The following is a 133,602-nucleotide window of genomic DNA, read 5'->3' as shown; positions in this document are numbered from 1 at the left end:
AATATAGATATGGAGAGTTATGTCCGTACTTGGATTTTAGAGAGATTAATAAAATCACTGTTCACAATCCCTGTCCTTTAACCTGAGATGTTTAAACAATTATCTGGAGATAAATGATTTTCCAAACTTGACTTGAAAGGTGCATATAACCTTATACATGTACGTCAGGGTGATGAAGGGAAGACAGCGTTCAATTCGCCTTAGGGTCATTTTGAAAATTTGATGATGCCATTTGGGTTAACCAATGCTCCAGCAGTCTTTAAAAAAATTTCATAAATTACATTTTTCAATCTGCTTTTTTTAGTAGAGGTAGACGCTTCTGCTTTTGGGATGAGAGCTGTTCTTTCATAGAAAAAAAAGTGGGTATCTACATCCTTGATGTAGAGTCTTTGAGAAATGGAGACATTGGTTGGAGGGGGCAAGATATAAGGTCTTTACCGATCATAAGAACCTGTTGGATATTGATGCTACTAAGTGCTTAAACACCAGATAGGCTTGGTGGACCCTGTATTTTTTGCCAGTTTGGTTTTGTCGCTGCTTATCTCCCTGGATCTAATAATGTCAACATGAAAATCGAGTCAAGATTGTTAGTGAGGGAGTGGGGGTAGTCCTCAGGCAGCACATTCAGGATGCTCAGGACAGTGCACCGGAAGGGTTTCCTATTAACAAACTTTAGGTATCGCTCTCTTTATGCGTACATTTTATTAATAAAGTACATGATTCCGTTTTAGCTGGGCATGCGGGTTCGTTTGCCATTCGGAGATCTCCATCTAGGTCCTTTTGTTGGCAGAATGCTCTTAAGGATATTAAAGAGTATGTCTGTAAGGGCTCATACTCACTTGGGAGAAAAACGGATGAGAGCAATCCGATAAAAAAATCGGATTGCACTCGGACCAATGTCAATCTATGAGGTACATCTCATATGAAATTTTTTTCTCAGCTAAAATAGGACTGAGAAAAAAAATGGCAGCATGCTGCATATATTTGACGAGACTCGCCAATGCAAATCAATGGGTCCTAGAAAAAAAACGGACGTCATACGGACCATGCGAGTGCCATCCGATTTTCACGCACCCTTCTCTTTAAAAAAGCCGTTAATTCATCAGCCCCGTACAGTTGCAATACATTGATACCCGACAATTTAGAATAGAAAGAATAGAACAACACACATAGAATAGATACACATGTGGTCAAAATTTTTGGTACCCCTCGTTTAATGAAAGAAAAACTCACAATGGTCACAGAAATAACTTGAATCTGACAGAAGTAATAATAAATTAAAAATCTTTAAAAATTAACAAATGAAAGTCAGACATTGCTTCTCTGCTTCCACAGAATTTAAAAAAAAAATAAACTCATGAAATCGGCCTGGACAGAAATGATGGTTCTTCTTAATTTAATATTTTGTTAAAGAACCTTTTGAGGCAATCACTGCAATCAAACAATTCCTGTAACTGTCAATGAGACTTCTGCGCCTCTCGACAGGTATTTTGGCCACTCCTCATGAGCAAACTGCTCCCGTTGTCTGGTGTTTGAAGGTTGTCTTCTCCAGACGGTATGTTTCAGCTCTTTCCAAAGATGCTCAGTAGGATTTAGGTCAGGACTCATAGAAGGCCACTTCAGAATAGTCCAATGTTTTCCTCTTAGCCATTCTTGGGTGTTTTTAGCTGTGTGTTTTGGGTCACTATCCTGTTGCAAGACCCATGACCTGCGACTGAGACCAAGCTTTCTGACACTGGGCAGCACATTTCTCTCTAGAATCCCTTGATAGTCTTGAGATTTCATTGTACCCTGCACAGATTCAAGACTCCCTGTGCCAGATGCAGCAAAGCAGCCCCAGAACGTAACAGAGCCTCTTTCATGTTTCACAGTAGAGACAGTGTTTTTTTCTTCATATGCTTAATTTTTCCATCTGTGAACATAGAGCTGATGTGCCTTGCCAAAAACTTCCATTTTTGACTCATCTGTTCATAGGACATTCTCCCAGAAGCTTTATGGCTTGTCAACATGTAGTTTGGCAAATTCCAGTCTGGCTTTTTTATGATTTTTTTTCAACAATGGTGTTCTCCTTGGTCATCTACCATGAAGTCCACTTTGGATCAAACAATGATGGATGGTTCAATCTGACATTGATGTTCCTTGAGCTTGAAGCTCACCTTTAATTTCTTTAGAAGTTTTCCTGACCTCTTTTGTTACCATTTGTATTATCTGTCTATTTGATTTGTCTTCAATTTTCCTCCTGCGGCCACGTCCAGGTTGGCTACAGTCCCATGGATCTTAAATTTCTGAATAATATGTGCAACTGTAGTCACAGGAACATCAAGCTGCTTGGAGATGGTCTTATAACCTTTACCTTTAACATGCTTGTCTATAATTTTCTTTCTAATCTCCTGAGACAACTCTTTCCTTCGCTTCCTTTGGTCCATGTTGAGTGTGGTACACACCATGTCACCAAACTGCACAGTGAGTATCTGTAGCCCTATATACAGGCCCACTGACTAACTACAAGATTGTAGATACCTGTGATGCTAATTAGTGGACATAACGTGATTTAACATGTCCCTTTTGTCACATTATTTTCAGGGGACCATCATTTCTGTCCAGGCCTATTTCATGAGTTTTTCTTTTAAATTCTGTGGAAGCAGAAAAGCAATGTCTGAATTTCATTTATTAATTTTCATAGATTTTTAATGTATTATTACTTTTGTGAGATTCAAGTTATTTCTGTGACCATTGTGAGTTTTTCTTTCATTAAATGAGGGGTACCAACAATTTGGACCACATGTGTAGATAGAAAAATGTCAGTCACATACATAAGTAGTACAGTGACCCTGCTGGTTACTGTACTTGCCATTTGTTAAAATAAAGAATTTATAAAAAAAAAAAAAAAAAAAAAAAAAAAGAAAATTGCTGTGCGGTCCCCCGTAATTTTATACTTTAGCAGAGGTTAAGCAGACGGCTGGGGCAGATGTTTGAAGCCTAGGAAAGGGGTAATACCCACGGAGCTTCCCAGGCTACTAATATCAGCCCCCAGCTGAATACTTTGCCTTTACTGGCTATTAAAATGGGAGACCCCTATTTTAACAGCTAGCAAAGATTATGCAGACAGCTGGGGGCTGATATTAATAGCCTAGGAAGGGGCCATGAATATTGGCCCCCTCCGAGGCTAGAAACAGGAGCCCTCAGCTGCCCCAGAAATGGCACATCCATAGAATGCGCCACATCTGGCACTTAGCCTCGATCTACCCACTGCCCTGTAGCGGTGGCAGTGGGGTTATACGGTTGGGGTTGATGTTAGCTTATGATGCCAGCTGGCATAAAGCCCAGGTTAGTAATGGAGAGGCGTCTATAAGACACCCCCATTACTAACCCCACAGTGATAATGATATGTGAAAAAAAGACAACCACACCATGAAGAAAATAATTTATTTGAAATAAAGACAGACTCCTTTAATAATCTAAATTAAACTCTACTTACCTTCACGCCCATTCCACCTGAAGCCAATGTCAGACTCTGTCACATGTGCTCAGTGTGAACCTGCTTTCATCTGTGAAGAGCACAGGGCGCCAGTGGCGACTTTGCCAATCCTGGTGTTCTGTGGCAAATGCCATCGTCCTGCACGGTGTTGGGCTGTGAGCACAACCCCCATCTGTGGACGTCGGGCCCTCATACCACCCTCATGGAGTCAGTTTCTAACCGTTTGTGCAGACACATGCACAATTGTGGCCTGCTGGAGGTCGCTTGGCAGAGCTCTGGCAGTGCTCCTCCTTGCACAAAGGCAGAGGTAGCAGTCCTGCTGCTGGGTTGTTGCCCTATGGCCCCTCCACGTCTCCTGGTGTACTAGCCTGTCTCCTGGTAGTGCTTCCAGCCTCTGGACACTACGCTGACAAGACATAGCAAACCTTCTTGCCACAGCTCGTATTGATGTGCCATCCTGGATGAGCTGCACTACCTGAGCAACTTCTGTGGGTTGTAGAGTCTGTCTCATGCTACAGGAGTGTGAAAGCACAACCAACATTCAAAAGTGACCAAAACATCAGCCAGAAAACATTGGTACTGAGATGTGGGCTGTGGTCCCCACCTGCAGAACCACTCCTTTATTGAGGGTGTCTTGATAATTGCCAATAATTTCCAACTATTGTCTATTTCATTTGCACAACAGCATGTGAAATTGATTGTCAATCAGTGTTGCTTCCTAAGTCGATAGTTTGATTTCACAGAAGTTTGATTTACTTGGAGTTATATTCTGCGGTTTAAGTGTTCCCTTTATTTTTTGAGCAGTGTGTATATATACAGTACAGACCAAAAGTTTGGACACACCTACACATTTAAAGATTTTTCTGTATTTTCATGACTAGGAAAAATGTACATTCACACTGAAGGCATCAAAACTATGAATTAACACATGTGGAATTATATACTTAACAAAAAAGTGTGAAACAACTGAAAATATGTGTTATATTCTAGGTTCTTCAAAGTAGCCACCTTTTGCTTTGATGACTGCTTTGCACACTCTTGGCATTCTCTTGATGAGCTTCAAGAGGTAGTCACCGGAAATGGTTTTCACTTCACAGGTGTGCCCTGTCAGGTTTAATAAGTGGAATTTCTTGCCTTATAAATGGGGTTGGGACCATCAGTTGTGTTGTGCAGAAGTCTGGTGGATACACAGCTGATAGTCCTACTGAATAGACTGTTAGAATTTGTATTATGGCAAGAAAAAAGCAGCTAAGTAAAGAGGGAGGGGAACACTGTCAACATTCTGGGACAGTTTTCTGAGACCCGCCCAGCTTACAGGCCCTGAGGCGCGGGGTACTCTCACAAGGAGTGGAAAGTTTCAAAAGATGGTGAGGGAGTACCTTGCCGACCGTACCAGCGTCCTCCGTGATTCCTCTGTGCCTTTTAATTATTGGGTATCCAACCTGGACACTTGGAATGAACTCGATCTGTACGCCTTGAAGGTCCTGGCCTGCCATGCCGCTAGCGTGTTATCGGAGAGTGTTTTTAGTGCCGCTGGGGGAATTATAACTGATAAGCGCACTCGCCTGTCAACTGACAATGCTGACAAGCTGACCCTTATCAAAATGAACAAGGGCTGAATTGGGCCAGACTTCTCATCACCACCAAATGACAGCAGAGTAACAAAGTCAAATCCACTGTGTTATTTCGGGAGGTGTATTCCCATGCACCGCTTCACACCCACACATGGGTATACGCTTCCTCATTTCGGCTGTTTTTTGCTCTTCTCCTTATCCTCAGCCTCCACCAGCACTATACCAACAGAGTGACCATGGTCCATGTTGCAAGCATTGCAAGTTCCTCCATCCTAATTTTTGGCAGCTTTTGCTTGGATGGTATAAGCAAAGACTATGGGAGACCCACTCCCCAATAATGGGAATAATGTTTTTAATATGCTGTACTGCATGGCTCTTGTACGGGGCATTGCAAGTTCCTCCGTCCTAATTTTTGGCAGCTTTTGCTTGGAAAGCATAGGCAAAGACTATGGGAGACCCACTCCCCAATAATGGGAATAATGTTTTTAATATGCTGTGCTGCATGGCTCTTGTAAGGGGCATTGCAAGTTCCTCCGTCCTAATTTTTGGCAGCTTTTGCTTGGAAGGCATAGGCAAAGACTACGGGAGACCCACTACCCAATAATGTGAATAATGTTTTTAATATGCTGTACTGCATGGCTCTTGTAAGGGGCATTGCAAGTTCCTCCGTCCTAATTTTTGGCAGCTTTTGCTTGGAAGGCATAGGCAAAGACTATGGGAGACCCACTCCCCAATAATGAGAATAATGTTTGTAATATGCTGTACTGCATGGCTCTTGTAAGGTTCATTGCAAGTTGCTCCGTCCTAATTTTTGGCAGCTTTTGCTTGGAAAGCATAAGCAAATACTATGGGAGACCCACTCCCCAATAATGGGAATAATGTTTTTAATATGCTGTATTGCATGGCTCTTGTACAGGGCATTGCAAGTTCCTCCATCCTAATTTTTGGCAGCTTTTGCTTGGAAGGCATAGGCAAAGACTATGGGAGACCCACTCCCCAATAATGGGAATAATGTGTTTAATATGCTGTACTGCATGGCTCTTGTAAGGGGCATTAAAACCGTCTTGTTAAGCTACTGTGATCTCCACGCCTCTTCCAAGGGGCATTGATATTGTCTTTTTTTTCCACTGCGACCTCCACCACTCTTCCAAGGGGCATTGATATTGTCTTTTTATTCCACTGCGACCTTCACCACTATTCCAAGGGGCATTAAAAGCGTCTTGTTAAGCTACTGTAAAGAGGAGAGAACAAGGCGCAATGGGTGACTCAGTATTGCAATTGTTAGAGGGGTGTGGGAATGGCTACTAACCTTATGAAGTTGTGCACCTCTGCACAACCCCAGTGTAAAGCTCCACAAGCTCCGCTCTGTTGGTGGCTGTCCTCTCATTTTTGCCCTGTTATAGGCGCTCTGGTACCGCTATTCATATTTACTGATTGTCCCTTTCCCCCTGTTGGGGTGCGGTAGAGCTGCCTTTAATTAATTATTTCACCTGTGGGAGGATTTTAATCAGAATTACTACCCTGGTTTTCCAAGCTGCGCTGCCCTAACCCCTCCGGAATGCCGCCGGGGGTGTTGGTGAAGCTGGGCGTCCATCTCGGCGTTACATGCAACTAACCTGACCACGTGATCCACCACCGAGAGATCAGGATGTGTGAACGCCGCTGGAATTAGATGACAACCACCAACAGAGCGGAGCTTGTGGGGCTTTACACTGGGGTTGTGCAGAGATGCACAACTTCATAAGGTTAGTAGCCATTCCCACACCCCTCTAACAATTGCAATACTGAGTCACCCATTGCGCCTTGTTCTCTCCTCTCTTTACACGTTTATTGGGTAGGCACAGATTAAGGACTTCTGCACCCTTCTGAACAGTTTTGAAATGGCTACTAAAATAGCGCTGACTATGCCATCATCAGACTTTGAATAGCCTGCGGCAGGAGGTGGTTGTCCCAGAAGAAGAGGAGGATGCCGAAAGGATAAGAATGTCTCAAAGTTAAAGACTGTCGTCACACAGGCGGATGCCAAGTGACGGTGGATTACTATGATCAATGGGGGGTTGGTGATAAAACAGTTAATGAAGGTGCAAGAGTCGAGGAACAAATGGAGGAGTAAGAGGTGATGGGTGAGCAACAGTCAGAAGATGAAAAGGATAATCATCCCCTCTCTGTTGAACGAGGTGGTTGGCAGGAGGGAACGGAGGAAACAAGCATCAGTGTTACACAGCCATCAATACAGCCAGCCTTTGGACCTCCTGGAAGAGCCCGATATGATGCACTATCTGCAGCAGGATCCCCGTATAAATAGGATTCGAAATAATGCTGACGACTGGGTTGCCACTCTGTTAGATCCACGTTATAAGAGTAAATTTTGCCTGATGTTTCCCGCCCTGGAACCGCGACCTGCTAATGCTGGAGTATCGAAACAAGCTTTTAAGCAACCTTAAGAGAGGTGTTCCCCAAGATAGCAGTGAGGCACACAGTGTGCATCACAGCTGTAGTCTTTCGTCAACACCAAAACATTAGCAGCAGCAGAGTAAATGGCAGAAGCAATTTCTGAGAGTCCTTTCACACATTTTTTAGACCAGATCGTGCACCAGCACAACAGAGTACAAGTCTGACACGTGGTGAACGACTGGATAGGGTGGTGCAGGAGTATCTAGAGCTCAATATGAATACCATCAGGGAGGATGTGGAACCTTTTACATTTTGGTCTTCAAAAATGGATGCATGGCCTGAGCTCGCCTGTCACGCCTTGGAGGTTTTATCATGCCCGGCAGCCAGCAGAACATGTCTTCAGTGCTGCTGGTGGTGTCCTGATGGATAAGCGCAGCCGGCTGTCCCATGAAAATGTAGACTGCCTAACTTTCATCAAGATAAACAAGTCATGGATCTCCAAGTACTTTTGCACCCCAATAGCAGACGGTACAGACTAGGCGATGTTCTAGTTTTTAGTGTGCGGCAGTCTGCGATATGGCTTTTGTGCCTGCTCTTGCTGCAGGTTTTAGGCCCTCATTTTTTTAAATGTGAACACTCCTGATTGTGTCTCCATCTGCTGGGTTGGCTGTAGTGGAAGAGGTGTCAGTCCTAATTGTACAATTTCTACTGTAGTGAAATTGATGCCACTTCGCTGGTGTCTGCCATTAATTTTTGGAAATGTGGAGAATCCTGATTGGGTCTCCATCTATTGGGTTGGCTGTAGTGGAAGAGATTTTGGTCTTCATTAAACTACTTCTACTCTGGTGAAATTGATGCCACTTTGGTGGTATTAGGCCTTAATTTCGGGCCTAGTGAACACTCCTGGTTAGGGTCTCGATCTCCTGGTGGGTTGGCTGTACTGGAAGAGGTTTTGGTCTCCTTTACAATTGTTATACTCTAGTGAAATTAATTTTTTGGTGCAGATATTGTTCTCCACACAAAGGTACACAGACATGATAAACTCAAAATTGTTTATCTTACTACCGTGGTATATAAAGCACGCTACATCTCCGCTTAAAATACTTTGGTGCAAATATTGCTCTCCATACAGGGGGAAAAAAAAGTAGGGTCCGCGCAGCTTCCTGATCCTTGTCACCAGACATTAACCCCTGGAGGGGGAGGTGATCCTGATGAGACTCAGATATCTGACGGTCATACGGACTGTGCTGTGCTGTCAGGGCAAAAAGAGGAGGGTGACTGTGGGCGAGGAATGGGTTAACACATTGGATGATGATGAGGTTGTAGATCCCACTTGGTGTGAACCCAGAGGCACGCAGCTGAATAGCTCATCTGAAGAGGTGGAGAAGGGAGACGAGGAGGTTACTTTGCGTCCTATGGCACAGACACGGAGTGATGCAAGCACGAGGAGCACTGCATCCTTAGCCACAACTGTGGCCAGCAGCGGTCGCGGGTCTGCAGCTCGCAGGGGCGGCAAGGGTTGCCTTGAGACTGCAAAGGTTGAGCTAACTCCGGTTATCTGCAAACTTTGCGATAAAAAATGCAGTAGAGGGAAAAAGTGCAATAATTTGACTACTACATGCATGAACCTTCACATGTGCACACAACATGCGTTACACTGGGAATCTCACTGTGCTAAAATGCGGACCTCAACAACCACCAGCTGCCCCATCAACCATATCCGCTGCTTCTTCCTCCTTCTGTCACTCACGGTCCAGTAGTTTGTCCGGTTCACCGCACTCCACCCTCTCTCAGCACTGCAGCCAGCCCTCGGTCCCGCTGTTGTGGTCAGGTAAAAGATTGTTTCATCCTACACATGACTGATATAAGAGATTGAACTCCACCATCTCCAATCTGTTTGCCACAGAAATGGTGGTGTTAGGCCCTAATTTTTTTGAAATGTTAACACGCCTGATTGTGTTTGCATCTGCTGGGTTGGCTGTAGTGGAAGAGGTGTCGGTCCCCATTATAATACTCAATTTAAATTAATTGTTTGGTGCAGATATTGTTCTCACAGGAGAACACATGATGAAATAGAAATTGTTTTTCTTTCTGCTGTGGAATATAAAGCAGGCACCATCTCAGTTGAATTCTTTGGGGCAGATATTGTTCTCACACAGGGGTACACAGACCTGATAAACTCAAAATTGGTATAAAAAGCAGACTACATCTCAGCTTAAAATTCTTTTGGGCAGATATTGTTCTTCACACAGGGGGAAAAAAAAAAAGGTTGGGTCGGAGCAGCTTCCTGACCCTTGACTGTACTGTGCTGTCGGGGCAAGAAGAGGAGGAGGGTGACTCTCAGGGCGAGGAATGGGATAACACACTGGCTGATGATGAGTTTGTAGATCCCACTGGGTGTGAACCCAGAGGCACACAGCTGAGTAACTCATGTGAGGTGGAGGAGGAAGACAAGGAGGTTACGTTGTGTCCTATGGTACACACAGAGTGATGCAACCGCGACGAGCACTGCATCCTTAGCTACAACTGTGCCTGTGGCCAGCAGCAGTTGCGGGTCTTCAGCTCAGAGGAACAGCAAGGATTGCCAAGCCTGGGCCTTTTTTTGAGACCGCAAAGGATGAGCCAACTCACGTTATCTGCAAACTTTGCGATAAAAAAACTCAGTAGAGGGAAAAAGTGCAATAATTTGACTATTACATGCATGAACCTTCACATGCGCAATCAACATGCGTTACTCTGGCAATCTCACTGCAATAAAATGCAGACCTCAGCAAACATCAGCTGCCCCTTCAACCGCATCTGCTGCTTCTTCCTTTTCCTGTAACCGTACCAAGTATTGTCACGCAGGTCTCCCACCACAGAACCTCCGGTTCTTTACATGCTCCAGACAGGCTGAGTGAGAACCTGTGATCTGAAACAGGAGTGGACATGCCTGCTGTTTTTGACTGATCTCAGAAAATGAGTACACCACAACTTTATCAATCCATCGTAACATCTCCGCCAGCATCTCACTCATGGTCCAGCAGTTTGTCTGGTTCACCGTCCTCCGCCCACTCTCAGCACAGCAGCTAGCCCACGGTCCCGTAAAAGATGGTTTCCTACTACACAATGGCAGATTTGGAATGAGGGGTGCCATGCGTACCAGGATTGGGGATGAGGGGTACCATGTGTACCACGATGAGGGTTGGGGTGCCATGCATACCAGATTTGGAATGAGGGGTGCCATGCGTACCAGGATTTTACTGAAGACACATTTTCCTGCGCAGTCTGGCTTCAGACAGAAGAACCGTTACAGGTAAGAAGAGTGTATAGCGCCAGAGATCGTGGTATGCGTAGACCCTGATCTCCGGCGCCATACTTACCTAACCGGGAGGAGCGTTGCTGCGGCGCCTCTCTTTTGTCCGAAGACCGGAGCAGGAGTGAGGCATCGGAATCGGCACATGCTATCGGGCGACATTTTACTGGACACATTTGCAGCGTGTCTTCAGCAAAATGGCGCCGGACAGCGAGGTATGGGCATGCGTGTACTCTGGCGCCACACTCCTCCCCCGTCCTCCGGCAGAACAGGACGCAGCACTGGAACACAGGGAAGAAAGGTCAGTGTGTTTATTTTTTTGTATGTGTCCAGCGTAATAGGGAAGAGGGGTGCCATACATACCACGATTGGGATGAGGGGGTACCATGCATACTGGGATAGGGATGAATGGGGTACCATGCATACCAGGAAAGGGATGAGGAGGTGCCATGCATACCAGGATAGGGAAAAGAGGTGCCATACATACCAGGATTGGGGGATGAGAGTATCATACATACCAGGATAGGGATGAGGGGTGCCATGCTTACCAGGATGAGGGATGGGGTGCCATGCATACCAGGATGAGGGGTACCATGCATACCAGAATAGGGATGCGGGGTGCCATGCATATCAGAAAAGGAATGAGGGGTACCATACATCCCAGGATAAGGGATGGGGTGCAATGCATACCAGGATTGGGGGATAAGGAGTGACTTGCATACCAGGATAGGGAAAAGAGGTGCAATACATACCAGGATTGGGGGATGAGAGTATCATACATACCAGGATAGGGATGAGGGGACCATACATACCAGGATTGGGGATGACGGAGCCATGCATAGCAGGATGAGGGATTGGGTGCCATGCATACCAGGATTGGGGGATGAGGGGTGCCATGTATACCAGATTTGGGATGAGGGGTGCCATGCATACCAGGATTGGGGATGAGGGGGCTATGCATACCAGCATGAGGAATACGGTGCCATGCATACCAGGATTCGGATGAGGTGTGCCATGCATACCAGATTTGGAATGAGGGGTGCCATACGTACCAGGATTGGGGATGAGGGGTGCTATGCATACCAGGATTGGGGATGAGGGGTGCTATGTATACCAGGATTGGGATGTGGAGGGGCCATGTATACCAGGATTCGGATGGGGGGCCATGCATACCAGGATGAGGGGTACCATACATACCAGGATAGGGATGAGGTACCATTCATACCAGGATAGGGATGAGGAGTGCCATGCATACCAGGATAGGGATGAGGAGTGCCATGCATACCACGATGGGGGTGAGGGGCCCATGTATACCAGGATAAGGCTGAGGGGGTCATGCATACCAGGATAAGGCTGAGGGGGTCATGCATACCAGGACTGGGATAAAGGGTGCCATGCATACGAGGATAGTGATGAGGGGTACCATGCATACCAGGATACGGATGAGGGGTGCCATGCATACCAGGATAGGGATGAGGGGTACCATGCATACCAGGATATGGATGAGGGGTGCCATGCATACCAGGATAGGGATGAGGGGTGCTATGCATACCAGGATAGGGATGAGGGGTACCATGCATACCAGGATAGGGATGAGGAGTGCCATGCATACCAGGATAGGATGGGGGCAGCACATAACAGGATGGGGGAACAGGATTGGGGAGCACAAATACCAGAAGGGGGGCAGCACATAGCAGGAGGGGGGGCCATATACCAATAAAAATGCTCGCCACCCGGGTGTAGAACAGGTTCAATAGCTAGTTCTTAATAATGCCAGATGTATTTTTCAGTAGGATAATAGACATAAGCCACTCTTCATATGAGCCTTAATGTTGACTCTTGAATTGATGTTTGTTAAATGCTCGTTGACTACCTATTTTATCCGACCCTGCAGCTTATTGTTCTGCTATCCTTAGAAAACTAAAGGTGCAAGTTAATTGAACAATCAATGTTTATAAACATGTTGATTACCTATTATAATTTGATTCACGGCTCATTACTTAACCCATGGAGACGTTTGTAGAACCCAGGTTGGAACAATCAGGTCACCTAGCCACATACCTCAATAGACTATCAGCTTCCTAAGTTAGCCGCTACCTCCTCTGTGAGGTTGCCAGCCAAAAGCGGGGTGTTACTGGTTGGGGTAGTTGGCTCTGGAAGCACCGAAGTTGCAGATGTTCTAATTAACGACGAGCTACCGGAAGGGTGAGACTCTGCCACCTGCACCATCTTACGTACTTGCTGAAACTGTACTATATGCTGTTCGCTGTTGGTGATCCAATAAATTATTACCGTAGTAGGTTACCCTCATCCTGTGTTGTCTGAGTAGTGTCCTGCCCACGGGGAAGGAGTACGGGTGTTCAGTGGGATGAGCCCTGGTCCATGCCGTCTTTCTTAAGACAGCCAGGTCAGCGGACGAGAGCATCCACTGACCCTCGTGTCTCCCCAGTGGGGTCACAGAAGAGCATATCTAACAAATTAGCAGCACTAGGTTTTCTGTAAGTCTTTATTAAATGTTCTGGACTTCTATTTGTAGTCCCGTACAATATACCTTTATCTTTAATCCACAAAGTGTTTTTTTATGCATGGTGTAGACATTTTTTGTGGATTTTTAGTATTAACTATAAATGTAATTCTTGATATAATTGTTGACACTGCTATCTCTCTTTAACTACATGTTTAAAATCCTAATGGGTTAATGAATTTATGTCCTTAGTCATGATACCATTCTATATACTGCTATGTTAAGTGGGGATATGGCTGGAATAACTATGTAATTGTAGCGAAACTGAAATAATCAGTTTATCCATTAGGATGAAGCAGAGTGCGCTTCTCTTCATGGCTGAGTCTCACGTCCATCACAACAATGTGTCAAAATGACGTTGCGTGTCATGAACTAAGGAAAAATGGCCACAGAAAAAAAAGCCCACAAGAAAATTAACCAGAAGGAAATTTGCCCACATAGAAGTTTGCTCATGAGGTAAGTTGCCCACACGGAAATTTGCCCACATCGTTTTTCACCATTGCAGCATCACACAGTTTCATATCTGTGATAGTGGAGGTGCAAGGTGAAGATGTTCACATATGTGATTAACTTGTGATTTTGGGTTGATCTAGCGCAAAAATTATGAAGATCTGTTGTTTTGAAAAATATTTGCACCAGTCTGTCATTATCAATAGATAGTTACTGTCTGGTCGAATCAATCACTGATTCTACCTAACTCCTGTTTACTCCCCCCCAAAAGCCCAGCACACGCAGAGTTCAGGAAAAGCTAGCAAGCAGTGTGATCCAGAGGATTGCTATTTCTGCTATCTGTACTCACAAAGGTATCGCTGTGTTATCGTTTGTGTTACATAGGACTGCAGGTGACATCTACTACAGTATCTTTAATCAGAGATATCACTGTGTTTTCCGTGTGGGCAATTTTCTTTGAGGCCAATTTTCCATGTGGGCAACTTTCCTTGTGGGCAATTATGGCTGTGGGCTTTTTTCTGTGGGCATTTGCCTGGTCGCCGTCTGCTACATATGCACATTTACATACATACACAACTCTGCTACATACCCACATTTACATACACACATAGCTCTACTACATATGCACATTTACATATACACAGCTCTGCTACACACACAGCTCTGCTACATACGCATTTACATACATATACAGCTCTGCTACATATACACATTTACATACATATACAGTTCTGCTACATATAAACATTTACATACACACAGCTCTGCTACATACAAACATTTACATACACAGCTCTGCTACACATGCACATTTACACAATTCTCCTACATATGCACATACACTGTATTTGCAGTTCCTTCCAGGTTATGTGAATGATTAGATAATTGGAAAGATCCTTGAGCTAGTTGGGTGAAAAGTTCTTCAGAGGCTCACTCAGGATGTGCAGCCTCTGTGCAGGTCCCGGAACCTTCCTCTCCTGCTCTGCACTAATCAGTTAGATAAGTGTGGGGCTGGAGGTGAGCAGTTCTCTCAGTTATCAGGAACAACACTGTCTCAGCGTTCTCCTCTGTCACAGGAAGCTGGCTCCAATCTGTAACATGCAATCACTTATTAGCAAGATTTTTTCATACTAAAAGTGTATTTTATAGTCCAAAAATAAGGTAAGTTCTAAAGTAATTTCCCTTTCTCATTTAATTATATGATTGTCCATTATGTTTTTGAACAATTTGTCAATAATGTATATAGATTCTCCCCATCTGAATTATATTTCATGGCCAACAAAGTATGATTTTCCAGTACTTAATTTTTCACATTCTAGGTACGACAATAACTTCTGTGTAGTATTTTAGAAATTTAAAGGGGTTGTCCACTACATGTTTGGTTCTGTTAAAATAAAAACACTTATGCAGACCTCCAATACTGGTGCCGCTTCAGCGGTGTTGGCACTTGCGTCCCCAGGGCTCATGTGAGATTGCTATGTAATGTGAGCCCTGCGCTCAATCAGTGCTGGCATCACTGTCCCCACCTTTGGACAAATTGAACATTAAGATGAAGTCAGAGACTAGCCGCACCCCTGGCTTCCTGTTGATGTTTAATACATCTGCAGATGAGGACAGTGAAGTCGGTGCTGATTGGGTACAAGACTCGTGTGATGTTAACAACCTCACATTAGCCACGAGAACGCGAGTCCCGACACCGCTGGAATGGTGCCGGAACAGGAGCTCAGTTTTAATTTTAATTGTAGCCAAACATGGGGGATGTCAAGGGGTTGTCCTAGTGGTGGACAACACCTTTAGGATACAATTTTTGGTTAAAACATTTCCAACATTCTGAACATGAAAAAGGCTTCTCCCCTGTGTGACTTGATGTTTATCAAGAGTTGATTTCCATGTAAAACATTTCCCACATTAAGAACATGAAATAGCCTTCTCCTTTGTGTGACTTCTCTGATGGATATTAAAATTCACTTTCCGGGTAAAACATTTGCCACATTTTGAACATGAAAAAGGCTTCTTCCCTGTGTGAGCTCTCTGGTGGATATCAAGATGATCTTTCCGGTTAAAACATTTCCCACATTCTGAACATGAAAAAGGCTTCTCCCCTGTGTGAGTTCTCTGGTGCTGAACTAAATATGATTTTTCTGTAAAACATTTCCCACATTCTGAACATGAAAAAGGCTTCTTCCCTGTGTGGGTTCTCTGGTGGATATTAAGATGATCTTTCCGGTTAAAACATTTCCCACATTCTGAACATGAAAATGGCTTCTCCCCTGTGTGAGTTCTTTGATGGTTAAAAAGAGTTGATTTATCTAAAAAACATTTCCCACATTCTGAACATGAAAAAGGCTTCTCCCCTTGTGAGTTTTAGAATGTCTGATAAAACCTGATTTCTGTCTATAACATTTTCCACATTCTGAACAGGAAAATGGCTTCTCCCCTGTGTGGGTTCTCATGTGGCTATCAAGAAGTGATTTCTGGTTAAAACATTTGCAACATTCTGAACATGAAAATGGCTTCTCTCCTGTGTGAGTTCTTTGATGTGTAAAAAGATTTGATTTATCTACAAAACATTTCCCACATTCTGAACATGAAAAAGGCTTCTCCCCTGTGTGAGTTCTCTGGTGCCTAACAAGATTTGATTTCTGGTTAAAACATCTCCCACACTTGGAGCAAGAAAATCTATTCTCCGCTGTGTGAATATTTTGATGTTTAAGAAAAGACTTTGAGGGGAAAATTATTTCCATATTCTGAATGTGAAAATGGCTTCTTTGCATTAGGAACAGTTTGTTTTTTAATGCCTCTTTTGTGACTATGATTTTCCTTAGTAGTCGGAAATGAATCAGAAGACAGGACCTGTTTCATAGGATCAGATGACAGATCTTTGCTGTGAAGGGATGATGGTAAATCTGGAGAAATGGCATTCACTTCAATTGTATCCTGTGAGATCTCAAGATCATCTGATTTAAAAATTGAAGATGTCAGCTGTCCCTCTGATCTCCTGGTACAGTCATCTGCCAAGAATAAAACCAATTATTATTTTTGAATAAAATATCCTTGAATTTGATATTTTTCAAGATTTCAACTTAAACTGTCCCTGTTTTGCCATACAAAATTTTCTTCAAAACCAGGACCCTCGTATCATCTCTTCACACACCCTACACGCACATAATAGCCTTCTGTGTACATACCCATGCTGGTTGGTGACCGGTTCATGCAGCCTTTACGTGAACTTGCACAAGCAAGTTAGTTAGATCGTGCACAGTGCATGATCTAACTAAGTTGTGTCAGTGCAGCGCTGACAGTCCGCATAGTTATATAAACGATCAGCCTGCAAAAAATGAAAGTCCCATAGTGGGACAAAGTAAAACAGTGAAAGAAAGTAAAAAAAAAAAAAATATATAGTAAAAATATTTTTTTAAAAAAATGAAAAGAATAGTAAGCCAAAAACAATAATATATATTATACCACAAATATATATTATGAAAAAATAAAAAATAAACAATAAAAGAACACATATTTGGTATCGCCGCATCCAGAACGACCTGATCAATTAAACTGTCACACTAGTTAAACTCTTTAGTGAACACGGTAAAAAAAATAAAAAACAAATCAAAAAACGCTGCTTTATCATCATACCGCCGAACAAAAAGTGGAATAAAACTCGATCAAAATGACGAATGTAAATAAAAATGATACCGCCGCTGAAAACATCATCTTGTCCCGCAAAAAACAAGACACCAAACATCTCCATCAGCCGAAAAATAAAAAAGTTATAGCTCTCAGAATAGAGATGCAAAAAAAATCTTTTTTCAACAAAATAGTTTTGTGTAAAAGTGCCAAAACATAAAAAAAAGATATAAATGTGGTAACCGCTGTAAACATACTGATCCGAAGAATAACGCTGCCTTATCAATTTTACCACACGCGGAACGGCATAAAAAAATAACAAAAAAAACAATTCCTGAATTGTTGGTTTTTGTTTATTCTGCCTCCCAAAATTGGAATAGAAAGCGATAAAAAAAGGTCACATGCCCGAAAATGGTACCAATAAAAACGTCAGCTCATCCCGCAAAAAACAAGCCGCCACATGACTCTTTCAGCCAAAATATGGAAAAATTATAGCTCTCAAAATATGGCGATGCAAAAACTAGTCTTTGCAACAAAAAAAAGCGTCTTTTAGTGTGTGACAGCTGCCAATCATAAAAACCCGATATAAATCTGGTATCTTTGCAATCGCACCGACCTAAAGAATAAAGCTGTCTAATCACTTATACCATACGAGGAATGGCATAAAAAATAAAACCAATTCTTCACCTGCTGCTGAATTGTTCATTCTGCCTCCCAAAGATAGCAGTAAGGCTCGGCTCACATTTATCCTGCGCTCTACGCTGAGCACTTACACCGGGGTTTCCATGTAAATCTCTGAAATATGGAACCCCCGGCGGAAGATTCCCTGTAATGAGCCAGATGGAGGCACCGTAGACGCCGTCTGGCCTGTGATCTCACGGTGTCTGTCTTTTTATTAGGCGTGCATAAAAGTGCCGTTAGCCACAGTTTTGTGAACTTCGGAAAAAAGGACACCGTTAAACAGAGGCCAGAGGGAGTCCAGAGTAACTCTGCTGCCTCATTATAGTGAATGGATCCCTCGGGATAGGGTTGGGGCTGTGGCTGTGTTGGGGCTGGGGCTGGGGCTGTGTTGGGGCTGGGGATGTGTTGAGGCTGGGGATGTGTTGAGGCTGGGGATGTGTTGAGGCTGGGGATGTGTTGAGGCTGGGGATGTGTTGAGGCTGGGGATGTGTTGAGGCTGGGGATGTGTTGAGGCTGGGGATGTGTTGAGGCTGGGGATGTGTTGAGGCTGGGGCTGTGTTGGGGCTGGGGATGTGTTGAGGCTGGGGCTGTGTTGAGGCTGGGGCTGTGTTGGGGCTGGGGCTGTGTTGGGGCTGGGGATATGTTGAGCCTGGTGCTGTGTTGAGGCTGTGTTGGGGCTGGGGCTGTGTTGGGGCTGGGGCTGTGTTGGGGCTGGGGATATGTTGAGCCTGGGGCTGTGTTGAGGCTGTGTTGGGGCTGGGGCTGTGTTGAGGCTGTGTTGGGGCTGTGTTGGGGCTGGGGCTGTGTTGGGGCTGTGTTGAGGCTGTGGTGAGGCTGGGGCTGTGTTGGGGCTGGGGCTGTGTTGGGGCTGGGGATATGTTGAGCCTGGGGCTGTGTTGAGGCTGTGTTGGGGCTGGGGCTGTGTTGGGGCTGTGGTGAGGCTGGGGCTGTGGTGAGGCTGGGGCTGTGTTAGGGCTGGGGCTGTGTTAGGGCTGGGGCTGTGTTAGGGCTGGGGCTGTGTTAGGGCTGGGGCTGTGTTAGGGCTGGGGCTGTGTTGGGGCTGGGGCTGTGTTGAGGCTGGGGCTGTGTTGAGGCTGGGGCTGTGTTGAGGCTGGGGCTGTGTTGGGGCTGTGTTGAGGCTGTGGTGAGGCTGGGGCTGTGTTGGGGCTGGGGCTGTGTTGGGGCTGGGGCTGTGTTGGGGCTGGGGCTGTGTTGGGGCTGTGGTGAGGCTGGGGCTGTGTTGGGGCTGGGGCTGTGGCTGTGATTTTTTCAAAAGTAAAGAAAAAAAACGATGATGATATGGCAACTAGTGTTGAGTGCAAGTGCTTACTACTTGAGTTTGCAAGAGTATCGCAGGTGCTCGGGTGACATGCTCAAGTCTCCGCCCCATATGTTTTGCGGTTATGAAACAGCCAAAAAAACACGCGGGGATTGCCTGCCATACAAGAGCAATCCCTGCATGGTTTTTTTGGGGTGTCTAACAACCGTGAAACATGCGGGCGGGGACTCAAGCATGTCACTCACTTCCCTTCTGAACCCTGCCGCGCGCCCAAACAGTGGTTTTCGCCCGCATATGGGGTATCTGCTTACTCAGGAGAAATTGCACAACAAATTTTGTGGTCCATTTTTTCCTGTTACCCTTGTAAAAATAAAGTAACATTTTTGTGAAAAAAAGTTAAATGTTCATTATTTTCTTCCACATTCCAAAAATTCCTGTGAAGCACCTGAAGGGTTAATAAACTTCTTGAATGTGGTTTCGAGGGGTGCAGCTTTTAGAATAGTGTCACTTTTGGGTATTTTCTGTCATAAAGGCCCCTAAAAATCACTTTAAATGTGATGTGGTCCCTAAAAAAATGGTTTTGTAAATTTTGTTGGAAAAATTAGAAATCGTTGGTCAACTTTTAACCCTTATAGCTTCCTAATAAAACAAAATTTTGGCTCCAAAATTGTGCTGATGTAAAGTAGACATGTGGGAAATGTTATTTATTAACTATTTTGTGTGACATATCTCTCAGATTTAAGGGCATGAAAATTCAAAGTTTAAAAATTGCTAAATTTTCAACATTTTCGCCAAATTTCTGATTTTTTCACAAATAAACGCAAGTGATATCAAAGAAATTTTACCACTATCATGAAGTACAATAAGTCATGAAAAAACAAACATTCTCAGAATTAGTGGGATCCGTTGAAGCATCCAGAGTTATTACCACAAAGTGACACTGGTCAGATTTGTAAAATTTGGCCTGGTCATTAACCCCTTACTTACCGGGGACGTATTAGTACGCATATTTGCGTACCCTCCGTTCAGTGAGGGCTGCTGCGCTGAGCCCGCACTGAACGGAGCACATGTCAGCTGATTCTTACAGCTGACATGTGCCCGCAACAGCCGCGGGTGGAATCGCGATCCACCCGCGGCTGTTAACCAGTTAAATGCTGCTGTCAATCTCCGACAGCAGCATTTAACGCGCGCTTCCGGGTAGCGCGTCATAAGCCCCGCCCACCGGCGACCCAGTCACGTGATCGCGGGTCACCGATGGGTGGGCATGACAACCCAGGGTCTGCAGCAGACGCCTGTGGTTGTCATGATCTTGTCGCTATGAGCGCCACCTAGTGGTCGGCGCTCATAGCACAGGACCATTTCTGCTGCATGCAGGGGACCTGCTCGTCCCCTGTATGTAGCAGAGGCGATCGGATAGTTGCTGCTTCTAGTCTCCTATGGAGACAATAGAAGCATGCAAAAAGTAAAAAAAAAAAGTTTTTAAAAATATAAAAAAAAATAAAAAAATATAAAAGTTTAAATCACCCCCCTTTCGCCCCATTCAAAATAAAATATATAAAAAAAAAACCCCACATACACATATTTGGTATCGCCGCGTTCAGAATCGCCCGATCTATCAATATAAAAAAAAAATTATTCCGATCGGTAAACGGCGTAGCGAGAAAAAAATTCTAAACGCCAGAATTACGTTTTTTGGTCGCCGCAAAATTGCAATAAAATGCAATAACGGGCGATCAAAACATCGGATCTACCCCAAAAGTTATCAATAAAAACGTCAGCCTGGCACGCAAAAAATAAGCCATCAACCAGCCCCACATCACGAAAAATGGAGACGCTACGGGTCTTAGAAAATGGCGCTATTTTTTTATTTATTTTTTTTACCAAATTTTGGAATTTTTTTTCACCACTTAAATATAAAAGAACCTATACATGTTTGGTGTCTATGAACTCGTAATGACCTGTAGAATAAGAAGGGCAGGTCAGTTTTAGCATTCAGTGAACATGGTAAAAAAAAATAATAAAAAACAACTGTGGTATTGCACTTTTTTTGCAATTTTACCGCACTTGGAATTTTTTTCCCGTACAGGATATGATAAAACTAGTAATGGCGTTGAAAAGTACAACTCGTCCCGCAAAAAATAAGCCCTCACATGGCCATATTGACCAAAAAATAAAAACGCTATGGCTCTGGGAACAAGGGGAGCAAAAACGAAAATGCAAAAACGAAAAATGCTCCGGGGCTTAAGGACATAATTGGCTCCGCCCTTAAGGGGTTAAAGTGATCCCTATTTTTTGCATATCTTCTCTTTGGTATATTGTATTATATGCATATGTTGATCTCTGGATGGTGCCAGCCTTACTTAGGGCTCTTTCACATGTCAGTATCTCCGGTACGAGTGGTGACAGTTTCCACATGTACCAGAGACACTGACACACGCAGAATGGGTCTGTGCACATGTTAGTGTGTTTTCACAGACCGCTTGTCCGTGTGAGCCACACGGAGACAAGTCTGTTTTTTTGCGGACACACGGTCCGCAAAATGTACCACACGGATGACATCCATGTGTCATTCATGTGACACATAACGGCGCCTGGGAATCAGCGCTAGTTAGCGCTGTTCCCAAACGCCGGCGCTGAACACTTCCCTCATCATGGTTCCTGCCAGTGCTGTGATCAGCACCAGCAGGGACAATGCTGAGGGTAGTGGTAGTCTGTTCCCAGTGTCCACCTGTGTAAAAATAAGAATGAAATAATAAAATCCATGTACTCACCTCTCCTAGGTGTTCCCCGCTGTAATCCATCCAACTGCTGCTGCAGAGGAGCCATGGACAATAAGCCGCTCCAAAGCTGCAGCTCAGGAGCGATGTTCTGTCACTCACTGAGCGCAGCTCCGGAGCGGCTCATTCTTCCTGGCTCCTCCAAGTTGAAAGTTCTATAGAAAAGGGCTTTTAATGCCCAAAGTCATTTGAACAGTTTTGGGTGGAGGAGAATATTGTGGTCTAGAGGCAAAATGGTGATCACACGATTGTGATACGGCCGGACTACACCACAGATAAAGAAGCCACAGCCGTTGACTGAGAAGAATCTGCATTTAGTGGTTACTACTCACCTGGGCAGTCATATGTAGGAATCTCCTCCTTACACCGCTCATCAGCCCTCACATATGTCTCTGTAGTATTAATATGGGTCAGATCTTCACCCTGAAACAAATATTATAAAAGTCACAGACAGATAGAGAAGTCCCATCTATGATCAGCTCTAATCCGGCCATCTCCACTGGTCTCATTACACAAGTATAGAACAAGACTGAACACAAGACCTTCACAGGTGCCTACACATCATAGGGGAGATCTCATGACACCTTCTCTCCATCTACCTGATGATCCTGAGGAACGTTGGGATCTTCTTGTTTACAGTCCTGTGGAAGAAGAGGACGGGGACATCTCTCTGGTGTTGTCCTCTTACTGGATAGATCTGGGGGAAACACATACAGAGACTGAATTCATTCTTTACATACAGATAATTATAGGCCGTGTGTATTTAGTCCTGTCTATTACCTGGTGATGTGAGGGGCTGGGGAACCTCCATCATGACGTCCTTGTACAGATCTTTGTGTCCTTCTAAATACTCCCACTCCTCCATGGAGAAATAGACAGCGACATCCTGACACCTTATAGGAACCTGACACATACAATGATACCGTCACCCCCTCGATCCCTCCATAGCGTTACTGTATAATGTCCCAGCATTCCCAGCAGTGTCACCTCTCCAGTCAGCAGCTCAATCATCTTGTAGGCGAGTTCTAGTATCTTCTGGTCATTGATGTCCTCATGTATCAGGGGGTGAGATGGAGGCCCTGTGATTGAGCTCAGGGGTCTTCCCCATCCCTCAGACACAGGGCCCTGACAGTGCTCACTCTTCTTCACTACTGTGTAATCCTGGTTATGGAGAGACACATTAATAAATCTCACTCCAGACATTTCCAGAGTCCTCACCTCTCCAGTTCTGTCCATCTGTTGTTCCCATAGATAAGAATGATGTAATGTGAGGTCATCAGAATCTCTCACCTCTCCAGTAATCCGGAAGAGGATCTCTAGGGTGAGGTGTAATATCCTCTCCGCCATCTTGTCTCTGTCCATGTCCATCCTGGATAGTTCAATCATATATAGAGGATCTTCAGTAGAGTATCCAATACTGTAAAGACCTGAATGAGAAGATGATGAGCCGATGTAATATCATAAAAATCCAGTGCAATAAGGGAAACATATGAGATTTATTATTTTACAGTATTTAGTTTTCTTCTTTACATCTAGTAATAAAACCTATATATTTTAGGCCACAGACAACAAGCAGTTTCTTCCTCTGAATCTGCAGCTGAATACGTTTCTCATAGACTCATCGTCCATAACGCTAATTCTCATCTCATTTACTGACACTGGAATCGGCATTAGCAATACTGCAGGAGATATTGTCACGCACAGTGTAGGAAAGACAAAGTGCAACACAAAGAGATCAGGGGAAGGGAGCCCAGACACTAAGGACAGAGAGGATGGAGACCTCCTAGGCTGATCTGATATCACCCTGTCCTTCCCTACCATCCCTATATTGGTTGCTCACCAATAGCCGAACAGGAACCTAAAACACTGTCTCTCTCTAGAGCTAGGGTCTGGCTAGGAAACGAAAAAGGGATGAGCGCTAGTCGCTCCCCACTAACACCAAAGACAGCAAGGGGAGACAGACACGGGGGAAGTAGCTTAGCTTGAGTCGACTTAAGAGAGATTGCACACATGTCCTCTTCCCACCAGAGAGGAAGTAAGAACTGCACTTGCTCCAAGCCTTCACAAAAGGTCATGTGAATATCACCGGCACCTCCCTACTGCAAAGTGAAAGTATTTATACACCCAGGCCAGGGTGTTAACTAGCAACAGGAAGGTAGCCGCTGGGTCCTAGAGTCAAAAAGATATAAGAAGGTGCCTGTAATGCCAAACAAAGATCTCCGGCAACCAACTGCAGGGCGGCTGTCTGTAACATCTGACACACCCGTGAAAGATATTCATTACACGTGACATGAGAACTAACTACCAGGGCTGTGGAGTTGGAAAGCCAAACCTCCAACTCCTCAATTTCCATGATACCAACTCCACGACTCCCTCATACACGGCTCATGTTTAAGTGATAACTACTGTAGCACAGATTCATCTCAGCTAGAAGTCTAAACTCTTAGATCAGGAATAGGACAGACATTTATAGGACATTTCATAACTTTCCCAAATTCTTATGAAAAAATATTCCCCACAAACTGCATTGAACTACTATACCCAATTTATTATTTATTTTAGGAGTTGGAGTCGGTCCATGTTATACTGATTCCGACCCCACCAAAATGGACACGGACTCCACAGCCCTGCTAACTACTTCATGATGAGGACGACATCTTCATCTTCTACTACGGGTTTAGAAACCTATTTGGCCACAGTCAGTCACTGACTACATCACCACCGGTTGTCTATATGAATGTTTCCCGTCTTCCCCAGACTGTAATCTTCTATCACGTTAGATCTCATGTCTGATTCACACACAGAAGTTTGAGGCATTTAGAAATGCTTTTTTGTTCCACAAACACTGGGAATAGAAATTATTTGATACCAAAGTCTCCATGTACAGTGTTTTATGGGGCTTATTTCTGGTGTTAGGCTTTCCTATATTACAAGAAAAATACCAGGAAAAAGCAATGTTTCAAAAGAAAATTGGTGCCAACAATTCTTGTAAAAAGAAAAAAACATGCAAAAAGCAAGACACATTTTATTATTTCAAGTATCAAGGCTCCTGCACCACCTCGTTGATACTTGAACAGATCCACCTGTTATCATGAACATATACCAAAATTCAAGGGTACGTGGTGTTCTGCTCAAAATACAAAAAGTAATAATCCAGCAAAAAAGAAAATGAAGGCGGCACTCATCAGTCTCGTAAAAAAACGTCATGTCCCTTATTTCATTTCTAGTTTAAAAGTGGCAAGCATGGAGAGCGGGGAGGAAAAATACGGACAACAGCCGTTTCGCGCTTGTAGCAGCGCTTCTGCGGGTCCAGGTAATCAGGTGACGTAGAGACAGGTGTAAACACATAAAACTATTTGTCCCCTTTTTATTAGGATTAGAGAGTGCCTTCATTCTATAGAGACAAAAAAAGGATCACAGAGGTTTATCAAACATGTAACTGACTGTCATGGTGCCGACTCAAAAGTCTTGAAATTTGCCGGGTTAGAAATAGTTAAATCCCCTGATAGAGGGGGGGGGGGGGGGGAAATCACAAAAAAAATACTTCTGCAAAGAGAAGCTTAGTGGATTCTGTGATCCAACGCTAATGACCCTTTAGGATTAAACAATTGATCCTATTTTTCTATGTTTTTATAACATTTTATATTTGTTTTTTTAACATGTTGCAGCCTGCAGTAACCTTCGCTCCACCATACCGCTGCACGACCAGCTCTACCCCCGCATACTGTATCCTTACCCATCCCCTGTAGACTGTGAGCCCTCGCGGGCAGGGTCCTCGCTCCTCCTGGACCACTCGCCGACTTGTATTGTTCAAAATTTATTGTAATTGTTTGTGCTGTGTACAGTACAGACCAAAAGTTTGGACACACCTTCTCATTTAAAGATTTTTCTGTATTTTCATGACTATGAAAATTGTACATTCACACTGAAGGCATCAAAACTATGAATTAACACATGTGGAATTATATACTTAACAAAAAAAGTGTGAAACAACTGAAAATATGTCTTATATTCTAGGTTCTTCAGAGTAGCCACCTTTTGCTTTGATGACTGCTTTGCACACTCTTGGCATTCCCTTGATGAGCTTCAAGAGGTAGTCACCGGAAATGGTTTTCACTTCACAGGTGTGCCCTGTCAGGTTTAATAAGTGGGATTTCTTGCCTTATGAATGGGGTTGGGACCATCAGTTGTGTTGTGCAGAAGTCTGGTGGATACACAGCTGATAGTCCTACTGAATAGACTGTTAGAATTTGTATTATGGCAAGAAAAAAGCAGCTAAGTAAAGAAAAACGAGTGGCCATCATTACTTCAAGAAATGGAAGTCAGTCAGTCCGAAAAATTGGGCAAACTTTGAACGTGTCCCCAAGTGCAGTTGCAAAAACCATCAAGCGCTACAAAGAAACTGGCTCACATGAGGACCGCCCCAGGAAAGGAAGACCAAGAATCACCTCTGCTCCTAAGTTTATCCGAGTCACCAGCCTCAGAAATCGCAGGTTAACAGCAGCTCAGATTAGAGACCAGGTCAATGCCACACAGAGTTCTAGCAGCAGACACATCTCTACAAAAACTGTTAAGAGGAGACTTTGTGCAGCAGGCCTTCATGGTAAAATAGCTGCTAGGAAACCACTGCAAAGGATAGGCAACAAGCAGAAGAGACATGCTTGGGCTAAATAACACAAGGAATGGACATTAGACCAGTGGAAATCTGTGCTTTGGTCTGATGAGTTCAAATTTGAGATCTTTGGTTCCAACCACCGTGTCTTTGTGCGACGCAGAAAAGGTGAACGGATGGACTCTACATGCCTGGTTCCCACCGCGAAGCATGGAGGAGGAGGTGTGATGGTGTGGGGGGGCTTTGCTGGTGACACTGTTGGGGATTTATTCAAAATTGAAGGCATACTGAACCAGCATGGCTACCACAGCATCTTGCAGCGGCATGCTATTCCATCCAGTTTGCGTTCAGTTGGACCATCATTTATTTTTCAACAGGACAATGACCCCAAACACACCTCCAGGCTGTGTAAGGGCTATTTGACCAAGAAGGAGAGTGATGGGGTGCTACGCCAGATGACCTGGCCTCCACAGTCACCAGACCTGAACCCAATCGAGATGGTTTGGGGTGAGCTGGACCGCAGAGTGAAGGCAAAAGGGCCAACAAGTGCTAAGCATCGCTGGGAACTCCTTCAAGATTGTTGGAAGACCATTTCCGGTGACTACCTCTTGAAGCTCATCAAGAGAATGCCTAGAATGTGCAAGGCTGTCATCAAAGTAAAAGGTGGCTACTTTGAAGAACCTAGAATATAAGACATATTTTCAGTTGTTTCACACTTTTTTGTTAAGTATATAATTCCACATGTTTTAATTCATAGTTTTGATGCCTTCAGTGTGAATGTACAATTTTCATAGTCATGAAAATACAGAAAAATCTTTAAATGAGAAGGTGTGTCTGTACTGTATATCCCCTTCAAATGGATTGAATGGCGCTATAATAATAAATAATAATAACAATGTTGTTGACGTATTATGTGTTTACACCTGTGTCTCTACGTCACCTGATTACCAGGACCCGCAGAAGCGCTGCTACAAGCGCGAAACGGCGGTTGTCCGTCTATTTCCTCCCCACTCTCCATGCTTGCCACTTTTAAACTAGAAATGAAATAAAGGATATGACGTTTCTTCGAGACTGGTAAATGCCGTCTTCATTTTTCTTTTTTGCTGGATTATTACTTTTTATTATTAACAAGTTAAACAGTTGATTTAAAAAAAATTAACTCTTTTAGGCACCATAACAGATGTACACCGCAGGGATGAACAGGTGCAGCCGCAACAAAAACCCTGACAGCTGAACCACTTGCTGCTGTCAAAAGCAAACATGGCATCTAAGAAGGTTTGACTCAACGGACCTCCTCCCCCAAGTACTCGATAGCATGGGACTGCCTAGATACTACGGTACTTAAATGCCTAATAATGGTGCATGGCAGTGAAGTATCTAGAGTCTGATGGGCCCCATCATTCAGAATATATATATATATATATATATAGTAAGGCGGCGGTGTTCACACCGTGCAGTAACTGAGGCAGTGACCCAAGCAAGTCCAACATAAACAGCTTTTATTTCAGCAACTCACGGGTTAACAGAAAGTCCTCCGGTTAGCAGCCGGGTTAACAGAAAGTCCATACACAATGGTTGCCGTGGGCAACGGCTGTGCCGGTCGCTCAGAGCCTGACAGGTGCAGAGGGTTCCCAGGCATGGGTTCAGCCACCCTCAATCCTGCTGAGGTTTCCTGCTGTGCTCCTAGCAGGTTCCAACATAGAACAACAATAATCCTTAGAGCATGGGTTTTAAAGGATCTGTGGCAAGAGCCACTGGAAAACCCGGGTTGGAGGGAGGAGGCCGCCCCACTGCCTCCTGTGACCTCCTCCCAGAAATGAAGGCCCTGTCAGGTTTTTACTAATCTGCCTTAGCCAGATAGCCTGACTAGGTCAATGCTCACCTTCATTCCTGCATTGTAGCCACAGGTGTGTCTGTGACTGCAATGCACTCCAATGGTTTTAATAGGTCTCTGTACACATTCTGGGGGAGATAGACCGTCCCTCGTACACGATCCGGGTCACTGCCTCACAATATATATTGTATAAGGATAGGCAAGAAACAATAAGTATATGTAAAAAAAAACAAAAATAACAAAAAAGAAGATAAGTATAGGTAGGGAAGGATAAGTATTGATAAAAAAGCATAACTATAGATAAATATAGGTAAGAAACAATAAGTATATTTAAAAAAAAAAAAATAAGTATAGGTAAAAAAAGATAAGAATACATAATAAAGGCTAAATATATTTCAATTCAATAAAAATAAGAAAAAAAGGGTAAGTGTAATTAAGGATAAGTATAGCTAGGTAAGGATAACTGTAGGTACGAGAGGATGAGTATGGGAAAAAAGAAGAAATATAGGTAAGTACACTGCTCAAAAAAATAAAGGGAACACTTAAATAACAGAATATAACTCCAAGTAAATCAAACTTCTGTGAAATCAAACTGTTCACTTAGGAAGCAACACTGATTGACAATCAATTTCACATGCTGTTGTGCAAATGGAATAGACAATAGATGGAAATTATTGGCAATTATCAAGTCGCCCTCAATAAAGGAGTGGTTGTGCAGGTGGGGACCACAGACCACATCTCAGTACCAATGCTTTCTGGCTGATGTTTTGGTCACTTTTGAATGTTGGTTGTGCTTTCACACTCGTGATAGCATGAGACAGACCCTACAACCCACAGAAGTTGCTCAGGTAATGCAGCTCATCCAGGATGGCACATCAATGGGAGCTGTGGCAAGAAGGTTTGCTGTGTCTGTCAGCGTAGTGTCCAGAGGCTGGAGGCGCTACCAGAAGACAGGCCAGTACACCAGGAGACGTGGAGAGGGCCATAGGAGGGCAACAACCCAGCAGCAGGACTGCTACCTCTGGCTTTGTGCAAGGAGGAACAGGAGGAGCACTGCCAGAGCCCTGCAAAATGACCTCCAGCAGGCCACAAATGTGCATGTGTCTGCACAAACGGTTAGAAACCGAATCCATGAGGGTGGTATGAGGGCCCGACGTCCACAGATGGGGGGTTGTGATCACAGCCCAACACCGTGCAGGACACTTAGCATTTGCCACAGAACACCAGGATTGGCAAAGTCGTCATTGGCGCCCTGGGCTCTTCACAGATGAAAGCAGGTTCACACTGAGCACATGTGGCAGACATGACAGAGTCTGGAGACGCCGTGGAGAGCTATCTGCTGCTTGCAACATCCTTCAGCATGACCGGTTTGGCAGTGGGTCTGTAATGGTGTGGGGTGGCATTTCTTTGGAGGGCCGCACAGCCCTCCACGTGCTCGCCAGAGGTAGCCTGACTGCCATTACGTACCGAGATGAGATCCTCAGACCCCTTGTGAGACCATATGCTGGAGCGGTTGGCCCTGGGTTCCTCCTAATGCAGGACAATGCCAGACCTCATATGGCTGGAGTGTGTCAGCAGTTCCTGCAAGATGAAGGCATTGAAGCTATGGACTGGCCGCCCATTCCTCAGACCTGAATCCGATTGAGCACATCTGGGACATCATGTCTCGCTCCATCCACCAACATCACGTTGCACCACAGACTGTCCAGGAGTTGGCGGAAGCTTTACTCCAGGTCTGGGAGGAGATCCCACAGGAGACCATCCGCAACCTCATCAGGAGCATGCCCAGGCGTTGTAGGGAGGTCATACAGGCACGTGGAGGCCACACACAATACTGAGCCTCATTGTGACTTGTTTTAAGGACATTACATCAAAGTTGGATCAGCCTGTAGTGTGTTTTTCCACTTTAATTTTGGGGGTGACTCCAAATCCAGGCCTCCATTGGTTAATAAATTTGATTTCCATTGATGATTTTTGTGTGATTTTGTTGTCAACTTTGTACAGAACAAAGTATTCAATGAGAATGTTTCATTCATTCAGATCTAGGATGTGTTATTTCAGTGTTCCCTTTATTTTTTTTGAGCAGTGTACATATTACGTTCTATCTAAATATCTTGATTATTGTATCAAAAAATGATTAAATGTCTGATGTTCACATTGTACTACAATAAATTTTTCACTTAAATATAAACAATATATGTGGGAGTCGGAGTCGGTGTAAGGGAAATTGAGGAGTCGGAGTCGCAGGTTTGGCTTACCGACTCCACAGCCCTGACTACAACCCCCCAACCGACTGTCTCCTCCCCCGTTCCTGTAGAATGTAAGCCCGCAGGGGCAGGGTCCTCCTCCCCCTGTACCCGTCTATCATTGTTAGTTTACTGTAAGTGATATCTGTATTTGGTATGTAACCCCTTCTTATGTACAGCACCATGGAATCAATGGCGCTATATAAATAATAATAATAATACAAATGGGGGCACATAGGCGACATTACTAATATATGGGGGCACATAGGCGACATTACTAATATATGGGGGCACATAGGCGACATTACTAATACATGGGGGCACACAGGGGGCATTACTGATATACTGGGGCACACAGGGGGCATTACTAATATATGGGAGCACATAGGCGACATTACTAATATATAGGGGCACATAGGCGACATTACTAATATATGGGGGCACACAGGGGGCATTACTGATATGGGGGCACACAGGCGACATTAGTAATACATGGGGGCACACGGGGGCATTACTGATACATGGGGCACACAGGGGATATTATTGATACATGGGGCACACAGGGGGCATTACTAATACATGGGGCACACAGGGGGCATTGCTGATACATGGGGCATACAGGGGGCATTGCTGATACATGGGGCACACAGGGGGCATTGCTGATACATGGGGCACACAGGGGGCATTACTGATACATGGGGGCATAACTGATACATGGGGGCATTACTGATACATGGGGGCATTACTGATACATGGGGGCATTACTGATACATGGGGGCACACAGGGGGCATTACTGATATATGGGGGCACACAGGGGGCATTACTGATATATGGGGGCACACAGGGGGCATTACTAATATATGGGGGCACACAGGGGGCATTACTGATATATGGGGGCACACAGGGGGCATTACTGATATATGGGGGCGCACAGGGGGCATTACTGATATATGGGGGCGCACAGGGGGCATTACTGATATATGGGGGCACACAGGGGGCATTACTGATATATGGGGGCACACAGGGGGCATTACTGATATATGGGGGCACACAGGGGGCATTACTGATATATGGGGGCACACAGGTGATATTACTGATATATGGGGGCACACAAGGGGCATTACTGATATATGGGGGCACACAGGAGATATTACTGATATATGGGGGCACACAGGGGATATTACTGATATATGGGGGCACACAGGAGATATTACTGATATATGGGGGCACACAGGGGGCATTACTGATATATGGGGGCACACGGGGCATTACTGATATATGGGGCACACAGGGGGCATTACTGATATATGGGGGCACACAGGGGATATTACTGATATATGGGGGCACACAGGAGATATTACTGATATATGGGGGCACACAGGAGATATTACTGATATATGGGGGCATACAGGGGATATTACTGATATATGGGGCACACAGGGGGCATTACTAATATATGGGGGCACACAGGGGATATTACTGATATATGGGGGCATTACTGATATATGGGGGCACACAGGGGACATTACTGATATATGGGGCACACAGGGGGCATTACTGATATATGGGGGCACACAGGGGGCATTACTGATATATGGGGGCACACAGGGGGCATTACTGATATATGGGGGCACACAGGGGATATTACTGATATATGGGGGCACACAGGGGATATTACTGATATATGGGGGCACACAGGGGATATTACTGATATATGGGGGCGCACAGGGGACATTACTGATATATGGGGCACACAGGGGGCATTACTGATATATGGGGGCACACAGGGGATATTACTGATATATGGGGGCACACAGGGGATATTACTGATATATGGGGGCGCACAGGGGGCATTACTGATATATGGGGGCACACAGGGGACATTACTGATATATGGGGCACACAGGAAGCATTACTGATATATGGGGGCACACAGGGGATATTACTGATATATGGGGGCACACAGGGGGCATTACTGATATATGGGGGCACACAGGTGATATTACTGATATATGGGGGCACACAAGGGGCATTACTGATATATGGGGGCACACAGGGGATATTACTGATATATGGGGGCACACAGGGGGCATTACTGATATATGGGGGCACACAGGTGATATTACTGATATATGGGGGCACACAGGGGACATTACTGATATATGGGGCACACAGGAAGCATTACTGATATATGGGGGCACACAGGGGATATTACTGATATATGGGGGCACACAGGGGGCATTACTGATATATGGGGGCACACAGGTGATATTACTGATATATGGGGGCACACAAGGGGCATTACTGATATATGGGGGCACACAGGGGGCATTACTGATATATGGGGGCACACAGGGGATATTAGTGATATATAGGGGCACACAGGGGACATTACTGATATATGGGGGCACACAGGGGGCATTACTGATATATGGGGGCACACAGGGGGCATTACTGATATATGGGGGCACACAGGGGGCAGTTATACTATTTCGGGCACATAGGAGGAGTTCTGAGGGGAATATTATCTTGTGGGGTCACAGGGGAGAAGGGAGAGTTATTACAGCGGCCGGTACAGAGGGGAGGCCATTACTGTCTGGAGGAGAACAGGAAACCGCAATCACTGCAGAGACACAAATAGGAATCGCAGGTGTGAATAAGGACTATAGCGAGTGTGATAATTGTGTACAGCGCTGCAGAGTATGGCGGCGATATAGAAGGAAGAAATAATCCGCATAGAGTATAACGCGGAGTCTGTACAGAGCCGCACCTGCAGAGCCGCGCACTGGAACAGGAGGAGCCACGTGGGGAAAGGCAGCGTGAAGTATGGAAGCTGCTGATTGGATGACGTCACCAGAAAGGGCGGGGCCTCTTCCAGTCCACTGCGGTCGAAGCTGAATCCTAGGACCTCTGCTGACGTCAGGTCCATGTGACCATGCGGAGTGATGACGTCACCGGAAGGGGCGGTGCCTTCACACACCGCTGAGCCGATGGCAGGAAGCAGCGCTCAGTGCTGCTGTGCTGAGGTGTCTACATCGGCGCTGTTCTTCTGTGCTCCTCATTGTCTCCTGCGCTGTACACAGTCCCGCACTGCCACCACTAGATGGCGCTGCTCCCGGCTCCTCATTGTCTCCTGCGCTGTACACAGTCCCGCACTGCCACCATTAGATGGCGCTGCTCCCGGCTCCTCATTGTCTCCTGCGCTCTACACAGTCCCGCACTGCCACCACTAGATGGCGCTGCTCCCGGCTCCTCATCGTCTCCTGCGCTGTACACAGTCCCGCACTGCCACCACTAGATGGCGCTGCTCCCGGCTCCTCATCGTCTCCTGCGCTGTACACAGTCCCGCACTGCCACCTCTAGATGGCGCTGCTCCCGGCTCCTCATTGTCTCCTGCGCTGTACACAGTCCCGCACTGCCACCACTAGATGGCGCTGCTCCCGGCTCCTCATTGTCTCCTGCGCTGTACACAGTCCCGCACTGCCACCACTAGATGGCGCTGCTCCCGGCTCCTCATTGTCTCCTGCGCTGTACACAGTCCCGCACTGCCACCACTAGATGGCGCTGCTCCCGGCTCCTCATTGTCTCCTGCGCTGTACACAGTCCCGCACTGCCACCACTAGATGGCGCTGCTCCCGGCTCCTCATTGTCTCCTGCGCTGTACACAGTCCCGCACTGCCACCACTAGATGGCGCTGCTCCCGGCTCCTCATTGTCTCCTGCGCTGTACACAGTCCCGCACTGCCACCACTAGATGGCGCTGCTCCCGGCTCCTCATTGTCTCCTGCGCTGTACACAGTTCCGCACTGCCACCACTAGATGGCGCTGCTCCCGGCTCCTCATCGTCTCCTGCGCTGTACACAGTCCCGCACTGCCACCACTAGATGGCGCTGCTCCCGGCTCCTCATTGTCTCCTGCGCTGTACACAGTCCCGCACTGCCACCACTAGATGGCGCTGCTCCCGGCTCCTCATTGTCTCCTGCGCTGTACACAGTCCCGCACTGCCACCATTAGATGGCGCTGCTCCCGGCTCCTCATCGTCTCCTGCGCTCTACACAGTCCCGCACTGCCACCACTAGATGGCGCTGCTCCCGGCTCCTCATCGTCTCCTGCGCTGTACACAGTCCCGCACTGCCACCACTAGATGGCGCTGCTCCCGGCTCCTCATCGTCTCCTGCGCTGTACACAGTCCCGCACTGCCACCACTAGATGGCGCTGCTCCCGGCTCCTCATTGTCTCCTGCGCTGTACACAGTCCCGCACTGCCACCACTAGATGGCGCTGCTCCCGGCTCCTCATTGTCTCCTGCGCTGTACACAGTCCCGCACTGCCACCACTAGATGGCGCTGCTCCCGGCTCCTCATTGTCTCCTGCGCTGTACACAGTCCCGCACTGCCACCACTAGATGGCGCTGCTCCCGGCTCCTCATTGTCTCCTGCGCTGTACACAGTCCCGCACTGCCACCACTAGATGGCGCTGCTCCCGGCTCCTCATTGTCTCCTGCGCTGTACACAGTTCCGCACTGCCACCACTAGATGGCGCTGCTCCCGGCTCCTCATCGTCTCCTGCGCTGTACACAGTCCCGCACTGCCACCACTAGATGGCGCTGCTCCCGGCTCCTCATTGTCTCCTGCGCTGTACACAGTTCCGCACTGCCACCTCTAGATGGCGCTGCTCCCGGCTCCTCATACACTCTGCTGTGTAGTCGCCTCTTCTGCTTTTTCTGGACAGTCTGAGGCGTTTCCTGCAGCCGCATCACAGGTCAGACAGGGTTTATTACGCTGTTGGGCTGTGTGCCCACTATGCGTTTAAGCAGCGGCAATTCCACTTAAGAAACGCTCGGTCGAAGGCCTGCCATGTTCCCCAATGATAATCCGCACATGCTGTGAAAATTTCCACTGCGGATTATCATTGCAGAAATTTCCGCAGCACTACCAATTATTTTGTGGAATTGCTGCGTTTTCGCTGCCATTGACTTGCATTGAATGTCTTAGGCTGTGTGCCCACGTAGCATTTTTCAAGCGTTTATGCTGTGGAATTTCCACAGCGGAAACGCTTGTGAAACGCTAGGTAATCCGCACCCCATGGTCCCCAAGGGGATTCCGCATGTTCTATGCACATGCTGCGGATTTTTCCGCAGCGTTTATGCTGCGTACAAAAATCCGCAGCATGTCATTTAATTTTGCAGAAGCGCAGCGGAACTCCCGCCATTGACTTGCATTGAGACGCACAGAAACCGCGACTGTACATTTTTACAAGCGGCTTCTATGCGTCTCTATGTGCGGATGGTACCCAGTTCTGGAGAAGAGGAGACTCTCATCCAGACCTGGGTACCATTGTACCTGTAAAAAAAGAATAAAATAACAAATAAAGTTTATACTCACCTGTCCGGCGTCTTCTCTCTGAATGCCGGCATCGCTTGAGGACCTGCGGCGACGTCACAGTCATGTGACCGCAGGCCCTTCACCGCTCTGTCTCGCGATATGCCGGCAGCCGGGAACCAGACAGGAACGAGCGCTGCAGCCACGCCGGGGCCTCGGGGGTGAGTATAGCTTTATTTGTTTTAATTTTTATGGTTCACACTGTATATGCTGTTTGCATGGATTTATACAGTGTGACCTAGTTGTCAAGCACTTTGCAAGTGATGCTAAAATCGCCTGGAAAGCGCTTGTCAATCTGCATGTGGATCCGCATGTATTCTGCAGGAAAAACGCATGTACAATCTGCATGTACAATCTGCATGCGTTTTTTCTGCTAGGGAGATGCAGAAATGCTGCAGAAATTTTCTGCTTCATTTCTGCATCGTGGGCACATAGCCTAAGGCTGTGTGCCCACTATGCGTTTTTAAGCGTTTCTGCAGCAGCAGTTCCGCTGCAGAAATGCCTAGAAAACACTTGGTAGAAGGTCTGCTATGTTCCCCAATGATAATCCGCATGTGTTGTGCAAATTTCCATGTGATTCAATGTGTGGATGGTACCCGGGTTTGGAGAAGAGGAGACTCACATCCAGACCCGGGTACCATAGTACCTGTGTAAAAAAAAAAAAAAAAAAAAGAATTAAAATAAGAAATAAACCTACTCACCTTCTGATGGCCTGCTGTCTTTTCTCTAGTGCATCCTGGCTCCCCTGCGGCTCGCGGTGGTGTAAAAGGACCTTCCATAAAAAAGAAAACCTGTATACTCACCTCTCCGGTCTGCTCCCGGCCACGTCCTCTCTCCTTGGCGTCCCGCGATGTACTGTCAGGACCTGCGGTGACGTCATTTAGTCATGTGACTGGTCACGCGACCATCACCTGACCGCTGACGTTAGCGGTCGCGTGACCGTCACATGACTAAATGACCTCACAGAAGGTCCTTCCAGACCACTGCCGGAAGCCAAGGAGACCGCAGCGCCGCTCAGGAGACTGGGGACACCGGAAAAGTGAGCATAAGGTTTTTTTTTAATTTATTTTTTTAACTACAGGTTCTATAGTACCCAGAGAGTCTCCTTTTCTCCAGACCCGGGTACCATCCGCACATTGAATCGCATGATATCCGCATGCGTCCCAATTAAAGTCAATGGCGTCGAAAACGCTGCGATTCCGCAAAATAATTGGTAATGCTGCGTTTTTTTTCCGAAATGATAATCCGTAGCGGAAATTTCCGCAGCATGTGCACAGCACATGCGGATTATCATTGGGGAACATGGCAGACCTTCTACCAAACATTTTTTAAAAGTTTTCGCAGTGGAAACACTTAAAAAACACACAGTGGGCACACAGCCTTATAGTTTATGGATTTGGTCAAAATTCCTTTTTTCCTGATTAATAAATCATATTATTATTGTGGCTTTTTGTAATATATAAAAGAGTGGGGGGAGCTCCGGGGAGAGGCGTAAAAGAGCGCCCCCGACAGTCACCATAATGTACAGCACCGACATTGTGCAGAGTAGACGGAGCTCCGGGGAGAGGCGTAAAAGAGCGCCCCCGACAGTCACCATAATGTACAGCATCGACATTGTGCAGAGTGGACGGAGCTCCGGGGAGAGGCGTAAAAGAGCGCCCCCGACAGTCACCATAATGTACAACATCGACATTGTGCAGAGTGGGCGGAGCTCCTGGAAAAGGCGTAAAAGAGCGCCCCCGACAGTCACCATAATGTACAGCACCGACATTGTGCAGAGTGGGGGGAGCTCCGGGGAGAGGCGTAAAAGAGCGCCCCCGACAGTCACCATAATGTACAGCACCGACATTATGCAGAGTGGGCGGAACTCCAGGAAAAGGCGTAAAAGAGCGCCCCCGACAGTCACCATAACGTACAGCGCCGACATTGTGCAGAGTGGATGGAGCTCTGGGGAGAGGTGTAAAAGAAGAGCGCCCCCGGCAGTCATAATAACGTCCAGCACCGACATTGTGCAGAGTGGACGGAGCTCCGGGGAAAGGCGTAAAAGAGCGCCCCCGACAGTCACCATAATGTACAGCACCGACATTGTGCAGAGTGGGCGGAGTTCCGGGGAAAGGCGTAAAAGAGCGCCCCCGACAGTCACCATAACGTACAGCACGGACTTTGTGCAGAGTGGACGGAGCTCTGGGGAGAGGCGTACTACATGAGGATATCCCCAGCATATGTTCCAGGGATCATAGAGACCATTAGATAAAACGGTAGAACAATGGTGGTAAGTACCAAGGGGGAATGTGTCTGATCAGATGAAATATCAAAAAGGTAAATATGTCATAAATGATCTATATGGCGGCAGACCACGCGACTGCTATGGATCCCGTGAGCTGGGGGGGCCCCATAGGAGTCACCCCCCCTCCTGCACCCCCTGCTCCGCAGCTTGATTGCTGCTGCCCGCCGGCACTGTCTTCAGGCATGGCCGCGTGCAGTGCGCTGTGCGGCTGTGTCTTGTAGTAATGACGGCAGAGGCGACACTGCGCCTATAATTGTGCTTGTGTCGCCCCTGCCGTCATTACTAGCAGACACAGCGCACTGTGCTGCGAATCATAGGTGTTTGATTCCTCGCATTCAGTCAGGGCTGGCACCGCCCGCGCATTTGAGTTCTCAGTGCTTCCAATTTGTGCTGACGTGAGTATGCAGGACTTTATGAAAAACAAAAAATGTGCCTAAGCACTAACAGGCAGGTAATTGCTACTCACCTGCCTGTTGTGCCGGCGCCATTTTTTCCCGTCACAGAGCAGTCACAGACCGCTCCTATCGAGGATTCAGCTGCCTCTGCTGACGTCATGTCGACAGAACGGAGGCTTCTTTTCTGCTCTGTTGACAGTGCGGGACTACCGACGTCATTCTGATTGACAACTGGATTGCCGGAGGTCAATTAGAATGACTTTGGAAGCCATACTCCGCCACGTCAGCAGAGACAACGGAATCCCTGGCAGCATCGGTCTGTGACCGCTCTGTGGCGGGGAAGATTGGCGGCGGGCACAACAGGCATGTAAGAAGCAACAACCTGCCTGTTAATACTTAGGCACATTTTTTGGGGGCAATTTAGTTCCGGATATATCCCCCAGAAGACTGGCATACAAAATTCTGTTCTTTATGAATTGGGGCTGTAATCTTGTGTAATTGTGTGCCAAGAAATAGTTCCCTGCCGCTACTTCATTCTAGCTGTCTCACTACAGAGATGATGCGATCGGAGTTGCTGCACTGAGGTTCATGATTTCTGGGAACACTGTACTGTCTATAAGGATGTTCTCTGTACAGCAACTCCATTCTAGCTGTCTCACTACAGAGATGATGCGATCGGAGTTGCTGCACTGAGGTTCATGATTTCTGGGCACACTGTACTGTCTATAAGTATGTTCTCTGTACAGCAACTCCATTGTAGCTGTCTCACTACAGAGATAACTAGATCAGAGTTGCTGCACTGAGGCTCATCATTTCTGTGCACACCATACTGTCTATTGTACTGGTTACTCTAAGGCTTCCATGCACATAAGGCTAAAGTCTGCAGGTTCAGTCTGATGTATATTTAGCCACAACGAGTCACTTTAAAGCGATTTTTCAGTGAAAACAAGTTATCATTTAACTATGGGATAGGTGATAATTTGCTGATCAGTGAGTGTGAGACCGCTGGGACCAGCTCTGATTGACAAAACAGGGACTTTCTATCCCTGTTACAAAATGGAGCGGCTGGTTGGATGCCCAACCATTACTCCGTTCATTCTCAATGGGGCTGCTGGAAAAAGCAGAGCGCTTGGCCGCCCCATAAGGCAAGAATGGAGCTCAGACTAAGCATATGCACTGCTGCTCAATTCTAAAAGTGCCCTATTGTACCCCAAGTGCTTGTGGGCAGGGACGGTACATCTCGCTGACGGCATACTGGGTTAACATGGTGGAAGCCGGGACCCAGTCGGACCTTGGGACGGAACACATCCTCCCAACGCCGAAGATTGTGGGCCCTAGGTCAACCAGGGTTGCCCCCACAGTCTACAGCTCCTGCACCTCCTCCTCTTCAGCCTCCATCTTCGAAAAGACCTCATCAATCACAAGCTGGAAGCACTGCAGAACTGCCTTAGCCAAGCGGCAACAGGCTGTGCTGAAGCTAATATGCTTAGGTGACAAACCGCACAATGCTGAAGAGTTGTGGGCAGCTCTGAAAGAGCAGGCACATCTGTGGCTCACACCGCTGAACCTACAGCCAGGCATGGCCATGTGTGACAATGGCTCGAACCTGGTGGCGGCTCTGAGGTGAGGCGAGCTCACACAGGTATCATGCCTGTCCCATGTGCTTAACCTCGTGGTTCAGCGGTTTCTCAAAACATACTCTTTGCTGCCGGATCTGCTTGTTAAAGTATGCCGCCTGTGTGGCCATTTTAGAAAGTCACCTACAGCTTCCGCCGCCCTTGCCGTGCTTCAGCAGCCTTTGCTGCTTTCTGGCTCACTGACTGGTATGTGATGTCCCCACGCGTTGGAACTCTACACTGCAAATGTTGGGAAGGATTTGTGAGCAGAAGAGGGCAGTTGTTGAGTACCAGCATCAACAAAGCCGTCGGTATTCAGTTCAGACTCCACACATAAGACCTCAGGAGTGGACATGGATATCAGACATATGTACCATTCTCCAAAACTTTGAGGACTCCACCAAGATGGTGAGCGGCGATGACGCCATAATTAACGCCACCATCCCGCTTCTCTGTCTTCTGAAACGCTCTCTGCTTACAATTAAAGAGGATGCATTGCAGGCGGAGCACGATGAGATGGAGCAAGGAACCATATAGGGTGATTACACACAGCCCAGCCTCATCTCATCCCAACGTGGATTGAGTGACAATGAGGAAGAGGAGGAGGAGGGGGAAGGACAGGAACTAGTTTCATGCGCTATAGACGGTACTACCTAAACAGTTCAGTGTGGATGGCGTTAGGACGGAGGAGGAGGAGAGCATGGTCAGTCATCCTCTTGGTGAGGACACGGAAGTCTTGCCTGTTAGCAGTCCGGCACGCATGGCTGAATTTATGTTACACTGCCTTTCCTGTGACCCTCGCATTCTCAAATTTTGGGTGACAGTCACTACTGGTTGGTGACACTTCTAGACCCATGCTACAAGTCGAACTTTCTATTTCTTATTCCTGAGGCGGACAGGTCTAGAAAAATGGGACAGTACCAGAAGGCCCTTGTTGCGGAACTATTAAAAAAAATTCAACTGGGGGGAGCCGCCTGAAAAATACTCAAGTTTCCCATAGACTTACATTGGGCTCGTTGCTCGGGTTGAGCACCCGAGTATTCCAATTTGCTCGACCCGAGCAACGAGTACCCGAGCATTTTAGTGCTCGCTCATCACTACAGTAGTCCTAGGTCAAGAGCCAGGAGGGTACGTTATAAACAGAGCGAAAAGACAAAGGCCTAGTCAGGTCACAGTCTAGAGTCAGAATTCCAAGCTCAGGGTGTGTCAAGGCAAAAGGGGTAATAAAAACGGGTAGTCAATAGGCAAATCCAGGGTCCGGCAACAAAAGATCAGAATATCTGAATTCTGCGCACAAAGCGCAGAGGAAACAAACCACACAGAGCTGAAGCTACAACTGACTTGGTCATCACTTTGAACAGGGAACACCTGAAGGAAACTCAGCTCCTCCCAGTCTCAGATTGGACGGCTGAGCTGTCAATCAAAATACCAACCACTCAGCACACCACTGCAGTAGATTAGACGACTGAGCTGTCAGTCACTGCGTCCAAGACACACAGTGACATGACAGACATAATATCAAATACACCGCAGGACACAACAGTCCCCATGATAAAGGCGGAGGCAGCACAGGTGCAAAATGGATGGAACAACCACTCACACACCGACGGTTCACGGAGGGGCGGCTGCCTAGTATTATAAATGCACATGGATAAGGCCGGTATGAGGCGCCAGTCACACAGATAAGTGAGGAACATAGTGTCTGGCCTATGACCTAATAGAGACGCTCACCACACACTAAACACTTGTACACGCTCCATCCTGCAGGGTACAGCAGAGTCCTGCATCCACTGAGGCCCCTGATCATGTGACCCCTGACTCCTCCCCTCCTGTGACCTCATCACAGCTCCTGTGCGCACACAACAGCCATATATGTGGTGGCGGCTCTGCAGGTGGAGGTATGTGGAGATTCCCCCTTATTCTCTATTAGGATTATTTGTTGCACTTTCTTCCATATCGCCACCATAATCTGCAGCGCTGTACACACATTATTAACATTGTCCATATTGGGGCTCACACTCACTTTTTTACATCTGCCACGTCCTTAAGCATACATCTAACCACACTCATGTACCATATAAGTCTACCCCGAACACAAAGTAAATTTACAGCCCCTTTAAGGCTGTGTTTACTGCTAAATTCGTCCGTTGTTCTGCTCCTTTATATTGAGCTCCATCCACTTTCTCTCAGGATTCCTGTTATATTTCACACCTAAGTTCTTTTTCTTCTAAATTCCACACTCAGCGCTTACTCTCAGGCCGTCTCCTCGGCATTTCTTGGCAATGTCCTCAGCGCTCCTCTCAGCCCTCAGGCCGTCCCCTCAGCGCTCCTTTCTACCCTCAGGCCATCTCCTCAGCACTCCTTTCTACCCTCAGGCCGTCCCCTCAGTGCTCCTCTCTGCCCTCAGGCCATCTCCTCAGCGCTCCTTTCTACCCTCAGGCGATCTCCTCAGTGCTCCTTTCTACCCTCAGGCCGTCCCCTCAGTGCTCCCCTCTGCCCTCAGGCCTTCTCCTCAGCGCTCCTTTCTACCCTCAGGCGATCTCAGCGCTCCTTTCTACCCTCAGGGGGTCTCCTCAGCGCTCCTTTCTGCCCTCAGGCGGTCTCCTCAGCACTCCTTTCTGCCCTCAGGCCATCCCCTCAGTGCTCCTCTCTGCCCTCAGGCCATCTCCTCAGCGCTCCTTTCTGCCCTCAGGCCGTCCCCTCAGCGCTCCTCTCTGCCCTCAGGCCATCTCCTCAGCGCTCCTTTCTACCCTCAGGCCGTCCCCTCAGTGCTCCTCTCTGCCCTCAGGCCATCTCCTCAGCGCTCCTTTCTGCCCTCAGACCATCTCCTCAGCGCTCCTTTCTACTCTCAGGCGATCTCCTCAGCGCTCCTTTCTGCCCTCAGGCCATCTCCTCAGCGCTCCTTTCTACCCTCAGTCTGTCTCCTCAGTGCTCTTCTATGCTCAGGCGGTCTCCTTAGCGCTCTTTTCTACCCTCAGGCTGTCCCCTCAGCGCTCCTTTCTGCCCTCAGGCCATCTCCTCAGCGCTCCTTTCTGCCCTCAGACTGTCTCCTCAGTGCTCTTTTATACCCTTAGGCCATCTCCTCAGCGTTCCTTTCTACCCTCAGGCCGTCCCCTCAGCGCACCTTTCTGCCCTCAGGTGTCATGCCAGGTGTGGGAATACTAGTGCAACACAGAGGGGAAAGGGAGCCCAGACACTAGGGAAAAGGGGAAGTGGAGACCTCCTAGTCTGTTCTAGCATCACCCTGTCTCAACTACCGTCTCTATATTGCCTTTTCAGCAATCGCCGCACGCGTGCCTCGCCCTGCTCTCCCTGGAGTATGGCTACAGGTGGGGATGGGAGGAGATGAGCAGTAGTCAACCTCCGCTAAATGTATAGACAACATGGGTAGACATAAAAGGGGGAAAACGGCTTTGCTTTAGATGAACTCCAAATAAGCACACGGCCTCAAGCTCCAGAGAGGATGAAGTACTGTTCTTGCTAAGCTTGACAAGTAGAAATGAATATAACCGGTGACTCCCTCTCAGCCACCCCAGGTATATATACACCCAGACCAGAGAGCTAATTAGCAAGAGAGAGGTAGCCGCTTGGTCCTAAAGACAGCCTCTTATCTAAAAAGCTGTCTGGAATGCCAAACGTAGAGATCTCCTGCAACCCCCTGCAGGGCGACTGTCCGTCACCTCCAACACACCCGTGACATCAGGCCATCTCTTCGCGCTCCTTTCTGCCCTCAGGTCGTCTCCTCAGCGCTCCTTTCTGCCCTCAGGTCATCTGCTCAGCGCTCCTTTCTGCCCTCAGGCCATCTTCTCAGCATTCCTTTCTGCCCTCAGGCCGTCCCCTCAGCGCTCCTTTCTGCCCTCAGGCCGTCCCCTCAGCACTCCTTTCTGCCCTTAGGCTATCTCCTTAGCGCTCCTCTCTGGCCTCAGGCCATCTCCTCAGCGCTCCTTTCTGCCCTCAGGCCGTTTCCTCAGAGCTTCTTTATACCCTCAGGCCGTCTCCTCAGCGCTCCTCTCTGCCCTCAGGCCGTCTCCTCAGCGCTCCTTTATGCCCTCAGGCCGTCTCCTCAGGGCTCCTTTCTGCCCTCAGGCCATCTCCTCAGCGCTCCTCTCTGCCCTCAGGCCGTCTCCTCAGCGCTCCTCTCTGCTCTCAGACCGTGTCCTCAGCACTTCTCTCTGCCCTCAGGCCATCCTCTCAGCATTCCCTTCTGCCCTCAGGCCGTCCCCTCAGCGCTCCTTTCTGCCCTCAGGCCGTCTCCTCAGCGCTCCTTTCTACCTTCAGGCCATTTCCTCAGAGCTTCTTTATACCCTCAGGTTGTCTCCGCAGAGCTTCTCTCTGCCCTCAGGCCATCTCCTCAGCGCTTCTTTCTGCCCTCAGGCCATCTCCTCAGCGCTTCTTTCTGCCCTCAGGCCGTCTCCTCAGCGCTCCTCTCTGCCCTCAGGCCATCTTCTCAGCATTCCTTTCTGCCCTCAGGCCGTCCCCTCAGCGCTCCTTTCTGCCCTCAGGCCGTCTCCTCAGCGCTCCTTTCTACCCTCAGGCCATCTCCTCAGCGCTCCTTTCTGCCCTTAGGCTATCTCCTTAGCGCTCTTCTCTGGCCTCAGGCCATCCCCTCAGCGCTCCTTTCTGCCCTTAGGCTATCTCCTTAGCGCTCTTCTCTGGCCTCAGGCCATCTCCTCAGCGCTCCTTTCTGCCCTCAGGCCGTTTCCTCAGAACTTCTTTATACCCTCAGGCCGTCTCCTCAGCGCTCCTCTCTGCCCTCAGGCCGTCTCCTCAGGGCTCCTTTCTGCTCTCAGGCCATCTCCTCAGCGCTCCTCTCTGCCCTCAGGCCGTCTCCTCAGCGCTCCTCTCTGCCCTCAGGCCATCCTCTCAGCATTCCCTTCTGCCCTCAGGCCGTCCCCTGAGCGCTCCTTTCTGCCCTCAGGCCGTCTCGTAAGCGCTCCTTTCTACCCTCAGGTTGTCTCCTCAGCACTTCTCTCTGCTCTCAGGCCTTCTAGGCTTTCAGGGTAGCTCTTCTTCTCTTGCTGTAATCGACAGGACATGGTTATAATTATTTTTTTTGTTGCACCAGAAATTAACCCCTGAACATGCACTGCACCCTGCTGCATGCAACCATACCAGTGTTTCTAATGTGTTATCATCAAAAACAGTGCCCCCACCAAATACACATCTTGAAATAGCTGAGAGATTTAAACTTGCTTATAACATATCATAATCACAATGGAGACAAGCTTTAGATTATTGCCCAACTATTTTCACTTTTCTTGCTTTGTCAGGGGTCAGATGTGGAATCCACATTCTATGAATTGTGGGATGTTTCTTGAACATTGCACCTGTAGCTGATAGCAGTTGACAATAAAAAATTTAGTTTTCTTGATCACTTTGAAACATACACCGTGTGCGCAATTATTAGGCAAGTGACTATGTTGACCATATCATTCTTATGCAGATTTTCCAAATGCAAGCTATATAAACTTTTATGTTTATCGGATGAAGTAGATCAGGTGATGTGTACTCGTGTGATGAGGGGTGTGTGGCCTATGGATATTGACACCCTTTATCGGGGTGGGGGGGGGTGGCAAAATTGTTAGGCAGATTCTTTTCCTCAGGCAAAATGGGCCAAAAAGAGTTTCAACTGACTCTAAAAAGTCAAAAATGGTTAAAAATCTTACAGAGTGATGCAGCACTCCTTAAATTGTTCAGATATTGGGGAGTGACCACATAAACTTCAAAATTCTACAGGGTCCCAAAAGAAAAAAAGAATAGCATTAACTGCAAAAGATTTCAGAAGGCTCAAATGTGAAGCGACCAGGAAGATATTATCCTCCAGTGCTGTTGTATTTCAGAACTGCAGCCTCCCTGGAGACCCAGAAGAACTAGGTGTTCAGTGCTCAGCGACAAGACTGAGGCTGAACCCCGACCATCACTGAACAAGACACAAGAAAAGACTTGTCCATGAAAAATCTGTTTTCAGATATTTCTAAGGTTTTATGAACTGATGAGAGTGACTCTTGATGGACCAGATGGATGGGCCTGTGGCTGGATCAGTAATGGGCAGGGACCTTGACTTTGACTCAGACACCAGCAGGATGGGCACTGTTATGGGCTAGTATTATTACAGGTGAGCTAGTTGGACCTTTTCGAGTTGAAGATGGACTCAAAATCAACTCCCTAACCTTCTGCCAGTTTTTAGAAGACGCTTTCTTTAAGCAGAGGTACAGGAAAATATCTGCATCTTTAAAAAAAACAGGATTGTTCTGCAGGACAATACTCAATCGCAGCATCAGTGCCAGGAAAGGTCTTAAAGATGAAAAAATGACATAATGACATGGCCTCTTCCTCACTGGACCTACACTGTGTGCAGAATTATTAGGCAAGTTGTATTTTAGAAGACTATTTTTATTATTGATCAACAACTATGTTCTCAATCAACCCAAAAGACTCATAAATATCCAAGCTTAATATTTTTGGAAGTTGGAGTGTTTTTTTTTTTAGATTTGGCTATCTTAGGAGGATATCTGTTTGTGCAGGTAACTATTACTGTGCAGAATTATTAGGCAAATTAATAAAAAAAAATATAATCCCATCTCACTTTTTTATTTTCACCAGGAAAACCAATATCAGTGCACAAAATTTAGAAATAAACATTTCTGACATGCAAAAACAAAAACCAAAAAAATTAGTGATCAATATAGCCACCTTTCTTTATGATGACAGTCAACAGCCTTCCATCCATAGGTTGTCAGTTGCTTGATCTGTTTTCGATCAACATTGCGTGCAGCAGCCACCACAGCCTCCCAGCCACTGTTCCGAGAGGTGTACTGTTTTCCCTCCCTGTAGATCTCACATTTATGATGGACCACAGGTTCTCTATGGGGGTTCAGATCAGGTGAACAAGGGGGCCATGTCATCATTTTTTCTTCTTTTAGACCTTTACTGGCCAGCCACGCTGTGGAGTAGTTGGATGTATGTAATGGAGCATTGTCCTGCATGAAAATCATGTTTTTCCTGAACGATACCGACTTCCTCCTGTACCACTGCTTGAAGAAGTTGTCTTCCGGAAACTGGCAGTAGGTCTGGGAGTTGAGCTTCACTCCATCCTCAACCCAAAAAGGTCCCACAAGTTCATCTTTTATGATACCAGCCCATACCAGTACCCCACCTCCACTTTGCTGGCGTCTGAGTCGGAGTGGAGCTCTCTGCCCTTTACTGATCCAGCCTCTGGCCCATCCATCTGGCCCATCAAGAGTCACTCTCATTTCATCAGTCCATAAAACCTTTGAAAAATCAGTCTTAAGATATTTCTTGTCCCATTCTTGACGTTTTATCATATGTTTCTTGTTCAAAGGTGGTCGTTTTTCAGCCTTCCTTACCTTGGCCATGTCCCTGAGTATCGCACACCTTGTGCTTTTTGATACTCCAATAACGTTGCAGCTCTGAAATATGGCAAAACTGGTGGCGAATAGCATCTTGGCAGCTTCACGCTTGATTTTCCTCAATTCATGGGCAGTTATTTTGACTAATAATTAAGCACACCTTATATAGGGTGTTGATGTCATTAGTCAACACCCCTCCTCATTACAGAGATGCACATCACCAGATTTACTTAATTGGTAGTTGGTTCTCAAGCCTATGCAGCTTGGAGTAGGACAACATGTAGAAAAAGTATCATGATCAAAATACTCATTTGCCTAATAATTCTGCACACAGTGTAGACCTTACTGCGAATTGTTGGGCTTTTCTTAAACTCAACATTTATGGTGAAGGAAAACAGCCCCTCTCTGATCAGTGTCGGGGGCTGTGGCTGGTGCTGCCCAAAAAGATGATCATCGACAGATTAAGAAACTAATGGACTCAATGGGTGGATGGCTTATCACTGGTATTAAGAAGAATGTGTGGCTATGTTGGTCACTGATATATTTTTTTAAAATGTCAGAAATGTATTTTTGGACATTGACTCGTTTGGTTCTTATTCTCACTAGAACAGATGAAAATAGACAATTGAGATGGAAAATTTAAATTTTTCATATATTTGCATAATAATTCTGCACATAGAGATATTCTCCTAAGACAACACCGCACTTTTACTTTTTTTAAATATTCAGGTTCATTACCCTTTTAGATTGACCGACAGCACTGGTGATGTTAAATAATAAAAGTAATCATCAAAAATACAAATTGCCCAATAATCGTGCACACGGTGTAGAATAGCAGGTGGGGTTAAAAGACCATAGTTTATTGTCTGTACAAAGACTGTTGCGTATATTGTTAATTCAGATAATTTATTTTATAACTTCTGCAATCCTAATTGATAGCACATAAATATCCCTGTCTGACCTCAAGATGTATGAAGTGCTCTACCACATTATTGCTTTATACCGGCATCATGCTATTAATTTTATTTATTATACAGTATTTTATATATCTTGCAATGAGTCATCTTCTATCCACTCACATTCCCACAATACCGTATACTAATAATTTATCTATATCATTTTCCTAGAGAAGAATGGATAGAGACAGAAAGAAGATGGCGGAGAGGATATTACACCTCACCCTAGAGATCCTCTTCCGGCTTACTGGAGAGGTGAGAGATTCTGATGACGTCACATTACATCATTCTTATCTATGGGAATAACAGATGGACAGAACTGGAAAGGTGAGGACTCTGGAAATGTCTGTAGTGAGATTTATTAATGTGTCTCTCCATAACCAGGATTACACAGTAGTGAAGAAGACCTCTAGTGAGCGCTGTCAGGGCCCTGTGTCTGAGGGATGGGGAAGATCCCTGAGCCCAATCACAGGACCTCCACCTCACCCCCTGATACATGAGGACATCAATGACCAGAAGATCCTAGAACTCACCTACAAGATGATTGAGCTGCTGACTGGAGAGGTGACACTGCTGGGAATGCTGGGACATTATACAGTAACGCTATGGAGGGATCGAGGGGATGACGGTATCATTGTTGTGTCAGGTTCCTATAAGGTGTCAGGATGTCGCTGTCTATTTCTCCATGGAGGAGTGGGAGTATTTAGAAGGACACAAAGATCTGTACAAGAACGTCATGATGGAGGTTCCCCAGCCCCTCACATCACCGGGTAATAGACAGGACTAAGTACACACGGCCTATAATTATCTGTATGTAAAGAATGAATTCAGTCCTATATGTGTTTCCTCCAGATCTATCCAGTAAGAGGACAACACCAGAGAGATGTCCCCATCCTTTTCTTCCAGAGGACTGTAAACAAGAAGATCCCAATGTTCCTCAGGATCATCAGGTAGATGGAGAGGTGTCCTGAGATCTCCCCTATGATGTGTAGACGGCTGTGAAGGTCTTGTGCTCAGTCTTGTTTTATCCACCAGGATTATATGTTTTATACTTGTGTAATGAGAACGGTGGAGATGGCAGGATTAGAGCTGATCATACATGTGACTTCTCCATCTGTCTGTGACTTTTACAATATTTGTTTCAGGGTGAAGATCTGACCCATATTAATACTACAGAGACATATGTGAGGGGTGATGAGCGGTGTAAAGAGGAGATTCCTACATATGACTACCCAGGTGAGTAGTGACCACTAAATGCAGAGAAGTCACAGATTCATCTCATGGTAATATATATATACAGTGCTGGCCAAAAGTATTGGCACCCCTGCAATTCTGTCAGATAATACTCAGTTTCTTCCTGAAAATGATTGCAATCACAAATTCTTTGGTATTATTATCTTCATTTAATTTGCTTGCAAGGAAAAAACACAAAAGAGAAGGAAGCAAAAATCAAATCATTGATCATTTCACACAAAACACCAAAAAAGGGCCGGAAAAAAGTATTGGCACCCTCAGCCTAATACTTGGTTGCACAACCTTTAGCCAAAATAACTGTGAACAACCGCTTCCCGTAACCATCAATGAGTTTCTTACAATGCTCTTCTGGAATTGTAGACCATTCTTGTTTGGCAAACTGCTCCAGGTCCCTGATATTTGAAGGGTGCCTTCTCCAAACTGCCATTTTGAGATCTCTCCACAGGTGTTCTATGGGATTCAGGTCTGGACTCATTGCTGGCCACCTTAGACGTCTCCAGTGCTTTCTCTCAAACCATTTTATAGTGCTTTTGGAAGTGTGTTTTGGGTCATTGTCCTACTGGAAGACCCATGACCGCTGAGGGAGACCCAGCTTTCTCACACTGGGCCCTACATTATGCTGCAAAATTTGTTGGTAGTCTTCAGACTTCATAATGCCATGCACACGGTCAAGCAGTGCCAGAGGCAGCAAAGCAACCCCAAAACATCAGGGAACCTCCGCCATGTTTGACTGTAGGGACCGTGTTCTTTTCTTTGAATGCCTCTTTTTTTTTCCTGTACACTCTGTTGATGCTTTTTCCCAAAAACCTCTACTTTTGTCTCATCTGACCAGAGAACATTCTTCCAAAACGTTTTAGGCTTTCTCAGGTAAGTTTTGGCAAACTCCAGCCTGGCTTTTTTATGTCTCGGGGTAAGAAGTGGGGTCTTCCTGGGTATCCTACCATACAGTCCCTTTTCATTCAGATGCCGACGGATAGTACGGGTTGACACTGTTGTACCCTCGGACTGCAGGGCAGCTTGAACTTGTTTGGATGTTAGTCGAGGTTCTTTATCCACCATCCGCACAATCTTGCATTGAAATCTCTCGTCAATTTTTCTTTTCCGTCCACATCTAGGGAGGTTAGCCACAGTGCCATGGGCTTTACACTTCTTGATGACACTGCGCACGGAAGACACAGGAATATTCAGGTCTTTGGAGATGGACTTGTAGCCTTGAGATTGCTCATGCTTCCTCACAATTTGGTTTCTCAAGTCCTCAGACAGTTCTTTGGTCTTCTTTCTTTTCTCCATGCTCAGTGTGGTACACACAAGGACACAGGACAGAGGTTGAGGCAACTTTAATCCATGTTAACTGGCTGCAAGTGTGATTTAGTTATTGCCAACACCTGTTAGGTGCCACAGGTAAGTTACAGGTGCTGTTAATTACACGAATTAGAGAAGCATCACATGATTTTTCAAAGGGTGCCAATACTTTTGTCCACCCCCTTTTTTAGGTTTGGTGTGGAATTATATCCAATTTGGTTTTAGGACAATTCTTTTTGTGTTTTATCATTGAAGACAAATTAAATGAAGATAATAATACCAAAGAATTTGTGATTGCAATCATTTTCAGGAAGAAACTGAGTATTATCTGACAGAATTGCAGGGGTGCCAATACTTTTGGCCAGCACTGTGTATATATATATATATGCGCCACATCAAAAGTAATTCTTAACCAAGATAATATAAGCTGGGCGACAGCTCTTTGTAAAACAACAATAAAGGATAATACAAAATTACTTGGAGGGTGAGGGCTTTTCAGCTCTTGAACAGAACAAAACCATCTGTCTGGAGGGGTTTTTATACCTTTTTATACAATATAGATATTTTTTTCAGACTTAGATGCTTTTATTAAAAACAAATAACATAAATAATTATGTAAATATGTAAGGTGCTTTCTTGAATGTCCAGTGGATTGACAATTGAGATCAGAAGCAAATAATTAGGTTTTTTTGGGTCAGAACGAAACTTGCATTATGGTTGCACTTTTATTTTCTCCCATCCGATTAAAATCTTTGGATATTTGTCTGTTTTCAACCATATTAACTATGTAAATATGTTATAGAAAATTTATGATATTGTTAATAAAAATTAATTTCTCTTTATTGAGTAAAATTTAAAAGATAATCCAGTGGATACAATCAAGATCAACTACCATGCACCCTCCATGGCGATCCAGATCGACGGGTTTAAACTCGTTAGTCAAAATCATGACTAAGACCTAACGAGTCAAAGCCCGTCGATCTGGATCGCCATGGTGGGTGCATGGTAGTTGATCTTGATTGTATCCACTGGATTATCTTTTAAATTTTACTCAATAAAGAGAAATTAATTTTTATTAACAATATCATCGCTGGATAAAGTTTCTTCTTTTCCTGCTACCTGTAAATGTTTTATATGCAGATTGCACTGCCTCTTTTACAGCATATTGGCACTTTATTTACCTTTCCATTAATCACATTTGCAGTATAGCATATTGCTTTCTATTTAAGAGCTGTACCAACTATCCATTATTTATCATAGACTATACTTGTAGCCAGCCACTGGTATTTTATATATTTTGCTTACACTAGGATTCCTAGGTACACATTACATTTCTTGACTAGCAGTCATACTTTTTTTTTTGGAGGCAATTTATATTCTTGGGTCTGTTTCGTTATCGCTCTTCAACATGGATTTTACCTTACTTGATATATTTTGACTGCTAGCAGCACTATGGTACATTGAATATTTGTCCCCTGCCTTGATTTTTCCCCCTGTTGCCTATATTTTCTTGTTCGGATTTTAATAATATAATGAATGAACTATTATTTTATTGATTACAATGTTGTGTAGTCTCCTGTAGGTATTGATTGTATCCGTGATCACACAATAGTCTTCAAACCCTTTGTGTGCATTAATTTCAGGCATTGGACAAGAGCCTTGGGTCAGGGCCTTCATAGCCCTTATCCCTTTTGCTGTATGAGGAGAAATTACTGGAAACCTCAGATTATGGACCACTACTTTTAGAATGAGTCCACCAAGCTCATTTAGACTGATTATAATTAGCGTTTGCCTGATCTCTTTGTGTTATCCAGCAAACAAATGCAGGACAATTGTGACCTCTCTGCGCACAGAAGGTGCTTAGCACAGTAGTTCAGTTTATTCAATAGCTCCATTATGAAAGGAAATATTCAGTTCTCACCGAATGTTGCAAATTATCCATTATTTTTTAAATTAAATTGCCAGGAGTCTATTATAAAGGAAGGAAACCTATAAAAAAAATCCCCTTTTCCAGTACGTCCCCATGACGGCACCATAGGAGGAGTAATCTCATATCCTCTGTAGGGACAGGAAGCACAAGAGGTTAAAAGCCCTCCCACCCCCAACCTCCTCAGTGTTTTTCCTGTCCCTACACAGGACAGGGAGTAGTGGAGGAGCGCTGGTGCAGGGAGAACTAGTGCAGAAGAACACTGATACTTACAGGGCCCTGGGGGATTGGGAGGGCCGCGGCTCTCTCCTTCCCGCCGTCAAGTGGGTCCTGGGCCGACACTCCCTGTCGGGAATTCCTCAGCCCTCCGGTATGCTGGAGCCTCTGGGTGCCGCTTCCCCATCGCTGGGGCTCTCGTCGTCCTGCTCAGGGCGGGCCCAGCTTCTCCCGCCTTCGGGGACCGCCCGGGGTCGAAACCGGAAGTTCATGGATGACGACTTCCTGTCGGCGGTCGCGCGGAATATTCAAGCGTAGATCGACTGTGGACGCCAGTGGAGCAGGAGAACATGACAGGACGACCAGGTAAGGTACAAAAAGGGGAGCTGGGGAGCATCAAAGGCTGGCTTACAGCTTTGGCACTCCTAGCAGTACGCTACAATGGCTGATGTGTCACACCCTGATACCCTCCCTGGATCGCCCCACAGTCATGATGTCTCTGTGCAGTTACCACCTCCTTCTGAAAAGAAGAAGGATACAGGGAAAAAGGCCACAGTGAAAACCAGGAGGTGCCTGGATTGTAACATCAGACTTCCCGACTCATATACAAAAGTGTCTATGTGCTGAATGTAGAGCCTCCATGCTAAAGGAGGAGAATAGAGCTTTATTAAATGAGATGCGTAGTATGATCAAAGAAGAAGTTCAGGCTTCTATTACGTCTCTGGTGTCCCCAGGTTCAGGGGTCCAGGATGTCCGGGGACCCAAAAGACCCAGAGAAGATACAGCACCATCTTCTGAAGGTGAAATCAACCCATCTTGGGACTCTGACAACGGTGAGACCATTAGTCCACCTCAGGGAGGGGAACGTAAAAAGTATATGTTCCACTCAGATGGTATGTTGATTCTTCTACGAGCCGTCCGAAACACAATCCAGGTAGAAGAGACGGAGAAGAGCAGAAACATTCAAGATGAAATGTTTGGTGTACTTAGAACCCATAGATCCATGGTTTTCCCTGTTAATACTCATGTGAAAGACATGATCCTGGAGGAATGGGAGGATGCGGAGAAGAGACTCTATTCCACGAGACTTCTGCATCCGACTCTCCTTTGATCCAGAAAACACCAATGTTTGGGACACTATTCCTAAGATCAACGTCCCACTAGCCAAGGTGGTCAAGAAAACCTCTATCCCCTTTGAGGATTCATCAGGACTTAAAGATCCTATGGATCGAAAGGTGGATAGACTTTTGAAAAAAGCCTGGGAAGCCTCGGTGGCAGTTATTAAGTCTAACGTTGCTGCTACATCTATTGCCAGATCCATGAAAGTCTGGCTAGATGAGCTAAAGGGTCACCTACGGGATGGCACCCTGAGGGAATCTCTCAGTCAATCATTGCCCCTATTCAAAATGGCAACGAATTTTGTGGCCGACGCTTTGGCAGAATCGGTCAGATTTGCTGCCAGGAATAATGAGCTTTCCAAATCAGCCAGAAGAGCTATTTGGTTAAAGACATGGTCTGGGGATACAGCTTCTAAGAACAAGCTGTGCTCCATTCCGTTCCATTCCATTGCTCAAAGTATTCGGACCAGTGTTAGATGACATACTAGAAAAAGCGTCCGATAAAAAGAAGGGCTTTCCTGAGGAGAAAGAGATGGAGCAGCCCTTTCGCAAACCTTTCCCCTTCCGTAAACATAACACTCAGAAAAAAGGGGGATCCATGAGCTGGAGTTTTAATAAGGGGAACAAACATAAAAAATACCAGCCCAGTACTATCTCCCGTTCAAAACGACAATGACTATGTCAGAATAGGGGAGCGGGTAAGGTTTTTCAAAAACAGTTGGCATCAGGTAACTCAAAATCCCTGGATATTATCAACTATAGCGCAGGGTTACAGGATAGAGTTTTCTCAAAATCCCCCTCAAAGATTCCACCTAACAAGGGGTTCCCCTACCTCACTTTCCCGTCTACGTGCAGACGTAGAGAAACTTCTACAACAGAAGGTTATTGTTCCAGTTCCAGAACACGACCAACATTGGGGCCAATACTCCTCTGTTTTCAGTAAAAAAAAAAACATCAGGGGAGTTCCATACAATTATCAATCTGAAACCCCTAAACCGATGGGTCCACTACAAAAAATTCCGCATAGAATCTGTGAGATCAGCCATTCCCCTGATAGACACAGATGCGGTAATTTGCACCCTGGACCTCAGGGATGCATATTACCACCTGCCGATACATTCCTCAAGTCAGCAATATCTGAGGTTTGCGCTACCATCAGGCAGTCAGATTCTACACTACCAGTTCCGATGTCTTCCCTTTGGCCTGTCATCTGCTCCCAGAATCTTTACGAAGATCATGGCAGAGGTGGTAGCCTATATCCGACTCAGGGATATTACCATCATTCCATACTTGGACGACTTCCTGATGGTGGCAGGATCCCCTCTAGATATGACTCAACATCTGGAATTTGTCCTACAGACATTAACCAGCCTGGGTTTAATTGTAAACAAAGAAAAATCCAATCTTGTCCCAGGTACTTCACACATCTTCTTGGGAGCCTATCTCGACTCCCGAACGCGAACGTCTTATCTCCCGGAAGACAAGATGCTCTCAATCCCACAAAGGATTCGTTTTTTTGCAAGGGAGAAAAAAACATTGATTCGAAAGGCAATGAGTATTTTGGGAATCATGACGTCGTGCATCACCTGCGTCAGATGGAGCCAATTCCATTCCAGGCCTCTACAGAAATCCATCCTGGAAGTGACAGACAAACATCATAAAAAGTCCACTGTTTTATCGGAATCTTCAACAACTCCAGCTTTCAGCCTGGCTTCTGAAGGGGAGATACTGAAAACCAAAGGCTTATCCGCCAGAGTGATCAAGACTACACAGGCTAGTAGAAAACCTGTAACCCAAACCATATATAAAAAAGTCTAGAGGACCTTTTTGTCTGTTCTACAGGACGGTAGACACCTCTCAACCAGACATCCCTGCGATCCTTGATTTCTTGCAGGCGGGATTTGATACAGGTTTTAGACTAAGTACCTTGAAGGTGCAGATTGCAGCACTAAGTGCTTTCTTCGACATATCATTGTCCTTGCATCCCTTGATAATCAGATTTGCCAAGGCAATCCAGAGACTTAGGCCTGCCCAGAGAATTTCTTCCCGTCTGTGGGATCTGAATCTTGTCCTGAGAGTTCTTTGCAAACCTTCCTTCGGCCCAGTTCATGAATTAGAAATAAAGAACTTGACTCTCTAAACAGTCTTCTTGGTGGCAATTACCACGTCTAAACGGTTGGGTGAGATTCAGGCTCTCTCTGTTGTCGAGCCATGTATGCAGATTTGGGATGATTGAATCAGTCTCAAACTGGATCCAAGTTTCTACCCGAAGGTGGTGTCTTTAACACTCCGTCACATATAATATCGGTTCTAACGAGTTCACATACAATGTGACTGTCAGGCGCCGCAGGCTAGAAAAATACCTATAATATCTAATGTTTGCAATTTCAGTGCTCTAAAAGTGATCAGTGACCTTCATAGGGATGTAATAAAAGAGACTACACATAATCAGGTGCAAAAAAAACCCCATTTACTTAATATAAAACTAATAACTCTGAAATACAAACATTTCAAAACTCCCGCCAAATAGTCCCCAGTTCGACTCTGTCAAAAAACTCTACAAAGAAAATTTATGGAAACAAACTTAATTTTAAGGTACCTTAAGTACTATTAAACACATATTCAATCAGAATTAGATCCTGAAGTTTCCCCAGAAAAATTACACTTGCAGAGCAAAGAGCAAGAATTACACATCATTTTTGCATGTGTCAGTCAGATTGCATTATGACATTTGTGACATTCATAATTAGAAAGCCTTCTGATTCCGCTTTCCGTGGTGCAGGTGGTGCATCTCCTTCTTTTGGGAGGTGGTGCAGGTGGTGAATTTTCACTATCATCATCTGGGCGGAATCTTTTGAGCTGAACTTGAAGGCGAGAGGGGATACCGATTGTTTTCATACTTCTCCTGCGTAGCTCTCCAAGCACTAGTTCATGGGCCAATTTTTTCAGATAGAATCGTCTACGGAGTGGTTCAAGCTTGTTTTCAAGGTAAATGACTTGTGAATTTATACCACCCAAATTCAACATAGCAAAAAATATGACCATTGGCCAGCGTTTGGTGTTTCTGCTGACGTTGAAAGTTGAGCACATCTGATCAGCTGTATCAACACCCCGTTTGGTTGCATTATAAAATGTAATTATCTCCGGGTTTTTTTGTGCCTCAGTCCCAGGATCGATGGCATCATCATCATGAAGTGTTGATAGAAGAAGTACAATTTTTTTTGCTTGTGGTACATAGGAAACCAAAACTTTTCCATTAAGGAATGCAAACATACTGCTGTACTGTTGTCTCCCTTTCACACTTACAAACTGTGTAAGCAATTCTTTTTTATTTTTTCTTACAGTTCCGACATATGAAAGCTTCTGCATTTTCAGATAATCAATCAGATCACAATTTGAAAACCAATTGTTAGCTGTTATATTGCGGCCCGATCCAAATAAGGGCTCAGCCAGTCTTTTTACAACATCACTGGGTTTGTTGCTGACACAGTAAGGACCTTCTGGTTGTTTTCCTGCATAAACTTCCAGGTTGTAAGTGTAGGTCTTACTGGCATCAACAAGGGCATACATTTTTATTCCATATTTGTTAGGCTTTGATGGAATATATTGACGAAAGGCACATCTACCACGAAAACCAGGGAGCATTTTGGCAATAGTGAGATTCTCCCCAGGGCAATAGGCTTTTTTACAGTTTTCAACAAATTTTTGGAATATATCACGAATTGGAGCAAGTCGGTCATGTGTTTTACGTTCGGTTCGGGTAGTTCTGTCGTCAAACCGAAGGCAACGAATTAGAAGCTTGAATCTGTTTATGGACATAACAAGGCCAAATTTTTCAACTCCATCCCCATCTTTACTCCAAAGTTCCTCCAAACTTTGTCTATTTGCCCTATAAGCTCCTGCAAGGTATAATAATCCAAAAAAAGCACGCAGTTCTATTTCATCTGTGGCCTTGATGGTTCTGTTGCAGATGAACTTGTCCTTTATAATGTCTATATATTGGTTGGTATATGTGACAATAGAGTCCAGAATATCATCTGTGAATAAACTATTCCAGCATTCAACTGCAGTTTTTGCATTACTTGCAGTTCCTATAACTGCAGGAAGGTGAGTAATAATGTTTTGAGGTTCCCTACGTTTTTTCTGGAATGGCTTCTTGTTCCATTGTTTTTTTTTTATCTTTTCCCATATAATAAGAATCTACATCTTCATCCTCAACACTGTCACCATCTTGCTCTGTTTCAGAATCCACTTCACATACTTCCACCTCATTATGAGAATCAATCTCACTTTCCTCTCCTAAATCCTCATTCAGTGTGGGGTCTGCATCATCTAACAGCATGTTTGTTACTTCCTCAACATCAAGGTTTTTTGATAAATTGTACATTTTCCTCTCCATTTCAGCAGATAATCTGAAGCAAGAGAAGGAATATGTGTTAGGGAACTACTGTATTTGCCTGAGCAGCACACTTTCTTTTTTAATCTGCCTTATTTCTATGAAATATCCTCACACTTTGTGCTATACATTCATAAAACAAACTAAATAAACAATTGTGATGAATAAAAACATAAAATACCAACCTTATTGAGTGTGACGTGTTCACATACAATGAGCCTGAGAGATTAGCGCAGTTATATCTGTCCTCCTGAAGCTCTGCAATCCAACTGTGGTATGAGGTTTCACAGAGCTGCTAGAGACAGGAGACTACCTGGAGGGAGGGGATTTCCTCACAATCTGGTGAGGAAGGAGAAATGAAAGTAAAAGAGATGTGCCTGTCAGGCCTATTGTATGTGACGGAGGGTTAAACTAAGAAGTGGTTCTTCCATCGTTCTGCGAATACCCTAGAAATCCGAGAGAGGAAGAGTTTCACCATCTTGATGTCCGCAGAGCAGTGTTGGCCTATTTGGAAGCCATTCGGAACTGGAGATTAGACTCTAATCTTTTCTTACAGTTTGGGGGGAAAAATATAGGCAGAAAGGCTTCAAAACCATCCTTAGCTAGATGGGTTAGATCCATGATTAATCTAGCGTACCTTTCAGAAGGACAGTCTCCCCCTGAAATTATCAAAGCCCATTCTACCAGAGCAGTTTCCACCTCTTGGGCAACTAGAGCAGGGGCTACCATTGAACAGATTTGTACCGCAGCCACATGGTCAGGACATACTACATTTTGCAAACACTGCAAACTAGATATTCTCTCACAGCAGAGATCTGTGTTTGGTAGGAAGGTGCATTTATCCCACCTTAATCTATGAGTTCTTGGGTATACTCCTAAGGAGCTGTCATGAGGATGTACTGGAAAACCAGAATTAGTTTTGCCAGTAATGATGTTTCCAGGAGTCCACATGACAGCACCCTTATTTCCCTCCCTATATTGCTACTGTATGTGACTCTAACATATGTCTAAGTAGTCTAGAATAAAATTGTGTTGTACCCAGCCAATGTGGTTCTTGGAAAATCAATGAGGAGGTTGGGGGTGGGAGGGCTTTTAACCTCTTGTGCATCCTGCCCCTACAGAGGATATCGGATAACTCCTCCTATGGTGCTGTCATGTGGACTCCTGGAAACATCATAACCAGTAAAACTAATTCCGGTTTTTATCCACTCCTAACTTTCTACATTCCTTTTACAATTCTCCACTGAGCATTTAACTAGAAAAGACTGACGACGGGCAACACTGATATATGAACCTATGAAAATGGTTTTGGTTCATTAAAAATAAACTGCAAGAAAGTAGCATGAGGCCTAGTGTTTGCTATCTTCTGTTTTTTGTTTTAAAGCCCAATGTTAGATTGTGATTGGCTTTGCATCACTGTTTTAGTTAAAAAGCCAATTTTGCTGCATGCCTTGCACTTTGGCTGAAAATTTTGACATTAATGTTATAAATTATCAGTAGACATTTTATTATTAAAAAAATAAGATAATCAGTTTTATTCTTTGCAGAAGAATGTCCCGGGATCTCTGAGGGACATCAGATATCTTTAGATTGTAAAGCAGATAATCGTGGTATCCCATATGATACATATGAAGAACATGTCATAATTCCATATATCGCCCTTCCCGGCAACAGTCTATCATCAGATCCTTTCGAACAGGTCCTGTCTTCTGATTCATTACCGAATGTTAAGGAAAATAAAGGAAACAGAAAAGATACCGTGAACCAAAGTGCTAATACTGGAGAGAAGCCATATACATGTTTGGAATGTGGAAAATGTTTTGACTGGAAATCAAAATTTATTCAACATAAGAGAAGTCACACAGGGGAGAAGCCATTTTCTTGTAAAGATTGTGGGAAATGTTTTAGCGAAAGATCTTTTCTTTTTAGACATCAGAGAAGCCACACAGATGCAAAGCCATTTTCTTGCTCACAATGTGGAAAATGCTTTAAACAGAAATGGGGTCTTGTTACCCACGAGAGAATTCACACAGGGGAGAAGCCACATTCATGTTCAGAATGTGATAAATGCTATATTGATAAGTCAAGTCTTGCGAGACATCAGTGGGTTCACACAGGGGAGAAGCCATTTTCATGTTCAGAGTGTGGACAATGTTTCAACCAGAAATCAGATTTTGTTAGACACCAGAGAACTCACACAGGGGAGAAGCCTTTTTCTTGTGCAGAATGTGGGAAATGTTTTAACAGGAAATCAGCTCTTGTTACACACCAGAGAACTCACACAGGGGAGAAGCCATTCTCATGTTCAGAATGTGGGAAACTTTATAATAATAAAACACATCTTGTTAGACATCAGTGGGTTCACACAGGGGTGAAGCCATTTTCATGTTCAGAGTGTGGGGCATTTTTTACCGATAAATCATCTCTTGTTAACCATCAAAATATTCATACAGGATCAATGCCATATTCATGTTCAGAATGTGGGAAATGTTTTAACCGGAAATCGTATCTTGTTACACATCAGTGGGTTCACACAGGGGTGAAGCCATTTTCATGTTCAGAGTGTGGAGCATTTTTTACCGATAAATCATCTCTTGTTAACCATCAAAATGTTCATACAAGATCAATGCCATATTCATGTTCCGAATGTGGGAAATGTTTTAGTAAGAAGTTAGAAGTAGTTAGACATCAAAGAACTCACATAGGGGAGAAGCCATTTTCATGCCCATAATGTCAGAAATATCTTACCAAGAAATCAAGTCTTAACGATTAAAAACTCAAATATATATCAGAAAAAAATTTCACGTACCGTATTCGAAGAGTGTTTTCATCGAAGCCAGTTCTAATTCCACATGCGAAATCTTTCACAATAAAAACATTTCCAATTCCTGAATGTTTGAAATGTTTTACACACAAATAAGATCTGCTTAAAAACAAATGGATTCACTCAATGATATAGCATTTGTTGTATGTACTAATATTATAATAGACATTCAAATTAAATCACTGATGAGATAGGAAAAGCTAGTTATAACACTAAACATTGGTCAAGAACTTAAGGGCTTGTCTCCTTATAGAAAATCCTCTTCCCGTGCTGCCATTTGTTAGAAAATAATCAACCACTGTTCACTCACTTTCTCCGGGTCCAACGCTGAGCTTCTGGCGCTGTTCCCGGTGTCCAGTATTGGATGTGGCGTTGACTTCATGGCAAAAGTGTGGCAACCAATCAGTGAGCTCAGCAACTCTGCCCATGTAAACTGAACCACCCCATTCAGCGTTGCTGAGTTCTCTGATTGGCTGCCGCACTGTCGACGTGGAGTCAGTGCCGCAGCCAATACCAGACGCCAGGAGCAGGGCAAAGATTTAGCGCTGGATCCTAGGACGATGAGTAATGAGTGGTTGGTTATTTTAAAACAAACTGCCGTTGGAGATGAAGATTCTCCAAAAGGGGATAACCCCTATGACAAATATTTGCCTTTTTGTACAGTAGCTTTTAGTTTTACTTTTTTGTCATATGTAAATGTTTGTGATCATCCAACTATTTTTACCATAAAATAAAGTTTAAACAAGCAAAATGCAAAATGCAGCTTCTAATTGATCATTCCATTTACTGAAGTTCAAAGATTTATACAAACCCTATAATCCACCTCGTAAAAAAAAAGAATAATTGTTTTCCTAAACCAATCAATTGGTCATGCCATCCTCTACAGTAACAACTGCGAATCATTAGCCCTAACCCTAAAATGTAATTTATTGTCCTTGGGATATATTTTGTTATTTGGAAAATGTATCTGTTTAGCAGAAATGAGCAGATCGCTTCGCTCAACCCTGGTCCATGGATCGGGTCAGTGATCTCCGGCCGATGACAGGATCAGACAGAATTTCTTTACCCTCTGGAATCTTAGGCTCAGCTTATTCTTTGCCGGGCTGGCGCATCATCACCTTTCCAAAGTGCCGCACAAATGGTGCTAGACCAGTTAGTCAAACCCTGTGCTGGGGAACCTGGAAGCTCAGGAAATTCACACTGCTCCTGTCCATGGGTAGAGATCATGGACTTGGACCGTGGACAAGGGTTATGCAAAGCGATCTGCTCATCTCTACTATTTTGACATTATATAATTTTTTAGATATTAAGCACTGCCTTCCATCTGCCAAACCCCAAAATTGGGGGATTAACTTGTTCTATTAACGTTTTACCTCTCCCTGATAGTAAGCTACAAGAAACCTAGACGGAACCCGATTATCTCTATGGAAGCCATTCTCAATATATCAATATCACACTTGAATTTTGCAATGACACCCCACCTCATTTAGTATACACTGCCTTCTCCAGAATTATAAACCAGTTTATCTTAGAAATAATTGTATAGTCGGGACCCTTCTCCTCTATCCAATGTTGTGCTAACAACTTCATTACCATGTAAAGCATTCTTCCACTGCAGTCTTTCCCCGCTCCTCAGTTTCGAGATCCTCCACATACCCGAAAAGTTCCTCAACTTTCCACTAAACCCTATGGATCAAGGTAAGGGTGATCATTTGATATGGCGTTATTTTACATTTATAGGCCTCCAAAGCTTCATTAAGCACTTCGCACCAGAGCCTGTTTTTGCCTTCGTGACCGGGCCAATTTTTTCAATTCTGACCACTGTCACTTTATGAAGAAATTACTCTGGAACGCTTCAACGTATTCCCCTGATTCTGAGATAGTTTTTTCGTGACATATTGTACTTAATGATACTGGTAAAATTTCTTCGATATAACTTGCGTTTATTTGTGAAAAAAATCGGAAATTTGGCGAAAATTTTGAAAATTTTGCAATTTTCTAACTTTGAATTTTCATGCCCTTAAATCAGAGAGATGTGTCACACAAAATAGTTAATAAATAACATTTCCCACATGTCTACTTTACATCGGCACAATTTTGGAACCAAAATTTTTTTTTATTAGGGAGCTATAAGGGTTAAAAGTTGACCAGCGATTTCTCATTTTTCCAACAAAATTTACAAAAACATTTTTTTAGGGACCACATCATATTTGAAGTCACTTTGAGGGGTCTTTATGACAGAAAATACCAAAAAGTGACACCATTCTAAAAACTGCACACCTCAAGGTGCTCAAAACCACATTCAAGAACTTTATTAACCCTTCAGGTGCTTCACAGGAATTTTTGGAATGTGGAAGAAAAAAAATTAACATTTAACTTTTTTCACAAAAATGTTACTTTAGACCCAATTTTTTCTATTTTCACAGGGGTAACAGGAAAAAATTGACCCCAAATTTTTTTGCGCAATTTCTCTTGAGCGTGCTGATACCCCATATGTGAGGGAAAACCACTGTTTGGGCGCACTGCAGGGTTCGGAAGGGAAGGAGCGCCATTAGACTTTTTGAATATAAAATTTGTCTGAATAATTAGCAGACGCCATGTTGCGTTTGGAGAGCTCCTGATGTGCCTAAACAGTGGAAACCCCCCACAAGTGACACCATTTTGGAAACTAGACCCCTTAGGGAACTTATTTAGATGTGTGGTGAGCACCTTGAACCCCAAGGTGCTTCACAGAAGTTTATAATATTGAGCTGTAAAAATAAAATTTTCACATTTTTCCCACAAAAACTTTTTTCATCCCTTAATTTTGCATTATCATAAGGGTAATAGGAAAAATTGCACCAAGAAATTTGTTGTGCAATTTCTCCTGAACACGCTGATACCCCATATGTGGAGGCAAACCACTGTTTGGGCGCACGGCAGGGTTTGAAAGGGAAGGAGCGCCATTTGACTTTTTGAATGTAAAATTTGTCTGAATAATTAGCGGACGCCATGTTGCGTTTGGAGAGCTTCTGAAGTGCCTAAACAGTGGAAACCCCCCACAAGTGACACCATTTTGGAAACTAGACCCCTTAGGGAACTTATCTAGATGTGTGGTGAGCACCTTGAACCCCAAGGTGCTTCACAGAAGTTTATAATATTGAGCTGTAAAAATAAAATTTTCACATTTTTCCCACAAAACCGTTTTTCATCCCTTAATTTTGCATTATCATAAGGGTAATAGGATAAATTGCACCATGAAATTTGTTGTGCAATTTCTCCTGAGTACTCCGATACCCCATATGTGGGGGAAAACCACTGCTTTGGTGTACGGCAGGGTTCGGAAGAGAAAGGTGTAAGTGCTCAGCGCAGAGTGCAGGATAAATGTGAGCAGAGCCTTACTGCGATCTTTCGGAGACATAATAAACAAATCAGTAGCAGGTGAAGAATTGGTTTTATTTATTTTTTACACCGCTCCTCGTGCGGTATAAGTGATGAGATTACTTTATTCTTCGGGTCGGTGCGATTACAGAGATACCAGATTTATATCGGGTTTTTATGATTGACAGCTGTCACACACTAAAAGACGCTTTTTTTTGCAAAATCTAGTTTTTGCATCACCATATTTTGAGAGCTATAATTTTTCCATATTTCGGCCGACAGTCATGTGACGGCTTGTTTTTTGCGGGACGAGTTGACATTTTTATTGGTACCATTTTTGGGTACGTGACATTTTTTGATCGCTTTCTATTCCGTTTTTTGGGAGGTAAAATTAACAAAAACCAATTCAGGAATTGTTCTTTGAGGTTTTTTTTTATGCCGTTCTGCGTGTGGTAAAAGTGATCAGGCAGCGTTATTCTTCGGGTCAGTACATTTACAGCGATACTACACTTACTGTATATTTTTTTATGTTTTGGCGCTTTTACACAATAAAACAAATTTATAGAAAAAAATATTTTTTTTGCATTGCTTTATTCTGAGCACTATAACTTTTTTATTTTTCGACTGATGGAGCTGTATGGCGGCTTGTTTTTTGCGGAACAAGATGACGTTTTCAGCGGTACCATTTTTATTTCTATTTTGCTTTTTGATCGCATTTTTTTCCACTTTTTGTTTGGCGATATGATGAAAAAGCATAGTTTTTTTGCTCCGTTTTTTTATTTATTTTTATTACGGTGTGCACAGAAGGAGTTAATTAGTGTGACAGTTTTATAGCTCGGGTTGTTTTGGACGCAGTGATACCAAATATGTGTTCTTTTCTTGGTTTTGTAAAAATATACGGATTTATTGGTTTAATATTTTATTTATTTATTTTTATTTATTTTGTGATTTTTTTTTAACAGTTTAAAAACTTTTTGTTTTACTTTTTTTTACATTTTTACTTAGTCCCTGTGTGGGACATTCATTTTTATTTTTCTGATCACTGATCTCATGTAATGTAATAGACATATATTACATTACATTACATGAGATCTTCCCTGTTTCAGTCAGAGTCTCCTGTCTGGCTCAGCTTGCAGGCTGAGCCAGACAGGACACCATATATGGCAGAGCTGAAGGCGGTCATGTGACCTCCAGCTGCCATAGCAACCCCAGGTCCTGGAAGGAATCGGAGGTCTTCGGAGAGGTAAGTAAGACGACCCCCTCTCCTCCTCCTGTCTCCTATATGCCGCGATCACTATAGATCGCAGCATATAGAAGACAGCAAAGGGTTAACATCACTGGGACCTGATCCAATCAGGTCCCGATGATGTTCCCTGTCAGAGCTAACGCTCTGCACCGGAATCGCAGCGCTTGCAGGACCCTGGGGGTCCTGAGCGCTGCGAGACCACCCACCGTTTTTAAACGTCCGCGCTGCACAGAGCCCAGGCAGCGCGGACGTTTATGTACAGTGGGCGGTCGGGAACCGGTTAAGACTAGATAGGCTTACATGTTGTTTGAGTATTTAGTGCTGAGCTACTCCTCTCAACCACGGATATGCTGCAACTGTATTGCCAAAAAATATATCCAAAGATTCAGCACTGCCAAACCTCCCCACATCAGAGATTCTAAGTTGATGCTTATTCCATATAAATTGTCTTAGAGTTATTTTTGGGTAAATAGCATAGTGGAATCTACACTGGAGAATTGTGTAGTATATATAACAACTGGGGCACCTATACTAGTTTAATAAGATTTATGCGTCCCACTACTGACAGAGGGTGCCTGGACCAAACCTCCATCTTCTGTTTTATAATTTGTAATAATTGATGTCTCGTAATCCATGACTGTGGTCGTTATTTTTAGTCTGAAATATTGGACCTCTGAAACCACCTGTGGCACAAGGTGGAGCTATCAAGGAGCAACACATTTTCTCTCTGGGAAGTAGAACAGATTTAGACCAGGCGATGGTCAAATCAGACAAATATCCAAATCCTTCAAATACGGATATTGCCACTAGTAACGTAGAGGAAGCATGTGCTAAAAATAACAATGGGTCATCGACTTAAAGGGCAACTATTAACTCCACATCTTAACAATGAAAATCAACATTGTCTGGATGCTCTTCATTAGCTGCTGCCAGAGGCTCTATGGCCATCACAATGAGCAGGGGAGACAAGGGACACCTCTTCTCCGTGCCCACAGTGTAAGACTTTGTGAGAAAACCATTGATTCTCAACTTTGCCCTTAGTTGCCGGTATAGTAATTTAATCCAAGAGATACATTTAGGTCCCGATCTGAACATTTCCAACACTACCAGAGGAACTCCCACTCTATGCTATTAAATGCCTTAGTGGCAGACATCGAACTGATGACACTGTCTCCGGAATTTTCAGGTGGCATCTAAAGATTCAAGTGATCCTACAAATGTTAACAGCAGTAGACCTCGTCAGCATGAACCCAGATTGACCAGTATGGCTTATTGTAAAAATAACTTTACTCAACCTCAGAGCCAACACCTTGGCCAGTATTTTTACGTCTGTGGGTAGTAAAAATATTGGCCTATAACAATCAGGTACAAGTGGATCCTTTCTCTGCTTCAATAATACTACAATACTGGCTTTATGCATTGAGCTTCATAAAACCTTGGCATCAGCAGCTTCCTGGAAAGTTTGTGGAGCAAGAAAATTAACTCAAAAGAGGCCCTGAATATTCTGTAACAACTCTTACTATGACAAAGCAATATGCACCTCAGTATATGGAGCTTCGAAGAAGCCAGGATGCATTGAGGTAGACAGCTGTTGCAATATTTAACCTCCGTTTGTGACTTCCATCCATTGGCAAGAAACACGGCAGAAATTGAGTCTTTGTTTGGCAACAAGGTAATTGGAAATCACAATTTCTGGATCTAACACCACCAGACTTCTTCCTTTTGGGGTATGCTCAAAGAAAAAGTTTATCAGAACTAGCCTTGCACTTTGGAAGATTTGAAGGAAAATATCCAATGTGAACTAACTGCTATACCCCAGGAACATGGAATGCGGCTTCGAAATGTGTCCAGTGGAAAACGGGTATCACATCCAGCATGGCAGGTAATGCAATCGATTATACATGCGTCATGGTATGTAGCATTTTATTTATTCAGATTACTCCTAATGGGAGATACAACAGAATACATTGTTCTACATATTTTCAAAAGTTGTCAGGTTCAGTTATGAAATGAGCCATTTCTTAATTATTTTGACCTCCTGAATTCAAATCTCATAATGAAAATCTTTAGTTGGCTTTTGTTTCCAGGATATCGAAGACTTTTCTTTTTACTGCTACATATAGTGAATGCATTAAAGTTACAGTACTTTGCAACATTATTAGTTTTGCAAATATAAAGATGCAGAATATTTTATGATATTTTATGATATTTATTTAAATCCTGTCTAAATACTATTGTGAATTATAAACAGTTACAGAAATTGCACTACAAAATTTAGTCCTCAATCAGTGACATCTCTTTTTTGCTTGTCTTTTGTACTCCTGCATCAAATCATCTCATACAATTGTCCCACAGTAATGTTCAAGCATTGATGGATTCCATTTTCTTTAATATATCTTTTGGAATTGAAGGTAGTTTGCTGCCATTATGCAGCAAGATGCCTTTTAGGTTTGTTTTGGACGATTGATGAAGATCCTCCACTCCTTTGAATTATGACTTATCTTCAGAGATTCCATTAAAATATTGATGTTGTTGCATGCCACAAGATCTCCCTACATGAAGAGGTATTGGACAAGATCTTTATCACGGTTGCAAAACAAAGAAATCCAAACATCGCCGGCTAGGAGATTACACTGCAGTAGCCTGGAACCTAAGAGCTCAGCCTTAAGGCCCCGTCACACATAACGAGATCGCTAGCGAGATCATTGATACGTCACGGTTTTTGTGACGCAATAGCGATCTCGCTGTGATCTCGTTATGTCTGACAGGTAGCAACGATCAGGCCCCTGCTGTGAGATCGCTGATCGTTACAAAGCTTCCTGGACCATTCCTGGGTCGTTGCGCTCCCGCTGGGCAGTGTGCATCGCTGTATTTCACACCTTATCAACGACCTCGTTAGCGATTCAGAACTGAGACATGTAGGCGTGCATAAATTGGACTTTTCCGCGCCCCTCGTCCCCGATTGGTGGTCGCTCCAGCGTTCTCATTTTCCGCCGTGCATAAAGAAGGCAACAGAATAGCGATTCCATCCTTTGTTTCTGACCTCGTGCTGGATTGCAGATCCTAGCAGAATTCTCCGGGCTGTTGATATCCGTTCATTCGACTGAGTCCTGATTTTGTGTAATTTTATGCACGCCTTTGTGACCCAATACGGTCCCTATCAAGGTGTGGATCGTTGAAATAGCTGCTGTGTGAAAGCGTCCCAACAACCGCCGAGATCGTTAGTTAGATCGCTGGGGCGGCCAAAATCGTTGGGAAGTTCTGCATGTTTGACAGCTCCCCAGCGATCACGAAACGACTCTCCAGCGATCCCAAAACCGTGACGTAATAACGATCTCGCTAGCGATCTCGTTATGTGTGACGGGGCCTTTACTCTTGGACAGATTCAAATCTCTAACAAGATAATTCATTTTACTTTGTTATAAAGTGTGGTTCGGTTGAGGTTGCTGACTGTCGCCTACCGTTGAAACCTTCTAAAGGAACCTGAAGACCCATTTCTTCTGACAAGCCTACAACCTGCAGTACCCCTCGCTCCACCATGCTGCTACACGACCAGCTCTACCCTCATCTACTGTATCCTCACCCATCCCTTGTAGACTGTGAGCCCTCGCGGGCAGGGTCCTCGCTCCACCATACCGCTGCACGACCAGCTCTACCCTCACCTACTGTATCCTCACCCATCCCTTGTAGACTGTGAGCCCTCCCGGGCAGGGTCCTCGCTCCTCCTGTACCAGTCACCGACTCGTTTTTGTTCAAGTTATTGTTCTTGCTGTTTGCTGTGTATACCCCTTTTAACCCCTTCGCGACCTTGGGATTTTCCATTTTTGCATTTTCGTATTTTGCTCCCCTTGTTCCCAGAGTCATAGCGTTTTTATTTTTTGGTCAACATGGCCATGTAAGGGCTTATTTTTTGTGGGACGAGTTGTACTTTTAAATGCCAGTATTAGTTTTACCATATCATGTACTGCAAAACGGTAAAAAAATTCCAAGTGCGGTGAAATTGCAAAAAAAGTGCAATACCACAGATTTTTTTTTTTTTTTTACCACATTCACTGAATGCTAAAACTGACCTGCCATTATTATTCTCCAGGTCATTACGAGTTTGTAGACACCAAACATGTATAGGTTCTTTTTTATTTAAGTGGTAAAAAAAAATCCAAAGTTTGCTAAAAAAAAAATTTTTTAAAATGGCGCCATTTTCCGAGACCCTTAGCGTCTCCATTTTTCAGGATCTGAGGCCGAGTGAGGGCTTATTTTTTGCGTGCCGAGCTGACGTTTTAATTAATACTATTTTGGGGTAGATCCAATGTTTTGGTCACCCGTTATTGCATTTTATTGCAATGTTGCTGCAACCAAAAAAATGTAATTCTGGCGTTTAGAATTTTTTTCTCATTACGACATTTACCGATCGGATTAATTCATTTTTATATTGATAGATCAGGCGATTCTGAACGTGGCCATACCAAATATGTGTATGTGGGGTTTATTTTTTATTATTTTATTTTGAATGGGGCAAAAGGCGGGTGATTTAAACTTTTATATTTTTAACATTTTTTAAATGTTTTTAAAAACATTTTTTTTTAAACATTTTGCATGCTTCTATAGTCTCCTATGGATACTAAGAGCAGCAACTGTCCGATCGCCTCTGCTACATATAGGTGATCAGCAGATCACCTGTATGTAGCAGAAATGCTCCTGTACTATGAGCGCCGACCACTAGGTGGCGCTAATACTAATCTTTACATGACGACTACTGGTGTCTGCTGCAGACCCAGGGTTGTCATGACCACCCATCGGTGACCTGTGATCACGTGATGGGGTCACCGATGGGCGGGGCTAATACCGCGCTTCCGGTGCTTCGATGTTAAATGCCGCTGTCAGAGATTGACTGCGGCATTTAACATGTTAACAGCCGCGGGTGGATCGCGATTCCACCCGTAGCTGTTGCGGGCACATGTCAGCTGTAAGAATCAGCTGACGTGTGCTTGGTTCAGTGCGGGCTCAGCGCTGGAGCCCTCACTGAACCAGGGGTGATCCTGAGGCGTACTAATACGCCCTGGGCCAGTAAGGGGTTAAACATGAAAAACGCCATGGAATTAATGGCACTATAATAATAAATAATAAAAATAATAAGATGATAGAATACTAAAGGCTCAATAGACTAAATTAATTATGTAATAGACTAGCTACTAAGGGTATGTGCACACGATGCAGAAATGCTCAGGATTTTTTCCTGAGCGTTTCTGCATCTCTCTGGCAGGAAAAAATGCGTGCGGATTGTACATGCGGTTTCCTGCCAGGGACATGCGGAAATGAAGCGGTCTTCACTTTCATTTCCGCATGCGGGTTGACAAGCGCTTCCCAAGTGATTTTAGCATCACTTGGAAAGTGCTTGTCAACTTCACACTATATAAATCCATGCAACCGGCAACCAGCAACCGGCATGGATTTATATAGTGTGTGAATGTCAAAAAATAAAAAATAAATCTATACTTTACCCTCTGATGGCCCCCGGTGTCCTGCTTCATCGGTCCCGGCTGCCGGCAGTGAAGACTTTAGGACCTTCCGACGTCAGCGCCACGTGACCCGTCACATGACTCTGACGTCAGCGAAGGTCCTTCATTCAACCGCGAAGTGCGCGGGAAGCCAGGAGGACGTTGTGCGGGCCGTCAGAAGGTGAGAATATATATATATATTTTTTATTTTATTCTTTTTTTTAATGGTACCTGGGTCTGGATGAGAGTCCTCTCCTCCACACCCGGGAACCATCCGCACATTAGACCGCATGAAAAGCGCATCAACATATACAGTGATGCGGATTCCATGCGGTCTAATGCAAGTCAATGGCGGCAAAAGAGCAGTGTTTCCGCAAAATTAATTGACATGAATTGACATGCTGCGGATTTTTGACCGCAGCGTAAACGCTGCGGAAAAATCCGCATCATGGGCACAGCACATGCGGATTTCAATTGGGGAACATTGCTGCCCTTCTACCATGCGTTTTTAATGCGTTTCCGCAACTGCAAAAACGCCGCGGAAACGCATGAAAAACGCATCGTGTGAACTCAGCCTTGCAATGCAATAGTGATGATGATGATGAAATAATAAAGACATTATTTTTCTATAAGCTGCAGGAAAGGTGTGATAAGTAATTATAACTTCCTCAGCATCTTGAATATTAGAGCTAATCAGCAAATTTAAGCATCATATTTGTTTTCGGCCTCACAAAATTAGTCGAGTTCCACTGTTTTCGTCTCTGAACCAATTTGGATGTAGAATAGTGATATTTCGGGGTCTCTTTCTATTGAATCCTCCTGAACTTAGGCAGCAGAATGTGGCCAAAATATTCTTAAAGCTCTGGAAAGCTCAGAACGGGGGACTTTGTTATTAGAGTCGTGGCTGCCCTTCCAAGAAGAGCTAATTTGGATTAAGATACCAATTATCTCCAAATCTACCATTTTTGGTTAAATTAAATTTAAAAAATAAATACGATGTATTGGAGAAAAGAAAATAACACACAAGCAATAAGTATTTTATAAAGGGGGTGTCTAACATTCCCTAACATAGGAAGTATTTTAATTGGAAATAGCAGAGTCGTCCTTGAAAGCTAGCTCTGTATAATTAACTATACTTTAAAAAAACAGAGGAAAGCGTAACAGACACACCTGCACCCCGTTATTGCTTTTAGGAATAACACTTCTAAAGCTAATATTACATTATCAAAGATATATAGGTAGATTTAATGGTCTTAACCCCTTAACGACCAATGACAGGGATAACCCGTCAAGGCTGGATACACCATGATATTTTATCCCCGTCATGACTTTGAACTGTCACTGCGTGGATACAGCTGAGCATCACGAGAAGGGGTGCAGGGAGCCATGCCGTCGGTCCCGGCACCCAGATCGCTGTGATCGGTCAGTCAATCTGACTGACTGATCACAGCATGATGGAGCAGGAGACGCTGAAATTTCAGCGTCTCCTGCCCAATCAGTGCCAGAGCTCATGATGTCATCGTGGGGGCCCGACCGTTGCCATGGTGACATGGGGTCGTCATGACGACCCCCATGCCACAGAGCTACGGAAAGCTCCTGAGACTAATGCACAGCATGGTCTCAGGAGCTTTCATTACAGGTATAATATATTGCAATACTAGTGCATTGCAGTACATTATACATATGGAAAAAGTGAAAAAAGTAAAAGTCCCATAGTTGGGACTAAGTAAAAATTTTTTTTAAAAAAAAAAGTAAAAAAAATTGTAAAAATCTAAGAAAAATAATAAAATATTTCACTAATAAAGACAGATTTCTATGTAAAAAAATAAAAATAAACAAAAAAAGTACACATATATGGTATCGCCGCGTCCTTAACGACCCGATCTATAAACATGTCACACTAGTTAACCCCTTCAGTGAACAGCGTAAAAAAAAAAAAAAAAACACATGGGAAACTATGCCTTTTCATCATACCGCTGGAAAAAAGTGGGATAAAACGCGATCAAAAAGATGGATGTAAATAAAAATGCAACCGCTGAAAACGTCATCTTGTCCCACAAAAATCAAGCCGCCATATGGCTCCAACGCCAAAAAAATTAAAAGGTTACAGCTCCCAGCATACAGCAATTCAAAGATAATTATTTTTTCTATAAAAGTTTTTATTGTGTAAAAGCGCAAAAACATAAAAAAATTGCACAAATGTGGTACCGCTGTAAACGTACTGACCCGAAGAATAAAGCTACCTTATCAATTTTACCACACACGTAACAAAAAAAAATTCCTGAATTGTTGGTTTTTGTTCATTCTGCCTCCCAAAAATCCGAATAAAAAGCGATCAAAAAACGTAATTTGCCCGAAAATGGTACTAATAAAAACGTCAACTTGTCCCGCAAAAAAACAAGCCCTTACGTGTCTCTGTCAGCCGAAATATGGAAAAATTCTAGCTCTATAAATATGGCGATGCAAAAATTTGTCTTTGCAAAAAAAAAAACGTTTTTTAGTGAGTGACAGCTGTCAATCATAAAAAAACAGATATGAATCTGGTATCGCTGTTATCGCACTGATCCGAAGAATAAAGTCGTCTAATCACTTTTATACTGCACGAGGAACGGCGTAAAAAATAAATAAAACCAATTATTCACCTGCTGCTGATTTGTTTATTCTGCCTCCCAAAGATCGCAATAAGGCTCGGCTCACATTTATCCTGCGCTCTGTGCTGAGCACTTACATCGGGGTTTCCGTGTAAATCTCTGGAGTTCGTGATTCAGACGGAACCCCTGACGTAAGATTCCCTATAATGAGGCAGATGGAGGCACCGTGGACGCCGTCTGATCTATGATCCGGCGGTGTCCATCTTTTTAGGCGTAGATAAAAGCGCGGTCAGCCACAGTTTTGTGCACCTCTGAAAAGAAGGACAACACTGAACAGAGGCCAGACGGAGCTCAGAGTAACTCTGCTGCCCCATCTCATTATAGTGAATGGATCCCTCAGGGGTTTCATCTGAATCACGTCATTCGGAGATTTAGATGGAAACCCCAAAGTAAGTGCTCAGGGTAGAGCGCCGGATAAATGTGATCTAAAATGTTATGTAAAATGTTCCCAATAAAAGCTTCACACTCAGGTCTGTCATGTGTTAATGGAAATATAGGGGGCTTCCACGCTACTGGTAGTACAAAGGCTCTGGAAAAGCAAAATGGCTCTTCGCCCACAAAAGAAATTTAGCAAATTCTGCGCTCTCAAATCCAAATCCCCCTCCCTTTTGAGCACTGCAGTGTGTCTAAACCACATTTAGAGTCCACATGTTTGGCAGGGGTATAATTTCCTAAATGGGGTCACTTGGGGAGATCTGCTCTTCTAGCACTTAGGGGCTTGGTATATGTAGTCTGCAAAATATTCTAGGAAAATCTTCGCTCCAAGAGGCAAATTGCGCTCGGTCCCTCCCGAGTGTCACCGTGTGGCCAAGCAGTACTGTACAGCCACATGTGAGGTATTGCCACGTTCAGCAGAAATTATAGGACAAATTTTTGTGCCATTTTTACCCATTATCCCAGTGTGAAAATGTAAAATCTGGGGCTAAAACAATTTTTTTCGGTAAAAATGTAATTATTTTTTCCTCACTGCCCAATGGTATAAAATTCTGCGACACACCTGTGGTGTCAATATGATCACTGCACCCCTAGACGAGTTCATTGAGAGGTGTAGTTTGTAAAGTGGGATAATTTATGGGAAAATCTGCTGTTCTGGCACCTCAGGGGCTCTCCCAGTGGGTCATGTCACCTGCAAACCACAACAGTAAAATCTGCACTACACTGTGTGCAGAATTATTAGGCAAGTTGTATTGTAGAGGATTATTTTTATTATTGATCAACAACTATGTTCTCAATCAACCCAAAAGACTCATAAATATCCAAGCTTAATATTTTTGGAAGTTGGAGCGGGTTTTTTTTAGATTTGGCTATCTTAGGAGGATATCTGTTTGTGCAGGTAACTATTACTGTGCAGAATTATAAGGCAACTTAATAAAAAACAAATCTAATCCCATCTCACTTGTTTATTTTCACCAGATAAACCAATATCAGTGCGCAAAATTTAGAAATAAACAATTCTGACATGCAAAAACAAAAACCCAAAAAATTACTGATCAATATAGCCACCTTTCTTTATGATGACACTCAGCAGCCTCCATCCATAGATTCTGTCAGTTGCTTGATCTGCTTTCGATCACCATTGCGTGCAGCAGCCACCACAGCCTCCCAGACACTGCTCTGAGAGGTGTACTGTTTTCCCTCCCTGTAGATCTCACATTTTATGATGGACCACAGGTTCTCTATGGGATTCAGATCAGGTGAACAAGTGGGCCATGTCATTATTTTTTCTTCTTTTAGACCTTTACTGGCCAGCCACGCTGTGAAGTAGTTGGATGCATGTGATGGAGCATTGTCCTGCATGAAAATCATGTTTTTCTTGAACGATACCGACTTCTTCTTGTACCACTGCTTGAAGAAGTTGTCTTCCAGAAACTGGCAGTAGGTCTGGGAGTTGAGCTTCACTTCATCCTCAACCCGAAAAGGTCCCACAAGTTCATTTTTTTTTTTTTTTTTAAATCAGATACTTTTTATTAAAAGACTTTTTTAACATTACACATATAGTATATAGTTAGTAAAGCCGAATAAAGACTTGCGTCCGTCAAGTTCGACCTGTTAGTTCTGTAATTGCTAAAGTTGATCCAGAGGAGGGCAAAAACCCCAAATGATTTGGCCAATCTTCACCTGAGGAAAAATTCCCTCCCGACTCTGAAACCAGCAGTCAGAATAAATCCCTGTATCAACCTACTATTTTATTCTATTTTTAAGTATATGCAGAAATCTGCCTGTTATCTAGAAAAGCATCCAGTCCCCGCTTGAACTGGTGTAGTGAATCTGACATTACCGTCTCCTCACTCAGTGAATTCCATATTCTCACTGCTCTTACCGTAAAGAACCCCTTCCTATGCTGGTGCTGAAACCTTTTCTCTTCCAGTCTTAGTGAATGCCCTCTTGTTACCGTAATATCCCTCCTTTTGAACAAATCCCGGGCAAGGTCTCTATACTGTCCCCTAACATATTTGTACACATTTATTATGTCCCCCCTCAACCTTCTCTTTTCCAGGGTGAATAGTCCTAGTTTTGCCAACCTCTCTGGGTATTGCAGTCCCTCCATTCCCCTTATTAATTTTGTTGCCCTCCTTTGTACCTTTTCAAGCTCATTTATATCCTTTCTATATATTGGGGCCCATAACTGAGCACAGTATTCCAAGTGTGGTCTGACCAGTGCTTTCTACAGTGGAAGAACAATGTTCTCATCCTTTGCAGCTATACCTCTTCTGATACATCCCATTACCCTGTTTGCCCTTACAGCAGCGGCCTGACTTTGGGCACTCCAATTTAGTTTGCTATCAATCAAGATGCCCAAGTCCTTCTCCATCTCTGAATTCCCCAATGATTTCCCATTCAGTGAGTACTGGTGACTTCCATTTTTCCTTCCCATATGTATGACCTTACATTTCTCCTCGTTAAACCTCATTTGCCATTTAATGCTCCACCTACCCAGCTTATCCAAATCCCTCTGTAGGTCTGCACTGTCCTCTTTTGTATTAATTGTTTTACATAACTTTGTGTCATCTGCAAATATTGATATTTTACTATTTATCCCGTTGACTATGTCGTTAATAAAGATATTAAATAACATTGGGCCTAGTACAGACCTCTGTGGTACCCCACTAGTGACGCTTACCCAATCTGAGTATATTCCATTTATAACCACCCTCTGCCTTCTATCCCTTAGCCAGTTAGCTACCCACTTGCAGACATTTTCCCCCAGCCCCATCATTCTCATTCTGTATACCAACCAATTATGTGGCACGCTATCGAACGCTTTTGAGAAGTCGAGATACACGACATCCACTGGTTCCCCCTGATCTACTCGAGAGCTAACCTCCTCGTAGAAGTCAATCAGGTTTGTTTGGCAGGAGCGATTCCTCATGAATCCATGTTGGTTTGGGGTTAATAGATTATTAGCATCAAGATTCTCCATAATTGCCTCATTAATAAAGCCTTCAAAAATTTTGCCCACAACGGACGTCAGACTCACCGGCCGATAGTTTCCGGCGTCACTTTTTGCTCCCTTTTTGAATATTGGCACTACATTCGCCTGTCGCCAATCAAGTGGCACAGACCCAGTCTCAACAGAGTCCTTAAATATAAGATATAACGGTCTGTCTATCACATTACTTAGTTCCCTTAGCACCCGTGGGTGTATGCCATCAGGTCCTGGTGATTTGTTTATTTTAATGTTACTGAGGCGTTTCTGTACCCCAGCTTGGGTTAGATTTGTCATACTTAGTGGAGGATTAAGTTTGTCACTTCTCATTTCGCCTGTTAGTTCTTTTTCCTTTGTGAAAGTTGACGAAAAAAAATTATTTAATAGATTAGCTTTATCCTCATCTTTCTCTATGATTTTGCCTTCCTCACTTTTTATCGGTCCAATATTATCCGATTTAATCCTTTTACTATTTATATACGTAAAGAACAGTTTGGGATTTGAACAACATAAACAACATTGAGGCATCACCCAACTGGCAATGCCCTTCAAAACCCACCCGTTCCCCCTCCCCCGCCCATTACACCCCCAAAAACCATATGGCAAACACAAATTTAATTACAGACAGCATATTATCATATAGCTTATCTAACTGTTAAAGCATTGATAATTTGATCCATGGATACAGAGCATAATATCTAACAGTCAGTGATTAGTTAAGTAGAACCTGAGAGACCACAACATTTCGGACTCAATTGATATTTAAAATGGACATAATATGATAACCATGAAACGTGCTCCATGTACCCCAGATTTTATCAAATTTACGTATAGCCTTCCGCTTTTTGTACACTCCCTCTTCTAATCTTAATAAAAGACGCATTCTATCCAAGAATTCCTGGAACCTGAGAGGGGAGGGATCCAACCAATGTGCAGCTATAAGCTTTCTGACCTGGTATAGAGTCCTCTTAACGGCTATTATTTCATCTTCTTCACATCCTATTATTTCTACATGACCCAACACACACACTTTAGGATATAAAGGTAGATTACACTCAAACACATTATTAATGTACTGCACACACTCATTCCAGAATACCGCGACCCTCCTACATGTCCACATCATATGCATAAGATCTGCTCCTTCCTCTCCACATTTTGGACACTCACTGTCATTCCTTGCTCCAATGCGCTGTAGAAATTTGGGAGTTCTATATACCTTATGCAATAAGTACAACTGTGAGAGGCTATGTGCCTCACATGTAGATAGTATCAGAACGCTCCCCACCATATCTTCCTATTCTTCCGAGGATATAGTACCAATGTCACGCTCCCACCTCTCCTTAACATTTAAGGGTCTGTCCCACTGAAGTTCATCTTTGATGATACCAGCCCATACCGGTACCCCACCTCCACCTTGCTGGCGTCTGAGCCAGAGTGGCGCTCTCTGCCCTTTACTGATCCGGCCTCTGGCCCATCCATCTGGCCCATCAAGAGTCACTCTCATTTCATCAGTCCATAAAACCTTTGAAAAATCAGTCTTAAGATATTTCTTGGCCCATTCTTGACGTTTTATCTTATGTTTCTTGTTCACAGGTGGTGGTTTTTCAGCCTTCCTTACCTTGGCCATGTCCCTGAGTATCGCACACCTTGTGCTTTTTGATACTCCAGTAACGTTGCAGATATGAAATATGGCAAAACTGGTGGCGAATGGCATCTTGGCAGCTTCACGCTTGATTTTCCTCAATTCATGGGCAGCTATTTTGCGCCTTTTTTGGCCAACACGCTTCTTGCGACCCTGTTGGCTATTTGCCATGAAACGCTTGATTGTTCGGTGATAACGCTTCAAAAGTTTGGAAATTTCAAGACTGCTGCATCCCTCTGCAAGACATCTCACAATTTTGGACTTTTCAGAGCCCGTCAAATCTCTCTTCTGACCCATTTTGCCAAAGAAAAGGAAGTTGCCTAATAATTAAGCACACCTTATATAGGGTGTTGATGTCATTAGTCAACACCCCTCCTCATTACAGAGATGCACATCCCCAGATTTACTTAATCGGTAGTTGGCTCTCAAGCCTATGTCACGAAAAAAACAGAATCAGGGGGATCTGTTGAAGCGTTGCAGAGTAAATACCGCATAAAATGACAGTGGTCAGAATTGTAAAAATTGGCCTGGTCATTAACGTACAAAGTGGCTCGGTCCTTAAGGGGTTAAGCGATTCAATGTGCGGATGGTACCCGGGTTTGGAGAAGAGGAGACTCTCATCCATACCTGGGTACCATACTTATTACCAAACATATAGAAGGATTGCAAGCCCAAACCATCATCTCATATTTTATACTGCCATATAGGGCAAAATCCAAGCATAAGAACAACAGATTCTAAATCTAAAAAATGCTCAGACAAGATGAATTCAAATCATACAGTGAAATCATTACATTTTATTGAGCAATCAAGATACCAAAAAACACAAATAAAAAAGGCATGTACATACGCACACAAACATAAGACAATTTAAAAGTTGCAACAAGGTGTATGCAGCATAGGATGTAGACAGTATGCAGGACACAGGTAGAACATTTCAAGTAAATCATTGTAATTATAGGTACAAAGCACTGGACCTCTTTAAGGGATTCCAATGAGCACAATAATGAAATTTAGATGTCACCATAAAGTGCAAAACGCAAATTCAAGATCTAATTAAGTGACTCAGTGCTTAAATAAGTATTAGGTCTCTGGCCAAACAGAGTGGGAAAAATGCAAATACAAGGTCTATTCAGATCAAAGTCACTCAGTGTTTAGACAGGTAATGAGTCTCTGGCCAGACAAAAAAATAAGCAAATAGCCATATCCAAAGTGGTATAATGCTATTGTCCGCTTACCAGGTTAAAAAATCTCAATGGAGAGCTATAGGATCACAACATAAATTCACCTATAAATATAAAGTGCAGTGCACATAAAGTGACAAGATAGAACGATAGCCCATAATCAGAGAGATTATATCTCAAACATCATATGATATACCTGGATTCATGCTGCAAACACCAAGTGCAATCGTAACCCACACTCCAACGCGCGTTTCACTCTTACGCTTCTTCAGGGAGTGATATTAAGCACTGACATGTGTAGTCCCTTATATACCTTGTAAGGATCATGTGATCCTTTGCCACAGATGCTTCCTATTGGGCGCATGATTGCATCCTGCCGCGATGCCCGCTCACCCATCGCGAGCACAGCCGCGACATCACAAGGAGCGCGTGACAGCACGAGCGAGCACGAAGGAGGACATGCGCACACATCCAGGAGCCATATTGCTAAACGGCAAGCCCCAATAGTATCAAAAAGAGGCAAGTAAGTAATCATATGCAGACAATTAGTTAACATACAGTAGCCCAAATTTAAGGCCCATTATTGATGCATACATAGATGATAAAGATGTACATATAAGATAAGTAAATATCCCATCCAATGATATGTATACAATATAGAAAGTCCACATAGATTTGGATAGTGCCACAATCCACAAAATTAACCTGGGTCCCGGTTAAGCAATACATGGCCAGGGTTGTCCCAACGTTGTCGAAGGCAAAGGACATCCAATAGATGGTGTTATTAATATGATATCATCAAATAAGAATCCATAACACAAGGATATAGATGTAGTTAGAAAGCCATTAACAAAATATGGCCACATGTCCAAACCACACTACAGGAGAAAAAAAACATATATTAGACACACACACTCACAATTATAAACAAACCAATTAAAAATACATATGTATATGCCAACAACTAAGGACAATACATACATATGTATCCAAGCAACCATACATATGTATAAATACATAGGACTATACATATAAATACAAACATAACATATATGTATAAAAGGGGGGGGGGTTCAGAGAAACAGCAGCACAGGGACCAACCCAATCCATTATAAATAACTGGTAAAGCCCCATTGGTCATTAAGGTCATGTGGTTTCATAGTTCTGAGTGTCGTTATCCAACTACACTCCCTCTGTGCCAATTTATTTATAAGATGTCCACCACGAACACCCATATGGACGACATCAATACCACGAACCCGCATTTCTATAGTTCCCAGTGGATGGTGGCTATGATAATGGGCAGGTACTGTTTTCAATTTCATGATGTCCTCCCTATAGGTGCCATCCTGACCCAATAATCTTGCAGATTTAATATCCCTTATGTGTTCCTGTATCCTAACACGTAATTGCCTAGAGGTGAGCCCAATATAAACAAGGCCACAGGGACATGTGAGGTGGTATATGACAGCCGTGGTTTTACAATTTATAGAGTGGACAATTTTATACGTTCGGGTACCAGCAGACTTTGAAAATTCATCAGTTTTGACCATGAAACCACAAATATTACAATCCCCTCACGGTTGAGAACCCCATCTGAATCCCTTAGACCCAAAAATAAATTTTGATCCTGGGGCTACGTAGTGGCTGCGTGTTAAGGTTTCACCAATTGTTTTACTCCTTCTAGCAGTAATCAAGGGTCTATCCTCAATCAACTTTGAAAGCTCAGGATCCTGTTTTAAAATAGGCCAAAAATGATTAAGTATAGCCGTCATGTCCCTCCACCTACTATGATAGTTGGTAATGATCCTCAATTTAGAATCCTCCTTGCGTGAGGGTTTTCTATGGATAAGAGCATTTCGATTCATACCCTTAGCCTGTTGATACCCACGATCAATAACACCCATGTCATAACCCCAACGCAAAAATCTGGATGTCAAGATTTTGGCTTGAACTTCAAACTCACTATCTGAGTCACAAATGCGGCAGGCTCTTATAAACTGTCCCTCAGGGATAGCTCTAATGGTATGCAGAGGATGTGCCGAACTAGCATGCAATATTGAATTGGTACTTGTGTCCTTACGATGAATGGATAGTTCCACACTGGTCAATAGTGATTAGTAAATCCAAGAAGTCAATCCTATCCCTAGTAACATTAAAAGTAAGCCTAACATTCCAGTCATTGGTGTTGAGATGTTTAAGGAACCGATCCAACTCAATCCTATCACCCTGCCAAATAGAGAGGACGTCGTCTATAAAGCGCATCCAACTGATGACAGATGGGCCAGATACACTAGAAAGATAGGGTAACATATGATTTCGTTCCCACAAACCCATAAAGAGGTTGGCATATGAGGGGGAACAAGTCGCCCCCATTGCCAATCCTCGACGTTGGAGATAGTAACGGTCTTTAAAGGTAAAGTAATTCTTAGTTAACACAAATTCCAATAGCTCCAAGATTAATTCTTGGAGTTTGGCATCCATACCCTTATTGGTTAGAAATAATTTAACTGCCGCCACACCATGATAATGGTTTATACAGGTGTAAAGAGACTCCACGTCTCCACTAACCAAATACATGTCCTGTTCGAATGTAATTCCTTGTAATCACTGTAGAACATCCCCTGAATCCTTGATAAACGATGGCAATTCAGAGACACATGGTTTTAAGTAGAAATCAAGAAATCTACAGGTTGCCTCGCATAGACCACCACACCCAGAAACTATGGGTTGTTATACACACGCCCGGACTGGCTGGCGTGTGCGTGATTAGTGATCCCACTGTACCATGAACCGGGGAGTGCCTGGAGGGGCATAACTAAGTATCAACCCGATCCGACCATGGTCACACGGCGGCTCAGTCGACTCCGTGCACCAGGGAGGAACCGAGCAGAGGGATCAGGTGCTACTCCTAGGTCAGACCCCGGACATGGCTGTTGACCAACACCGGGGAATGCAGGAACAGGCAGGTTAGGCTGGCTCACAGACAGGTGGGCATTGGCAGGCATGACTGGTATGCAGACAGGTGGGTACTGGTAAGCACGGCTGGTATGCAGACAGGGGGGTACTGGCAAGCACGGCTGGAGTGCAGACAGGGAGGTACTGGCAGGCACGGCTGGCGTGCAGACAGGGAGGTACTAGCAGGTTGGAGCGCAGGCTGGATAGGGTCCAGTACAGACTGGGATTCAGGAACAGAACTGCAGATGCGGTAGACTAGCAGAGTAAAGCGAAACCGCAGGTGCAGTGGCCAAGGCTGAGCAGAGCGAAACCGCTGGAGCGGTGGACAAGGCAGAGCAGAGAGGAACCGCCGGAGCGGTGGGCAAGGCAGAACCGCTGGTGCGGTGAGCAAGCAGAGCAAAACCGCAGGTGCGGTGAACAAGGCAGAGCAGAGAGGAACCGCCGGAGCGGTGGGCAAGGCAGAGCAGAGAGGAACCGCTGGAGCGGTGAGCAAGCAGAGCTGGGTGAAACCGCAGGTGCGGTGAACAAGGCAGAGCAGAGAGGAACCGCCGGAGCGGTGGACAAGGCAGAGCAGAGAGGCACCGCCGGAGCGGTGAGCAAGGCAGAGCAGAGAGGAACTGCAGGTGCGGTGGACAAGGCAGAGCAGGGCGAAACCGCAGGTGCAGTGGACAAGGCAGAGCAGGGCGAAACCGCTGGAATGGTGGACAAGGCAGAGCAGAGAGGAACCGCTGGAGCGGTGAGCAAGGCAGAGCAGAGAGGAACTGCAGGTGCGGTGGACAAGGCAGAGCAGAGCGAAACCTCCGGAGCGGTGGACAAGGCAGAGCAGAGAGGAACCGCCGGAGCGGTGAGCAAGGCAGAGCAGAGAGGAACCGCCAAAGCGGTGAGCAAGGCAGAGAGAACAGGGCTCTGTTCACATGGAACAGACTGGAACATACAGGAAGATGGTTAGAACACAGGAGGTAGATACGGAGGAAGGGAAAAGGGACAAGCAGAACCAGATACACACAAGGTACTTACAATGAAGTAGCGAGTGGACTCTAAACTCACAAACAGAAGTACAGAGACAATGAGTTGGAGTTAGGTGCAGGTTCAGACACTGCAGGAAAAGGGAATGTACGGACATAGAGACAAACAGGTAACAGGCTAGGAGACAGTTCAGACAGGGACTGACACTGCAACGAGAAACAGGAACGAGCCTGGGTATACAGCCCCCAGAATGGCGGAAACAGACAAGAAGTCACAGATAACAGGTCTGGGTATAGAGCCCCCAGAGATGGCAGAAACAGACAAGACGTAGAACTGGACCTGGCAACTTCAGAGTCAAGATGCACACTGAACGTTAGTGTTGCTCAAGCACCTCCTTCAGGGTGGAGAGGGTTTAAATATTCAGTGACTCACAGCAATAGGCTGGGGACACATTAGGAGTGTGCCCACAGCAGCTATAAGAATCAGGAAGTAACCGGTCCGCCGCCCTAAGCAATCAGACCAGAGGCATGCACACAGCATGAACAGGAGCAAGGTTTGCAGACTGGACTGAAGGGTAAGATTGCGATCTTGCATAGTGGGAGGTGGTGCACTATGCAAGCACACCGCCAGGGATGTTACATGGGACTCCCAGGCGGATTATATAGATTTTTGTGATTCTTGGGGAAAAAATGTATCATTGGTACAACAGGATGTAGAGTACGCAAACCTTCTCATACCGCTTTTGTAATACATCCCTGATCCTGGGTACCATAGTACCTGTAGTTAAAAAAAAAGAATTTAAAATAAAAAAAAAAAACACATTATACTCACCTTCTGATGGCCCCCGGTCTCCTGTACAATGCGTCCTGGCTCCCCTGCGGCTCGCGGTGGTGTAAAAGGACCTTCCATGACGTCATTTAGTCATGTGACAGGTCACACGACCGCTGACGTCGGAGGTCGCCTGACCTGTCACATGACTAAATGACATCGTGGAAGGACCTTTTACACCATCGCGAGACACCGGGAAGACCGAACGCACTGGAGAGAAGACCGCGGGCCATCAGAAGGTGAGTATAATGGGTTTTTTTTTTCATTTTTTACCATTCTTACTCTTTTTTTTTTTTAACTAAGTTGGTCACACTACTATAAATCCATGCCGGTTGCATGAATTTATATAGTGTGACCAAGTTGTCAAGCACTTTTATAAGTAATGCTAAAATCGCTTGGAAAAGCGCTTGATAACCCGCATGCAGAAATGCATGCAAAAACGCTTGACAAACGCTTCTATCTGGCAGGAAAAACGCATGTAAAAAACGTTTCCTGCCAGGGAGATGGAGATAAAAATCAGGAGCATTTCTGCATCGTGGGCACTTAGCCTTAGCCGGACTCTTCTGAATATAGTCTATCAAGTCCTCCCTCCCTGGAAGGAGTTATGTTAGGGCACACTCGAAGGGTGTGTTTGATTTTCTTAACCCCTTAATAACATCTGACGTACTAATACGCGTCTGTGCCCTGGGACTTAAGAGCCAGACCCGTATTAGTACGTCATCGCGATCGCGCGCGCACACAGGCTGTGCGGGCGCGATCGCCGCCAGGTGTCAGCTGATTGTCACAGCTGACACCCGGTACTATGTGCAGGGAGCGGTCCTGCACCGCTCCCAGCACATTAACCCCCGCGATGCTGCGATCGAAGTCGATCGAAGTCGATCGCGGCATTGCGGGGGCAAGGGGAGGTGATCGGCGATACTCACCTCCTCTTCCGGCTTCCAGCGCAGTCTGCAAAGGCTTCCCGGGTGTTGCCATGACGACCCGATGTCGTCATGACAACATCCGGGTCACCAGAGAGCAGGAAGATTGCTTGGACATGCGCAGTGCATCTCCAAGCAATCTTCACACTGTGCACTTCTGACAGCCTTCATGGCATAGGGATGGTGCTCCATTCCTGTGCCATGCAGGCGATCAGAAAAAAAAAAAGTGAAAGTCCCAGAGTGGGACAAAGTAATAAAGTGTATAAACTGTGTGAAAGTGGAAAAAAAAAAAAAAATGTGCAAAAATATTATAAAAAAATAAAAAAAATAATACACCAAAAATAAAAATATAATGTACCCATCAATAAATATTATTATAAAAAAAATAAAAAAAAAACAATAAAAGTACACATATTTGGTATCGCCGCGTCCGGAACAACCTGACCTATAAAACTGTCCCACTAGTTAACCCCTTCAGTGAACACGGTAAAAAAAAAAAAAAAAAAACGAAGCAAAAAACAATGCTTTATCACCATACCGCCAAACAAAAAGTGGAATAACACGCGATCAAAAAGACGCATATAAATAAAAATGATACCGCTGAAAACGTCATCTCGTCCCGCAAAAAACAAGCCGCCACACAGCTCCATCAGCCAAAAAATAAAAAAGTTATATCTCTCAGAATAAAGCGATACTAAAAAATATTTTTTTCTATAAAATAGCTTTTATTGTGTATAAGCGCCAAAACATAGAAAAATGATACAAATGTGGTACCGCTGTAAACGTACTGACCCGAAGAATAAAGCTACCTCATCAATTTTACCACACGCGGAACAGAATAAAAAAATAAAAAAAAACAATTCCTGAATTGTTGGTTTTTGTTTATTCTGCCTCCCAAAAATCGGAATAGAAAGCGATCAAAAAATGTCACGTGCCTGAAAATGGCACCAATAACAACGTCAAGTCATCCCGCAAAAAACGAGCCGTCACATGACTGTCTGCCAAAATCTGGAAAAATTATAGCTCTCAAAATATGGCGATGCAAAAACTAGATTTTACAAAAAATGCGTCTTTTAGTGTGTGACAGCTGTCAGTCATAAAAACCCCATATGATTCTGGCATTGCTGTAATCACACCGACCCGAAGAATAAAGTCGTCTAATCACTTATACCGCACAAGGAACGGCGTCAAAAATAAACTCTTGGGTTAGGATTGGGCTAGGGTTAGGGCTGGGTTTGGGGCTAGGGTTGTGCTGGGGCTAGGGTTGTGCTGGGTCTAGGGTTGTGCTGGGTCTAGGGTTGTGCTGGGGCTAGGGTTGTGCTGGGGCTAGGGTTGTGCTGGGGCTAGGGTTGTGCTAGGGTTAGGGCTGGGGTTGGGATTTTTTTCAAAAGTAAGAAAAAAAGATGACGATATGGCGACTAGTGTTGAGAGCAAGTGCTCGCTACTTGAGTTTGCATCGGGTGCTCTGGTATGCATTGAGTATCGTGGGTATTTGAGTGACATGCTCGAGTCTCTGCCCCATATGCTTCGCGGCCAAAAAACTTTACGGGGATTGCCTGCCATGCACGAGCGATCCCCGCATGTTTTTTTTTGGGTGTCTAATAACCGTGAAACATGCGGAGCAGGGACTCGAGCATGTCACTTGAGCACACGCTGTACATGGTGCATACCTGAGTACCCGATGCAAACTCAAGTAGCGAGCACTTGCGCTCAAGAATAATGACAACTTATTCAATATGATGACCTAATGTAAACAAATAATGTGCCGTACCTCTGGGTTCAAAATGTTCACTATACACCTTAATAAAATCCTTGAGGGGTATAGTTTCCAAAATGGGGACACTTGTGGGGGAGCTCCACTGTTTAGGCACATCACGGGCTCTCCAAACGCGACATGGTGTCCGCTAACAAATTGAATGGAAAATCTGCTCAAATTGTTAGCGGACGCCATGTTGCGTTTGGAGAGCCCCTGTGTGCCCAAACATTGGAGCTCCCCCACAAGTGACCCCATTTTGGAAACTAGACCCCCCAAGGCACCTTTCTAGATGCATAGTGAGCACTTGGAACCCCCAGGTGCTTCACAAATTGATTCGTAAAAATGAAAAAGTGAAAAAAAAAACACTTTTTCATTTTTATGAATCAATTTGTGAAGCACCTGGGGTTCCAAGTGCTCACTATGAATCTAGATAGGTGCCTTGGGGGGTCTAGTTTCCAAAATGGGGTCACTTGTGGGGGAGCTCCAATGTTTGGGCACACAGGGACTCTCTAAATGCAACATGGTGTCCTCTAACAAATTTAACGGAAAATCGGCTCAAATTGTTAGCGACACCATGTTGCGTTTGGAGAGCCGCTGTGTGCCTAAACATTGGAGCTCCCCCACAAGTGACCCCATTTTGGAAACTAGACCCCCCAAGTCACCTATCTAGATGCATTGTGAGCACTTGGAACCCTCAGGTGCTTCACAAATTGATTCATAAAAATGAAAAAGTGTTTTTTTTTTTCACTTTTTCATTGTTACGAATCAATTTGTGAAGCACCTGGGGGTTCCAAGTGCTCACTATGCATCTAGAAAGGTGCCTTGGGGGGTCTAGTTTCCAAAATGGGGTCACTTGTGGGGGAGCTCCAAAGTTTGGGCACACATGGGCTCTCCAAACACAACATGGCGTCCGCTAATTATTCAAGCAAATTTTACAATCAAAAAGTCAAATGGCGCTCCTTCCCTTCCGAGCCCTGCCGTGCGCCCAAACAGTGTTTTTTCCCCAAATATTGGGTATCTGCGTGCCCAGGGGAAATTGCACAACAAATTTTGGGGTCCATTTTTTCTTGTTACCCCTGTGAAAATAAAAAAAATTGGGTCTAAAGTAACATTTTTGTGAAAAAAGTTAAATGTTCATTATTTTCTTCCACATTCAAAAAATTCCTGTGAAGCACCTGAAGGGTTAATAAAGTTCTTGAATGTGGTTTTGAGCACCTTGAGGGGTGCAGTTTTTAGAATGGTGTCACTTTTGGGTATTTCCTGTCATAAAGACCTCTCAAAGTGACTTCAAATGTGATGTGGTCCCTAAAAAAATGGTTTTGTAAATTTTGTTGGAAAAATGAGAAATCGCTGGTCAACTTTTAACCCTTATAGCTCCCTAACAAAAAAAAATTTTGGTTCCAAAATTGTGCTGATGTAAAGTAGACATGTGGGAAATGTTATTTATTAACTCTTTTGTGTGACATATCGCTCTGATTTCAGGGCTTAAAAATTCAAATTTTGAAAATTGCAAAATTTTCAAAATTTTCGCCAAATTTCCGTTTTTTTCACAAATAAACGCAAGTGATATCGAAGAAATTTTTCCACAATCATGAAGTACAATATGTCACGAAAAAACAATCTCAGAATCAGGGGGATCCGTTGAAGCGTTCCAGAGTAATTACCTCATAAAGTGACAGTGGTCAGAATTGTAAAAATTGGCCCGGTCATTAACGTGCAAACCACCCGCGGGGCTTAAGGGGTTAATTGTCTGCTGCCAAATTGGATATAGGACGCACGGCCGGAGAAATCAGCGATGACTACAGGACAGAGTCAAAAGTGAGCTCTGCTTTATTCATCAGAATGCGTAACATTATATAGCAAAGATTTAGGCAGTTTCCAACACTGGCTTATCTTCATAATTATGGCTGACATCTCTTACCCATGTCCCATTATATTCATGATCACGGTCAGGCTGACTTAAGCAATGCACATCAAGTTCAAAGTTCAATTAATACGGTCACTTACCTTTATGATTCTGTTATTAGCTCTAAAGAAATAAAAATCTATTAGCAGATTACGGAACGATCAGATCAGCGGTCCACACAGGCGCAGGCACACGGGCTTTGGACTAGGAGCGGCTCCTAAGAAGGCTGCGGTTTGGTACAACGTGTAAAAGTCAATTTGTATTTTGAATATCTTCAATATAAGTATTGATATCTATGATTTCATCAAATATATTCACATCCTTAACAGTTAGACAAACGAGATTTCGGCCTTTTAGCTCCTGGTATGAAGTGGATAGCACAATCATATGCCGCCATATAGTAGACGACCGGTAACCGGTGATAATCACCTCATGTGTCGTCCCACGTTACATCCTCACATAAAACTGTAGAAAAGGCGGCGCGGGGTAATTGTGCCAGAAGTGAGGGGCAAATAACGGCGGAAATGTCCCTGACTGCGGAGACGTCTCCATGTAGCGTCTTCACCCCGGATATCACTACAGGAGCCGCGCAGTTCACACTGTGCATCCACTGAGGCCCCTGATCATGTGACCCCTGACTCCTCCCCTCCTGTGACCTCATCACAGGTCCTGTGCGCACACAACAGCCATATATGTGGTGGCGGCTCTGCAGGTGGAGGTATGTGGAGACCCCCATTACTGGGCGCAGGGGGCATTAACCCCTTCAGCACGGAGGCTCTTTGGGGGTCTCTGTGTGGTGTGAACAGTGAGGTAACAGCTGTGGACAGAATGCGGCTTCGCTGGTTCCTGTGCACATTTGATCCCTTCAGACGACTGCAGGATGAAGGACAGAAGCCCAGAGACGTCCTCACACAATGGCCGCTGCTTCTCTCCTAGTTCCAGCACAGTGATGTAGATACTGGTGATAATCGCCCCCATATTCTCTTTATTCCACCGGTGCGATGGATTTACCCTCAGGTTCAGCAATGCTCCTCCGCCATCTCTCCTCCACCTCAGCTATTTACCCTTTCAGTGCCACAAAACTGAACGTTCTTCCAGTCCCCATTGTGTTCTCTTAGGAAATGTGTGGAATCGTTGGAGGGGTTAATGGCCGCGGATTAGTGGGGTCTCCTATGTGCTCATTAATTCTCTGCCTTATGACATATCTGACCTTACATCCCAGACACTGAATACCATATGCTACAAATTCACCGCTGCAGGCGATCCATTGTTTAATGAAATGTTTATATTTAATGTGATTAAACCTATTTCTTGTGTTCGGCATATTTACATGGTGAACATTCATCAATGCCGCATTGGTGAAAACCTAGAGGTGTAAGGCAGGTTCTCGTTATCGGCTTCTCTTGGGATTAAACAGGAGACAGGAGTTGTGAAAGGGTCGGGGCCGAGAACAAACAACCATCTCGTAAAATCCGATTTAATTGGCTATCAATATATAACATGGGAAGGTATTTGTTAATAACTCCTTTAATATGGCTATATTCTTTGCTGTACAGCTTTATCTAAGGTTACTTTCTTCTCTGATTGTTTGATTAGTAAATCATAATGTAATTTTTTATCTGCTACTTTAGTGGCTCTATTCATTGCCCATCTTATAACTGCGTTTTTGGAGTCTGTTGTAAATGATGTTTTTCCTTATTATATTGCTCTTGTTCTGAGCAATTTCTTTTTGCACAGATCATTTCTCCCACAGGAATCCCCAATTGTGTCTTAGGCTGTGCGCCCACTATACATTTAAGCATTTCCGCAGCGGAAACGCTTAAAACATTGCTTGGTAGAAGGTCTGGCATGTTCCCCAATGATAATCCTCATGTGCTGTGCACATGCTGCGGAAATTTCCTCTGCGGATTATCATTGCGGAAAATTCCGCAGCATTACCAATTATTTTGCGGAATCGCAGTGTTTTAGCCGCCATTGACTTGCATTGGAACGCATGGAATCCGCATCACTACACATGCGGCTCAATGCGCAGATGGTACCCGGGTCTGGAGAAGAGGAGACTCTTTTCCAGACCCCGGTACCATAGTACGTGTAGTTAAAAAAGAATTTAAAAAAAATAAATAATTTATAATCACTTTCGGCGCCCCGCAGTCGCCTCTAAGCGGTGCTGCTGTCTCCTTGACTTTCAGCAGTGGTCTGCAAGGACCTTCCGTGATGTCATTTAGTCATGTGACGGTTACGCGACCGCTGACGTCAGCGGTCAGGTGATGTTCACGTGACCATCACATGACCAAATGACGTCATGGAAGGTCCTTTTTAGAGCATCGGGAGCCGCCGAAGATACCGGACGCATCAGAGAAGGAGACGGGGGGGGTCATCCTAAGGTGAGTATAATGGGTTTTGTTTTGTTTTGTGTTTAACTATTGATGCTGCATTTGTGGCACCCCAGGGGTCTGGTTTCCACAGTAACAGCAATGTTATGTCTGAGAGCAGGGGGGAGGTCTCTTGGTCAGGGATCCTATGCATGCCACACCTCCTGCCCAGTCCTGGGAGGGGAAGAACTTCCCCTATATAAACCTAGGGCTGAGGCAGGGTTAGTGTGTAGAGAAGAAGTAGAGACAGAGAAGCAGATATAGGAAAAGAACATCAGGAGCTCTGTGGGAGCAGTGCTATAAGGAGTCAGGGGCTGGCAGCTGCAGAGCTCGCCCTGACTGGGAAGCTATCACCGGACCCAGAGTCCGAGGCTGTGGGGACTAACTCCTACCCAGCAGCAGAAACCGACCAGCAGGGGATTTCAGGTCCTCCGGCCAAGAAACCCGAAGTCACGGTCACACGCGTGGGACCAGCACCGCCGTCGTGGAGCGGAAGCTACTAGAAGGCCCCGAGTCACTGGCCATACGGGTGAGCACCACACGGTACACTCAGGGACGTGGGCTACTTATACCCGCCTCTAGCAAGGTAGCCAGAAGAGTACAGTCAGTTTGGGAGGCCTACAACTCCGCCTGGCCAGGGGAGATCCCATCTGCTCAAGGACTGACCAAGCCCCGATCGCTAGCCAGTACTCCGGGAGGGTCTATCTTTATCACCAGTAAAGACCCTGAACTACACCGCATCGTCTCTGAGTGATTCCTGCTACCCCCATCATCCACGTCGGCTGCCCTGAGGCCATACCCCTCCCGTTGGGGGTGATACTATCACGCTGCACAATCCTACCACCGGCCTCAGCGGTCTGCCCTGCAGCGGCAGCTCCTTCGCTGCATTCAACGGGTGGCGTAGTCGTCCAACATCTACCGCTAATACAACGCCACTTAGTCTGACTCCCTGGGCACGGACCGGGTCACCGCCACGAGACTACAACCCTCAACAGATCCGGCTCCGGGTAAGCTCCTGCATGCGCAACGCTGTGCGACACAGGCCCAGGGGTGCGTCACATTCGCAGCATCGTAATTTGGTCACACTATATATGCCGGTTGCATGGATTTATATAGTGTGACCAAGTTGTCAAGCACTTTCCAAGTGATGCTAAAATCGCTTTGAAAAGCGCTTGATAACCCGCATGCGAAATCGCATGTTCAAAACGCTTCACAAACGCTTCTACCTACAAAACAAATGCATGTACAATCCGCATGTACAATCCGCATGTACATTCCGCATGCGTTTTTCCTGCCAGGGAGATGCAGAAACGCTCAGGAAAAATCAGCAGCATTTTTGCATTGTGGGCACTAGGCCTTAGAATGGTGTTTACATCCACAACAAGCCATTGACCTTATAATTTTGCTAGCTTTAAGTATATATTTGTTGTTAGTTCAGATTTTAATGCATATATTTAATAAAGGTTTAAAATTTTACTTCAGAGAGGTTTCTCACAGTACTGCCCCCTACGCACACATCACACACACGTAGCATCAACCCCACCGACTACCCCACAGCTGATTAATAAATACTATAATGCCCATAAATTCAGAAGGCTCAGTGTGACTCGGCACCAGGCACCTTGTCCCATGATGGTGATACCATTGAATAGAATAGTGAATCAGGGAGATTAGAGCTCCACAATCCACCATTCACCCTTCGCCTGTGAGTCTGAGACTTCATTCACTGCAGGCACAATGGCGTCACTACATCACACCTGTAGTATGTAGCCTCAGTACTCACACTGCACAGACCGGAGCAGCGCACCTCAACATTTGGGTTGGTTGAGTAGTGTGTGTGTGTGTGTTATCAGGAATTGTGGGGGCATCATATTAAGTGAAGGGCTGTGGGGGCCATCATACAGTGTTGGGTCTGTGGGGGCCATCATACAGTGTGGGATCTCTCATTCTCAGCTATATGAGTACACAGGAGAACAGTCTCCATTTTAGGACATGATCAGATATCAAAATCAAACATCAGAATGATGTCAGTTTGATGCTAAATACCCTGTCTGAGAACTGATTTTGACGAGTGACTCACAAAAGACTTTTACTTTTTTTTTATTATTATTATTATTACAGTTGTAACTGTTCACTGATGGGACTTGAACCCAAAATTCTGTGTCCCAAAGCAAGTGCACTAACACTGTTGTTTCAGAGGCTGATGCCTTACTATTGCGCTATCCGGTCAAGTGATTGTAACTGGCAGCTTTTCTTCTCGTTATGAGATCAACCATGAAAATACTCAGGGTGACTAAAAGTCATTGTGATTCTGATGTTTGAAGAAAGTAACACATCAGACTCACACATCATTTGAATTTGGCTTGCTTGCTGTCTGTGCACAAGTCCCAATGAGTTTTAGACACGTTTGCTCTGAAAATCATATAACCAAATAGAACTCCTAGATTTTTAAAACTGAGTTTATATCTCAGTGGTTAGTGCATTGGCTTTGGGATGTAGAATTTGGGGTTCAAGTCCCATCAGCAAACAGTTACTTTTTTTTTTTTATTATTATTACGGTTGTAAAAAACACTTGTCAGAGTCACTCGTCAGAATTACTTATCAAAATCAGTTCTCAGACAGGGTATTTAGCCTCAAACTGACATCATTCTGATGTTTGATTTTGAAATCTGATCATGTCCTAAAATGGACACTGTACAGGAGAACAATTTCCTGGTGATGAGTCAGATAGGGATAAGTAAGTGAGAAATACAGACCTTTGGTCTATCTGGTTGCAGACTTGAATTGATAGGGTGTTTGACATGAGGGAGACATCAGATAGTACGTTCTGAAGGAAAGCAGAGATATAATGGCAGTGGGAATCCGGATTCCAGGCAGGGAGCGTAGCGGAGTCATAGAGCAGGGAGAAGTCCTTAGCTCAGGCCAGGAGGCCTACTTAAACAGTATAGAACTTTGCCCTGGGGGAAGGGGGGCAGAAGGCCAGGAGGTCTAATTAAAGAGGTAAAACTTTAAGGTGAGCAGCAGGATGAGGTTCTTGGCACAGGCCAGAAGACCTACTTAAATGATGCAGAGCTTTGCCCTTGGGGACAGAAGGCCTAAATAAAGGGGATTAAGTTAAGGAAGGATTTCTTATCTTAGAGGAAGAGGATTTAAGCAAACTATTGTCTATACTAGAGAGGAAGTTACATCGTCGCCAAACTGGGACACGAGTCCTTCTACAGAGAGTTGAAAATGCAGTGTCACAGCAAGGAGTGTGTGGCCCTCATCTAATGGACTTTGAGAGTACTAATGAGGAGTTGTACCGATGCAACTCAGCCAGTGAGGTCCTCACGAATCAACCGAAAGGTGGCAGTACCTCTGAGGGGCCGTAGCGACACATCTCGACCCATATGGTCACCACAGGGGATAATGGACCTTCCCATAATGGTTTACTGGACTGTTGTAGCTTGTAATAAAACTTATGTACTGGTACATGTACCCAGAAAGCTCGTGACTCTGCATGAATGCAGAAGAATTCATAAAGTGTTGTGTCTGATGTATATACTTCTCATTAAGTTCTTATTAAGTAAAGAAAAGTTTATTTTTTGGATTTTGGTCTCCCTCATTCATCTCCATACCATCTGGTCCGAGCCTGCCGAGTAGAATAGCAGCATGCGGTCTGCAGAGTCGGGAGATATGACTCCTTCCAAACATGCCTAGATATTTTTTTCCTTTTGAGGTTGAGAGGCCCAATTACAGCTATTGCTGTGGGCCCTGTGATTTCAATCTATGCCACTATGAAACATTTATTGTTCTCATAGTACAATGCCCCCTTCTTGTCCCCCACACAGTATAATGTTCCCACGATACTGGCATCTCTCACACAGTGTTGGGCCTACTATCTGATGTATATACTTCTCATCAAGATCTTGTTAAGTAAAGAAAAGTTTACTTTTGGACTTTTGTCTCCCTCATTCATCTCCATACCATCTGGTCCGGGTCTGCCAAGTACAATGGTAGCATGCGATCTGCAGAGTCAGGAGATAAGACTCTTCCAAATACATTTATATATACAGTACAGACCAAAAGTTTGGATACACCTTCTCATTTAAAGATTTTTCTGCATTTTCATGACTATGAAAATTGTACATTCACACTGAAGGCATCAAAACTATGAATTAACACATGTGGAATTATATACTTAACAAAAAAGTGTGAAACAACTGAAAATATGTCTTATATTCTAGGTTCTTCAAAGTAGCCACCTTTTGCTTTGATGACTGCTTTGCACACTCTTGGCATTTTCTTGATGAGCTTCAAGAGGTAGTCACCAGAAATGGTCTTCCAACAATCTTGAAGGAGTTCCCAGAGATGCTTAGCACTTGTTGGCCCTTTTGCCTTCACTCTGCGGTCCAGCTCACAACAAACCATCTCGATTGGGTTCAGGTCTGGTGACTGTGGAGGCCAGGTCATCCGGCGTAGCACCCTATCACTCTCCTTCTTGGTCAAATAGCCCTTACACAGCCTGGAGGTGTGTTTGGGGTCATTGTCCTGTTGAAAAATAAATGATGGTCCAACTAAACGCAAACCGGATGGAATAGCTTGCTGCTGCAAGATGCGGTGGTAGCCATGCTGGTTCAGTATGCCTTCAATTTTGAATAAATCCCCAAAAGTGTAACCAGAAAAGCACCCCCACACCATCACACCTCCTCCTCCATGCTTCACGGTGGGAACCAGGCATATAGAGTCCATCCATTCATCTTTTCTGCGCACAAAGACAAGGTGGTTGGAACCAAAGATCTCAAATGTTGACTCATCAGACCAAAGCACAGATTTCCCCTGGTCTAATGTCCATTCCTTGTGATCTTTAGCCCAAACAAGTCTCTTCTGCTTGTTGCCTGACCTTATCAGTGGTTTCCTAGCAGCTATTTTACCATGAAGGCCTGCTGCACAAAGTCTCCTCAGTTGTTGTAGAGATGTCTGCTGCTAGAACTGTGTGGCATTGACCTGGTATTTAATCTGAGCTGCTGTTAACCTGCGATTTCTGAGGCTGGTGACTAGGATAAATTTATCCTCAGAAGCAGAGGTGACTCTTGGTCTTCCTTTCCTGGGACGGTCCTCATGTGAGCCAGTTTCTTTGTAGCGCTTGATGGTTTTTGAAACTGCACTTGGGGACACTTTCAAAGTTTTCACAATTTTTCGCACTGACTCACCTTCATTTCTTAAAGTAATGATGGCCACTCGTTTTTCTTTACTTAGCTGCTTTTTTCTTACCATAATACGAATTCTAACAGTCTATTCAGTAGGACTATCAGCTGTGTATCCATCTGACTTCTGCACAACACAACTGATGGTCTCAACCCATTTATAAGGCAAGAAATCTCACTTATTAAACCTGACAGGGCACACCTGTGAAGTGAGAACCATTTCCGGTGACTACCTCTTGAAGCTCATCAAGAGAATGCCAAGAGTGTGCAAAGCAGTCATCAAAGCAAAAGGTGGCTACTTTGAAGAACCTAGAATATAAGACATATTTTCTGTTGTTTCACACTTTTTTAAGTATATAATTCCACATGTGTTAATTCATAGTTTTGATGACTTCAGTGTGAATGTACAATTTTCAAAGTCATGAAAATACAGAAAAATCTTTATATGAGAAGGTGTGTCCAAACTTTTGGTCTGTACTGTATATATATTTTCTGTTTGAGGTTGGGGATCAATTACAGCTATTGCTGTGGGACCTGTGATTTCTATCTACGCCATTGTGTATAGGATAATAGAGTATAATAAAGTTATGGATGTGACTTAACTAACATTGTGCAGTGAATGTGTTTTCCCTATAGTGACGAATTCTTGCTGGTAAAACTGATATTTTTATTTCATATTAACTTTTTTAAGCAACTCTCCTCAGTGCGATCATACACCATACAAGCCTCTGATTGCTAAGGTGATGCACTGTACTACTGTAGTGCCGTGTATTATCACTGCCTGTTAGTGTAATGCTAATGGCCCCATACACATGAGATAAGGGATGGCAAAACCGTTATTTGGCAGAGGGCTATCTCTCCCGACACCCCCCATACGCACACATATTCCAGCTTTTCTGTGGTCTTTATGCGAGAGTCGCCTCAGACTCCTCTAGCGGACGATTATCTACAGGAAGAACAAACGGATTAACCTCTGAAATTCAGGATGCCAGATCCTTCTCTGCTCTGACATCATCTGTTGGGAGGCCCCTAAATTCATTATATAGTCGACCAAACCCCCCGAAATCAGTGCTTTCATGTAACTTTAGTCTAAAGTGTATGGGGGCGTTAAAAAGTAAATTATTTTACGCTGCCTCCGGCCTGGCCTAATAGACTTTCGTGGATTGCAGGCTCAGACACCATTAATAGGCATTTAAGTATCATAGCTACTAGGCAGCCCCATACTATCGAGTACTTGGGGGATGAGGGGAATTCAGCTGAACTTTCTCAAACCTTCTTAGATGCCATGTTTGTTTTTGACAGCAGCAAGTGGTTAAGCTGCCAGTGTTTTTGTTGCGGCTGCACCTGTGCCATCCCTGTGGTGCACATCTATGTTCTGGGGCCAAAAGAGTTATTTAAAAAAAAACAACAAATGTTTAATGTGTTAAAAAATAACCAAATGTGTGTTATTATTATATCGCCATTTATTCTATGGCGCTTTACATGTGAAAAAGGGGGGTATACATAGCAAAAACAATTAGAATAATCTTGAACAATACAAGTCAGAAAATGGTACAGGAGGAGCGAGGACCCTGCCCGCGAGGGCTCGCAATCTACAAGGGATGGGTCAGGATACAGTAGGTGAGAGTAGAGCTGTTTGTGCATCATTATGGTGGAGCGATGGTTACAGCAGGTTGTAGGCTTGTCGGAAGAGGTGGGTCTTCAGGTTCCTTTTGAAGGTTTCCACGGTAGGCGAGAGTCTGATGTGTTGGGGTAGAGTGTTCCAGAGTAGGGGGGAATGCACGGGAGAAATCTTCTATGCAATTGTGGAAAGAGGGGAGTAGAGAAGATCTTGTGAGGATTCTTGGTTGGGTGCAGGTGAGTACCAGGAGACTAGGTCACAGATGTATGGAGGAGACAGGTTGTGGATGGCTTTGTATGCCATGGTTAGGGTTTTGAACTGGAGTCTCTGCGTGATGGAGAGCCAATGAAGGGATTGACAGAGAGGAGAGGCCGGGGAATAGCGGGGGGACAGGTGGATTAGTCGAGCAGCAGAGTATAGGATAGATTGGAGGGGTGGGAGAGTGTTAGATGGGAGGCCACAGAGCAGGAGGTTGCAGTAGTCCAGGCGGGAAATGATGAGGGCGTGCACTAGTGTTTTTGCAGATTCTTGGTTGAGGAATGTGCTGATCTGGGAGATTTTTTTGAGTTGGAGTCAGCAGGAAGTGGAAAGGGCTTGGATATGTGGTTTGAATGAGAGATCAGAGTCCAGGATTATGCTTTTTCATGTTTTTTTCATTTTACAAGAATTGTTGGTGCCAATTTTCTTTTGAAACATTTTAATATCTGCTTTTTTTCTGGTGTTTTTCTTGTAATATAGGAAAACCTAAGGCCAGAAATAAACCCCATAAAATACTGTACATGTAGACTTTGGTATCAAATAATTTAAGTCCGTGGTATTTGTGCAAACAAGAAAGTTTTATAAAAGCCTCAAACTTCTGTGTGTGCATCAGACATGATAATAGAAGATTACAGTTTGGGGAAGATGGGAAACATTCATATAGACAGTCGGTGATGATGTAGTCAGTGACGGACTCTGGCCAAATATGTGTCTAGAACCGTATTATAAGATAAAGATGTCATCCTCATCATGAAGTAGTTATTTCTCATGTCATGTGTAATGAATATCTCCTGCAGTATTGCTAATGCCGATTCCAGTGTCGGTAAATGAGACGAGAATTAGCGTTATGGAAGATGAGTCTATAAGAAACGTATTCAGCTGCCGACTCCGAGGAAGAAACTGCTTGTTGTCTGTGGCCTAAAATATATAGGTTTTATTACTAGTTGTAAAGAAGAAAATTAAATACTGTAAAGTAATAAATCTCATATCTCCAGTAATTGTATTATTCCACTGAATTCTTTATGATGTTACATTTTTATCTTTTTCTCATTCAGGTCTCTACAATATCAGATCCTCTCAGTGGATATCTTCTACAAAAGGGAATTTTACTGATTTACCCAACAAAGATGGATATGGACAGATACATGATGGCAGAAAAAATATTACACCTCACCCTAGAGATCCTCTTCCAGCTTACTGGAGAGGTGAGAGATTCTGATGACGTCACATTACATCATTCTTATCTATGGGAACAACAGATGGACAGAACTGGAGAGGTGAGGACTCTGGAAATGTCTGTACTGAGGTTTATTAATGTGTTTCTCCATAACCAGGATTACACAGTAGTGAAGAAGACCTCTAGGGAGCGCTGTCAGGACCCTGTGTCTCAGGGATGGGGAAGACCCCTGAGCCCAATCACGGGGCCTCCACCTCACCCCCTGATACATGAGGACATCAATGACCAGAAGATCCTAGAACTCGCCTACAAGATGATTGAGCTGCTGACTGGAGAGGTGACACTGCTGGGAATGCTGGGACATTATACAGTAACGCTATGGAGGGATCGGGGTGATGATGGTATCATTGTATGTGTCAGGTTCCTATAAGGTGTCAGGATGTCGCCGTCTATTTCTCCATGGTGGAGTGGGAGTATTTAGAAGGACACAAAGATCTGTACAAGGACGTCATGATGGAGGTTCCCCAGCCCCTCACATCACCAGGTAATAGGATTAAATACACACGGCCTATAATTATCTGTATGTAAAGAATGAATTCAGTCCCTGTATGTGTTTCCCCCAGATCTATCCAGTAAGAGGACAACACCAGAGAGATGTACCCGTCCTCTTCTTCCACAGGACTGTAAACAAGAAGATCCCAATGTTCCTCAGGATCATCAGGTAGATGGAGAGAAGGTGTCATGAGATCTCCCCTATGATGTGTAGACGGCTGTGAAGGTCTTGTGCTCAGTCTTCTTTTATCCACCAGTATTATATGTTTTATACTTGTGTAATGAGACCGGTGGAGATGGCAGGATTAGAGCTGATCATAGATGAGACTTCTCCATCTGTCTGTGACTTTTACAATATTTGTTTCAGGGTGAAGATCTGACCCATATTAATACTACAGAGACATATGTGAGGGGTGATGAGCGGTGTAAGGAGGAGATTCCTACATATGACTACCCTGGTGAGTAGTAACCACTAAATGCAGAAAAGTCACAGATTCTTCTCAGTCACTAGATGTGGCTATCTTATCTTCGGTGTAGTCCGGTCATATCACAGTCAATCAGTCACCCTTCTCCTGCTAAACCAAAACTGTCCCCATTACTTTGAGCGTTGACAGTCCTTCTGTTGGAGTGAGACATGTTCCGGCCAGAGCTTACAGTCCGGAGAACGCACCCTACTACCTGGGATTAGTAGACGCTGACCCTTACCTTCACAGATCCCTGAACTGCAAAGCAAAATGACAGCATACGTAAAATTTGCTGACAACATAGACAATCATGTGAAGAAAAATATAATCCGTATGGTGGGCCTTGCTTTTATGACGAGACCCCAGTCCAAGTCCTTTTTATTTATATGCTCAAATATAAAACATAGTCACAAAAACACAAGAAATATAATACAATTATATATTTTCTCCTTTCTTTTTCTATTTAAACACTTCCCTGACACTCCCCCATTCAGAGAAGAGAAGAGAAAACCCTTCAATCAATAATTCTTGCCCATATATCTTAAATTCTTTGCTTCTACTTATTCCAGCTATTCATTTATTGCCTAAGCTGTTGTTAGAAAATTATATTTTTCTAAGTTATCCAGTTCTTAAAAATAAAACCCCTTGCAGATAATAACTGTGAAGTAATTAGATCCTTAGTAGGAAAATCCATCCTGACTCCTATAAAAAAAAAATGAAATGACAAAACAATATTCAGCCTCTCAGCAACAAATGTGTTAACTGGTTCCCAAAATTCCCTAATTTCCCGGTAGTCCCAATACACATAAGATAGATCTGCCGCCTCTGAGTTATGATGTTTTTAATTGTAAGTTTTTGTATATACATATTACAATACACAAAAGTATCCCCACAAGTCCCAAATCCCTCCCGCCCCAACAAAATACAACAAGATATATTAAAGTGCAACATAATCAGTAAAGTAGATTCACGGTTCAGTAAAGGATAGGGAGGCCGGAATGACCTCTAGTTGTGCTCAAAAGTTTACATACCCCGGCAGAATTTTTCCTTTCTTGGCCTTGTTTCAGAGAATATGAATGATAACAAGAAACCTTTTTCTCCACTCATGGTTATTGGTTGGGTGAAGTCATTTGTTGTCAAACTACTGTGTTTTCTCTTTTTAAATCTTAATGACAACAAAAAACATCCAAATGACCCTGATCAAAAGTTCACATACCCTGGTGATTTTGGCCTGATAACATGCACAGAATTTGACACAAATGGGTTTGAATGGCTACTAAAGGTAACATCCTCACCTGTGACCTGTTTGCTTGTAATCAGTGTGTGTGTATAAAAGCTGAGTGAGTTTCTGGGATCCAGACAGACTCTTGCATCTTTCATCCAGCCAGTGACGTTTCTGGATTGTGAGTCATGAGGAAAGCAAAAGAATTGTCAGTGGATCTACGGGAAAAGGTAGTTGAACTGTATAACAGAGGAAAGGGATACAAAAAGATATCCAAGGAATTGATAATGCCAGTCAGCAGCATTCAAACTGTGATTAACAAATGGAAAATCAGGGGCTCTGTAAAAACCAAACCACGGTCAGGTAGACCAACAATAATTTTGGCCACAACTGCCAGGAAAATTGTTTGGGATGCAAACAAAAACCCACGAATAACATCAGCTGAAATTCAGGACTCTCTGAAAACTAGCGGAGTGGCTGTTTCAAGATGCACAATAAGGAGGCACTTGAAGAAAAATGGGCTGCATGGTCGAGTCGCCAGATGAAAGCCATTACTGTGCAAATGCCACAAAGTATCTCGCCTACAATACGCCAAACATCACAGAGACAAGCCTCAAAACTTCTGGAACAAGGTAATTTGGAGTGATTAGACCAAAATTGAACTTTTTGGCCACAAGCATAAACGTTACATTTGGAGAGAGGTCAACAAGGCCTATGATGAAAGGAACACCAATCCTACAGTAAAGCTCGGAGGTGGATCGCTGATGTTTAGGGGATGTGTGAGCTACAAAGGCACAGGAAACTTGGTAAAGGTTGAAGGAAAGATGAATGCAGCACGTTATCAGCAAATACTGGAGGCAAATTTGCACTCATCAGCCCGGAAGCTGCACATGGGACGTACTTGGACGTTCCAAAATGACAACGATCCAAACCACAAGGCCAAGTTGACCTGTCATTGGCTACAGCAGAACAAAGTGAAGGTTCTGTAGTGGCCATCTCAGTCTCCTGACCTCATTGTCATTGAGTCATTCTGGGGAGATCTCAAGCATGCAGTTCATGCTAGACAGCCCAGGAATTTACAGGAACTGGAGGCTTTTTGCCAAGAAGAATGGGCAGCTTTACCATCTGAGAAAATAAAGAACCTTATCCACAACTACCACAAAAGTCTTCAAGCTATCATTGATGCTAGAGGGTGCAATACACCGTATTATGAACTGGGGTATGTAGATTTTTGATGAGGGGCATTTGGATGTTTTTGGTTGTCATTATGATTTAAAAAGAGGAAACACAGTAGTTTGACAATAAATGGCTTCACCCAATCAATAACCATGGGTGGAGAAAAAGTTTTTTTGTTATCATTCATATTCTCTGAAACAAGGCAAAGAAAGGAAAAATTCAGCCGGGGTATGTAAACTTTTGAGCTAATATAGTACAAATAACATCGATATCACATGTATACCTTCAGAAATTCTATATTATAGGATTTAGAAGCTTAAAAGAGACCTAGACATTATCTTTGCAGTTCTCACGAAGCACAACCGGATCTATCAATCCAAAAGGCCCATCGTTTTTCAAATTTAGTGATAGCATTTCTCTTGAGATATTTCTTTCCAAGTTTAGGAGAAAGTTAATCTTGTTTATGGACTCTGGGATTGTGGGGGTCTGGTCGGTTATCCAATGTTGAGCTATTAATTTCTTGGCCATATATAACATTTGAGAAACAGCAGATTTACCATATTCATCAATAACTAAATCTTTAATAAACCCAATATGCATACCAAAGGAGTGACGTCTATTTGTACTAAGTAAATTCTGTTTATAGTGTCTTGTACGCCCTTCCAAAAGGATTCCAAGTTAAAACAAGAGCAAAGCATATGCAATAAGTCTGCTGAGTTTGTCTTACATCTAGCACAGTGAATGTGGTCTAAGCCCACGATCAAATAGCAATTTATGTGTTCTATAAATTTGATGCATCACCTATAGCTGGGAGAGTCTGTGAAGTTCCCTTCATCCCTTTACCCCCGAGGGTGGTTTGCACGTTAATGACCGGGCCAATTTTCACAATTCTGACCACTGTCACTTTATGTGGTTATAACTCTGAAAAGCTTTGAAGGATCCCGCTGATTCTGAGATTGTTTTTTCGTGACATCTTGTACTTCATAATAGTGGTAAAATGTATTTGATATGACATGCATTACTTGGTGAAAAAAAATCGGAAATGTGAAGAAAATGTTGAAAATCATGATCCACCCGCTTCTGTTAACATGTTAAATGCTGCTGTCAATCTCTGACAGCAGAACTTAACAGCGCCGCGCCGGAAGCGCGTCACTTACCCCGCCCATCGGTGACCCCGTCACGTGATCGCGGGTCACCGATGGGTCGGCATGACAACCCTGGGTCTGCTGCAGAGCCCAGTGGTTTCATGTAAAGACCGCTATGAGCGCCACCTAGCAGTCGATCCTCATTACTGCTACATAGAGGTGATCTGTTCATCACCTCTATGTAGCAGAGGCGATCAGGCAGTTGCTGCTTCTAGTCTCCTATGGAGACTATAGAAGCATGCAAAAAGTTTAAAAAAAAGTTTTTAAAAATATTATTTTTTTTTTTAAAAATAAAGTTTAAATCACCCCCCTTTTGCCCCATTCAAAATAAAATAATAAAAAATAAACCCCACATAAACATATTTGGTACCGCCGCGTTCAGAATCGCCCGATCTATCAAGGTAAAAAAAGAATTAATCCGATCGGTAAACGGCGTAATGAGAAAAAAATTCCAAACGGCAGAATTTTTTTGGCCACCGCAACATTGCAAAACAATGCAATAACGGGCGATCAATACATCGTATCTACCCCAAAATGGTATCAATAAAAACATCAGCCCGGCGCGCAAAAAATAAGCCCTCACCCAGCCCCAGATCCCGAAAAATGGAGACTCTACGAGTCTCAGAAAATGGCGCCATTTTTTTTTTTTTTTAAGCAAATTAGCAAATTTTGGATTTTTTTTCCACCACTTAAATAGAAAAGAACCTATACATGTTTGGTGTCTACGAACTCGTAATGTCCTGGAGAATAATAATGGCAGGTCTGTTTTATCATTCAGTGAACGTGGAAAGAAAAAAAAAAAAAACAACTGTGGAATTGCATTTTTTTTGCAATTTCACCGCACTTGGATTTTTTTTCCCGTTTTCTCGTACACAATATGGTAAAATTAGCAATTGCATTTAAAAGTACAACTCATCCCGCACAAAAATAAGCCCTCACATGGCCATATTGGCCAAAAAATAAAAACGGCATGGCTCTGGGAACAAGGGGAGCAAAAACCGAAAATGCAAAAACTGAAAATCCCAAGGTCGCGAAGGGGTTAATAACCCTTCAGGTGCGTCACAGGAATTTTTGGAATGTGGAAGAAAACCATGAACATTTAACTTTTTTTCACAAAAATTTAAATTTAGACCCTATTTTTTTTTATTTTTGCAAGGTTAACAGGAAAAAAATGGAACAAAAACTTTGTTGTGCAATTTCCCCTGAGCATGCAGATACACCAAATGTGGGGGAAAACCACTGTTTGGGCGCACGGCAGGGTTCGGAAGGGAACGAGCGCCATTTGACTTTTTGAATGTAAAATTTGCTTGAATAATTAGCGGACGTCATGTTGCGTTTGGAGAACCCCTGATGTGCCTAAGCAGTGGAAACCCCCCACAAGTGACCCCATTTTGGAAACTAGACCCCTCAGGGAACTTATCTAGATGTGTAGTGAGCACCCTGAACCCCCAGGTGCTTCACAGAATTTTATAATATTGAGCCGTAATAATAAAGTTTTCACATTTTTCCCACGAAAATGTTTTTCTGACTCAAATTTTGCATTTTCATAAGCATAACAGGAGAAATTGTACCAAAGCATTTGTTGTGCAATTTCTCCTGAGTAAGCCGATACCCCATATGTGGGGAAGAACTACTGTTTGGGCATACAGCAGGGTTCGGAAGGGAAGGAGCGCCATTTGATTTTTTAAATGTAAAATTTGCTTGAATAATTAGAGGACGCCATGTCACATTTGGGAAGACCCTGATGTGCCTTAAAAGTGGAAACCACCCACATGTGACCACATTTTGGAAACTAGACCCCTCAAGGAACTCCTCTAGATGTGTGGTGAGCACCTTGAACCCCCAGGTATTTCACAGAAGTTTATAATGTAGACCCGTGAAAATAAAAAAAAATCTAACTTTTTCCACAAAAAATGATATTTTAGCCCCAATTTTTTTATTTTGACAAGGGTAAGAAGAGACCCCAAAAATTGTTGCACAATTTGTGCTGAGTACGCCGATACCATATAAGGCTATGTGCCCACGATGCAGAATTGAAGTAGAAAATTTCCGCAGCATTTCTGCATGTCATTGGCCGTAAAAATGCTTGCGGATTTTACACGCGTTTTTTAAGCGTTTTTGCAGCGTTTTACATGCGGATTTGCCATGCGTTTTTCAAATGCATTGAGTAGTCAAATGCCCATGCGGAAACACACAAATAATGGACATGCTGCAGATTTTTTCGCACAGAAAATCCGCTGCGGAAAATTCCGCAGCATGTGCACAGAACATGTAGATTTTCATTGGGGACCATGGGGCACATATCACCAAGTGTTTTAAAAGCGTTTCCGCTGAGGAAATTCCACAGCTAAAAAAACACTTGAAAAACGCATCGTGGGCACGCAGCCTATGTGTGGAAAAAACACTGTTTGGACACATGGCAGGGTTCAGAAGGGAAAGAGCACTGTGTGACTTTTTGAACGCAAAATTGAAATCGAGAGCGGACGCCATGTCGCGTTTGGAGAGCCCCTGATATGCCTAAACAGTGCAACCTCCCCCACAACAAGTGACCCCATTTTGGAAACTAGACCCCTCAAGGATATTATCAAGGGGTATAATGAACATTTTGAACCCAGAGGTACGACACAGAATTTGACAACATTAGGTCATCATGTTGAATAAGTTGTCATTAGTCTTGAGCGCAAGTGCTCGCTACTTGAGTTTGCATCAGGTACACTCGGGTATGCACCAAGTATCGTGGGTGCTTGAGTGACATATTCGAGCCCCCACCTTGCATGTTTCATGGTTTTTAGACACCCAGAAACAACCATACGGGGATTGCCCGTGTATGGCAGGCAATTCCCACGTGTTTTTTTTTTTTTAGCTGTATAACAAACGCAAAACATATGGGGCGGAGACTCGAGCATGTCACTTGAGCACCCGCGATACTAGGCGCATACCCGAGCACCTGATGCAGTCAAGTAGCGAGCACTTGCGCTCAACACTAGTCACCATATCGTCATTTTTTTTCTTTACTGCTAACCCCAACACAACCCTAACCCCAACCCTAATACAACCCTAACCATAGGTCTAAACCTAACCCCAACACAACCCTAATCCTAATCGTAACCCTTAAACAACCCTAATCCCAACACAATCCTAACCCTATCCCAAGGAATCCATTCACTATAATGAGGCAGCAAAGTTACTCTGCAGTTCGTCTTGCCTTTGTTTAGCCTTGTCCTTTCAGAGATTTACAAAACTGTGGCCGAGTGCACTTTTATGCACACCTAATAAAAAGCTGGACACTGGGATCACAGGCCAGACGGCGTCGACTGTGCCTCCACCTTCCTCATTACAGGGAATCTTTTGCCAGGGGTTCCGTCTGAATCATTTATTTCAGAGATTTACACGGAAACCCCGGTGTAAGCGCTCAGCGCAGAGTGCAGGATAAATGTGAGCCGAGCCTTACTGCGATTTTTGGGAGGCAGAATGAACAAATCAGCAGCAGGTGAAGAATTGGTTTTATTTATTTTTTACACCGTTCCTCGTGTAGTATAAATAATTAGATTACTTTATTCTTTGGGTCGGTGCGATTACAGCGATACCAGATTTATATAGGATTTTTATGATTGAAAGCTATCATACACTATAAGACTTTTTTTTTTGCAAAGACTAGTTTTTGCATTGCCATATTTTGAGAGCTATAATTTTTCCATATTTCGGCTGACAGAGTCATATAAGGCTTATTTTTTGCGGGACAAGTTGACGTTTTTATTGTTACCATTTTCGGGCATGTGACATTTTTTGATCACTTTCTATTACGATTTTTGGGAGGCAGAATAAACAAAAACCAACAATTTTATAGAAGAATAATTTTTTTTGCATCGCATAACTTTATTTTTCGGCTGATGAAACTGTCTGGCAGCTTGTTTTTTGCAGGACAAGATGACGTCTTCATTGGTCCCATGTTTATTTACATTCATCTTTTTGATCGCATTCTATTTCACTTTTTGTTCGGCGGTATGATGATGATAAAGCACTGGTTTTTGCCTCTCCTTTTTTTTTTTTACCGTGTTCACTAAAGGGGTTAACTAGTGGGACATTTTTATAGGTCAGGTCGTTCTGGATGCGGCGATGCCAAATATGTGTGCTTTTATAATTTTTTTTTCTGAATATTTATTCATGGGTACTAATAGATAGATATAGTACAGACCAAAAGTTTGGACACACCTTCTCATTTAAAGATTTTTCTGTATTTTCATGACTATGAAAATTGTACATTCACACTGAAGGCATCAAAACTATGAATTAACACATGTGGAATTATATACTTAACAAAAAAGTGTGAAACAACTGAAAATATGTCTTATATTCTAGGTTCTTCAAAGTAGCCACCTTTTGCTTTGATGACTGCCTTGCACACTCTTGGCATTCTCTTGATGAGCTTCAAGAGGTAGTCACCGGAAATGGTTTTCACTTCACAAGTGTGCCCTGTCAGGTTTAATAAGTGGGATTTCTTGCCTTATAAATGGGATTGGGACCATCAGTTGTGTTGTGCAGAAGTCTGGTGGATACACAGGTGATAGTCCTACTGAATAGACTGTTAGAATTTGTATTATGCCAAGAAAAAATCAGCCAAGTAAAGAAAAACGAGTGGCCATCATTACTTTAAGAAATGAAGGTCAGTCAGTGCGAAAAATTGGGCAAACTTTGAAAGTGTCCCTAAGTGCAGTTACAAAAACCTTCAAGCGCTACAAAGAAACTGGCTCACATGAGGACCGCCCCCGGAAAGGAAGACCAAGAGTCACCTCTGCTTCTGAGGATAAGTTTATCCGAGTCACGAGCCTCAGAAATCGCAGGTTAACAGCAGCTCAGATTAGAGACCACGTCAATGCCACACAGAGTTCTAGCAGCAGACACATCTCTACAACAACTGTTAAGAGGAGACTTTGTGCAGCAGGCCTTCATGGTAAAATAGCTGCTAGGAAACCACTGCTAAGGACAGGCAACAAGCAGAAGAGACTTGTTTGGGCTAAAGAACACAAGGAATGGACATTAGACCAGTGGAAATCTGTGCTTTGGTCTGATGAGTCCAAATTTGAGATCTTTGGTTCCAACCACCGTGTCTTTGTTCGATGCAGAAAAGGTGAACGGATGGACTCTACATGCCTTTTTCCCACCGTGAAGCATGGAGGAGGAGGTGTGATGGTGTGGGGGAGCTTTGCTGGTGACACTGTTGGGGATTTATTCTTATTCAAAATTGAAGGCATACTGAACCAGCATAGCTACCACAGCATCTTGCAGCGGCATGCTATTCCATCCGGTTTGCGTTTAGTTGGACCATCATTTATTTTTCCACAGGACAATGACCCCAAACACACCTCCAGGCTGTGTAAGGGCTATTTGACCAAGAAGGAGAGTGATGGGGTGCTACGCCAGATGACCTGGCCTCCACAGTCACCAGACCTGAACCCAATCGAGATGGTTTGGGGTGAGCTGGACCGCAGAGTGAAGGCAAAAGGGCCAACAAGTGCTAAGCATCACTGGGAACTCCTTCAAGATTGTTGGAAGACCATTTCCGGTGACTGCCTCTTGAAGCTCATCAAGAGAATGCCAAGAGTGTGCAAAGCAGTCATCAAAGCAAAAAGTGGCTACTTTGAAGAACCTAGAATATAAGACATATTTTCAGTTGTTTCACACTTTTTTGTTAAGTATATAATTCCACATGTGTTAATTCATAGTTTTGATGCCTTCAGTGTGAATGTACAATTTTCATAGTCATGAAAATACAGAAAAATCTTTAAATGAGAAGGTGTGTCCAAACTTTTGGTCTGTACTGTGTGTATATATATATATATATATATATATATATATATATATATATATCTATATCACTGTGTTCCAAATTATTATGCGAATAATATTTTCTCAGATTTTCCCAAATTACCTATATGAATTGCAGTCATTGTAATTTTCCAGTCAAATAACTATTAGAGTACAATTGAAAGGTTTTTGTACAAACTGCCTATGATAACAGTATATTTAAAAAAAAAAAAAACCTCAAACTGCACTCAAAATGCATGTTCCAAATTATTATGCACAGCAGAGTTTTCAACCTTTTCATTTTAATAAAGAACAAAAAATGGTCATTTTTGAAATTATAAGCATTAGCAGGTTATTACAAACTGAAATCAAACAGTTTTCAACTCAAAACTTTCTTCTAGGTGATGTTACATTTGCACATAGGACCCCTTGTTCGAAAGGAGCTTCTGAACTCTCTCGTCCATTGAATTTGTCAGGTTTTGGATGGTTTCTGCTTTAATTGTTTTGCATGAGGACAGAATACCCTCCCAGAGCTGTTGCTTAGATGTAAACTGCCTCCCGCCATCATAGACACTCCTTTTAATGATGCTCCAGAGGTTCTCAATGGGGTTGAGGTCAGGGGAGCATGGGGGCCACACCATAAGTTTGTCCCCTTTTATGCCCATAGCAGCCAGAGATGCAGATGTGTTATGTGCAGCATGAGACGGGGCATTATCATGCATGAAATGATCTTGATGGTCCAGATGGATGGAGTGGAGGATGACTGGTTGATGGACACCCCATGCAAACACGGCTACGGTGCTAATAAGGAGGAGGTCGAGTAATGTTTTGGGCTGGAATCATGGGGAGAGAGATTGTTGGCCCTTTTAGGATCCCTGAAGGGGTAAAGATGAACTCCATAATGTATGTTGAGTTTCTCAAACAGCACTTCCTTCCATGGTTCAAGAAGAAGAACAGTGCATTCCGCAGCAAGATCATTTTCATGCAGTGATGGGTGTCAGCTGTCAAAATCAGCTGACACTTGCGATCCACCAAATGTAATAATTATTACTTATAATGTCTAAAAGGGGTTAATGATTACGTAAAGGAGCCAGGAGTAGAACGATAGAGCTTAGGGGTAAATAAGTTAGGTATCAGGGCAGAGACATAAGGAATATATGTCCCCAAATAGATGAGTATAAAGGCATGTTAGGTATAGGGCAGAGACATATCAGCAATATAGGGCCCCACTCAGATAAGTAATGAAGCTTATTAAGTAACAGGGCAGAGACATATAGGGAGTACAGGTGCCCAAACCGATCAGTATAGAAGCATGTTGTATGATCTTGCCAGGTGGCTTGCCTGTCTGCACAAAGTGTGCTGGGTGGCTACCTTTAATGGAGCTGTGAACTGGCATTCCGGCGCTCCTGCTCCTTCGTCTCGTGCATCTGTCTCAGGTTGCGGCTGGAGGGTTTAGGTAAGTTTCCGCAATTACTGCCGAACTGGAAGTGCGTGCGTCAAACCCGCCCACTGGAAGTTGTGTCACGGGCGGGTGACATGGCACAGGGACTGGGTCTGTTGGGTAGTGCCTGCTCACTGTATGGCCGTGTCACATGTAGCGTAACCATTGCGATGGGCAAAGTCCGCGCTTGTGCTGTAGGTTATATGCGATAGTTTTGTTATATTGTCATCACGGTGTGTGGATGAAGGGCAAAAGTGAGGTTTATCTTGGTGGGGGAAAAAAACTGCTTCTTTTGGTTGGATCAAATGGTGACCTGGATTAAAGCAATAATGGAGAGGGATGTAGGAAATGTATGGAGTCTTGTATGAACCTATACAGTGTGAGGGTATGTCCCTTGTATGTGTGACACCCCAGGGGTCTGGTTGCCACAGTGATAGAGATATTACGTCTGAGAGCAGGTGGGAGGTCCTTTGGTCAGGGATCCTGTGCATGCCACACCTCCTGCCCAGTCTTGGGAGGGGAAGGACTTCCCCTATATAAACCTGGGGCTGAGGCAGGGTAGGGAGTTCTGAGAGGAGAAGACAGGGAGCAGAGCTGCTCTATGGGCTCTGCTCCACAGGCAGGCCCTGTCCAGGGGCCTGAGCCTGGAGTCAAGGAGAGTAGAGACAAGAAACAGTCACAGGAAGAAACAGCAGAAGCTCAGTGGGAGCAATACTACTACAAGTCAGGGGCTGGCAGCTGCAGAGCTCGCCCTGACTGAGAAGCTTTCTTACCGGACCCGGCGTCCGAGGCTGTGGGGACTAACTCTTACCCAGCAGCAGAAGCCGACCGGCAGGGGATTTCAGGTCCTCAGGCCCAGAAACCCGAAGGCACGGTCACACGCGTGGGACCAGCACCGCCATCGTGGAGCGGAAGCCATTAGAAGGCCCCGAGTCACCGGCCATACGGGTGAGCACCACACGGTACACTCAGGGACGTGGGCTACTTATATCTTCTAGCAAGGTAGCCAGAAGAGTACAGTCAGTTTGGGAGGCCTACAACTCCGCCTGGCCAGGGGAGATCCCATCTGCTCAAGGACTGACCAGGCCCCGATTGCTAGCAAGTACTCCGGGAGGGTCTATCGTTGTTACCAGTAAAGACCCTGAATTACACCGCACCGTCTCTGAGTGGTTCCTGCTACCCCCATCATCCACATCTGCTGCCCTGAGGCCATACCCCTCCCGTTGGGGGTTATACCATCTACGCTGCACCATCCATCCACCGGCCTCAGCGGACTGTCCTGCAGCGGCAGCTCCATAGCTGCATTCAACGGGTGGCGTAGTCGTCCTACATCTACCGCTGTTACATCGCCGCTCAGTTTGACTCCCTGGGCACGGACCGGGTCACCGCCACGAGACTACAACCCTCAAGAGATCCGGCTCCGGGTAAGCTCCCGCGTGCGCAACGCAGCGCGACACAGGCCTAGGGGCGCGTCAACTTTGGCGTAGTCGGCAGGATTTCGTGCCCGCAACCACCGGGTACTGCGTGCCTGAAAAAGAGACTTTTCAAACTTACCTGTGGTGAAGATTCCCGCCATCCGGCGCCATCTTCAGCCTTCTTTCCGCCATCGGTGAAGTTTCCCGCCATCCGGCGCCATCTTCTGCCTTCTTCCCGCCATCCGTGGAGTTTTCCCGCCATTGGACGCCATCTTGAGGACGCCGCGCGGGAAGAAGAGGGGCGTGGACTCCGAAAGCGCGCGAGAACTGAAGCCCCGCCTCACGTCCGGACGTTGCGTAAGGTCCTGGAAGGAGCCCAGCAGACGCCGACGTCACAGGAGCGCGACGAAAGGTCCTCAACCCTGACGATCCACTGCGGAGCCGCGGCCTACGGAAGAGGATCATCGCAAGGTAGGCCACGGTCCACTAGGGGGGAGGAGGACACCAGGAACGGACAGCAAGATGGCGAACCGGCAGCAGACTAAGCTGCCCAGCATCGGCAGCGCCCCAGCCGTCGCGGGCCCCGACCAGCACCAGGAGAAGACGCGTGACGCAGGAGCGGTCGCGGGAGCAGGTAAGAGGAGTCTCCCTGTCCCGGACGCTGCCAGCGTCAGCCTGCTCCCGGGCCCCCTGGTGGAGCCGCTGACCCCGGGCGCTGCGAACACCGACCTGCTCCAGCCCCCGCAACAAGCCCTGCGGCCGAGCCCTCCAGCCCTGGGCACCGCCACCACCAGCCCGCGCCCAGGCCCAAAGTCGCACTCTCTGACCCCGGGCGTCATCAACGGCGACCCTCTCCAGGCCCGGTCGCAAGGCCTAGTGAACCAGGGCGCCGCTGTTCCAACAGTGCCCTCTACTTCCAAAGCACCCCCGGCCTGGTCGCAAGGCCGAGTACCCCCGGGCGCTGCCGCCCCTACGGCGCCCTCAACCTCCACAGTGCCACCCCTGGGCGCAGATCTTTTCGCACAACATGCCAGCCCGGACGGGCACCGCGGACGTGATCTCTATCCGGGTGATGTGGTTACCTTCACCCGACATAAGGGTGCCAAAGGACTGTACGCCCTCCATGTACACCGTCTGACTGAGGAGGAGCTGCAGTACTACCAATACGAGGTAGGCCAAGAGGACCCGGACGGGTCTGAAGCCTACACACAAGAAGGAGCAGGAGGATGCCGTTACTGAAGTACGGTAAAGTGGAACTGTACATAGTTACCCGTAGGGGTACTTGTGTTGCTAATTAAAATATGGTCCCCGTTGGGACAAGTGTGAACTGTTCCCGTGTGTCCCCTATCCTTAACCAGGCTGAGGACTGTGAGCAGCCATCCCATCTCCCCACAGGCTGAGGACTGTGAGCAGCCAATCCTTATCCCCACTGGCCGAGGACTGAGAGCGGCCATATCTTGTAAATATTATGTGTTTCCAGTTATTTATAGGAGTCCTTGGTGGATTTACCGGGAATCCTTTGTACAGTTAGTGGAGCGTAACCCAGGATGGACTAAAAGACTGTTAAGGACTCGGGGTAGGACAGACCCCTACCTGGTTATGTCTCCCTGTTTTGGTGAAATGGACACCTTGCTTTTCAAAACTGCACCCGGTTGCGGACACGCCGTAACCATCTTATGTGTTTTTCTTATTGTATTGTTATTGTTATACCTTGTTATGTTTTTCTAAAAAAAATATGTTTAGTCCCGGAGTACTAAATTTCACTAGGGGGGAATGTGACACCCCAGGGGTCTGGTTGCCACAGTGATAGAGATATTACGTCTGAGAGCAGGTGGGAGGTCCTTTGGTCAGGGATCCTGTGCATGCCACACCTCCTGCCCAGTCTTGGGAGGGGAAGGACTTCCCCTATATAAACCTGGGGCTGAGGCAGGGTAGGGAGTTCTGAGAGGAGAAGACAGGGAGCAGAGCTGCTCTATGGGCTCTGCTCCACAGGCAGGCCCTGTCCAGGGGCCTGAGCCTGGAGTCAAGGAGAGTAGAGACAAGAAACAGTCACAGGAAGAAACAGCAGAAGCTCAGTGGGAGCAATACTACTACAAGTCAGGGGCTGGCAGCTGCAGAGCTCGCCCTGACTCAGAAGCTTTCTTACCGGACCCGGCGTCCGAGGCTGTGGGGACTAACTCTTACCCAGCAGCAGAAGCCGACCGGCAGGGGATTTCAGGTCCTCAGGCCCAGAAACCCGAAGGCACGGTCACACGCGTGGGACCAGCACCGCCATCGTGGAGCGGAAGCCATTAGAAGGCCCCGAGTCACCGGCCATACGGGTGAGCACCACACGGTACACTCAGGGACGTGGGCTACTTATATCCGCTTCTAGCAAGGTAGCCAGAAGAGTACAGTCAGTTTGGGAGGCCTACAACTCCGCCTGGCCAGGGGAGATCCCATCTGCTCAAGGACTGACCAGGCCCCGATTGCTAGCAAGTACTCCGGGAGGGTCTATCGTTGTTACCAGTAAAGACCCTGAATTACACCGCACCGTCTCTGAGTGGTTCCTGCTACCCCCATCATCCACATCTGCTGCCCTGAGGCCATACCCCTCCCGTTGGGGGTTATACCATCTACGCTGCACCATCCATCCACCGGCCTCAGCGGACTGTCCTGCAGCGGCAGCTCCATAGCTGCATTCAACGGGTGGCGTAGTCGTCCTACATCTACCGCTGTTACATCGCCGCTCAGTTTGACTCCCTGGGCACGGACCGGGTCACCGCCACGAGACTACAACCCTCAAGAGATCCGGCTCCGGGTAAGCTCCCGCGTGCGCAACGCAGCGCGACACAGGCCCAGGGGCGCGTCATATGTACTTAGATTTGCAAGAATGACACATAGGTGCTGTGTGTAAGAGGGGGAGGGTGAAGGGGTGGAGGAGATCTGAGTGGGAGGGCAGGGGAGAGGGGAAGGGGTTTCAGGCACTCCCTTGGAGAGGGGGAGTAGGAGTGGGTTATAGAGCTGATCTGGCGTGTCTGAAAAAAAGATCAGGTTAGCCAATCTATTTCATGGTTGAGAGCCTTGAGGGACAGTGCATGAAGGGCGTGGATCTAGAACCACTCCCGCTGTTTAAGGATTTTAATAAGGTTATCACCTTGTCTGGGTCTGGATACTTGTTCGATCACCTGGAACCTGAGTTGTTATACTGTCTACCTGGCGAAATGATAGGGTAGTAGTAATCAGGTTTTGCCACAACGGATAGTGGATTTGTGTTTGACAATGCGGTCCCTGATGTGCTGAGTAGTTTCACCTACGTATTGTAGACCACATGGGAATTTGACTACATATACCATGAAGTCAGATTCTCTGCAGAATGAATGCGGCCACGTATGGTGACCGAAGCAGATGCCGCAGGAGCAGATCTCAGAGGTGATAAGGCCCACCATTTGCAGAAGCCCTAACATGACAAAATGACAGAAAATCAGACCAGTAGAAATCCCCAGAAAGTGACTCCATTTTGGAAATTATAACCCTCAGGAAATGAATCTATAGGAGTAGTGACTATTTTGACTCCACAACCACTTTCTGGAAATTTGCACGCATGGATGTTGGAGACTGAAAATCGCAAATGTATTATTTTATTGCCTAACACATAGTGTTCATATTGTACTCCAGGAGATACACACACACACACACATACACACACACACACACACACACACACACACACACACACACTATAAATTAAGTGGGTTCTTCTTACTAGAGTAATGCCAAATATATGGATGCTAAATGTGGTTTGGGCGCACTGCAAGGCTCAGAAGCAAGGGGGAGATTTGAGAGATATTGCTGAATTGGGTTATGGAAGCCATGTTGCTTTTCAGGAGCATTTGAGACCATAATAATGTAGAAACTTCTGTTTTGACACTGACAGGTGATGGACCACGCTCTCCTGGTTCATGCTATGAGGTTTTATATTAGACTGTGAACTGTCAGTGTCTTAGTGAATAATTCAATGTTTTTACGTAACTTGCCATTTCTACAGACAGTTTAAATGTTCAGAAATATAAAATTCAAGGATATTTTCTTCAAAAATAATAATTGGTTTTATTCTTGGCAGATGACTGTACCAGGAGATCAGAGGGACAGCTGACATCTTCAATTTCTAAATCAGATGATCTTGAGATCCCACAGGATTTACCATCATTCCTTCCCAACAAAGATTTGTCATCGGATTCTTTAAAACAGGTCCTGACTTCTGATTCATTACCGACTACTAAGGAAAATCATAGTCACAAAAGAGGCATTAACAGACGAACTGCTCCTAAACGAAAGAAGCCATTTTCACAGTCAGAATATGGAAATAGTTTTCCCCTCAAAAAGTCTTTTCTTAAACATCAAAAAATGTACACAGCAGAGAATCGAATTTCCTGTTCCAAGTGTGGGAGATGTTTTAACCAGAAATCGGATCTTGTTAGTCACCAGAGAACTCATACAGGGGAGATGCCATTTTCATGTTTAAAATGTGGGAAATGTTTTGTGAAGAAAATATCTCTTCTCAGACACAAGAGAACCCACACAGAAGAGAAGCCTTTTTTATGTTCCGAATGTGGGAAGTGTTTTAAATGGAAAACAAATCTTGATACCCACCAGAGAACCCACACAGGGGAGAAGCCATTTTCATGTTCAGAATGTGGAAAATGTTTTGTGAAGAAAATATCTCTTCTCAGTCACCAGAGAACCCACACAGAAGAGAAGCCTTTTTCATGTTCAGAATGTGGGAAATGTTTTAAATGGAAAGCAAATCTTGATGGCCACCAGAGAACCCACACAGGGGAGAAGCCTTTTTCATGTTCAGAATGTGGGAAATCTTATACATCGATAACAAATCTTATCGCACATCAGAGAACTCACACAGGGGAGAAGCCATTTTCATGTTCAGAATGTGGGAAATGTTTTGCAAAGAAATCAAATCTTATCAAGCATCTGAGAACTCACACAGGGGAGAAGCCATTTCCATGTTCAGAATGTGGGAAATGTTTTGCAAAGAAATCAAATCTTATTAGACATCACAAAACTCACACAGGGGAGAAGCCTTTTTTATGTTCAGAATGTAGAAAATGTTTTAAACATGAATCAGATGTTGTTAAACACCAAAGAACCCACACAGGGGAGAGGCCATTTTCATGTTCAGAATGTGGGAAATGTTTTATAGCGACATCAAATCTAATCAGACATCAGAGAACCCACACAGGGGAGAAGCCTTTTTCATGTTCAGAACGTGGAAAATGTTTTAACCAGAAATGTTATTTTGTTAAGCACCAGAGAACCCACACAGGGGAGAAGCCTTTTTCATGTTCAGATTGTGGGAAATGTTTTAACCAGAAATCAAATTTTATCAAACATCAAAGAACTCACATAGGGGAGAAGCCATTTTCATGTTCAGAATGTGGGAAATATTTTACACGGAAATCAACTCTTAATAAACATCAGAGAAGTCACACAGGGGAGAAGCCTTTTTCATGTTCAGAATGTGGGAAATGTTTTAACCAGAAATCAAATCTTATCAAACATCAAAGAACTCACACAGGCGAGAAGCCATTTTCTTGTTCAGAATGTGGGAAATATTTTACACGGAAATCAACTCTTAATAAACATCAGAGCAGTCACACAGGGGAGAAGCCTTTTTCATGTTCAAAATGTGGGAAATGTTTTAACCAGAAAGCGCATCTTGATAGCCACGAGAGAACCCACACAGGGGAGAATGACTCAACTACACCCAACTGGTCTCTGTATATACTAGAAAGGCCCTAGCTGCACAACTTAAAACACCACCTCGGACCTAACTACCAAATAGACAGTTGAGGAGTTTCTCGTATTTCCTGAGGAACCAGAGGGGAGTCTGCAACACACTGTCAACAAGGGGAAAGAAAAGTGTGACATAAGATATGAAAAACCCTGAGTGAGAAACTAAAACACATTCATATAGGGCAAAGAAGGCAAGCTAATGAGAACCAAAAATAAAAGGAGCAAGTATAACTTCCCAGAAACCTAACAGTGGTAGAAGGAAAAGGTACTGGGAGAGAAAGCAAACTGACCAGGAGGATTATTTCACCTTTGTGGTGAAAATTACAAAATTCATCTTCGCCCACAATTATTAGAATTTGATAACATAACAATATATATCTACAAGAGACTGGTACAGCAATAGGAAGTAACATGGCTCCACAGTACGCAAATCTTTTAATGGCCAAGCTTGAAAGTGACTTCTTGTCCACATGTCCCATCAGGGCTCTTGCCTACTACCATTACTTTGATGATATTTTAATCATCTGGACGGAATCTGAGCAACAGCTTAAGACGTTCCATGAACACTTTAATCAATTTTATCTCACCATTGTTAAATATTAATTATGGATATTCATTTTATTCTTAATTCTGAATTCTGTACCATACATAAGATTGCATCAGCCATCGTGCTAGGGTTTCTAGATGACATGCGCTATTTGTGTATTTTAATTCAGCACCATAATTAGAAGAACAGGTGCTATATGACAGGCCTATAAAAGCCCATGTTAGAGACAGGGGGGGGTCTCTTGCCATTCCACAGGACAAGGATATGTGTGTAAACCAGCTGCTGATGTAGGCCCAAGGAAACACGTTCTTTACCCGGACACATGGTGTCATCCTGAGACGTGCTGGACACAGACAGAGGCAATCTACCATCCAGGATCCCAGGGAAAGATGGGTGAATCTCAATTATTAAGCTAATTATGGACAAATGGACAATCACTCTGTAACTATTTAATTATTTTATGTAATCATTCTTTTTAATGGACAATCCGAGAATAAATCAATACTTTTTTTCCTAAGAATATCATGATAGTCATTAATCGATCACATCTGATAAGAAGTCCTCGATAGAAAAAATATACGGAAAGAAGTATTTTTTTACAACCATCAACTTAACACTCAACTACTCCTGTACTGAAATTAACTTTTTGGACACCTTCATTAAGCTACAGAACAATGAAATAGAGACATCCAATTAACCGTCCAACATACCTTAAATGGGTCAGTTCAGTTTCCATCCAAAACACATAAAAAAACTGTATGGGCTAAAGCCAAGCCATCAGATACAATCGGATATTGTCCAACCCTATGGACAGAGACAAACACCTTGGTGGCCTCAAAAAGACCTTTTTGAACAAGGGCAACCTGGTGCCTTTAGTAGTCACCTACAATCCAAATTTGGCAGCGCTAAAGAGAGCTGCATGGAAATTACAACCTTTATTACAAAAAGATGCCCGGTTACAATCTATATTTCCAGATCTCCCACTTCTCTGTTTTAAGGCAGTCCCCAAATCTAAAAAGCATCATTGTCAGAAGCTCCCTGTCCTCTCCTATAGCTACATGAACCTTTCCCTGCAACCAGCTCTTCCCAGCCCCTCCGTCATCAAACACATCCTCCTGCTCATCATACACCACCACTATGCTAGCGAAAGTGTTAAATAATTTCACCCATATTTTCACCGAATGTTACTGATTTTTGCAGATTTTAAGAAAAAATGCTTGTTTCCGATCATGAATCCCAATTTGCCATATTCATGCCGAATTTGAAAATGGTGATTGTTTTTCGAACATATTTGCTCATCACTAGTCATCAGACGTAATCCCATATTACTGCAGCAATAATCCTGAAATTTGGGGGGTGTATCAGATATTACACTACATTTAAATTCTGGCAAGCGTATGTTGGTCAAAAGTATTCACACTTGGTCACTGAAATATACCATACAATTAGGCGACTGCATAAAAACGTGGTCATCAGACGTGATCCTATATTACTACGGTAATAATCCTGAAATTTTTGGAAGCACATCAGATATTACACTCCATTTAAAGTCTTGCAGGTGTATGTTGGTCAAAACTATTCACACTTGGTCGCTGAGAAATACCGTACTAGTAGGCGACTGCATAAAACCATGGTCATCAGACGTGATTCGATATTACTGCAGTAATAATCCTGAAATTTCGGGCAGCGTGCCAAATATTATAGTCCATTTAAAATGGGCAAGTTGTGTGGCAAGGGACGAGGAAGTGGACATGATGGTAAAGGTGCACACAGAGGCCAAGGCCATGGGCAAGATAAAATTGTGCCTGCTGAGGGAGCACAACAAACACCCACATTATCGCGAACTAACTTCCTGTCCGAACTTCTAGGGGGCCACAGATCAACACTATTGAAGCTAGAGCAGTGTGAAAAGGTTGTTTCTTGGATAGCAGATAATGCTTCCAGTAAGTTTGCCACCACCACCCTGTCTTCCACATGGTCCCATCTCAGTAGCCGTGAGTCTGGACCACATATTCTTCACACTGATTCTCCTTCCTCCCACCATGCCGAGTGCCTGGTAGACAAGTGATCCCACACTTGGACACTCTGAAGAGCTGTTCACTTATCCATTTATAGTTTCGGGCCTCTCGCCCGGCCCAATTCAAGAGGGGCTACAGGAGATCGCATGTAGCAATGCCCAAATATTTTAACAGCCATGGTCACACAAAGTCAACAGTGGGAAACTGTCGCAAGAGGTGGATGATGATGAGACACAATTGCCATCAAGTCAGGAGGTGGCCCAGGGTGCGTACGTGGAAGACAAGGTAGTGGACGACAAAGTCACTGACCCAATCTGGCAAAGTGACATGCATAATGAGGACAGCAGCACAGAGGGGGAGGGAGGCGTAGCACCACAACAGGCAGGAACAAGCAGTGGGGTGGCCACAGACACAAGGCGGGCAACTGCTCCCGGAACACTAACACAAGGGAAGTTGCCAGTACAACTGTTAGTTCTTCCAAAGTCTGGCTCTTTTCTAAAGACTGTCCAGATAACCCCAAAAGGCTATTTGCAACCTCTGCTATGCCAACATCAGCAAGGCGTTGTGCCGCCCTATTGGCCAGCCTTTTTTCGCGCTATATATTTAAATGACTGTCTATTGAGCCACAGCAGTCCCTTTGAGAAAGGCAATAGCGCCGAAACGCGCGTCGGGGAAGCACGCATCGTGCAGGCTCTCAGTCTCCCACCTAGGTAATTATGCATGACTTTTTGATTATGTGAGGATAGGGATGTTTACCCCTGGGACATGGCTATTTATAATATATATTGATGTTTCGTCATGGTGTCCCTTCATATTTGCTAGAGTCTCCTAAGCATTTGATAATGGGGAGGATGGTAGTTGTGAGACGAGATTCCTGCATTTCTTATGCTGCCTGCCTGTTTTTACTTATGTTTTAACGATTTGTATGTTGATTTGGTATTCATTTGTCTCCCTGGACATTTTGCTCCATTTTCTACTTTGTATGTAAAGAATTTTTCAATAAAGTTTATACACATTTTTCATATTATGGCCATGTGATCGTTGTTTTCTGCTTCAGCACTCTCTTATTCAACATCAGCAAGGGTTGCAAAACTACAGCCTGACCACCACCAGCATGCTCAGGCACATGACAGCAAAGCACCCAACTAGTTGGCCGAACGCCAGGGTACAGAAACAGTGTCTGCGGGTGACACCACTGCGTGTTCCGCTGTTGTATGTGCACGCAAAGCCTCCGTCCATGATGCAGGTAAAGATGCCTCCTGCCCTGCACCTGTCGTTGCAGACTTGCAACCGTCAGCGTCCACGTCCTTGTCCCAGCACAGCGTTCAGTTGTCCCTACCCCAGTCCTTTGAACGCAAGCGCAAATAAGCAGCCAACACCCCACAGGCCACACTACTAAACTCACACATTTCTCAAATGCTTGCACTTGAAATGGTGCCTTTTAGGCTCATGGAGACAGAATCTTTCCGCAACCTGACGGCGGCGGCCATCCCTCTGTACTTGGTCCCAGCCGTCACTATTTCTCCCAGTGTGCTGTCCCTGTATTACACAAGGACGTGTGCCAGAAAATTATGCGTGCCCTCAACAATGCTGGGAAGGTCCACCTAACCGCGGACATGTGGACACGTGCTTGTGGCCAGGGATGGTACATCTCGCTGACGGCACACTGGGTTAAGATAGTGGAAGCTGGGACCCAGTCAGATCCTGGTGCGGAATACATCCTCCCGACGTCAAGGATTGCAGGGCCTGGGTCAATCAGGGTTGCCCCCACATTGTACAGCTCCTGCACCCCCTCCTCGGCCTCCATCTTCAAAATGACCACATCAATCGCAAGCTGGAAGCACTGCCTCGGCCAAGCGGCAACAGGCTGTGCTGAAGCTAATATGCTTAGGTGACAAACCGCACACCGCTGCAGAGTTATTTATAGCTGTAAAAGAGCAGGCAGATCTGTGGCTGTCATCGCTGAACCTACAGTCAGGCATGGTCGTGTGTGACAATGGCTGGAACCTGGTGGTTGCTCTGAAATGAGGAGAGCTCACACACGCATCATGCTTAGCCATTGTGCTGGCCCATATGCCGATGTGCTTCCAGCTCACCGACTGGTGTGCCATGTCGTCACGCATTGAAACTCAACATTGCACATGTTGGGAATTATTTGTAAGCAGTAGTGGGCAGTTGTTGAGTAGCAGCTTCAACACGCCCGTTGGCATTCAGGTCAACCTCCGCACATAAGAACTGATGAGTGGGCATAGATGTCAGACATCTGTGTCGTCCTCCAAAACTTTGAAGACTCCAAGATGGTAAGCGGCGATGACGCCATAATTAGCGTCACCATTCCGCTTCTCTGTCTTCTGAAATGCTCACTGCTCACAATTAAAGAGGCACAGCATGATCATATGGAGCAAGGAACCATACAGGCTGATGCCACACAGCCCAGCCTCATCTCATCCCAACTCGGATTGGGTGCTAATGAGGAGGAGGAGCTGGTTTCGTGCCCTACAGACGGTATTACCCACATGACATTCATACCGTTTATTCATCGTGGATGGCCTGAGGAAAGGGAGAATGAGGAGGATGAGTAGGGGAGCATGGACAGTGGTCTTCTTGGTCAGGACAGGGAAGACTTGGCTGGTGGCAGTCCGGCACACATGGCTGAGTTTATATTCCTCTGCCTTTCTCATGACCCTCGCGTTGTACACATTTTGGCCTACAGTAATTACAGGTTGGTCACACTTTTAGACCCACGTTACAAGGAGAACTTTCTATCTCTCCTTCCCGCGGTGGAGAGGTCTAGTAAAATGTTTCAGTACTAGAAGGTCCTTGTTTCGTAATTTAAAAAAAAATTCACATCTGAAATTGCTTGCGGCTGAGGTCACAGTACCTTGGACAACCAAGGAGTACAGATGAGAGAGACACAAATATGATGCGCGGGTTACTTTGACAAAAAAGAAAAGTCTTAGAAGATGCTGAAGGACTACCTTGGCGACTGTACCAGCGTCCCCCTGTGCCTTACAACTATTTGGTATCCAAGCTAGACACATGGCATGAACTGTCTCTCTATGCCTTGGAGGTCCTGGAGTCTAGCATTTTGTCAGAGATGGTTTTTAGTGTCGCTGGGGTATTATAAGGCGCATCCACCTATCAACTGAAAATGCTAGTAGGCTGACTCTTATAAAAATGAACAAGGGCTGGATTGGGCCAGACTTCTCATCACCACCGGATGATAGCAGCGGAACATAAAGTCAAATCCAGTGGCTTTTTTTGGGGGGGGTCTATTCCCATGCACCTCTTCACACCCAGACATGGGTATACTCTTCCTGATTTTGTCTATTTTCTGTTGTCCTCCTCCTCCTCCTTATCCTACACCACCATATCACCAGGGTGACCGTGAAGCAACACCCACATAATTTTTTTGTAAGGGTTTTTATGATGCCCATAGGAATATTGTTTTAGAGGCCTACCTCTAACATTCTGTAGGTTATACAGTATGTTCATGTATACCCCACAGGGATAAAGGTTTTTCAGCCCATGCATGGGCATTACCAGTATAGAAGACCCGCTCCTTAACAATGGTAACAATTTTTTTTAATGAAGACCTCCTCTAAGTCTCTTTATAGGGGTATTGGGGTTTTTCCAATATTTGGGCACCCCTTCCAGTCACTGCATACGCAATAACAGTATAGGAGACCTGCTCCTTAATAATGGGAACATTTTTTTAACTGAGGCCCTCCTCTATGTGTCTTCAAATTGGCATTGGATTTTTCCAAAATTTGGGCAGGCCTTGCAGTCACTGTATACACAATAACAGTATAGGAGACCCGCTCCTTTATAATGGGGACATTTTTTTTACTCAGGACCTCCTCTATGTGTCTTCAAAGGGGTATTGAGGCTTTTCAAAATTTTGGGCAGGCCTTGCAGTCACTGTATATGCTATAACTGTATAGGGAACCTGCTCCTCAACCCCTTTCTGACACAGGGCGTAATAATATGTACCTGTGCCCTGGGCCTTAATGACCAGGTACGTATTATTACTCCTCATTGATCGCGCCTGTACAGAGGCTGTGCGGGAGTGATCGCCGCCAGGTGCCAGCTGCAGAGGCATGTGACCCAGGCGCAGCTGGCAGGGGGGCGCAGTCGGGCCGCCTAATGCGGCAGTTTGATGTGTCTCCCCCGGCGGCTGCGTTCTGCCACCCCCTGAACTAGGAGTTGGCCATTCTCTGAGCAGAATGTCAAGCTGACACTGGCTCAGAGAAGCTGCAGCGTGTTGGCTCCCAGCGTTGACGCTCTGACCTCAGGGTCAGGTCATGTGATCACGTTGCTGACACCACTCACCAGGGCTGCAGCTGCAGAGGCGCAGATTGGTGGAAAGTGCTCTGTGCTTCAGAGCTGAAGACACCAAAGATGGAATGGAGATGAAGATTCATTGTGGGGGGTGATTTACTATGGAGGTGATTTATGGTATTGCTAAGGGATGATTTACTATGGAGGTGATTTATGGTATGACTAGGGGGTGATTTACTATGGGGGTGATTTATGGTATGGCTAGTGGGTGATTTACTATGGGGGTAATTTATGGTATGGCTGGGGGGTGATTTACTATGGGGGTGGTTTATGGTATGGCTAGTGGGTGATTTACTATGGGGGTGATTTATGGTATGGCTAGTGGGTGATTTACTATGGGGGTGATTTATGGTATGGCTGGGGGGAGATTTACTATAGGGGGTGATTCATGGTATGGCTGGGGGTGATTTACTATGGGGGTGATTTATGGTATGGCTGGGGGGAGATTTACTATAGGGGGTGATTCATGGTATGGCTGGGGGTGATTTACTATGGGGGTGATTTATGGTATGGCTGGGGGGAGATTTACTATAGGGGATGATTTATGGTATGGCTGGGGGTGATTTACTATGAGGGCAGATTTATTGTGTGGCTGGGAGAAGATTTAGTGTGAGGGAAGATTTATTGTATGGGTGGGGGTGATTTAGTGTGGGGGGAGGGGTGGGAGAGATTTTGTGTGTGGGTGAATGGTGCGGACACAGAATGGGGAGGATGGGTGCGTACGCAATATGGGGAGCGAAGGAGAGAAATGTATACGGACACAGTATGGAGAGCGAGGGTGATGTGATGTGTGCAGACACAGTATGGGGGATGTGTGAGGGTAAATATATGAGGAGACAGTATGGTTTGCAGGGGGATGTGAGAGAAGACAGTATGAGGAGGGGAGTGGGAAATAATGGGGGGAGAAAAGTGTGAGTGGGCACAGAATAGAGACTGAGTAGTGTTGGGGGTGTAGTATGGGGTGACAGTGTAAGGGCACATCCAGGAGGGGACAGTAAGCCAAGGAGGGAGAGCTTGCAGAAGGCGTCCGACCTCAACTCCTATGCTGTGGCTGCCACAGCTGTGGGGGAGCCAGGCGCCATTTAATTGTATTATCATTGTATGTTCCAAAATGATACATAGCACTTCAATAAGACTAGAAAGTTCATAAGTCTGTGACATAAAATATCACAGACAAAGAAGAGCTCTGTGATCATAAGAAAATTCTAATTTTATTAAATTACAAAATTAAAATGACAATAAAATCAGGTAAAAAAACAAGGATACCTCAAAAAGTGCCAACCATTAGATTGTGACTATCAGATTAGTAATATGCAGAAGTACAATAGTTAGGTAATTAATACATTCTTAAATGCTAGTGCAATATATTCTCCCTATATGTTAATAATTACCCGCAGTTTATATATCATATAAAGTCTTTTTTCTATTGATCCACTATTCCTGTTTCTTCACAATTAAGCCCCACATAGGATCCTTATCAGGTAAACTTATTTCACTTGAATGAACATAGGGAATAGTCAATCTGTATACAAGTCTGTCCCCTTTTACCCCAACGCGCGTTTCACCGCTCTGGCTTCTTCCTGGGGGTGTGTCTTAAGTGGGGGGCATAGCCTGGTTAAATATGTCACTGGACCAATCAGTTACAGATACGTTTTTACTCAATCGGCCAATAATAAATGTCGTCTGATGTCATGAAGTGGGTGGCGTCGTTGCGCATGATGTTCCTGTGCCGCCTCATAAGGAAGTGATCTCCTTCATGTGCGAGGTGAACCACAAGCAGGATACGCAAGTGGTTACTATGATACGCACTGAGTGAGGTCTATGAGGTCCTCAGGAGACGCATGCGCATTACCGCCCATTATTACTTAGATGGTTCTCTGCGCTGTTTTTATATGTTTTATATATGTTTGTATATTGAGAGGAGAAGAAGGGGGATATAAAAGAATTATATGTATGAGAATGTTTGAATTACTGTAGCGTCGGCGTCCCTGCCTCCTGCTAGGCAGGGACGCTGTTCCCCTCACCTCTCCCCTCCGTGCCCGGCGTCTTCCTCCCGCTCTGCTGGCAGCACGTGCTGCTTCCCGGCCACGGTGCTTAGGGCGCGCGCGCGCTCCCCCTCTCTTAAAGGGGCCGCGCGCGCCATCCTAAGGAGTCCCCGGCCAATGGCCGGAGGACTTCACCATATATAAGGCACCTCCTCCAAAATGGAGGTGCCCGAGCAATGTTGTAGCACAGTTCATCACTCTGCTTCAGCCCTCAGGTCCCGTTTCCAGTTACCTGCCAGTTACCTGCCAGTTTCCTGTCTGATACCTGCCTGACTCATGTCTATCTGCTGCTATTCCTGCGGTCCGACAGTCTGCCTACCAGCCCAGCCAGTCTGTCTATGGATCTGTCTGCCCGCTCACCTGGGAGCGCTCATCTGCTACCTGCCTGCTAGCCTACCTGGAGGCTCCGCCGTCACGTGCTGTGACCACCTGCCTGTCCAGAGACTCTTGCCCGCTCACCTGGGAGCGCTCACCTGCTACCTGCCTGTTAGCCTACCTGGAGGCTCTGCCATCACTTGCTGTGACCACCTGCCCGTTTACCCAGAGACTGTCCCGGTCACTTGCCGTGACCACCTGCCCGTTTACCCAGAGACTGTCCCGGTCACTTGCCGCGACCACCTGCCCGTTTACCCAGAGACTGTCCCTGTCACTTGCTGTGACTACCTGCCCGTCTTCCCTGGGCGCAACCCGCTTCCTTACAAGGACCGCCCCCTTGTATAGTTGCTCAGAGGTTCCGCCTCCCAGACCCGTTACAATTACCAAAATAATCCAGATTATTTAGTATTTTTTGAATACTATATATGCGTTCAGATTACTAGAAATTACATATGTTGTTATAGCGTATACCTATCACTATGAAAACTGTACAACTAATTTAAACAAGAAGAGTCCATGGGAGAAGAGTATTATTATACTTATTGTCTGGATAAGTGAAATTAGTGTAGGAAAAATAATTTGCCCAAATGTGTGAAAAGAAATTGTGACTAAGGGAGTATGAGGGAAATGGCGTGTGTTAACCAACAAATATGGAGAGGAGATGCTGAGAAACTGTAAGAAAAGTGCAAAGATATACAGACGTGTAGAAGTGATGAGACGGGAATAGTGGAGAAAATAGAGAAAAGACTTTATATGATTTATAAACTGCGGGGAATTATTACCATACAGGGAGAATATATTGCACTAGCACTTAATCATATATTAATTCTTTCCTATTTTACACATAGTTCTGCACATTACTAATCTGATAGTCACAATCTAATGCTCTGCACTTTTTGAGCTAACCTTGTATTTTACATGAATTTATTGTAATCTTTATTATGTAATTGAATAAAATTAGAATTTTCTTATAATCCTAGAGCTCTTCTTTGTCTGTGATATTTTATGTCCCAGACGTATGAATTTTGAAGAAATGAGGGGTCGCTCCCTGTTTTATATGTGAGGGGTGCTATGAAGTAATATATTCCAAAAGCAATAAAATAAACTTTGGCACTCCAATGTAGATGCAAGGGATGTTCATTTAGAAAAACCCCCTGAGAGATGAGCCGGCCAACGTTTCGACCTAATATGGTCTTTATCAGGGCCTTTGCTGAACATAAACGAAATAAGATATATCATACAAACTGTAATCGGTATATCCATAATTTATACATACAGAAACTAGAACACTGTGAGGCTACGCACGATAGTAGAGGAGTACGTACAATCAAAAAAGAACATTCTGGGGTAAAAGATTAGGTTGGATAGATACATAGGCTATTTAATAATACCATGGAATAAATGGAACTGGAGTGGTTGTAGCAAAGCAGTGTCACTGATCCCCTACAAAGGGAGGCTCTACTTAGACAGTAAATGTTATGACAATAGAGGATAGGAAATAAAGTGCAAAAATAAAAAAAAATGTAAAAGGGTAGAAGGATTATGGAGAGGCCCATCTATTGGGTAGATTGCGCAATCACATATAAGTAAGAGGTAGAGGGGTAATATGGGGAGGCCCATCTATAGGATAGATTGTGTAAGCACATAGACAAATGAAACAAGACAGCGGAAGATGCCCAGAAACGTCCACATACCTGGTAATGAGGGAGGTATTCAGGACATATGTAGTGTAGTGAAGAGGGAAAAGGTGTCTTCCTTATATCCCCCATGAACCTGGTGCGGTGATTATGACGGCGTGCGCGCCGCTTGCATATGTGAATTTCCGGTCTTGCGCAGTGTGAACTGTCAGGCTTCCGGTGCGCGTGCTGGAACGCAAGGGAGAGCAGTGAGACTTAAGAGACTTCCGGGCATGCGCAGTACATGGGACGCGCTTCCGGTATGTAAGTTGACACGCAACGGACGAAGTGGAACGCACACAGCTGTCAGTGGTAAATAAATAGACCGACTAATATAATGTAGAACAATGCCATATTTATGCCAAGTGAGGGTCTATTATGAAGGGAAAAAAGGTCATTAACCCCAGAACGCATACCTGGGGCCTCGCAGGCCCGTCCTGTTAATTGTTTTCTATTTTCTGCAAGATTACTTTAGTTAGAATTTTGAAACTCTAGGTATTCTTCATGTATATAGTTGTTTGTCATTTCCAGTTGGTCATTTATTTATTATTTGCACACGGGCCTAAAAGGCCCCAGGTATGTGAAAGTGTAGATTTTTATGGTCATGCGTTCTAGGGTTAATAAAGGATAGCTTCCACTGTGAAGAGAAGGACCTAGTAGAAACTCAACCCCGTGGTGAGCAAAGAGTCCTGGAAAATCATAAAGTGTGCATATGGGTTTCTTTTCAGAAGTAAATAATGACCTTATTTAATGACCTACAAAGCAAAGAAAAAGCAATCAGAAGTACTGAATTATTATTATTGTACAAATATAATTCTTAACAGAATAAGGCAAAAAAATATAGAGAACAATCTAATGATGTTGTACTTCATATTCCCTATTAAGGCCCTTCGGAGTGAGGGTCTGTAAAGTATGTGTCCAATAGGACCCACATTTTTTGAGGTTTTGAATCCGGTTGCCTCCTCGCCTACTTGATGGAATATGGTCAATTACTTGATATCTCAATTGTGATATATCATGAGACATAGCGGAGAAATGTGCTGGTATAGGTAGCATTGTATGTTCACATTGAATAGTGGATTTATGCTGTGAGATGCGGTCTCGGATATGCTGGGTAGTTTCACCAACATATCGGAGACCACATGGACACTTGATCAAGTATACAACATAAGTAGAATCACATGTAAAATATCCCTTAATAGGAAAACGCTTGCCGGACTGGGGGTGCGTAAACGTATCACCCTTTGTAATGTTTGAACATTGTAGATAGCCCAGACAAGGGAAGGTACCCCTGCGTGGGGTGGCTAGAGTGCGTTGAATGGATCCTCTACTTGTTGACCCCACATCAGCCCTGACCAGATGGTTCCGGGTATTTTGAGATCTCTTGTGACATAATAAGGGGACGTCAATGAATTCCTGCACCTCAGGATATAATTGTCCTAATAGGGACTAATGTTGTTTGATGCACTTAAATATTGCTCCGCTAAAAGGATGGTAGGTATTCACAAAAGTTAATCGTGGGTTTCTGTTTTGCGGTAAATTAGATTTAGTTGACTGGTTCAGGATATGGGAAGGATAACCTCTCTGCTGGAACTTAATATTCATTTCCTCGTGTCTAATTTTTCTAGCGTCTGCTGTAGACACAATCCGATCTACCATACAGCGCTGTGACTTGGGTAAAGATCTTTTAACATGACGTGGGTGGCAGCTGGAACACAGCAATAGGCGGTTTTTGTCTGTCGGTTTTACATATAAGTCACTAATGAGAAATCACGTGTCAGTGAGTGTGATCCACGTGTCCAGGAAATGAACAGAGTGGGAATCCGGATGCAAAGTGAATTTTAAATTAGAGACCTTGGTATTAAGGTCATGATAGAATAGTATAAGGTCATTCTCTGTGCCCGTTGTAAGGCAGAATAGTCATCATGCTGGGGGACACTCGCTTCACCGGGTCAATTAAAGCACACATGCAACGTCTTTCCAGTATTTCACAATCCAGCAGTCTATTATACTTCATAACTACTTCCAGGACTCTTGTCTTCCAAGCCTCTTGCCCTCCAAGGCTAATGGCATCTCTTACACATAAGGATCCAGCCTCTGCCTTTCAGACTTCACCAGGCTTCACCAGGCTTCACTAGGCCTCACTAGGCCTCACACTCTAACGGTGTCCCACACAGGGAACAGACCTCACGACTTTCACACCCTGTCTCAAAACTACCAGGGTTTATATATCCTCCAGTGCACACACAGGACCTGTGCTGATGTCACAGTCATGTAATCAGACCTTCTGTGTGCACAGGACCTGTGCTGATGTCACAGTCATGTGATCAGTCACCTGAGGGGGAGGTACATGGTCAGCCAGAACACACTCTGGACCATTACAGTAATGCCGCAAGCCGCTGCATTAAATATCCCCCCCCCCCTCTGTTCAAACTTGTGGGGTTGAACACATAATATACACAATCACATTATAACCCACAGTACACACAAAGACCATGTACTTGACAATTGCGCTGCTCAGCCCCTGGAACATTAGTCATCGACATTAGCCCATTCCTTAGGGACCTACCATCTGTCATTGTCACTGACTTCGTCAAGTCACATTTCCGGGTCGTAACCTTGTCAGACCTCCCCCGCTCCCAGCGGTCAGTCATAACCTTGTCAGACCTCCCCCGCTCCCAGCGGTCAGTCGTAACCTTGTCAGACCTCCCCCGCTCCCAGCAGTCAATACAGCAGTGTGACTCGCATGCCCTGGTATCTAAGGTCCGGTTCGACTCCGTACTGTCCCGTCCTCTATTGGGTCGTTTGTATGGGCCACTCAG

General features: G+C 44.5%; 3 protein-coding genes across 6 annotated transcripts; 2 read left to right on the top strand and 1 right to left on the bottom strand.

Moving 5' to 3' along the window:
* Nucleotides 1-13,044: 13,044 nt before the first annotated feature.
* LOC141172234 (uncharacterized) lies at nt 13,045-90,789 on the bottom strand. 2 transcript variants are annotated; one of them, XM_073656223.1, is made up of 9 exons: nt 90,256-90,789; nt 61,798-61,911; nt 23,370-23,506; nt 23,067-23,240; nt 22,860-22,983; nt 22,679-22,776; nt 22,412-22,502; nt 16,569-16,726; nt 13,045-14,806 (listed from the first exon to the last, which is right to left on the bottom strand). In XM_073656223.1, exons 2-9 carry the CDS (start codon nt 61,817-61,819, stop codon nt 14,786-14,788), a joined length of 825 nt encoding a protein of 274 aa, XP_073512324.1. In that variant the 5' UTR covers nt 61,820-61,911; nt 90,256-90,789; the 3' UTR covers nt 13,045-14,785. The 2 variants fall into 2 exon arrangements, with proteins under 2 accessions (XP_073512324.1, XP_073512323.1); XM_073656222.1 differs by lacking the exon at nt 13,045-14,806 and having other exon boundaries at nt 16,291-16,726.
* On the top strand, nt 33,709-62,307 carry LOC141172233 (uncharacterized). Of its 3 annotated transcripts, XM_073656221.1 has the most exons (8): nt 33,709-33,798; nt 42,217-42,347; nt 48,947-49,030; nt 49,160-49,339; nt 49,422-49,545; nt 49,628-49,725; nt 49,921-50,011; nt 60,536-62,306. In XM_073656221.1, exons 3-8 carry the CDS (start codon nt 48,953-48,955, stop codon nt 61,717-61,719), a joined length of 1,755 nt encoding a protein of 584 aa, XP_073512322.1. In that variant the 5' UTR covers nt 33,709-33,798; nt 42,217-42,347; nt 48,947-48,952; the 3' UTR covers nt 61,720-62,306. The 3 variants fall into 3 exon arrangements, with proteins under 3 accessions (XP_073512322.1, XP_073512321.1, XP_073512320.1); XM_073656220.1 differs by lacking the exon at nt 42,217-42,347 and having other exon boundaries at nt 33,723-33,798; nt 60,536-62,307; XM_073656219.1 differs by lacking the exons at nt 33,709-33,798; nt 42,217-42,347 and adding an exon at nt 35,376-35,531 and having other exon boundaries at nt 60,536-62,307.
* On the top strand, nt 90,784-119,904 carry LOC141172232 (uncharacterized). Its single transcript, XM_073656218.1, has 7 exons — nt 90,784-90,872; nt 100,647-100,796; nt 100,926-101,105; nt 101,189-101,312; nt 101,392-101,489; nt 101,688-101,778; nt 118,091-119,904. Exons 2-7 carry the CDS (start codon nt 100,719-100,721, stop codon nt 119,782-119,784), a joined length of 2,265 nt encoding a protein of 754 aa, XP_073512319.1. The 5' UTR covers nt 90,784-90,872; nt 100,647-100,718; the 3' UTR covers nt 119,785-119,904.
* Nucleotides 119,905-133,602: the final 13,698 nt, after the last annotated feature.

The sequence above is a fragment of the Phyllobates terribilis genome, unplaced genomic scaffold (assembly GCF_046119375.1).
Source record: "Phyllobates terribilis strain yellow unplaced genomic scaffold, ASM4611937v1 Scaffold_12__6_contigs__length_324123572, whole genome shotgun sequence".
Classification (NCBI taxonomy): Eukaryota; Metazoa; Chordata; class Amphibia; order Anura; family Dendrobatidae; genus Phyllobates; species Phyllobates terribilis.
The sequence above is the reverse complement of the archived record's forward strand: the minus strand, read 5'-3'. Positions and strand labels throughout refer to the sequence as shown.

Bases quoted from the DNA above. Each gene is read 5' to 3' on its own strand.
- LOC141172233 (XM_073656219.1), top strand. From the start codon at position 35,436: ATGGCGCTGCTCCCGGCTCCTCATACACTCTGCTGTGTAGTCGCCTCT. The intron at 49,726-49,920 runs GTAGATGGAGAG...TATTTGTTTCAG, and splicing joins ATGTTCCTCAGGATCATCAG to GGTGAAGATCTGACCCATAT. The intron at 50,012-60,535 runs GTGAGTAGTGAC...TATTCTTTGCAG, and splicing joins TCCTACATATGACTACCCAG to AAGAATGTCCCGGGATCTCT.
- LOC141172234 (XM_073656222.1), bottom strand. From the start codon at position 61,819: ATGAAAACACTCTTCGAATACG. The intron at 23,507-61,797 runs GTACGTGAAATT...CTTCTCATTCAG, and splicing joins GAAAACACTCTTCGAATACG to GTCTTTACAGTATTGGATAC. The intron at 22,503-22,678 runs GTAGATGGAGAG...TATTTGTTTCAG, and splicing joins ACGTTCCTCAGGATCATCAG to GGTGAAGATCTGACCCATAT.
- LOC141172232 (XM_073656218.1), top strand. From the start codon at position 100,719: ATGGATATGGACAGATACATGATGGCAGAAAAAATATTACACCTCACC. The intron at 100,797-100,925 runs GTGAGAGATTCT...CTCCATAACCAG, and splicing joins TCTTCCAGCTTACTGGAGAG to GATTACACAGTAGTGAAGAA. The intron at 101,313-101,391 runs GTAATAGGATTA...TGTTTCCCCCAG, and splicing joins CCAGCCCCTCACATCACCAG to ATCTATCCAGTAAGAGGACA.